Source organism: Salvelinus namaycush, chromosome 4 (assembly GCF_016432855.1).
Source record: "Salvelinus namaycush isolate Seneca chromosome 4, SaNama_1.0, whole genome shotgun sequence".
In the NCBI taxonomy this organism is placed as follows: Eukaryota; Metazoa; Chordata; class Actinopteri; order Salmoniformes; family Salmonidae; genus Salvelinus; species Salvelinus namaycush.
The window spans coordinates 78,753,057-78,897,235 of NC_052310.1; the positions used below are offsets into that span (position 1 = coordinate 78,753,057).

Genomic DNA, 144,179 nt, shown 5'->3' on the forward strand with positions numbered 1-144,179 from the left:
ATACAGCACACCCACATTGGAAGACTGGGAAACAGAGAGTGGGGGAGAGATAATAAATTATCTGATTCTTTGATGTGTTATACATGTTAAGTATGTTGTGTGTGTTAATTGTGTGGCCTACTGAGAAATTGTACCCACCTTCCATCCACATGAACAACCAGACTGTTGTTTCTGGAAACCTGGAAACTCAAAGGGCTCAACTCAATATTTCTGATGGCGTCTGGAAAATAGCAGAGATATGCAATACACCTACATTGAGGTTGTGGTGTCACTTACTGTATGGTAAACCGAATGTGATATTTAAAAACTCTACTATTTCAAACCAGATAATTATGAACAACAATGACATGTATGCTGTCTACCTACCCAAAACTGTAACGTCCATGCTGTATACCCCAGTTAGTGGAGTAGAGGTTTTGTTCACTTGGGTCACTACTCTCAGCTGCAGAGTGTAGTTTCCAGAGGATGAGTAGTTATAGTGCACAGACGGCTCCGATCCCTTCAGCACCTCTCTTACAAAACCAGAATATTGATTGATTGATTGGGAAAAATTATTCACTGAGGACAACTCAGGGATAACAGGTTAAAGCAATTCCACTTGTTTCTAACGTGGTCCCTGATGGAATACATTCAACACTGACAAGACAACAGAAAACAACAGTAATCCTTACAGTAAAAAACAGCATCACACAACATCGAATAAATAAAGAAAAAATAAAACAACCACATGATATTTAAATATATAGCCTAAACTACAAAACATGCATTCGATGATAAACAGGCAAGTCCACATAGGCCTACCCGTTGCCGAAGTCCCAGGTATAGGTGAATCTGGCGGTGCGTAAAGTGTTCATTGGATCGAACAGTTCAAACTTTGTCTCGGTTGGAACTTCTGTGGCCAGCTCCTTGTCCCGCAGATAAGTGACATTTCCTTCCCTCTGAATGAAGCTGAGCTTGCCTGCAATATTTTCTGAGTAAAAATGTAAAAACCATATGTGTTTAGTATACATTTTGTTAAAATAGTGTTGTATGGCCTCCCGGGTGGCGCAGTGGTCTAGGGCACTGCATCGCAGTGCTAACTGCGCCACCAGAGTCTCTGGGTTCGCGCCCAGGCTCTGTCGCAGCCGGCCGCGACCGGGAGGTCCGTGGGGCGACGCACAATTGGGCTAGCGTCGTCCGGGTTAGGGTGGGTTTGGCCGGTAGGGATATCCTTGTCTCATCGCGCTCCAGCGATTCCTGTGGCGGGCCGGGCGCAGTGCGTGCTAACCAAGGGGGCCAGGTGCACGGTGTTTCCTCCGACACATTGGTGCGGCTGGCTTCCGGGTTGGAGGCGCGCTGTGTTAAAGAAGCAGTGCGGCTTGGTTGGGTTGTGCTTCGGAGGACGCATGGCTTTCGACCTTCGTCTCTCCCGAGCCCGTACGGGAGTTGTAGCGATGAGACAAGATAGTAATTACTAGCGATTGGATACCACGAAAATTGGGGAGAAAAGGGGATAAAAAAAAATAAAATAAAAATAAAAATAAAATAAAAAAATAGTGTTGTATTGAAATAATGTTATGCGTAAAAGTAAACCTACTCAGATGGATCAAACCGTCTGTCGCGAGCCCAAAAACATGGGGGCTCAGAATCAGTGGAAGTGACATGACGACCAACGCAATTCTGAAATCATAAACCAGAAGTTCACAAAATGATGTTGAATGTACTGCAATGTAATTCTAATTATTTGCCCAAATATTACACATACAACACATCATATTTACCGATACATTTGCACTTGTGAAGAGGCAGATGGTGTAGGATACTTCAGGACTAAGATGTTTAGACATGTGGACAGTCTTTAAATGGACAACCTATAATAGATGCTTTGTCAGCCGGTGCCAGAAAATTGTTCATGCCTTCTAAATTTCACAGATACATGTAAAAGCTTGAAATGATGTCCATGCGTTTTAACCATGTGCCTGCCTCAGATTACAAAGAGCTGTTGTGTTGTAAATCACTGTCCATGGTGGAGGATACACATGAGTTTATGGCCCACATCAAAAATGTGCGGGACACTTCTTAGTAATGGCCAATTTACATTTTTCCTCCTACAGTGAAGGAAAATAAAAACACAACATGTAACAATCTCAAAGATTTTACTGAGTTACAGTTCATACAGTACCCGTCAAAAGTTTGGACACAAATACTCATTCAAGGGTTTTTCTTTATTTTTACTATTATTCTACAATGTATAAAATATTCAAAATAAAGAAAAACCCTGGAATGAGTAGGTGTGTTCAAACCTTTGACTGGTAGTGTATAAGGAAATCTTATTAGGCCCTAATCTATGGATTTCACATTACTGTGAAGACAGATATCCTGTTAAGGCAAGGGCTGATTTCAAGGTTTTACTGTTAACCTATAAAGTGTTACATGGGCTTGCTCCTACCTATCTTTCCGAGTTGGTCCTGCCGTACATACCTACACGTACGCTACGGTCACAAGACGCATTTCTAAGCAAACAGCTGGAGGCAGGGCTTTCTCCTATAGATCTCCATTTTTATGGAATGGTCTGCCTACCCATGTGAGAGACGCAGACTCGGTCTCAACCTTTAAGTCTTTACTGAAGACTTATCTCTTCAGTAGGTCATATGATTGAGTGTAGTCTGGCCCAGGAGTGTGAAGGTGAACGGAAAGGCTCTGGAGCAACGAACCGCCCTTGCTGTCTCTGCCTGGCCGGTTCCCCTCTCTCCACTGGGATTCTCTGCCTCTAACCCTATTACAGGGGCTGAGTCACTTGCTTACTGGTGCTCTTTCATGCCGTCCCTAGGAGGGGTGCGTCACTTGAGTGGGTTGAGTTACTGACGTGATCTTCCTGTCTGGGTTGGCGCCCCCCCCTTGGTTTGTGCTGTGGTGGAGATCTTTGTGGGCTATACTCGGCCTTGTCTCAGGATTGTAAGTTGGTGGTTGAAGATATCCCTCTAGTGGTGCGGGGGCTGTGCTTTGGCAAAGTGGGTGGGGTTATATCCTTCCTGTTTGGCCCTGTCCGGGGGTATCATCGGATGGGGCCACAGTGTCTCCTGACCCCTCCTGTCTCAGCCTCCAGTATTTATGCTGCAGTAGTTTATGTGTCGGTGTCACGTTCCTGACCTGTTTTCTCTTGTTTTGTATGTGTTTAGTTGGTCAGGGCGTGAGTTGGGATGGGCAGTCTGTGTTGTTTGTTCTATGTGGGAGTGTGTTGGTTAATTAGCCTTATATGGTTCTCAATCAGGGACAGGTGTTATTCATTTCCTCTGATTGAGAATCATATATAGGTAGGCTGTTTTACACTGTTAGTTTGTGGGTGATTGTCTCCTGTGTCTGTGTCTATGTACGTTGCGCCACACGGGACTGTTTTCGGTTTGTTTGTTCGTTTGTTCGGTTTATGTAGTCTGTTCCTGTTTCATGCGTTCTTCGTGTCATGTAAGTTCTTATGTTCAGGTGCGTCTATGTCGTTTGTTGTTTTGTAGTTTGTTAAAGTGTTTTCGTGTTTTTTCGTCTTTAATTTAATAAATCATGTCTCATCAAGAAGCTGCATTTTGGTTCAATCCCTGCTCCTCCTCTTCGGATGAAGAGGAGGAGGAACGCCGTTACAGAATCACCCACCGAACCAGAACCAAGCAGCGTGAGTTCGAGCAGTGGCCTACGAAACAGGAATCCTGGACATGGGAAGAAGTATTGGAGGGAAAAGGACACTGGGCTCATATTGGGGAATATCGCCGCGCTCGTGAGGAGATGGAAGCAGCGAGAGCCCAGGAGCGGTGGTATGAGGAGGCAGCAAGGAGACGTGGCTGGAAGCCGGAGAATCAAGCTCAAGACCGGAGTTATGAAGGTACGTGGCTAGCACGGAAGCCCGTGAAGAAACCCCAAAAATTTATTGGGGGGGGGCTAAGAGGTAGTGGGCCAAGGGCAGGTAGGAGACCTGCGCCCACTTCTCAGGCTAACCGTGGAGAGCGGGAGTACGGGCAGACACCGTGTTACGCAGTAGAGCGCACGGTGTCTCCTGTACGTGTGCATAGCCCGGTGCGGGTTATTCCACCTCCCCGCACTGGTCGGGCGACGGGGAGCATTCAGCCAGGTAAGGTTGGGCAGGCTCAATGCTCAAGGGAGCCAGTACGCCTGCACGGTCCGGTATTTCCGGCGCCACCTCCCCGCCCCAGCCCAGTACCACCAGTGCCTACACCACGCACCAGGCTTCCAGTGCGTTTCCAGAGCCCTGTTCCTCCTCCACGCACTCTCCCTATGGTGCGTGTCTCCAGCCCAGTGCCTCCAGTTCCGGCACCACACACTAAGCCACCTGTGCGTCTCCAGAGCCCTGTACGCACTGTTCCTTCTCCCCGCACTCGCCCTGAGGTGCGTGCCCTTAGCCCGGTACCACCAGTGCCGGTACCACGCACCAGGTCCATAGTGCGCTTCGAGAGGTCAGTGTGCCCTGTCCCTGCTCCCCGCACTAGCCTGAAGGTGCGTGTCCTTAGCCCGGTGCCTCCAGTTCCGGCACCACGCACCAGGCCTACAGTGCGCCTCATCCGGCCAGAGCCATCCGTCTCCCCAGCGCCATCTGAGCCATCCGTCTCCCCAGCGCCATCTGAGCCATCCGTCTCCCCAGCGCCATCTGAGCCATCCGTCTCCCCAGCGCCATCTGAGCCATCCGTCTCCCCAGCGCCATCTGAGCCATCCGTCTCCCCAGCGCCATCTGAGCCATCCGTCTCCCCAGCGCCATCTGAGCCATCCGTCTCCCCAGCGCTATCTGAGCCATCCGTCTGCCCAGTGCCGTCTGAGCCATCCGTCTGTCCCGAGCCATTAGAGCCGCCCGTCTGTCCCGAGCCGTCAGAGCCGTTAGTCAGTCAGGAGCCGCTAGAGCCATTCGTCAGTCAGGATCTGCCAGAGCCGCCAACCAGACAGGATCTGCCAGAGCCGCCAACCAGACAGGATCTGCCAGAGCCGCCAACCAGACAGGATCTGCCAGAGCCGCCAACCAGACAGGATCTGCCAGAGCCGCCAACCAGACAGGATCTGCCAGAGCCGCCAACCAGACAGGATCTGCCAGAGCCGCCAACCAGCCATGAGCGTCCAGAGCCGTCAGCCAGCCATGAGCGTCCAGAGCCGTCAGCCAGCCATGAGCGTCCAGAGCCGTCAGCCAGCCATGAGCGTCCAGAGCCGTCAGCCAGCCATGAGCTACCCCTCAGCCCAGAGCTGCCATTAATCCTGAACTGCCCCTCAGTCCAGAGCTGTCTCTCTGTCCGGAGCTGCCCTTCAGTCCGGAGTTGCCCCTCTATCCTGAGCTACCTCTCTATCCTGACCTACCTCTCTGTCCTGAGCTATCTCTCTGTCCTGAGCTACCTTATCCCGGTGCTGCCCCTTATCTCAACGGTACCCTTTAAATTAAGTGGGTGGAATAGGAGGGTGGTCATTCAGAGGGGAATACGGAAGCTGGGATTGACTATGGTGGGGTGGGGACCTCGCCCAGAGCCTGAGCCACCACCGTGGTCAGATGCCCACCCAGACCCTCCCCTAGACTTTGTGCTGGTGCGCCCGGAGTTCGCACCTTAAGGGGGGGGGGTTATGTCACGTTCCTGACCTGTTTTCTCTTGTTTTGTATGTGTTTAGTTGGTCAGGGCGTGAGTTGGGATGGGCAGTCTGTGTTGTTTGTTCTATGTGGGAGTGTGTTGGTTAATTAGCCTTATATGGTTCTCAATCAGGGACAGGTGTTATTCATTTCCTCTGATTGAGAATCATATATAGGTAGGCTGTTTTACACTGTTAGTTTGTGGGTGATTGTCTCCTGTGTCTGTGTCTATGTACGTTGCGCCACACGGGACTGTTTTCGGTTTGTTTGTTCGTTTGTTCGGTTTATGTAGTCTGTTCCTGTTTCATGCGTTCTTCGTGTCATGTAAGTTCTTATGTTCAGGTGCGTCTACGTCGTTTGTTGTTTTGTAGTTTGTTAAAGTGTTTTCGTGTTTTTTCGTCTTTAATTTAATAAATCATGTCTCATCAAGAAGCTGCATTTTGGTTCAATCCCTGCTCCTCCTCTTCGGATGAAGAGGAGGAGGAACGCCGTTACAGTCGGGGGGCTAGGGTCAGTTGGTTATATCTGGAGTACTTCTCCTGTCTTATCCAGTGTCCTGTGTGAATTTAAGTATGCTCTCTCTAATTCTCTCCTTCTCTCTTTCTTTCTCTCTCTCGGAGGACCTGAGCCCTAGGACCATACGTCAGGACTACCGGGCATGATGACTCCTTGCTGTCCCCAGTCCACCTGGCCTTGCTGCTGTTCCAGTTTCAACTGTTCTGTCTGCGGTTATGGAACCCCTACCTGTCCCAGACCTGCTGTTTTTAACTCTTAATGATCGGCTATGAAAAGCCAACTGACATTTATTCCTGATTATTATTTGACCATGCTTGTCATTTATGAACATTTTGAACATCTTGGCTCTCTCTAATTCTCTCCTTCTCTCTTTCTTTCTCTCTCTCGGAGGACCTGAGCCCTAGGACCATACTTCAGGACTACCGGGCATGATGACTCCTTGCTGTCCCCAGTCCACCTGGCCTTGCTGCTGTTCCAGTTTCAACTGTTCTGCCTGCGGTTATGGAACCCCTACCTGTCCCAGACCTGCTGTTTTCAACTCTTAATGATCGGCTATGAAAAGCCAACTGACATTTATTCCTGATTATTATTTGACCATGCTTGTCATTTATGAACATTTTGAACATCTTGGCCATGTTCTGTTATAATCTTCACCCGGCACAGCCAGAAGAGGACTGGCCACCCCTCATAGCCTGGTTCCTCTCTAGGTTTCTTCCTAGGTTTTGGCCTTTCTAGGGAGTTTTTCCTAGCCACCGTGCTTCTACACCTGCATTGCTTGCTGTTTGGGGTTTTAGGCTGGGTTTCTGTACAGCACTTCGAGATATTAGCTGATGTACGAAGGGCTATATAAAATAAACTTGATTTGATTTGAAACTTGGTCAGCTGGGCAGATACACTACATGGCCATAAGTATGTGGACAACTGCTCGTTCAACATCTCTTTCCAAAATCATGGGCATTAATATTGATTTGGTTCCCCCTTTGCTTCCCCTTTTCTGGGAAGGCTTTCCACTAGATGTTGGAACATTGCTGTGGGGACTTTCTTCCATTCAGCCAAGAGCATTAGTGAGGTTGGGGACTGATGTTGGGCAATTAGGCCTGGCTTGCAGTCAGCATTCCAATTCATCCCAAAGGTGTTCGATGGGGATTGTAGTCAGGGATCTGTGCTTCCACACTGATCTCGACAAACCATTTCTGTATGAACCTCACTTTGTGCACGGGGGCATTGTCATGCTGAAACAGGAAAGGGCCTTCCCCAACTGTTGCCACAAAGTTGGAAGCACAGAATCGTCTAGAATGTCATTGTACACTGCAGAGTTAACATTTCCCTTCACTGGAACTAAGGGGCCTAGCCTGAACCATGAAAAACAGCCCCAGACCATTATTCCTCCCCCAAACTTTACAGTTGGCACTAATATATATATATATTCGGGCAAGTAGCATTCTCCTGTTATCCGCCAAACCCAGATTCGTCCGTCGGACTGCCAGATGGTGAAGCGTGATTCATCACTCCAGAGAACGCGTTTCCACTGCTCCAGAATCCAATGGCGGCAAACTTTACACCACTCCAGCCGACTCTTGGCATTGCACATGGTGATGATAGGCTTGTGTGCAGCTGCTCGGCCATGGAAACCCATTTCATGAAGCTCTCACCGAACAGTTCTTGTGCTGACATTGCTTCCTAAGGCTGTTTGGAACTGAATGTTGCAACTGAGTAGAGACGAGGACATGGAGCTTGCAATTGATATGCTGACTGCAGGAATGTCCAACAGAGCTGATGCCAGATAATTTAATGTCATTTTCTCTACAATAAGCCGCCTGCAACGTCATTTTAGAGAATTTGGCAGTACATTCAACCGGCCTCACAAATGCAGACCACCTTTATGGCGCTGTGAGGGTGAGCGGTTTGCTGATGTCAATGTTGTGAACAGGATGCCCCACGGTGGTGGTGGGGTTGTGGTATGGGCAGGCAAGCTACAGACAACGAACACAATGGCATTTTATCGATGTCAATTTGAATTCACAGAGATTCCATGATGAAATCCTAAGGCCCATTGTCGTGCCATTCATCCACCGCCATCACCTCATGTTTCCGCATGATAATGCACAGCCCCATGTTGCAAGGATCTGTACACAATTCCTGGAAGCTGAAAATGCCCCAGTTCTTCCATGGCCTGCATACTCACCAGACATGTCACCCATTGAGCATGTTTGGGATGCTATGGGTCGATGTATATGACAGCGTGTTCCATTTCCCACCGATATCCAGCACAGCCATTGAAAATGAGTGGGACAACATTCCACAGGCCACAATCAACAGCATGATCAACTCTATGCGAAGGAGATGTGTCGTGCTGCATGAGACAAATGGTGGTCACACCAGATGCTGACTGGTTCTCTGATCCACGTTCCTACCTTTTTTTAATGTATCTGTAACCAACAGGTGCATATCTCTATTCCCAGTCATGTGAAACCCACAGATTTGGGCCTGAAGAATTTATTTCAATTGAATTTGGCTCCCGAGTGGAACAGCGGTCTAAGGCACTGCATCTCAGTGCAAGAGACGTCACTGCAGTCCCTGGTTTGAATCCAGGATGGTAAGATACCATTCAGACACATAATACCTTTGGTACAGTCGTGAGCAGCAAGATAAATATGTAGAAATAACGGCGACAGATGTCGATTACCCAACAAATACATCAATTTTGGGGGACAATAACCAGTGTATAACATTGAATATATAACAACACCTCTTACTGACAATGACGCTTGATTTATTTTTACTTTCATCATTGAGTTTCTTGGCATTCCACATTTTCTAAAGATGTTGGTGAGTCACACTCCCAAACCCAAATTAAAATACAATTTCTGCAACAACAAAAAATGTAAGCTAAAGCCATCTGTCAATCAAGGTCATTGTCATTAGTCATGAATTCATCTCTGTAGCCCTGACTGAAAGGTGGGTTTGGTGACAGCAGAGGGATAACTCGGCCCAAAATCTGTCTTCTCCAGCAGGTGGCGTTTTGTTGTTGTTTTTTTCCTCTCACCAAGCCAGGTTTTTTGTATGGAAGTCAAAGAGAGTGTCGGGTTTGGTTAACCAAAAATGTAATGGCTTATTTTCAACCTGTGGCTTATTTGATCTAATAGAGGTTTTGTAATGCTTAGGTTTTTATGACTGTACTGATATTAGTAGGATGTGACATAAAAAGCCCCTTATATCAGAGTTCTGCCTGTTATCACACGTGTATCTGCTCTCTCATTGGCTAGAACGGTCTTACCCGATCTCTTTTCCTCCCAACTGCCTTACATTTTTGAAGACATTCTTTTAATTCTTAGAGTGGCCAATAGAGTATCTGGTCAATATAATGGATCATCTGTGGTGACAGCCAGTATGATTAGGTAATACCAACAATGTATATATGAAACTGGATTGCTTATGCTATCTATTTGCCATTGAGAGGCTTTGAATCCGTCGGTCTGCATATTGGCACTCCCCAGTAGGAGCAGTCCTCCATAGGAATGAATGGAACTCTACAGTATTTCAAATAAATGTTTCAAGGACAAAATTACATGTATTTAAGTATTTTTTGTTTTAGTGGGGACAGTAACATTAGTCATGAAATATAATTTAAAGGTATGCGATAAGGTGTCTGTAATAGAATAAATGTGGCAAAAATGAATGTAGACATGAATAAATGCTATAGCTTCCAAAATGTTTATACAATGGTGGGGGAGTGCCAAAATGGAGGCACGGTGGATTCAACACAGCGCCACTGATCAGTCACCTAGCGTATATATAGATCACTGGGTAATAATACACATTAGGACAGTTCTCTACAGGGTTACTGGCAGCTGTCATCTATTATCATAGTGGGATTCAACCCTCTAAAACCCTTGGATGGATATTTAGTTTTTGAGGTCAGGCTTTTGGCTGGGTCTGAGGATGAGATCATCAAAGGCAAAATAGTGTAAGTATAAAATCCACACAGACAGAGGAATGTAATCTACATCGGTAATACATCACTGACAATTTGTTGTTCAATGTTACTGGTGACATATATTCATCTCAAACTATACATTGTTAGCAAACTATTAACATTTGACTTGAATCCGTCACAAAGTGTGTAAATTAAGACTAGTTGCGGTAGGATTTGGCGACAGATCTGGTCCCGTGCTGTAGAAGGGGTTGGACCTCTTCTTTCTTTGGCCTGGACACATAGAGATCACTACTGATATCAGGGAAGTCCTGTTGTGGCTGCAGTTCCATGTTCATGCTGGAGTAAGTGGCGTTACTGGACTTAGACATCTGCAAAATAAAAAATAAATATTTACACTGACACACAAGTGATTTTTGGTGTTTGTAGGGCTACATTGTCTGAATATTTCTTAGTAGTTTCATTTTGAACAAGAACAAAAACACTGTGCAGATCCCCATGACTTGACAGCAGTGATGTAGAGTTCAGTAAACCCCGAGTCCGAATCCAAGTCTGAGTTCTTTGGTAGTGCTAAAAGCCGCAGTCCAACCATTTGCTAAGCTAAATTTCATTACAATGTTTCACGTTTGTAAGGCTGATTAGATAATACAGTTATCTATCATTGCTGCTGGTCGAGTCCGAGTCGTGTCACGAGTCATGAGAATCGTGTCAAGTCGAGTCGAGTCTGAACCAAAACTGAGTCCTGTACTCGAGTACTACAACACCGCTTGACAGAGCTTTCTACTGTTACGAACAATTTTTGGAGTTGATCGTTAGTCAATTTGTTAGATATTTTTCATCCTCATGTGGACATATTGTAGAATAAACTCCTTTCTTTGGGATAAGTACTGAAACAGGGCCTAACATTCTTCAACAAGTCCCTCTGTCAGTCTCCTACCTGTGGTTTGTTGTTGTGTCCATTCTTAGTGCGACAGGCTATAACAGTGATGAAGGCGAGTATTGCCAAGATGATCCCAGTACATGTCAGGGTGAATAGCAGGTTAATGGAGGCTATAAGAAGACAAAGAGAGAATTGTTTTTCTACAGTATTACATGATGCAGTTAGACAAGCTTGAATAATGGTCAGAAGTTCTGCAAGCAGAATTGATTTTCTTTTTACAATTAACTCCCAATTAGTAACTGTCATACTCCCCAGTATCTGCATACATGATTATTAGCATGTCTCCTCTTGTCTTAACTTTGAATCATGTTCCTATTTAAACAAACCATCATTCTTTCAGTAGTCTGGTTTCAAACAATCTATTTGTTATGCATTAAAATTAGGTCACAAGCTTCCTGAAACTCCTCTGTAACCATACCATCCAGCACAAATCAATTCACCACAGGAGACAAATGCAGTATGGGGTGTGGGTCCTGCTGTTAAATTGCTCTCCTCCAGAACTCCTTAGCTTCATTCCTCAACCCTGGCCACTGTCCCACTGACGTCTTTTCAATTATCTGAACACACTATCACTCGGTTCAGCTGAAGATTACAGGAAGAACCATGAAATCTAAAGAGGTAAATTCTCATCAAAACCTCTTGTGCCACCAGAACTGCTGAGGGACACTACTAATAGATGGATAATTTGTACTATATCAAACCGTCTATACTGTATTCAAATCAAAATGTATTTGTCACATGCTCCGGATACAACAGGTGTAGACCTTACCGTGAAATGCTTACTTACAAGCCCTTAACCAACAATGCAGTTCAAGAAATAAAGTTAAGAAAATATTTACTAAATAATATAAAAATAGTCCCAAAAAAATAACGAGTAACACAATAAAAAGAACAATAACGAGGCCATATACAAGTACAGGTTACTCAAGTTATTTTGTACATGTAGTTAGGGGTAAAGTGACTATACATAGATAATAAACAGCGAGTAGCAGCAGTGTAAAAACAAAGGGGGGTGGGCGTGTCAATGTAAATAGTCCGGGTGGCCATTTGATTAATTGTTCAGCAGTCTTATGGCTTGGGGGTAGAAGCTGCCTTTTGGTCGTAGACTTGGCGTTCCGGTATCGCTTGCCGTGGTAGCAGAGAGAAAAGTCTACAGTATGACTTGAGTGACTGGAGTCTTTGACAATTTTTTGGGCCTTCCCAAAAAAGTGAGAGGACAAAGTGTGTACTGTACTGTACTATCCTGTAGCTTCTGCCTAGCGTGACTAATGTGGACCAAATCTCCACAGACCACATGATAACACCAGACTTACGATCTCTCCTCACAAAGATGTTGTAGGAGGTCTGCAGTTTGCTGATGTCGTTGCGGGCGCTGATGTCCAGACAGTGGTCTCCTAAAGCTGTGAAGGTGTGGTTCAGTATCATGGTGTTCTCATACAGCATGGTCAGGTGACAGCCTGTAGGGTTTGCTGATACACAGTTCTGTAGGAACCTCCAACAGACCCACATGGGAGGACTAGAAAGAGAGAGAGAGAGAGAGAGAGAGAGAGAGAGAGAGAGAGAGAGAGAGAGAGAGAGAGAGAGAGAGAGAGAGAGAGAGAGAGAGAGAGAGAGAGAGAGAGAGAGAGAGAGAGAGAGAGAGAGAGAGTAGAGAGATGATGAGAATAAATACAGCACACCCACATTGGAAGACTGGGAAACAGAGAGTGGGGGAGAGATAATAAATTATCTGATTCTTTGATGTGTTATACATGTTAAGTATGTTGTGTGTGTTAATTGTGTGGCCTACTGAGAAATTGTACCCACCTTCCATCCACATGAACAACCAGACTGTTGTTTCTGGAAACCTGGAAACTCAAAGGGCTCAACTCAATATTTCTGATGGCGTCTGGAAAATAGCAGAGATATGCAATACACCTACATTGAGGTTGTGGTGTCACTTACTGTATGGTAAACCGAATGTGATATTTAAAAACTCTACTATTTCAAACCAGATAATTATGAACAACAATGACATGTATGCTGTCTACCTACCCAAAACTGTAACGTCCATGCTGTATACCCCAGTTAGTGGAGTAGAGGTTTTGTTCACTTGGGTCACTACTCTCAGCTGCAGAGTGTAGTTTCCAGAGGATGAGTAGTTATAGTGCACAGACGGCTCCGATCCCTTCAGCACCTCTCTTACAAAACCAGAATATTGATTGATTGATTGGGAAAAATTATTCACTGAGGACAACTCAGGGATAACAGGTTAAAGCAATTCCACTTGTTTCTAACGTGGTCCCTGATGGAATACATTCAACACTGACAAGACAACAGAAAACAACAGTAATCCTTACAGTAAAAAACAGCATCACACAACATCGAATAAATAATGAAAAAATAAAACAACCACATGATATTTAAATATATAGCCTAAACTACAAAACATGCATTCGATGATAAACAGGCAAGTCCACATAGGCCTACCCGTTGCCGAAGTCCCAGGTATAGGTGAATCTGGCGGTGCGTAAAGTGTTCATTGGATCGAACAGTTCAAACTTTGTCTCGGTTGGAACTTCTGTGGCCAGCTCCTTGTCCCGCAGATAAGTGACATTTCCTTCCCTCTGAATGAAGCTGAGCTTGCCTGCAATATTTTCTGAATAAAAAAGTAAAAAACATGAGTTTACTATACTTTTTTTTTTTTTACGTATTGTATTAAAATAATGTTATGCGTAAAAGTAAACCTACGAAGATTGCTCAAACCGTCTGTTGCGAGCCCCAAAACGTGGGGGCTCAGAATCAGTGGAAGTGACATGACGACCAACCCAATTATATTTCTGAAATCATAAACCAGAAGTTCAAAAAATGAAGTTACATTTACTGTAATGAAATTCTGATTTTTTGCCCAAATATTACACATACAACACATCATATTTACCGATACATTTGCGCTTGTCCGCTCACAGAAGAGGAAAATGGTGTAGGATACTTCAGGACTAAGAAATTGAGAAATGGGGACAGTCTTCAGATGGCCAACCGATAGTAGATGCCTTGTCAGCCGGTGCCAGCAAATTGTTCATGCCCTTTATGTTTCCCAGATATACGTAATAGCTTGAAATCATGTCCATGCGTTTTAACCATATGTGTCAGAATACAAAAAGCTGTTGTGTCTCACTATTGTACGTCGCTCTGGATAAAAGCGTCTGCTAAATGACTCAAACGTTAACGTGTTGGAAGTCGCTGTTGATAGTGGAGGTATTTAACAAAACATTGTTTTACCTATATTTAACTAGGCAATTCAGTTAAGAACACATTCTTATATACAATTACGGCTTACACCGGCCAAACCCGGACGACTTTGGGCCAATTGTGCGCCACCCTATGAGACTCCCAATCACGGCCGGTGATACACTCTGGATTCGAACAAGGGTGTCTGTAGTAACGCCTCAAGCACTGAGATGCAGTGCTTTAGACCGCTGGCCAAATCGGGAGGTAGGACAATTGATTTTCCTCATTGACTTTATGACCCACATCAAAAATGTGCAGGACACGTCTTAGGAATGGCCAACTCAATTTTTTCCTCCTATTTACCTAGAAAATCACATTTTATTGGTCACATGCGCAGAATAGAACATGTGTAGGCTTTACAGTGAAATGCTTACTCATGAGCCCATTCCCAACAGTGCAGAGTTAAAAAGTAAAACAAATATTTGCTGAATAAAAAGGAAATAGTAACACAATAAAAAATAATAGCAAGGCAATATACAAGGAGTAGCTGTATCGAGTACAAGGGTACGAGTAGTTGAGGTAATTGAGGTAATGCATGTGGGTAGAGGTAAAATTGACTAGGCCATCAGGATAAATGATAAACAGAGTAGCAGCAGCTATGTAAAGTTTGTGTGTGTGTGTGTGTGTGTGTGTGTGTGTGTGTGTGTGTGTGTGTGTGTGTGTGTGTGTGTGTGTGTGTGTGTGTGTTGGAGTGTCAGTGTAGAGTATGTGTGTGAGTGTGGATAGAGTCTAGTGAGTGTGTCTCTGCAAAACCATTTTTAATATTTATTTTGATAGTGATAGATGTGCAGATGAGGATGTGCAAGTAGAAATACTGGTGTGCAAAAGAGCAGAAAAGTAAATAAAAACAATATGGGGATGAGGTAGATTGGATGGGCTACTTACAGATGGGCTATGTACAGCTGCAGCGATCGGTTAGCTGCTCAGATAGCTGATGTTTAAAGTTAGTGAGGGAAATATAAGTCTCCAGCTTCAGCGATGTTTGCAATTCGTTCCAGTCATTGGCAGCAGAGAACTGGAAGGAAAAGCTGCCAAAGGAGGTGTTGGCTTTAGGGATGACCAGTGAGATATACCTGCTGGAGCGTGTGCTACGGTTGGGTGTTGTTATCGTGACCAGTGAGCTGAGATATGGCGGACCTTTACCTAGCAAAGACTTATAGATGACCTGGAGCCAGTGAGTCTGGCGTCGAATATGTAGCGAGGACCAGCCGACAAGAGCACACAGGTTGCAGTGGTGGGTGGTATATGGGGCTTTGGTGACAAAACGGATGGCACTGTGATAGACTGCATACAGTTTGCTGAGTAGAATGTTGGAGGCTATTTTGTTTATGACATCGCCGAAGTCGAGGATCGGTAGGATAGTCAGTTTTACGAGGATATGTTTGGCGGCGTGAGTGAAGGAGGCTTTGTTGCAAAATAGGAAGACGATTCTAGATTTAATTTGGGATTGGAGATGTTTAATATGAGTCTGGAAGGAGAGTTTACAGTCTAGCCAGACACCTAGGTATTTGTAGTTGTCCACATATTCTAAGTCAGAACCGTCCAGAGTAGTGATGCTAGTCGGGCGGGCTGGTGCGAGCAGCGAACGGTTGAAAAACATGCATTTAGTTTGACTAGCTTTTAAGAGCAGTTGGAGGCCAAGGAAGGAGTGTTGTATGGCATTGAAGCTCATTATGAGGTTTGTTAACACAGTGTCCAAAGAAGGGCCAGATGTATACAAAATGGTGTCGTCTGCGTAGAGGTGGATCAGGGAATCACCCGCAGCAAGAGCGACATCGTTGATATATACAGAGAAAAGAGTTGGCGCGGGAATTGAACCCTGTGGTACCCCCATAGAGACGGCCAGAGGTTCGGACAGCAGGCCCTCGGATTTGACACACTGAACTCTGTCTGAGAAGTAGTTGGTGAACCAGGCGAAGAATTCATTTGAGAAACCAAGGCTGTTGAGTCTGCCGATAAGAATACAGTGATTGACAGAGTCGAAAGCCTTGGCCAGGTCGATGAAGATGGCTGCACAGTACTGTCTTTTATCGATGGCGGTTATGATATCGTTTAGTACCTTGAGCATGGCTGAGGTGCACCCGTGACCAGCTCGGAAACCGGATTGCACAGTGGAGAAGGTACGGTGGGATTCGAAATGGTCAGTGATCTGTTTATTAACTTGGCTGTTTATTAGTGTCTAGTTTGAGAAACAGACTTCTCACAAGTCCTCAACTGGCAGCTTCATTAAATAGTGCCCGCAAAATACCAGTCTCAACGTCAACAGTGAAGAGGCGACTCCGGGATGCTGGCTTTCTAGGCAGAGTTCCTCTGTCCAGTGTCTGGGTTCTTTTGCCCATCTTAATCTTTTCTTTATATTGGCCAGTCTGAGATATGGCTTTTTCTTTGCAACTCTGCCTAGAAGGCCAGCATCCCGGAGTCGCCTCTTCACTGTTGACGTTGAGACTGGTATTTTGCGGGTACTATTTAATGAAGCTGCCAGTTGAGGACTTGTGAGGCGTCTGTTTCTCAAACTAGACACTCTAATGTACTTGTCCTCTTGCTCAGTTGTGCACCGGGGCCTCCCACTCCTCTTTCCATCTGGTTAGGGACAGAAGGGAGAAGTACACAGCGTTGTACGAGATCTTCAGTTTCTTGGGAATTTCTCGCATGGAATAGCCATCATTTCTCAGAACAAGAATAGACTGACGAGTTTCAGAAGAAAGTTCTTTGTTTCTGACCATTTTGAGCCTGTAATCGAGCGCACAAATGCTGATGCTCCAGATACTCAACTAGTCTAAAGAAGGCCAGATTTATTGCTTTTTAATCAGAACAACAGTTTTCAGCTGTGCTAACATAATTGCAAAAGGGTTTTCTAATGATCAATTAGCCTTTTAAAATTATAAACTTTGATTAGCTCACACAACATGCCATTGGAACACAGGAGTGATGCTTGCTGATAATGTACATAGATATTCCATAAAAAATCATTTCCAGCTACAATAGTCATGTACAACATTAAAATGTCTACACTGTATTTCTGTTCAATTTGATGTTATTTTAATGGACAAAAAAATGCTTTTCTTTCAAAAACAAGGACATCTCTGAATGACCCCAAACTTTTGAACAGTAGTGTGTGTATATATATATATCCACTGATTCTTGAAAAATATAAATGCCTCATGAGCTTACTTCAACTGTCACACTCCATGAGAACCCAAAATATAAGCTTGATTTCTCCAATGTTTTTCAACGTTGAACATGTAAACAAACACTGTATAGCCTCATAACATGGTTAAAACAATAATTTTAATATCATGGATGGTCAGTCCTTAGCTCCCATAGCTCTGTCAATTAATCTGAGAGTGGTTACATTTCTCCAAGCCCATCCCTCAGCTTTTTACCAAAACAGAGGCGGGACATCCGTTTTGTTATTGTGAATCACAGCCGCGAGCTGCCCAGTGACACAAGCCTACCAGACGGGCTAAATAACTTCTATGCTTGCTTCGAGGCAAGCAACACTGAATCATGCATGAGAGTATCAGCTGTTCCGGACAACTGTGTGATCACGCTCTCCGTAGCCGATGTAATACCTTTAAACAGGCCAGGTGGATTACCATGACGTGTACTCCGAGCATGCGCTGACCAACTGGCAAGTGTCTTCACTGACATTTTCAACCTGTCCCTGACCGAGTCTGTAATACCAACATGTTTCAAGCAGACCACCATAGTCCCTGTGCCCAAGAACACCAAGGTAACCTGCCTAAATGACTACCGACCCGTAGCACTCACGTCTGTAGCCATGAAGTGCTTTTAAAGGCTGGTCATGGCTCATATCAACACCATTATCCAGGAAACTCTAGACCCACTACAATTTGCATACCGCCACAACAGATCCACAGATCACGCAACCTCTATTGCACTCCACAATGCCCTTTCCCACCTGGACAAAAGGAACACCTACGTGAGAATGCTATTCATTGACTACAGCTCAGCATTCAACACCATAGTGCCATCAAAGCTTATCACTAAGCTAATAAGGACCCTGGGATTAAACACCTCCCTCTGCAACTGAATTATGAACTTTCTGACAAGCCGTAACCAGGTGGTAAGGGTAGGTACAACACATCTGCCACACTGATCCTCAACACAGGGGCCTGTCATGCCAAATAATGTCCCCCGCCAATTAGTGTCCCCCTCTATGTCACAATGGGATTCAATGTGTTCTAACTACTGTTGCTACGGCTGTTGCTAGAATTTGCAACATTCTGACCGGATTACGTAATGAACCAAAGCTTCCGTTGCTATGCTGGTTGCTTGGTTACCTCGTAGCGGTCGCAAAGGAAGTAGGGCGCCAGCTGTTCTAGTTCTATTTAATCTCAGAAGCGTTCAATTAGTCCGCACAAAATTATTACCTCAGAATTGCTCTCCAAGGACGGTGATTTTGACGGTGACAACCTGCTGACTACCTGCTGCTTCGGAGGACCGAAAAGCCTTGAAAGAGAACACTATTTCTTTACCATATATTTGTCTTTATATAAGAAAATATTGTTAAATAGGAATAAATAGTTTTAACTGTTTCTAGATTGATTTTATATTGGCATTGCTAGCTACTTATTCACCTCAGCCAGACAGTTTTATTTAGCTAACGTTATTTAAGTTAGCTAGCTAACTCTTATTGTAGCCACTTTCTGTTTATCTAGCTAACTAACTGCTAGCTGCTTTCTGTTTGTATGTAGCTTCCACTTTAATTTCATCGCTCAACTACATTTTCTTTTATCTTTCCAACCAGGCAAAGTACTATGAAGGCACCACTGATCTCGACAAGAGGCGCAACGTTCGCGGGAGGTCAGAGAAATTCACAATTCAGGGTAGGGTTGGGCGATATGGCCAAAATATTATATCACCGTATTTTTTAAAAATATGACGGTATTTGACGGTATTTTTAGTTTTTGAATACTTAAAGTTATTAATTTGCTGACACGCCCTGACCTTAGTTCCTTTGTTATGTCTCTATATTGGTTTGGTCAGAGCGTGAGTTGGGGTGGGCATTCTATGTTTTTGTTCTATGTTTTATATTTCTATGTGTTTGGCCGAGTGTGGTTCTCAATCAGAGGCAGCTGTCTATCGTTGTCTCTGATTGAGAACCATACTTAGGTAGCCTCATCCCACCTGTGTTTTGTGGGTAGTTGGTTTCTGTTGTGTGTCTGCACCAGCCAGAACTGTTTCGGTCGTTCTCTTTGTTATTTTTGTTACTTTAGTGTTCATTAAATAAATATGAACACGTACCACGCTGCACCTTGGTCCTCTCCTTCCAACAGCCGTTACATTTGCTTTATGAGTAGTGAGTGATCCTAGAGTGGCAACACATACATTCTAAGTGACTTCAATGAGTCTTTCTCCAATCTGATTGTTTTATACTGTTCAATTCAACTTCAACCAAAACAAATTTCAGCACTTATATCATTTCTGCATTTCCTGCACTCATTTGCAGTGGTGGAAAAAGTACCCGATTGTCATACTTGAGTAAAAGTAAAGATACGTTAATAGAAAATTACTCAAGTAAAAGTGAAAATCACCCAGTAAAATACTACTTGAGTAAAAGTCTAAAAGTATTTGGTTTTAAATATACTTAAGTATCGAAAGTAAATGTAATTGATCAAATGTACTTAAGTACAAAAGTATAAATAATTTCAAATTCCTTATATCAAGCAAACCAGATGGCACCATTTTATTTTTAATTTACGGCTAACCAGGTGCACACTCCAACACACAAACATAATTTACAAACAAAGCATCTGTGTTTAGTGAGTCCTCCAGATCAGAGGCAGTAGATGACCAGGGATGTTCTCTTGACAAGTGTGTGAATTGGACCATTTTCCTGTCCTGCTAAGCACTCAATGTAACGATTACTTTTAGGTGTCAAGGCAAATGTATGGGATAAAAAGTACAGTATTTTCTTTAAGAATGTAGTGAAGTAAAAGTTGTCAAAAATATTTAAAAAGTAAAGTACAGATACCAAAAAAAACGACTTAAGTAGTACTTGAAAGTATTTTTAATGAAGTACTTTACACCACTGCTCAATTGAGATCATTTCCACACAGCCACGTAGGGCTGCACGATATGGGCAAATAATATAGGATTTATTGCGATTTGACTTGTGAATTAGAGCAAAACTGTTGGAATCATGGAAATAGAATGACTATTCTAATTATATAGTTAGAATATAATAGTGGGCACTTTGAATACAGTGTTGTTTGAGAGTACAACCAATTAAAATGCCAGGGCGGTGTTATTGTGACAGGGTAGGATCTAAAGTGTTGATACGTGTTTCCTAGGGGACCCTATAAGCTTTGGCTACGTTGCATGTTTTCTCTTAGCTACTTCATGTTGCTAACATATTCTTGCTTTGCATATTCCTCTTTGATTTAGAAGATACTGTCGCACAAAGAACATACTGATTTAGGTCTACACCATCACTGGTATTATCAGGCTGTATTAGGTAGCTACGTTTGTTCTTACTCGGTATGTTTATTAGCTGTCTATTAGTGGCTAACAATTAACGTCTCACAAGATTTAGGGCAATTTGCTAAAAAAAGACAAACTAGATGTTTGCTGATGTAAGAAACACAAACTAATAGTGTCATTATAGAACGCTAGTGAATTTATATTAAGAAGCAAAGTGAAAACAGCATTGTTGTCAACATTGTTGCATGTGCTGCAATGACCATGCAGACTGAACGCAAATGTCTAACGGTTGAGGAAATATCAAATGCGCTCCTTGAATAACAGGGGGCGTGGCTAGGTCTGTGTGGAAAGTGGCACGGCGAGAATGCGGAGAGAGATGACTCAAGTAGTGAAGTAAACCATAAAAATTGACAGTACACATGGCGTATCACATTTAACAAACCAAACATTCAAATACCGGTATAGAAGGTAAAGTAAAAACCCAAACCGGGCCCTGCCTCAATTCCGGTATATTATAAAATACGTATACCGCCCAGCCCAAATTCATTTCTATTACTGTTACTGTTAGATAACTGGAAGGATTTATGTACAACCATTTTTCATCTAGCTGACGTTAGTTGGTCATCTACATGTCACTAGCTATACATTTAGTTATATGTCTGTCACATTGAGGTATCTAGCTATAAGTTAACTCTGATCAATCAAATTAATCAGTGTAAATAATTATTATAGCTGGGGCCATCATCCGTTAAGGTAAATATCAAACATCTCAGATAATAACTATTTGAATTTGCACATAAAATAACCTGAAGCTAGTTTTAGTTTTCCTAACACTGACATTTTTCTCTTTATGTCTTCATAAGGGTTACCTCAGTGAAAGCCAACAATCTTCTCCAGTTGGAGCAGTTGGACGGTTGACCACTGAAAGCCCTGACGCCCTACACTTCGGTGAAGCCCGTGAGTCAAAGTATGTTAAGCTTTGGTTGACATTTGAGAAAGCAAGAAATGGTAGTTATGCTGAGCTCATAAAAATGTACCTCTTCAATTTACCTCTCCTAATGACTTTAGGACCGTCAACTGTCCGAACCACCCAGGAGGTATCCCATCCACCAGAGCCAGGATCAGTCTGATTCTCTGTGCTCTGAGTCAGAAGGGGACCAGTTTGAGGTAGGATATATTTAAAAAACTGTTGAAAAGTACATATCTCGCCTTCATAACACTGCACTAATCCATCAAATGTTCTCACAGGTGGCTTGCGTCAGACTGGAGGAACAGGGGCAGGTAAGGCCAGCTGCTCTCTGTGGCCAGATGGAGGACCTTCGGGGGGTCATTCTTCCGTCACACTCCTGGTTAGACAATTTTACAATTGATCATGCTCAAGCTCTTTTGCATGTGCAGCATCCAGAAGTAGGAGGTCTCCTCACGGTGGGCGGCATCGCCATGCTGCCAACAGTACCAACACTGGCCCAGGGGTTTATCCAGATAGTCAGTCTCAAGGCTAACCACTGGGTCACGGTAAGTAACCTCCGCTGCCAGGTATGTACTGTTAAGGTATATGACTCTAGTGGTCATGACACCACCCCAGAGTTTCTCTCACAACTCACCTCTCATCTTTTCCAGGGACCTCTTAACTAACCTCCAGTTAGTGTTTGCATATCTAATTCTAGATTTGTGTGTGTAATATGGCAGAAGTCTCCTGGAGTCCATTACACAGCAGGGTTGAGTCATCACCATATTGCTACACCTATCCAAGCCCCATCAGGTCAAACACTACAGAGATAGAGTAGGGGGTTGAGGGCCTTAATTAAAGGTTGAGGGCCTCCTCATCCTTTAACTCTTTCTCTTCTCTCCCTCCAGACGAAATTCTTCATCTAGTGACTTCTCATTGCCCAACAATCTGCCCACTCATCCCATCCCCTCCTCCATGTCATTATATAATTTAAAGCTACTGTTATTGTCATGATGTCATTATCTGCTAATAAAGTTTGCTAGCCGTATCATACTGGGCATATAATATGTGAGATACACAGATTAACTAAAAACACTAGCACTGCAAACACTCAGAACAAAGAGAGCAGCAGTGCCTGGACTTCGCAGTCTTCCTCTTCAAGTCCCCCTTCCGAGACTGCCTGTTGAGAACAAGTGACAGGCAGAACCTCCCAACCACACAGCACCCACCTCTTTATTCCACACACCAGAATTAAGTATTTCAGTCTGATTGCCATGTGAGTGCACAAAAAATAATCTGTGAAAAGAAATTAATGACACTGTATACCAACAAGTTTATGTATTAAATCTTAAATATTGCCAGGTTGGTTTTCACAGCTGTTTCATAAGGTGTTTATTATTGTAAGTTGTAAGGTATCCTTTGGTAGTATTTATTTGTTCCACATTATTAATTGTTGTATCCTACGACCAACAATAGATTCATATATATTCAACCACAAGGGTATACCAATGAGCCGTGTGAGATAGAACAAAATGAATCATAATAGAGGACTACTGAAATGATGTTATGTCAGTGTAGACAAGGGAAGGGCAGGTTAAAATAAAAACATGACAGCCAGACAAGCCAGCTTATGAATCAAAGGGATTTGCATATAAATGGAGTGGAAATTAACTGACTTTGTGATCTGTAAATTAAGTAACTTTAATGTGTCAAGCAGATTACACGTTTTCTTTGCCATTTCCGAAACATAGCAAAACATTTAAGACATGGATTTCATGTTGTAATGTTAACAAGGTACCAAAAAGTAGTTAGAATTAATGTTTTCATTTGATTAGCTAAACCAAACTTGTTAAAACAGCTAAACTGTTGCAAAACTCAGCCTTGTTTGAATAGCAATGATGAAAATAACTTCATTTAGACTGCAACAATATCCAAAATTCTAATCATTAGGTCACCACACTGTTGATATAGCAATGAACGCTAATAGTTTATCGAATCCCATTGTGACGTATAGGGGGACACTATTTGGCATGACAGGCCCCTCAGGGGTGCGTGCTCAGTCCCCTCCTGTACTCCCTATTCACCCCTGACTGCATGGCCAAGCACGACTCCAACACCATCATTAAGTTTGCTGATGACACAACAGTGGTAGGCCTGATCACTGACAATGATGAGACAGCCTATAGGGAGGAGGTCAGAGACCTGGCAGTGTGGTGCCAGGATAACAACCACTCCCTCAATGTGATCAAGACTAAGGAGATGATTGTGGACTACAGAAAAAGGAGGACCGAGCACTCCCCCATTCTCATTGACGGGGCTGTAGTGGAGCAGGTTGAGAGTTTCAAGTTCCTTGGTGTCCACATCACCAACATACTATCATGATCCAAACACACCAAGACAGTCGTGAAGAAGTCATGACAAAGCCTAGGAGACTGAAAAGATTTGGCATGGGTCCTCAGATCCTCAAAAAGTTCTACAGCTGCACCATCGAGAGCATCCTGACTGGTTGCATCACTGCCTGGTATGGCAACTGCACTGCCCACAACTGAATGGGTCTCCAGACGGTGGTGCGGTCTGCACAACACATCACCGGGAGCAAACTACCTGCCCTCCAGGACACCTACAGCACTCGATGTCACAGGAAGCCCAAAAAGATCATAAAGGACATCAACCACCTGAGCCACTGCCTGTTCACCCCACTACCATCCAGAAGGTGAGGCCAGTACAGGTGCATCAAAGCTGGGACCGAGAGACTGAAAAATAGCTTCTATCTCAAGTTAAACATCCAGCCATCACTAACACAGAGAGGCTGCTGCCTACATACAGACATGAAATCATTGGCCACTCTATCAACGGATCACTAGTTACTTTATTAATGTCACTTTAATAATGATGTTTACATATCTTGCACTACTCATCCCAGATGTATATACTGTATTTTATACCATCTATTGCATCTCGTCTATGCCGGTCGGCCATTGACCCATCACCATATTGCTACACCTATCCAAGCCCCATCAGGTCAAACACTACAGAGATAGAGTAGGGGGTTGAGGGCCTTAATTAAAGGTTGAGGGCCTCCTCATCCTTTAACTCTTTCTCTTCTCTCCCTCCAGACGAAATTCTTCATCTAGTGACTTCTCATTGCCCAACAATCTGCCCACTCATCCCATCCCCTCCTCCATGTCATTATATAATTTAAAGCTACTGTTATTGTCATGATGTCATTATCTGCTAATAAAGTTTGCTAGCCGTATCATACTGGGCATATAATATGTGAGATACACAGATTAACTAAAAACACTAGCACTGCAAACACTCAGAACAAAGAGAGCAGCAGTGCCTGGACTTCGCAGTCTTCCTCTTCAAGTCCCCCTTCCGAGACTGCCTGTTGAGAACAAGTGACAGGCAGAACCTCCCAACCACACAGCACCCACCTCTTTATTCCACACACCAGAATTAAGTATTTCAGTCTGATTGCCATGTGAGTGCACAAAAAATAATCTGTGAAAAGAAATTAATGACACTGTATACCAACAAGTTTATGTATTAAATCTTAAATATTGCCAGGTTGGTTTTCACAGCTGTTTCATAAGGTGTTTATTATTGTAAGTTGTAAGGTATCCTTTGGTAGTATTTATTTGTTCCACATTATTAATTGTTGTATCCTACGACCAACAATAGATTCATATATATTCAACCACAAGGGTATACCAATGAGCCGTGTGAGATAGAACAAAATGAATCATAATAGAGGACTACTGAAATGATGTTATGTCAGTGTAGACAAGGGAAGGGCAGGTTAAAATAAAAACATGACAGCCAGACAAGCCAGCTTATGAATCAAAGGGATTTGCATATAAATGGAGTGGAAATTAACTGACTTTGTGATCTGTAAATTAAGTAACTTTAATGTGTCAAGCAGATTACACGTTTTCTTTGCCATTTCCGAAACATAGCAAAACATTTAAGACATGGATTTCATGTTGTAATGTTAACAAGGTACCAAAAAGTAGTTAGAATTAATGTTTTCATTTGATTAGCTAAACCAAACTTGTTAAAACAGCTAAACTGTTGCAAAACTCAGCCTTGTTTGAATAGCAATGATGAAAATAACTTCATTTAGACTGCAACAATATCCAAAATTCTAATCATTAGGTCACCACACTGTTGATATAGCAATGAACGCTAATAGTTTATCGAATCCCATTGTGACGTATAGGGGGACACTATTTGGCATGACAGGCCCCTCAGGGGTGCGTGCTCAGTCCCCTCCTGTACTCCCTATTCACCCCTGACTGCATGGCCAAGCACGACTCCAACACCATCATTAAGTTTGCTGATGACACAACAGTGGTAGGCCTGATCACTGACAATGATGAGACAGCCTATAGGGAGGAGGTCAGAGACCTGGCAGTGTGGTGCCAGGATAACAACCACTCCCTCAATGTGATCAAGACTAAGGAGATGATTGTGGACTACAGAAAAAGGAGGACCGAGCACTCCCCCATTCTCATTGACGGGGTTGTAGTGGAGCAGGTTGAGAGTTTCAAGTTCCTTGGTGTCCACATCACCAACATACTATCATGATCCAAACACACCAAGACAATCGTGAAGAAGGCATGACAAAGCCTAGGAGACTGAAAAGATTTGGCATGGGTCCTCAGATCCTCAAAAAGTTCTACAGCTGCACCATCGAGAGCATCCTGACTGGTTGCATCACTGCCTGGTATGGCAACTGCACTGCCCACGACTGAATGGGTCTCCAGACGGTGGTGCGGTCTGCACAACACATCACCGGGAGCAAACTACCTGCCCTCCAGGACACCTACAGCACTCGATGTCACAGGAAGCCCAAAAAGATCATCAAGGACATCAACCACCTGAGCCACTGCCTGTTCACCCCACTACCATCCAGAAGGTGAGGCCAGTACAGGTGCATCAAAGCTGGGACCGAGAGACTGAAAAATAGCTTATATCTCAAGTTAAACATCCAGCCATCACTAACACAGAGAGGCTGCTGCCTACATACAGACATGAAATCATTGGCCACTCTATCAACGGATCACTAGTTACTTTATTAATGTCACTTTAATAATGATGTTTACATATCTTGCACTACTCATCCCAGATGTATATACTGTATTTTATACCATCTATTGCATCTCGTCTATGCCGGTCGGCCATTGACCCATCATTATATTTATAAGTACATATTCGTATTCCATCCATTTATTTACATTTGTGTGTTTAGGTAGTTGTTGTGGAATTGTTAGATTACTTGTTAGATATTGCTGCACTGTCAGAACTATAAGCACAAGCATTTCGCTACACTCGCAATAACATCTGCAAAACAACATCAGTCTATTCCATATAAAACAACGTTGTCTTCTCTCCGAAAGGTTGCTGGATCGAAACCCCGAGCTGACAATGTAAAATTCGATCGTTCTGCCCCTGAGCAAGACACTTAACTCACTGTTCCCCGGGAGCCGAAGACGTGGATGTCGATTAAGGTAGCCCTCCGCACCTCTCTGATTCAGAGGGGTTGGGTTAAATGCGGAAGACACATTTCAGTTGAAGGCATTCAGTTGTGCAACTGACTACAACAACCAGCAATTAACCACAACATAATTAGGCCCGGAAGGTGTTTACATGAGACTGATGTTGATGGCCAAATTGGGGTGTGAATTGATTTTAAAGTAAGCCTATTGTGATTTAAATTAATCCGAATGCAATAACAAGAACCACCCCGGGAGAGTGAGCGCACCACCCCAATTGTCAATTCCGAGTTGATGATCTACCTAAAACCACAGCACCGAAAGTGCTTGACTCATAAATATCCTATTAAATTACTAGAGGGACTATGTGATCATAATCCCTCAAAGTTATAGATTAGGACTAAATGGCAGCCGTCTTGGTCAGGGAGAATTATCATTATAATTATCATTCCTAATTATTTGGTTTGACTAAAGCAGTGACGACTCGGATACCACGGTTTCTGCCTCCCGCCCCGCGGACACGCAGGGAAGTTTGACTCTCTCGCTGTCAGCGCAGCGGTGAATGCCGGTTTGTTTGGCCACCAGCGAACAGTTGCGTTTCTGCTCTACGTGTACATGCAAGGTGTGACAAATGCCATCAAGCGTAAACTACTCCTGGAACAATTAAACAGCCCACCCTTGGATTTGAAAGGAATTACATAGACTTCGAGTGATTGGCTTTGGTTTTTGGCTTGTTTTTTGTTGTTGTTCCGTCTTGAAGAGACTGAGGAATAACTGCCAACATGTCTAGGGATCATGACAATGTGAATAAGCTGACCGAAAGTACATACAAGGTAAGCAGGCTTTTTGTTAGGCTATGTTCTCATCATCATAGCTCCCCATTTCTCCACCTTTATAACAACATGGTTTCCGTATGGCCAATGTCCATCGTCGCCTTTGGCAATAGCAGTAGGCACCGTATTGGCTTCAGTTTTCGGGCATAATCAGTTATTATTATTATTATAGATACATAAACCCATTCCAAAATATGGCCATAAACTTGCACAGTGCGTATGGTGAGAGCACGGGTACACTTGTGACTCGCCCGTGAGAGCGAAAAAGCGCAGTGGAGTAGGCCTAACATTTGCCTTTCCAAATAACTGAAAAAAAACAATAATTTGTCATTTGTCAATTTAAAATGTGGCCAATAATCCATATCTTCTTGTTAGTTCATCAATTATAAGGCCATTTGGTGTACTTGCGTCAAGCTTATCACATGCCAGCAACCCCCACCAGTTCAGTACTCTGCATGTGAAGTCAAAAGTGTCAGAAACACTAATTCCACATTGTTTATGACGTTCCACAGTTTCAGCTGAAGATAAACCTGTTTCTCTCTGTTTTAATTTGTCTTCCTCCTGTTTTCTCTCTATCTGGCATGGTGCAACTAGGCCTAATCTAGGCCTAATGCATACCTGGCAGTTCATTGTTCTGTTGAGGGTGTGCCTGGGGAATTGAAACAGGGACTCCAGTTCTGAACAGCATTTTATTGTGGGCCATTTGAATACGAGTAGGATTGGGTTTGGTTCAATCTGCCCTGTTGCTGCAAATACTTTGTGTATAACTTTGCTCCCACAAAGTTGTAAATTGTGAAGGATCGTGTTAATGATTAAAATGTTTTATTTCAGCTTGGAGTTATTTATAGAATTAACACTAACATTTAAACACTTTATTTATGATGACATTGAGACAATCCTTTATTCGGAGTTGTTTATTAGAAACGTCTCATGATTTATTAACTTATTATTGGTCTCTGTGTATCCACTCCACAACAAGAGATAAAAATGGTGTTTTTGAAACAAAAGATGTGAAGAATAGTTACACTCACTGCCAGTATTATATTGTTCTGCCCCCTCTTGCAGAATGTGATGGAGCAGTTGAACCCAGGACTGAGGAACCTTGTCAATTTGGGGAAGTCCTATGAGAAATCTGTAGCCGGTAAGAACATGTCAATGGAGGATGGTTTGAGTCGGGTTCCTCTCAAGGTGTCTTCCTTCAAGAGAGTTGGTCCTTGCCTGTTGCCACTGTGCTGCTTCTTGCTTTTCTGTGATCTAGTCCCTGTTATATTTTTACATTTAGCAGATTCTCTTATCCAGAGCGACTTACACTTAGTGCATTCATCTTCAGGTAGCTAGGTGAGACAGTCACATATCATAGTTAATGCATTCATCTTCAGATAGCTAGGGGAGACAATCACATATCACAGTTAATTCATTCATCTTCAGATAGCTAGGTGAGACAACCACATATCACAGTTATTCGTCTATTCATCTTCAGATAGCTAGGTGAGACAACCACATATCACAGTTATTCGTCTATTCATCTTCAGATAGCTAGGTGAGACAACCCCATATCACAGTTATTCGTCTATTCATCTTCAGATAGCTAGGGGAGACAGTCACATATCACAGTTAGTTCATTCATCTTCAGGTAGCTAGGTGAGACAACCACATATCACAGTTAGTGCATTCATCTTCAGGTAGCTAGGTGAGACAACCACATATCACAGTTAGTTCATTCATCTTCAGGTAGCTAGGTGAGGCAACCACTTATCACAGTTAGTTCATTCATCTTCAGATAGCTAGGTGAGACAACCACATATCACAGTTAGTGCATTCATCTTCAGGTAGCTAGGTGAGACAACCACATATCACAGTTAATGCATTAATCTTCAGATAGCTAGGGGAGACAATCACATATCACAGTCGTAGTAAGTTATCAGAAAAGTCAGTGCTAGTAGGAAAAGACAAGTGTGAGTGTTTGGGGATTTAGTCAAGGCAATCTGTGAAGAGGTTACTGTCACTTTGTGACAAATGTTGTTATAAACAAGGGTTATATGAACAAAATGTGATTTATTGTCCCAATTTCTGGACAAAAGTTAATTAGATGTCTCACATGATACAGTAACAAGCTTACTTTTACACTCTGGTTTCAGACACTTAGCCACGACTGGCGCAAGGGGCTGAATATGGTATCATGTAGAGATTGAGGAGATCCATTCATTTGATTGTGTTTGTTTGTCTCCTCACAGTGATGACTCTTGCTGGGAAGGCGTACTTTGATGCTGTGTCAAAGATAGGAGAGACTGCTTCCGTGTCCCCTGTCTCCAGAGAATTGGGTAAGTACACACACACATACAGTTGAAGTCGGAAGTTTACATATACCTTAGCCAAATACATTTAAACTCAGTTTTTCACAATTCCTGACATTTAATCCTAGTAAAAATTCCCTGTTTTAGGTCAGTTAGGATTACAACTTTTTATTTTAAGAATGTGAAATGTCAGAATAATAGTAGAGAATTATTTATTTCAGCTTTTATTTATTTTATCACATTCCCAGGGGGTCAGAAGTTTACATACACTCAATTAGTATTTGGCAGCATTGCCTTTAAATTGTTTAACTTGGGTCAAATGTTTTGGGTAGCTTTCCACAAGCTTCCCACAATAAGTTGGGATTACATTGACCCATTCCTCCTGACAGAGCTGGTGTAACTGAGTCAGGTTTGTAGGCCTCCTTGCACGCATACGTTTTTTCAGGTCTGCCCACAAATTTTCTATAGGATTGAGGTCAGGGATTTGTGATGGCCACTCCAATACCTTGACTTTGTTGTCCTTAAGCCATTTTGCCACAACTTTGTAAGTATGCTTGGGGTCATTGTCCATTTGGAAGACCCATGTGCGACCAAGCTTTAATTTCCTAACTGATGTCTTGAGATGTTGCTTCAATATATCCACATAATTGTCCTTCTTCATGATGCCATCTATTTAGTGAAGTGCACCAGTCTCTCCTGCAGCAAAGCACCCCCACAACATGATGCTGCCACCCCCGTGCTTCACGGTTGGGGTGGTGTTCTTTGGCTTGCAAGCATCCCCCTTTTTCCTCCAAACATAATGATGGTCTTTATATATTTTTGTTTCATAAGACCAGAGGACATTTCTCCAAAAAGTACGATATTTGTCTCCATGTGCAGTTGTGAACCGTAGTCTGGCTTTTTTATGGTTGTTTTTGAACAGTGGCTTCTTCCATGTGAGCGGCCTTTCAGGGTATGTCGATATAGGACTCCTTTTACTGTGGATATAGATACTTTTGTACCTGTTTCCTCCAGCATCTTCACAAGGTCCTTTGCTGTTGTTCTGGGATTGATTTGCACTTTTCGCACCAAAGTACGATCATCTCTAGGAGACAGAACGCGTCTTCTTCCAGAGCAGTATGATGGCTGCGTGGTCCCATGGTGTTTAAACTTGCGTACTGTTGTTTGTACAGATGAACTTGGTACCTTCAGGCGTTTGGTAATTGCTCCCAAGGATGAACCTGTGGAGGTCTACTATTTTTCTTCTGAGGTCTTGGCTGATTTCTTTTGATTTTCCCATGATGTCAAGCGAAGAGGCACAGAGTTTGAAGGTAGGCCTTGAAATACATCCACAGGTACACCTCCTATAGGCTAATTGACATAATTTGAGTCAATCAGAAGCTTCTGAAGCCATGACATAATTTTCTGTAATTTTCCAAGCTGTTTAAAGGCACAGTCAACTTAGCGTATGTTAACTTCTGACCCACTGGAATTGTGATACATTGAATTGTAAGTGAAATAATCTGTCTGTAAACAATTGTTGGAAAAATTACTTGTGTCATGCACAAAGTAGATGTCCTAACCGACTTGCCAAGACTATAGTTTGTTAACAAGAAATTTGTGGAGTGGTTGAAAAACGAGTTTTAATGACTCCAACCTAAGTGTATGTAAACTTCCCGAATTCAGCTGTACATACATGCATACATGCATACATGCATACATGCATACATGCATACATACATACATACATACATACATACATACATACATACATACATACATACACTGTAATGAATCTGTCATTCGTCCTAGACAGGTTGTTATTCCCTCTCTTGGTGCTGACTCACCACCCATTATGTTGAAGTGCTGCTGGAGACATTGAGGTGACCCATTTTCCCAGATTTTTATGATCCATTAGGTAGCTTCTTATGTTTGTCACCATCCTCCATGATGGACTGCTGGGTGGATAAGGCCAACAAATGACTTCATCTGTGTTCATGTCACACATACATTATCCTTATAGTGGCTGTTATCCACAGAACATTAACAAATATAAGGTATTTTTCATGATAATGATGTTTATTCTGTAGTGCTATAGAACTTTAATTGCCTGGTAGCAGATCAGTTTGTGTTTCCAGCCAACTGAATCTAACGTTACAAAATGGAACACCAAATGCGTCCAGAACATTGGTTTAGAATGGGGAATGTCCATTTGAGGAATTCTAATTAAGTCTGGAGCTGTTCCTACTCTATTTCTATGGTTCCTCCTCTGCTGCTCAGACTGGCCTCAGTCAGCGAGACTGGCCTCAGTCAGCGAGACTGGCCACAGTCAGCGAGACTGGCCACAGTCAGCGAGACGGTGTGAATTCTCTCACGCGTTACAGAGCAGGGCAGCAAACACATTGAACAAACAGACTGACAGAAGAGGACACTATTCCCACCATCACATCTATCTTTCCCTCCATCTGCTACCCTTCTCTCCTCTTCCCCTCTCAGGGGCCAGAGTAAAGATTTTGTTGTTGTCAAGATATAGATGCTGAAATTGCTGGAGTTTGATGAACAACATTTTGAGTGTGACCCCTTGTTCGATTTTATTTATTGTTGTTCAGAACATGTTCATGCTCCATGATGTAAAACAAGACAGTGTGACCTCAGTAGACCAAACCTCATGTCCCTGTGACCTCAGTAGACCAAACCTCATGTCCCTGTGACCTCAGTAGACCAAACCTCATGTCCCTGTGACCTCAGTAGACCAAACCTCATGTCCCTGTGACCTCAGTAGACCAAACCTCATGTCCCTGTGACCTCAGTAGACCAAACCTCATGTCCCTGTGACCTCAGTAGACCAAACCTCATGTCTGTGTGACCTCAGTAGACCAAACCTCATGTCCCTGTGACCTCAGTAGACCAAACCTCATTTCCCTGTGACCTCAGTAGACCAAACCTCATGTCCCTGTGACCTCAGTAGACCAAACCTCATGTCCCTGTGACCTCAGTAGACCAAACCTCATGTCCCTGTGACCTCAGTAGACCAAACCTCATGTCCCTGTGACCTCAGTAGACCAAACCTCATGTCCCTGTGACCTCAGTAGACCAAACCTCATGTCCCTGTGACCTCAGTAGACCAAACCTCATGTCTCAGTGTGCCCTCAGTAGACCAAACCTCATGTCTCAGTGTGCCCTCAGTAGACCAAACCTCATGTCCCTGTGACCTCAGTAGACCAAACCTCATGTCCCTGTGACCTCAGTAGACCAAACCTCATGTCCCTGTGACCTCAGTAGACCAAACCTCATGTCTCTGTGTGACCTCAGTAGACCAAACCTCATGTCTCTGTGTGACCTGGTCCCGTGTGGCTCAGTTGGTAGAGCATGGCGCTTGCAACGCCAGGGTTGTGGGTTCATTTCCCACGGGGGGACCAGGATGAATATGTATGAACTTTCCAATTTGTAAGTCGCTCTGGATAAGAGCGTCTGCTAAATGACTTAAATGTAAATGTAAATGTACCTCAGTAGACCAAACCTCATGTCTCTGTGTGACCTCAGTAGACCAAACCTCATGTCTCTGTGTGCCCTCAGTAGACCAAACCTCATGTCTCTGTGTGCCCTCAGTAGACCAAACCTCATGTCTCAGTGTGCCCTCAGTAGACCAAACCTCATGTCTCAGTGTGCCCTCAGTAGACCAAACCTCATGTTTCAGTGTGTGTTTTTTGTGTTCATCAAAATAAATGATCTACGTTTACCACGCTGCACCTTGGTCTGATTCTTCCATCAACGAGCGTGACAGTTGTTAACAGATAGAACAATCAGCTTATCCCTTAATGCGATTTGGCATTTTTTGATAAGGAAGTCATTGACTGCTAACCGCTAAGATACATTCCTGAGTGTTTTCACTTCAAAGAAAACTGCTGGGCTTTCAGATGTTTTAGATGTGTGAAATCTGTAGTAAATAACTTTAAATCTATTTATGTAGTTCTATTAACTTTTGTGTCACGCCAACCTCCCTCATTTCAATAGGAGAATTTCATACAATTGAAAAGTACAGTCCATGACTCAATTCCAACTCAAATGAATTAGTGGCTCTATTGATTTCATTTTGGCTCAAGGGAATTGAGCAGTAGAATGACCTGGCTCTGCAAACAACAGGGTCAGAAAGAAACTGTGAAGGAGCCCAGATGGCCAGCCTCCTTCCTGGTATTCAGTGTCATGGAAAGACCTGATTGTTGTGAGAAACATACTGTCCATGTCTCATCACAAGGGAGCACATACAGTGCCTTTTCCATATTTTGTTGCATTACAGCCTGATTTTTAAAATGGATTAAATTGTGATTTTATGTCACTGGCCTACACACAATACCCCATGTCAAAGTCGAATTGTTTTTATAAATGTTTACAAATTAATTAAAAATGAAAAGCTGAAATGTCACACAATAAATTGCATGGACTCACTCTGTGTGCAATAATAGTGTTTAACATGATTTTTGAATGACTACTTCATCTTTGTACCCCACACATAAAATGATCTGTAATGTCCCTCAGTAGTGAATTTCAAACACAGATTCAACCACAAAGACCAGGGAGGTTGTCCAATGCCTTGCAAAGAAGGGTAGAGGAAGGACCCGACTAGAATACAAAGAAAATATAACTATTGTAAAATAGATTGTGACTGTAAAATGTATAGAGTATGTTTCAGCTGGAAGTAGAAGCCTAAGTGTTATTGTTCATTATTTTACTCCAATTAGGGGAGGGGTGGTACGGTTAGTGGAAAATATATTTTGTAAAGATAAGTATAGTACCAGTCAAAAGTTTGGACACACCTACTCATTACAGGGGTTTTATTTATTTATACTATTTTATACATTGTAGAATAATAGTGAAGACATCAAAACTCTGAAATGACACATATGGAATCATGTTGTATCCAAAAAAGTGTTAAACAAATTAAAATATATTTTATATTTGAGATTCACCCTTTGCCTTGATGACAGCTTTGCACACTCATCATACACACTCAGTATATATACTGTATATTTACCCAAAAATATATGGGAGATTGGAAATGATGTAGACAATTACAGTGATGGAAGCTACAATCTATCTGCAATATTAAAGCTGATCAACCCCCTAAAACACAAAAAAATAAATACTAAACAAAATACAAAAAAGGGCACCTATTTGTGGATGGGTACAAAGAAAAGCAGACATTGAATATCCCTTTGAGCATGGTGAAGTTTTTATTCAATTTTTTATTTCACCTTTATTAATTAGTTATTAATTACACTTTGGGTGGAGTATCAATACACCCAGTCCTTACAAAGATACAGGCATCCTTCCTAACTCAGTTGCTGAGAGGACGGAAACCGCTCAAGGATTTCACCCTGAGGCTAATGTTGACTTTAAAACAATTACAGAGTTTAATGGCTGTGACAGGAGAAAACTGAGGATGGATCAACAACATTGTAGTTACTCCACAATACTAACATAATTGACACAGTGAAAAGAAGAAAGTCTGTACAGAATACAAATATTTAAAAGCAGGCCTCCTGTTTGCAACAAGGCACTAAAGTAATACTGCAACAAAAAAAATCAAAGCAATTAACTTTTCGTCCTGAATACAAAATGTATGTTTGGGGCAAATCCAACACAACACATTACTGAGTACCACTCTCCATATTTTCAAGCATATTGGTGGCTACATCATGTTATGGGTATGCTTGTAATCGTTAAGGACTGGAGAGTTTTTCGGGATAAAAAAATTAACGGAATGGAGCTAAGCACATTCAAAATCCTAGAGGAAACCTGGTTTAGTCTGTTTTCCTCCAGATACTGGGAGAATAATTCACCTTTCAGCAGGACAATAACCTAAGACAGAAGACCAAATCTACACTGGAGTTGCTTGCCAAGAAGATAGTGAATGTGGCCGAGTATACAGTTTTGAGTTAAATCTACTTGAAAATCTATGGCAAGACCTGAAAATGGTTGTTTAGTAATGATCAACAACCAATGTGACAGAGCTTGAAGAATTTTGAAAATAATAATGGGAAAATGTTGCACAATCCAGATGTGGAAAGCTCTTAGAGACTTACCCAGAAAGACTCACATCTGTAATCGCTGCCAAAGGTGCTTCTTCAAAGTATTTACTCGGGTGTGAATACTTATGTAAATTAGATATTTCTGTATTTCATTTTTAATACATTTGTAAACATTTCTCAAAACATATTTTCATAATGTCATTATGGGGTATTGTGTGTACATGGGTGCGAAACATTTTTTTTTAATACATGTTAAATTTAGGCTGCAACAACACAATGTGGAATAAGTCAAGGGGTATTAATACTTTCTGAAGGCACTGTACTTTACATGCAATACTACTTTAGGGATAGCTATCATAAAGTATCTCTAACTGGTTCATAGTATGTGTAGGAACATTCGTTTTTTCCAGGGAAAACTAGTCTAGGCCCTAAGTATGTATTTATCATTCTGGTGAGGGAAATTATGAATTAGCATGATCACAATAATCTCATATTAGTCCCCCATCAGTGTTGTGCTTGTAGAATGTCAAATCGTGTGTTTACTATTCATAGTGCTAGCTGGCTTCTAATAATCGATTTCCTCTATTGGGAAAAACAACATTTACATTGGTCTCTATGGGATCGCATTACTGTACCACAGCAACATCACAAGAAATAGGCAAGTTATCAAGGCCGGAACCGTACTGAAGAATGGTGTGCTCCCTGCCCTTCCACCTTTTCTTCACAAGCTGTTTGTCAACCTCCAGCAAAGTAGTTACAACAATACTGAACCCGAGCTGTCACTCTGAGAAAAATGGTAATTACGTCCAGAAATGTAGACTATTTCTTATTTGAGTGAGGACAGGAGGAACTCAGTAGGAGGTGCGTTGGCTTTTTCATTCTGATAGTGAGTCTAGTAAGTTGGTGACAGCTTTTTGGTTCGGAACGGAACAGATTTTACTGAAGGTGACGTAGTGTTTTTTGAGGCTATGTTGAATTTCTAACCTGAGAGTTGATGGTGTGTGATAGGAATGCTTAGGTTGCATCCCACTGCACTGCCGTCCATCCATCAGCTGTGTGGGAGACAATTCATCAACCCTCCTAGGACATGGCGTCAGTGTGAGTGTCAGGGATCCCAAACATTTTCCCCAAAGTGGGCAAAAATATGACCATGCTTCTCTCTCTCTCCATCTCACACGAACTCTCTAGGAATGTGTTGTTCTCAGGATGGACACTTTGGTCCTGTTTGAATACTTAGAAAATGCATTCTTCTCTTTCTACCTCCCTTGGAGGGATCACCAGTGGTGGAAATAATACCCAATTTTCATACCTGAGTTAAAGTAAAGTTACATTAATAGAAAATGTCTCAAGTCAAAGTGAAAGTCATCCAGTAAAATACTACTTGAGAAAGTCTAAAACTATTTGGTTTTAAATATACTTAAGTATCAAAAGTAAAAAATTATGTAATATTTCTTATATTAAGCACATCAGATGGCACGGTTTTCTTGTTTTTTAAATTTACAGATAGCCAGGGGCACACTCCAACACTCAGACATAATTTACAAACTAAGCATGTGTGTTTAGTGAGTCCGCCAGATCAGATGCAGTAGGGATGGCCAGGGATTTTCTCTTGATAAGTGCGGGAATTGGACCAGTTCCCTGTCCTGCTAAGCATTCAACAATGTAATGAGTACTTTTGGGTGTCAAGGAAAATGTATGGAGTAAAAAGTGTCTTATTTTCTTTAGGAATGTAGTGAATTTCAAAGTAAAAGTTGTCAAAAATATAAATAGTAAAGTATAGTACTATTATTTTTACTTAAGTACTTTACACCACTGGTGATCACTGATGTGACATGAATTAACATATTTTTTCACCGTTTTTTTTTCTGGTTTTAATTTCGGGCATTTAAATGGTAGGCTATTTTTTTGTCAACTTGTCTATAATAAGATACATGCAGCTTCTCTTCTGTCATAACATCTTGCCTGCCTAAAGTGGTGCTCACTAGATCAATGTAATAAAACGATAGAATGAATGCATCAATCTGTCATCAGTAAAGTTCTCTTTCATTCTTCTTTCTTGTGGAGTGAGGACGTTTAGGGGCCGGGGAGAAAATGCAAGATCCTTCCCGTGCAAAATGTCCAAATTAAATCAGTTTGACCAGTTTTAAGGAAACGAAAAGCTGTGAAATTATTTTTCTGATTAGATTTCAGTTTGTCTTGGATGCATTTATGTGGTTGAAATACTGTCAGCTTCTATGTTTCAGTGTCAATCACTGAAAAGGATTGCGATCCCTAACCGCGCATTCACATTCTCTCAAGAGATGCTGAATTAAATAATAGTTTCTCCACTCCTGTTACTGAGACAAAAGGTAAATTTTCTGTTCAATTTTACTGCACAAAATACTTAATTCTGCAGGAGTTAATATGATATACGGCTACATGTTTGTGGTTATAGGCCTACAGTTAGTGTCTAGATTTCAGTTATTTACATAAACTTTAAAAGTGAGCAAACCAGGGGGTGTGGCCGCACCTGCCGCAGCCTTCTGCCGTCCTTGGAATCAATGTTTTCACCAATCTATCCAAAACGTTTAAATCTATGAGATGGATTTCACACTTCAGAAAGACAAGTGAGAAAGTGAACACTTCCTAGGGAGTATGGTAGGGAGTCAAGAGACAGCCAGGGCCATTGGCTGCTCATTCACCCATGATGCCTCAGGCTTTCTGATCTATCACACTCCTTTCACTCACCAAACAATCCCATGACCTCCCTAACCCCACACACCCTTCCTTGCCCCACATACTTGCTTTCTCCAGACTTTTTTTTACCATGCCATTAACCTAATCTTCAAAGGACATACCCCAAACAATTTAATACAATTCCATATTGCATTCTGTCTCTGTTGTTCATGTAGTTAAGCTTGTACTGCACTGTACAACACATAGACATCTGCTATAGAACATATTATGTGATACATCCTTCTGGCAAACTCCTCCCCCACCCACCTCTTGACACATCGATTAGCAAGTGCCGAATTATGAAATTCTGTATTTCATTGTTTCTTCCTATGTCATTGTCAATTAGTTTTGTCAGCATTTTTATCCAGTTTCTAAAGTCAGAGTCTCTAAACTCATTCCCTCCATGGGTGGGTTGTCTGAAGGATTGTAAAGAGGACATTACTGTCCATGACTAACTTATTCTATTATGTCTACTGTGTGTGTGTGTTATCCATTTTCTGTGGATAACAGCCACTATAAGGATAATGTATGTGTGACATGAACACAGATGAAGCCATTTGTTGGCCTTTTCCACCCAGCAGTCCATCATGGAGGATGGTGACAAGCATAAGAAGCAACTTAATGGATCATAAAAATCTGGGGAAATGGGTCACCTCAATGTCTCCAGCAGCACTTTAACATAATGGGTGGTGAGTCAGCACCAAGAGAGGGAATAACAACCTGTGTCTAGGACTAATGACAGATTCATTAGTGTGTGTGTGTGTCTGTGTCTGTGTAAAATGTAATTAAATTATATTTGTCACATGCTTCTTAAACAACAGGTGTCGACTAACAGTGAAATGTGTACTTACGGGCCCTTCCCAACAATGCAGAGGAAGAAAATAGAGAAATAATAGAAAAGTAAAACACATAATACTGAAATATACAATGAGTAACGATAACTTGGCTATATACACAGGGTACCAGTACCGAGTCAATGTGCAGGGGTACGAAGTAATTGAGGTAGATATGCACATATAACTAGGAATAAAGTGACAGATAATAAACAGCAGCAGCAGCGTGTGTGATGAGCCAAAAAAGTTAGTTAAAAAAAGGTAAATGCAGTTACAGTTGGAGTCGGAAGTTTACATACACCTTAGCCAAATACAATTAAAATCAGTTTCTCACAATTCCTGACATTTAATCATAGTAAAAATTCCCTGTCTTGGGTTAGTTAGGATAACCACTTTATTTTAAGAATGTGAAATGTCAGAATAATAGTTGATAGAATGATTTGTTTCAGATGTTTTTTCTTTAATCACATTCCCAGTGGGTCAGAAGTTTACATACACGCAATTAGTATTTGGTAGCATTGCCTTTAACTTGATTAACTTGGGTCAAACGTTTCAGGTAGCCTTCCACAAGCTTCCCACAATAAATTGGGTGACTTTTGGCCCATTCCTCCTGACAGAGCTGGTGTAACTGAGTCAGATTTGTAGGCCTCCTTGCTCGCACACGCTTTTTCAGTTCTGCCCACACATTTTCTATAGGATTGAGGTCAGGGCTTTGTGATGGCCACTCCAATACGTTGACTTTGTTGTCCTTAGGCCATTTTGCCACAACTTTGTAAGTATGCTTGGGGTCATTGTCCATTTGGAAGGCCCATTTGTGACCAAGCTTTAACTTCCTGACTGATGTCTTGAGATGTTGCTTCAATATATCCACATAATTGTCCTGCCTCATGATGCCATCTATTTTGTGAAGTGCACCAGTTCCTCCTGCAGCAAAGTACCCCCACAACATGATGCTGCCACCCCCGTGCTTTACGGTTGGGATGGTGTTCTTTGGCTTGCAAGCCTCCCCTTTTTTCCTACAAACATAACGATGGTCATTATGGCCAAACAGTTCTATTTTTGTTTCATCAGACCAGGGGACATTTCTCTGAAAGTATGATCTTTGTACCCATGTGCAGTTGCAAACCGTAGTCTGGCTTTTTTATGGTGGTTTTGGAGCAGTGGCTTCTTCCTTGCTCAACGGCCTTTCAGGTTATGTTGATATAGGACTCATTTTACTGTGGATATAGATACTTTTGTACCTGTTTCCTCCAGCATCTTCACAAGGTCCTTTGCTGTTGTTCTGGGATTGATTTGCACTTTTCGCACCAAAGTACGTTTATCTCTAGGGGAATGAATGTGTCTCCTTCCTGAGCGGTATGATGGCCGTGTGGTCCTATGGTGTTTATACTTGCGTACTATTGTTTGTACAGATGGACGTGGTACCTTTAGGCATTTGGAAATTGCTCCCAAGGATGAACCAGACTTGTGGAGGTCTACAATTTTTGGCTGAATTCTTTTGAATTTCCCATGATGTCAAGCAAAGAGGCACTGAGTTTGAAGGTAGGCCTTGAAATCCACAGGTACACCTCCAATTGACTCAAATTATGTCAATTAGCCTATCAGAAGCTTCTAAAGCCATGACATCATTTTCTGGAATTTTCCAAGCTGTTTAAAGGCACAGTCAACGTAAACTTCTGACCCACTGGAATTGTGATACAGTGAAATAATCTGTCTGTAAACATTTGTTGGAAGAATTATTTGTGTCATGCACAAAGTACATGTCCTAACCGACTTGCCAAAACTATAGTTTGTTAAAATGAAATTTGTAGAGTGGTTGAAAAACAAGTTTTAATGACTACAACCTAAGTGTATGTAACCTTCCGACTTCAACTGTAGTTAACCAAATAGCTACCCAGAATATAAAACTATGTAGCAGACCTATGGCTTGGGGGTAGAAGTTGTTCAGGGTCCTGTTGGTTCTAGACTTGCCATGCGGTAGCAGAGAGAACAGTCTATGACTTGAGTGGCTGGAGACTTTGACAATTGTTAGGGACTTTCTCTGACACTGCCTGGTATAAAGGTCCTGTATGGCAGTGAGCTTGGCCGCAGTAATGTACTAGGACATTCATACTACCCTCAGTAGCACCTTGCGGTCGGCTGCCAAGCAGTTGCCACACCAAGCGGTGATGCAGTCAGTGAAGATGCTTTCAGTGGTGCAGCTGTAGAACTGTTTGAGGATCTGAGGGCCCTTGCCAAATCTTTTCAGTCTCCTGAGGGTGCCCTCTTCACGACTGTGTTGGTGTGTTTGGACCATGATAGATCCTTAGTGATGTGGACACCAATGAACTTGAAGCTCTCGACCTGCTCCACTACAGCCCCGTCGATGTGAATGGGGGTGTGCTCGGTCCACGATCAGTTCCTTTTTCTTGCTGACGTTGAGGGAGAGGTTGTTGTCCTGGCACCACACTGCCAGGCTTCTGATCTCCTCCCAATAGGCTGTCTCATTGTAATCGGTGATCAGGCCTACCACCCGTTGTGTTGTGGGTGAACAGGGAGTACAGGAGGGGACTAAACACTCACCCATGAGTGGCCCCCGTGTTGAGGGTCAGCGTAGGCGATGTGTTGTTGCCAACCCTCACCACCTTGGGGCGTCCCATCAGGAAGTCCAGGATCCAGTTGCAGAGGGAGGTGTTCAGTCCCAGGGTCCTTAGCTTAGTGATGAGCTTTGAGGGTTGAATGCTGAGTTGTAATCAATGAACTGCATTCTCATGTAGGTATTTATTTTGTCCAAGTGGGAATGGCAATGTCGAGTGTAATAGAGATTGCATTGTCTGTGGATCTGTTGGGTTTGTATGCGAATTGGAGTAGGTCCAGGGTGTCTGGGATGATGGTGTTGATGTGAGCCATGTCCAGCCTTTCAAGCATTTTATGATAGATGTGAGTGCTACGGGGTGATAGTCATTTAGACATGTTACCTTGGAGTTCTTGGGCACAGGGACTATGATGGTCTTCTTGAAACATGTAGGTATTACAGACTGGGTCAGGGAGAGGTTTAAAATGGCAGTTTAGACACCTGCCAGCTGGTCAGAGCATGCTCTGAGTATGCATCCTGTTAATCTGAATGACAACCTGTTTAAAAGTCACATTGGTTATGGAGAGCCAGTCGTCGGGAACAGCTGGTGCTCTCACCCTTGGTTCAATGCTGCTTGCCTCGAAGTATAGAAGGCATTAGCTCATCTGGTAAGCTCGCTCGCGGCTGGGTTCAGCGTTCAACACCATAGTACCCTCAAAGCTCATCACTAAGCTAAGGATCCTGGGACTAAACACCTCCCTCTGCAACTGGATCCTGGACTTCCTGACGGGCCGCCCCCAGGTGGTGAGGGTAGGTAGCAACACATCTGCCACGCTGATCCTCAACACTGGAGCCCCTCAGGGGTGCTTGCTCAGGTCCCTCCTGTACTCCCTGTTCACCCACGACTGCGTGGCCAGGTACGACTCCAACACCATCATTAAGTTTGCAGACGACACAACAGTGGTAGGCCTGATCACTGAGAACAACGTGACAGCCTATAGGGAGGAGGTCAGAGACCTGGCCAGGTGGTGCAGAATAACAACCTATACCTCAACGTAACCAAGACTAAGGAGATGATTGTAGACTACAGGAAAAGGAGGACCGAGCACGGCCCCATTCTCATCGACGGGGCTGTAGTCGAGCAGGTTGAGAGCTTCAAGTTCCTTGGTGTCCACATCACCAACAAACTAGAATGGTCCAAACACACCTAGACAGTCATAAAGAGGGCACAACAAAGCCTATTCCCCCTCAGAAAACTAAAAAGATTTGGCATGGGTCCTCAGATTCTCAAAAGGTTCTACAGCTGCAACATCGAGATTATCCTGACTGGTTGCATCACTGCCTGGTACGGCAACTGCTTGGCCTCCGACCGCAAGGCACTACAGAGGGTAGTGCGTACGGCCCAGGACATCACTAGGGCTAAGCTGCCTGCCATCCAGGACCTCTATAGCAGATGGTGTCAGAGGAAGGCCCTAAAAATTGTCAAAGACCCCACCCACCCCAGTCAGAGACTGTTGTCTCTGCTACCGCATGGCAAGTGGTACCGCAGCGCCAAGTCTAGGACCAAAAGGCTTCTCAACAGTTTTTACCCCCAAGCCATAAGACTCCTGAACAGGTAATCAAATGGCTACCCGGACTATTTGCATTGTCGTCGTCCCCCCCCCAACCCCTCTTTACACTGCTACTACTCTCTGTTTACCATATATGCATAGTCACTTCAACTATACATTCATGTACATACTACCTCAATTAGCCCGACGAACCGGTGCCCCCGCACATTGGCTACCCGGACTATCTGCATTGTGTCCCACCACCCGCCAACCTCTCTTTTACGCTACTGCTACTCTCTGTTTACCATATATGCATAGCCACTTTACCCATACCTACATGTACGTACTACCTCAATTAGCCCGACTAAACGGTGCCTGTATATAGCCTCGCTACTGTATATACAGTTGAAGTCGGAAGTTTACATGCACTTAGGTTGGAGTCATTAAAACTTGTTTTCCAACCACTCCACAAATTTCTTGTTAACAAACTCTAGTTTTGGCAAGTCGGTTAGGACGTCTACTTTGTGCATGACAAAAGTAATTCTTCCTACAACTGTTTACAGACAGATTATTTCACTTATAATTCACTGTATCACAATTCCAGTGGGTCAAAAGTTTACATACACTAAGTTGACTGTGCCTTAAAACAGCTTGGAAAATTCCAGAAAATGATGTCATGGCTTTAGAAGCTACTGATAGGCTAACTGACATCATTTGAGTCAATTGGAGTTGTACCTGTGGATGTATTTCATGGCCTACCTTCAAACTCAGTGCCTCTTTGCTTGACATCATGGGAAAATCAAAAGAAATCAGCCAAGACCTCAGAAAAAGATTGTAGACCTCCACAAGTCTGGTTCATCCTTGGGAGCAATTTCCAAACGCCTGAAGGTACCACGTTCATCTGTACAAACAATAGTACGCAAGTTTAAACACCATGGGACCACGCAGCCGTCATACCGCTCAGGAAGAAGACGCGTTCTGTCTCCTAGAGATGAACGCACTTTGGTGCGAAAAGTGCAAATCAATCCCAGAACAACAGCAAAGGACCTTGTGAAGATGCTGGAGGAAACAGGCACAAAATAATCTATATCCACAGTAAAACGAGTCCTATATCAACATAACCTGAAAGTCCGCTCAGCAAGGAAGAAGCCACTGCTCCAAAACCACCATAAAAAAGCCAGACTATAGTTTGCAACTGCACATGGGGACAAAGATCATACTTTTTGGAGAATTGTCCTCAGTTCTATTTTTGTTTCATCAGACCAGTTTGGCCAAAATGACCATCGTTATGTTTGGAGGAAAAAGGGCTTGCAAGCCGAAGAACACCATCCCAACCGTGAAGCACGGGGGTGGCAGCATCATGTTGTGGGGGTGCTTTGCTGCAGGAGGGACTAGTGCACTTCCCCAAATAGATGGCATCACAAGGAAGGACAATTATGTGGATATATTGAAGCAAGATCTCAAGACATCAGTCAGGAAGTTAACGCTTGGTCGCACATGGGTCTTCCAAATGGACAATGACCCCAAGCATGCTTCCAAAGTTGTGGCAAAATGGCTTAAAGACAACAAAGTCATAGTATTGGATTGCCATCACAAAGCCCTGACCTCAATCCTATAGAAAATGTGTGGGCAGAACTGAAAAAGCGTGTGCGAGCAAGGAGGCCTACAAACCTGACTCAGTTACACCAGCTCTGTCAGGAGGAATGGGCCAAAATTCACCCAACTTATTGTGGGAAGCTTGTGGAAGGCTACCCAAAACGTTTGACCCAAGTTAATCAATTTAAAGGCAATGCTACCAAATACGAATTGAGTGTATGTAAACTTCTGACCCACTGGGAATGTGATGAAAGAAATAAAAGCTGAAATAAATCATTCTAACAACTATTATTCTGACATTTCACATTCTTAAAATAAAGTGGTGATCCTAACTGACCTAAGACAGGGAATTTTTACTAGGAATTGTGAAAAACTGAGTTTAAATGTATTTGGCTAAGGTGTGTGTAAACTTCTGACTTCAACTGTAGCCTCGCTACTGTTATTGTTCACTGTCTTTTTACTGTTGTTTTTTTATTTCCTTATCTATTGTTCACCTAATACCTATTTTTTACTTAAAAATTGCACTGTTGGTTAGGGCCTGTAAGTAAGCATTTCACTAAGGTCTACACCTGTTGTATTCGGCGCACGTGACAAATAAACTGATTTGATTTGTAATCCATGATAGTTTGCAAGCCCTGCCACATCCGACAAGCCGGTATAGTAGGATTCGATCTTAGTCCTGTAATTATGCTTTTCTTGTTTGATGGTTCGTAGGAGGCCGTAGCAAGATATCTAAAAAGTGTCTGGGTTAGCGGCAGCTCTAGCCTTTAGCTCAGTGCGGATTATGGCTTCGGGTTGGGATATGTGCGTACAGTCACTGTGGGGATGACATCGTTTATGCACTTATTAATGAAGCTGGTGACTGACTCCTCAATGATATAGGATCAATCCCAGAACATCTGTGCTAGCGAAACAGTCCTGCAGCTTAGCATCCGCTTCATCGGACCACTTCTGTATAGAGCGTGTCACTGGTAATTCCTGTGAGTTTTCGCTTGTAAGCAGGAATCAGGAGCCTAGAGTTATGGTCAGATTTTCCAAATGGAGGGTGAGGGAAAGCTTTGTATGTGTCTGTGTGTGGATCTAGAGTTTTATGCCTCTTGTTGCACAGGTGACATGCTAATAGAAGTTAGGTCAAACGGATTTCAGTTTTCCTGCATTAAAATCACTAGCCACTATGATAGTCTTCATCCAGATCGAGGTTAGTGATTGCTGTCTGATGTCCTGAAGATCTTTTCGTTCCTAGGAAACGATGGCGGAAACATTATCTACAAAAAAAGTTAAAATCAGTGAAAAAACACACAAAATAGCAGAATTGGTCAGGAGCCCGTAAAACAGCCACTATACACTCCAGTACTATTAGCCTTCTCAAGGCTGTGTGTGTGCGTGCACGTTAGCTCTATGGGCCTGGAGCTGAGTGACACCAATCTCTGATTCATATCCATGTAATATCAGAGAACAAAGACTTCCAACCATGGCAACATCACAACACTCACTCTCCCTACCTGTCATTGGAATGTGTGGCTTCAAGATTGCGATATCGTTGGCCGTGACTCAGATAGGTGTTGTCCATATTGCGTCAGACTCTTGCTGTGACATGACCCTGTACGATTTATCATTATTGTTTTATGAGAGTGACGACTATCTCGAAGTGCAGCGTTACTATCTCAATGTTCAAATGTCACTGCTTTGGTCACATTGTGTGAATTAGGCCCTTTGTCACACGTGCATTAGGTCCTGTGTGGCTCAGTTGGTAGTGCATGGTGTTTATAACAACAGGGTTGTGGGTTTGATTCCCACAGGGGACCAGTATGAAAATGTATGGACTCACTACTGTAAGTTGCTCTGGATAAGAGCGTCTGCTAAAATATAAATGTAACTGCACATAGCTCAGTCAGCCATAGATACAAAGGTTTGAGTTTATTCCAATGCTGTTTAGCATATTAGTAATACAGGTGCGTATGAATAACCTGAACAGATCACCTGTTGAAATCTATTGTAATTTGTCATCTAATAAAGTTGTGTTTTTCCACACCATGTTTCTCTATTAGGCTCTTATGAGGGAACGGCAGGTATTCTGTTACCAGAGGCCTACACCGTTCATAAACTACATCACCTGGTAACAATGTGAAGGATGATGGACATAGTTTTCTGTGCTATCAAAACCACCATAAACCACAGAGGTATAAGGATGTTTCAATAATAATGATCAAGTCGTTATTAAGTCACTGTAAAACCAGACATCACAATGAGACTATGGCCACCACCTAGCACTATCTGAAGACATCTAGGATAAGGCTGGGATACAAGTCTTATCATCATTACTGGGTGGTTTCCCAAATGACCCACCACAAACAGTCAGTCAAGCTGTGAAGCCTTTGATTATAGTGGATGTAACTATAGCTGAATGTAAGGCTAGTATTATTCATTCTTATATTGTAGATGAAGCAGTGTTTGGAGATGTACACATATACCTATCTATACAGTATTATGAACAATACTATGTATCCTTTACTGGGTACACTCTTAGAAAAAATGGTTCCTAAAGGGTTCTTCAGCTGTCCCCATAGGATAACCTGTTTTGAGTCCAGGTAGAATACTTTTTGTTTGCAGGGAGAACTATTTTGAGTTCCATGTAGAACCCTCTCTGAAAAAGATCCTACATGGAACCCAAAAGGGTTCTAGGGATCTACCTGGAACCAAAAATGGTTCTTCAAAGGGTTCTGCTATGGGGACAGATGAAGTACCCTTTTAGGTTCTACATAGATTGTCACGCCCTGACCTTAGAGAGCCTTTTTATTTCTCTATTTGGTTAGGTCGGGGTGTGATTAGGGTGGGCGTTCTAGTTTTTCTATTTCTTTGCTGTCTATCGTTGTCTCTGATTGGGGATCATACTTAGGCAGCCTTTTTTCCACATTTAGTTTGGGGGATCTTGTTTGTGTGTAGTTGAGTACTGCACTGCATGTAGCTTCACGTTCGGTTGTAGTTTATAGTTTTTTTCATGTTCGTCAAATAAAATGATGTACGTTTACCACGCTGCACCTTGGTCTGATTCTTCCATCAACGAGCGTGACATAGATAGCACTTTTTTTCTAAAAGTGTAATAATATGTATCCTTATCAGGGTAGGTCAATCTGGAGACAGCAGAACCAGATTCAGTTGTAATGTTTTGAGAGAGAGAGATGTATTTTACAGAAAACCCTGTAGCACACAGATCACTGAGACTAAGACCAGAGCAATGTGGAGGATTACAGGGTCAAATGTCCTTAGCTAGTCATCTGCCTGGTTAAAACATCTTTTATTTTATTTTTATTTTTTTTACCCCAATTTCGTGGTATCCAATTGGTAGTAGTTAGTCTTGTCTCATCGCTGCAACTCCCGTACGGACTCGGGAGAGGCGAAGGTCGAGAGCCATGCGTCCTCCGAAACACAACCCAACCAAGCCGCACTGCTTGTTGACACAATGCACATCCAACCCGGAAGCCAGCCGGGTTGGAGGAAACACCATACACCTGGCGACCTGGTCAGCGTGCACTGCGCCCGGCCCGCCACAGGAGTCGATAGTGCGCGATGAGACAAGGATATCCCTGCCGGCCAAACCCTCCCTAACCCGGACGACGCTGGGTCAATTGTGCGCCGCCCCATGGGCCTCCCGGTCGCAGAGGTTAAAACATCTTAAGATGGAGAGGAGTACAAGGATGGAGGGGGGAGAGGGAGGGAAAGAGAGAGAGGGTCGAGAGTAAAGGAGAGGGGGAGAGCGGAATAAGGGAGATGGGATGTCAGAGGAAATCAGCAGGTGATGTTATGAAAACCATCCCTCTCACTACAAACCATCCCTCTCACTGCACACCATCCCTCTCACTGCACACCATCCCTCTCACTGCACACCATCCCTCTCACTGCACACCATCCCTCTCACTGCACACCATCCCTCTCACTGCACACCATCCCTCTCACTGCACACCATCCCTCTCACTGCACACCATCCCTCTCACTGCACACCATCCCTCTCACTGCACACCATCCCTCTCACTGCACACCATCCCTCTCACTGCAAACCATCCCTCTCACTGCACACCATCCCTCTCACTGCACACCATCCCTCTCACTGCACACCATCCCTCTCACTGCACACCATCCCTCTCACTGCACACCATCCCTCTCACTGCACACCATCCCTCGCTCTGCAGCCTGTTTGAACACCATCCCTCTCATTCTGCAGCAGGCTGTTGTTGGTGCTGTATATCAGCCTGCCCAGAGCCCAGCAACCCCCCCTCACCCTGATGTGCAATGGCAGCATTTACCACTACGTACTATTGACTATCAGAGGGCAATGTTGTTGAAGCTGTAGTCGGCCAGAGAGGTACAGCTCTGTATAAGCAGGCCTGCCTGGGGTCACACCAGGTGTGTGTGTGTGTGTGTGTGTGCGCCTAATGTATGTATACTCAGTGTGTTTGGGTTGAGTCTGTTAATATGTTCTCACAGGCCCAGTCGTGGTTTTGGCGTATTGAATTAATACTGAGGTGATAGGAGTGATTGGACGGTGGTTGCAGGTGTTTGCAAAGGGAATAGAAAAAAACACTAACTCATATACAATATTACATTGTGTCAAAAGCAAACCTGCTAGTGGCAGGTGGTTCTAGAATGCACCACAACTAATTCTTAACAATATGCTGGAATATTATTACAGTATACTCTACAGAACCTCTAGATGTCACCCCATTGTGTCTGTCTGCTGTCATTGTCTACTTCTGTTTACAGCATGACTGCTATTGTGCCATGTTCCTCTATGGCGTTCAATGGTTGTTTTTTCTGTCTCTGTGTCAGACCATGTGGATCTGATCAGTAGCGACTACTTAGTTACCACTGTTCAAACATTACTGTCCGAAAAGTCATCCATGCAGTATGTAAAAACTCCTCATGATGTAAAATACACATTACATTTTGATAAGGGCTAGAGTAAGCTTTGTTCTTGACCACAAGTAACAGTTGCTTCTGTAAGCATAGGGAAAGAACAGATGCAACAGCTTTGAGGTGAAAACCCATTGTCCTCCTCGTGACATCTCAGCCTGTCCCATGCCAGCTAGGCTATCAGGGACATCGTTGCCGCCAAGCAATGTGAGGAGAAAGGATCATAGATGTCCACAGCATATTCAAATGCAGTAGTTTCCCTTAGCCTGGTTGTCTTACAGTTTCTGCATTGATTCCACACTGATGTATCCTAGTCAACAGTATGTTGACTAAAGCGAATATAGACTAGCAGGACTGTGACTGGCACCCAGGCTAGATGTCCCTTACCTGTGTATGATGTATGATCTGTTTTCTACAGGTGTGGTTCTGATGGAAATCTCTGAGGTGCACAAGAAGGTTCACCTGGAGCTGGAGGAGAATGTAAGTTGCCCAGCTGACCTACTGTCACTTCTTCTCTTAGTAAAATAGTAATTATTCCTTTTTTGTTACGTAATTACCATTTTACCATCTAATTGCTAATTAAGTGGCAGACTGAAGTCAAGGGTTACCATTCTCTTTGACCTGGATTGTGTGCTCATGTCCACCCACATCCATAGGGCCATCCTATGCCAACTCTCTCTTTCTCACTGTGACTAGTAATTAGCAGGCCTCCCTTATCCTCTAAACACACCCAGAACACAACAAAGCCTAGTGAGAAATACCACCTGGACACAAGACAACTGTTACTACTTTGTTTGTCTTTTAGACCAGGGATGGACAACCTGCAGCCCCTGCCCAGCCCCCCATCAGCAGTTTTTCTATTGTTATGTGTGACGAGCAGTGACTGACAATTAGCCAAAATAGATTGGTAAATTAGTCCTGCGGCCAGCTATGTAAACTTAGTAATCATGGTCTAATTACCAGCCGGGGGGGGGCCTTTGATTTTGCTAGTCTCACTCACATATCATAATAAAACCTGTGGAGAAAAAAATGAATATAACAGCAAATTTTCCTCTCCGACCCATGGCAAAATGTGTAGAATTGCATGAAATTTGTTATAAAATTGCAATATCTTCTCTACGCCCCATGGCAAAATGTGTAGAATTTCACGAAATGAACTCTAAAACGTAAAAATGTTTCACTGTACTGTTTTACACATGTTGCTTCCTGTGCACGTGGCAAATAAACTTTGAAACTTAACTGAATTTAAGATGATTTGTATGATGAATATTGCATTCTCTGGAGTGATGAATCAGGCTTCACCGTCTGGCAGTCTGATGGACAAATCTGGGTTTGGCGGATGCCAGGAGAATGCTACCTGCCCCAATGCATAGTGCCAACTGTAAATGTTGGTGGAGAAGGAATAATGGTCTGGGGTTTTTCATGGTTTGGACTAGACCCCTTAGTTTCAGTGAAAGGAAATGTTAATGCTACAGCATACAATGATATTCTAGACAATTCTGTGCTTCCAACTTTGTGGCAACAGTTTGGGGAAGGCCCTTTCCTGTTTCAGCATGACAATGCCATACAGATATGGTTTGTTGAGAACTTGACTGGCCTGCACAGAGCCCTGGCTCGCCAACTGCGAGCCTAATTGCCCAACATCAGTGTCCGACCTCACTAATGCTCTTGCGGCTGAATGGAAGCAAGTCTCCACAGCAATGTTCCAATATCTAGTGGAAAGTCTTCCCAGAAGAGTGGAGGCTGTTATAGCAGCAAAGGGGGGACCAACTCCATATTAATGCCCATGATTTTGGAATGAGATGTTAGACAAGCAGGTGTCCACATACATTTGGTCATGTAGTGTTTCTGTAAGAGGGAAAGAAGGAGAAAGTAGTCAATGTTTTTTTTTTTTTTAAAGACAGACCTGTTGTTGGAATTCCCCTTACTGAGAAAGCCATTATCACAGCTATATTCCTCTGGCTCAGCCTCACAACTGCTATCCTGATGTCACCATCCTTCCATGATTATTATTGTCATACGTTTATATATCGACTTGAACTACATTCTTTTCTTTTCAGTTCAAGCAGTTCCACAAAGAAATCATTTCTGAGCTGGAGAGGAAAACAGAGATGGATGTCAAATATATGACTGTAAGTACCTTGACCATTGTAGGACCTTGGCAAGGGACAATGTAATAGCAAGGAGTGTGTGAGTGCATCCGTGTTTGTGTAGGTGTCTGTATGTCTACGTGTACAGGTATGTGAGTACACACTAAAACATGGTCTCCAGGGCCTCCCGAGTGGCGCAGCGGTCTAAGGCACTGCATCGCAGTGCTAACTGCGTTACTATAGATCCTGGTTCAATATCGGGCTGTGTCGCAGGGAGACCCATGAGGCGATGCACAATTGGCCCAGCGTCCTCCGGGTTAGGGGAGGGTTTGGCCGACTGGGATGTCCTTGTCCCATCGCGCTCTAGCAACTCCTGTGGCGGGCCGGGCGCATGCACGCTGACACGGTTGCCAGGTGTACAGTGTTTCCTCAGACACATTGGTGCAGCTGGGTTAAGCGTGCATTGTGTCAAGAAGCAGTGCGGCTTGGCAGGGTTGTGTTTCGGGAGGATGTACTTGAGTTGCAGCAATGGGACAAGACTTTGGGGATAAAAAGGGGTAAAAACAACAAAAAAACAGTCTCATATCCCCTCCTCAATATCACCAATATCCTCATATCCCCTCAATATTACCAATATCCTCTATCCCCTCCTCAATATTACCAATATCCTCTATCCCCTCTTCAATATCACCAATATCCTCTATCCCCTCCTCAATATCACCAATATCCTCAATCCCCTCCTCAATATTACCAATATCCTCAATCCCCTCCTCAATATTACCAATATCCTCTATCCCCTCCTCAATATCACCAATATCCTCTATCCCCTCCTCAATATCACCAATATCCTCTATCCCCTCCTCAATATCACCAATATCCTCTATCCCCTCCTCAATATTACCAATATCCTCTATCCCCTCCTCAATATCACCAATATCCTCTATCACCTCCTCAATATCACCAATATCCTCTATCCCCTCCTCAATATCACCAATATCCTCTATCCCCTCCTCAATATCACCAATATCCTCTATCCCCTCCTCAATATCACCAATATCCTCTATCCCCTCCTCAATATTACCAATATCCTCTATCACCTCCTCAATATCACCAATATCCTCTATCACCTCCTCAATATCCCCTCCTCAATATCTTCAATATCCCCAAAGTCCTCTCCATCAAACTTATCTTATCCTCTGTATCTCTCATCCAGGCAACATTCAAGCGGTACCAGTCAGAGCACAAAATGAAGCAGGACTCTCTGGAGCGCTCTCAGACGGACCTGAAGAAGCTGCGGAGGAAAAGCCAGGGAAAACAAGCCACCAAGTATGAGAAGAAGGAGAACGAGGTGAGACTAGAACCTGATTTCAAATAATCAAGGAGAACCTGATCTGAATTAATCAAGGAGAACGAGGTGAGACTAGAACCAGATCTTAATTAATCAAGGAGAACGAGGTGAGACTAGAACCAGATCTTAATTAATCAAGGAGAACGAGGTGAGACTAGAACCAGATCTTAATTAATCAAGGAGAACGAGGTGAGACTAGAACCAGATCTTAATTAACCAAGGAGAACGAGGCGAGACTAGAACCAGATGTAATCTAATTTCACCAAGTGGACAGTGATCAGACTGTCCACTCAATGCACCTTGGGTATACTAGTCAGAAAAGGCCCTTGTCCCACTTTTAGAATTTTCTCCATTTTGAAATGGGGTGTCTTTCTTTATTTTGGAACAACATGATCAGCTGAGAAGTGACTCTGTGTCCAGTTAGTTTTTTCTGATGGTGTGAGCATGTACTTGGGTTCCTTGAGTTTCTCAGAGGGCTATAGAGAGCACTTTAACAGACGGTCACGTGACTTTACCCTCATCCAAAACCACCTTTTTCTCTATGTGTCTCAATATAAAAACCAGACAGACCATTATTGCTCTTGGTTGCCATGGTTGTCATGTTTTGTTTTCACAAACAATGCCGAACCCTTCTATGGACTTCCTTATAAAGTAATGATTTACACACATGGAGCAGTAATCCACAGAACAGGGGTTCCCAATTACATTCAGCCGCGGACCGATTTTTTTTCTTGAGTGGATGGTCGGGGGCCCAGAACATAGTTATAAATACTTTGTACACTGCAAAATGACCACAATAATCCCAAACAGATACTGTATAGTATTTCACAAAAGCAGAATCATTTCAAACCTTGATTACATTGGGATACGATCACATATACCTCTTTATTTACGAGTGGGAATATATATTCCTAAATTCCTGGTGATTTTTTTTTGTCTTTTATGTCCCAAAATTGTTTTAAAAAATTGAGTGGGCAAATAAAATCCAATTTGGTCCGCGGGCCGTCTATTGGAGAATCCTGCCAAAGAGGATATCAAAGAAAGAAGTTTATGAAGTTTGTATTGACAGTAAACCGAGGGAAAGTCATAGGCCCAGCTGGCTCCTTGATCTTGCCACACACCGCAAGGAGGAAAAACTGTACATAAAAAGTGCACAGATGGAAGGGAAATGAACACTACACATGCACAGTACCACCACACCTATAGCTGCGGGGAGAGTCTTTGTGTTAATGTCAAGTGGAGTGCCGTCACTGCCGTGCCCCTTCACGCATAAAGCAACACTGAAGGCTCATCGAGGATCAAATGCCTCTCATCACATTAGAATGGACAGTGTGTTTTAGTGAATGTGGGGAGTGGGAGCACTGTACAATCTTGTGTGAGTATTGTGCTCTCAAGTGTTGACTGGCTATGGGTACAGCCGACTCTGGAGTATGAAGTGTGCACCTAGGAGCTGGTAGTTTGCCTGGAGTTGGTTGGTAGTATACACTCACTGACAGGCTTCACAGGATGTAGTGGGACTGGGAACGGGTGAAGAGTTTATACATTAAAAAATGTTGCCTTAAATGGCAACAGTGGTGTCTGGTAGCATATTTAGCCACTAACAGTAATCCGAGGATACAGAGTAATAGTCTTCCTAACCATAGACTTCTTTATTAAACCAATAGGACAAGGTGAGAGATGGGCCCTAGGAGATGCTGTCTGTTGATGAAACCCACTGTGAAACCCACTCTGGCTCTGCTCAATAACTCCTCTTTCACTCCTGCTTTATTGACTGGTTTCATCGGTCCGACGTTGATGAGTGTCAGTGTGTGAGCTGGGTTTCTTTTTAACATGCAACACATGTTCTATTATTATTCTGACTGAAATCCTAGAAGCACTAGCTAACTGGGAGTTCGGAAGAGGAGAATGTTGTCTCTCTCTATCCCAGAAGCGCTAGCTAACTGGGGGTTTGGAAGAGGAGACCCCTATCTCTCTCTCTCTCTCTCTCTCTCTCTCTCTTCAGTTTCATCTCTTCTTAATTGCTTTTTGGTTGTAATCTTGTTATTAACCATCTTTGTTTCAGTCTGTATATTATCTTTGCCTATGAATGGCACCCTTTAAAAAGAGGGCTGTAATCTAGTCTGATCTTGGTGAAACTAATAGACAGTGATGTATTGTGGCTTGATATGTGGACAGAAACTCCTATGAATATTACACCTGTTGATTAGATAAGGGCCAACCCATACACACTTAGTTGTCATGTATCAGACTGTATTTAGTTTGATCTGCTGTGATCTACTTTGGGTCAGTTGTCAGAAGATATAAATGGATGAAAAAGCTAACAACCTGCGCTCTCCAAAGTAATGCATGAATGCATTTTAATAGATAGATTATAGATGAAGTAGCATGGATCGATAATGGAATTTCCCCACATCTGTCTTTTTCAAACCTCTACAGGAGAGCACACCTTACACCGGTTTTAAGGTCTCTGCACTGACTGCCTGTGAGTTTTAGAATTCATTTTAAGATTCTTCTATTGGTTTTTAAATAAATCCATGATTGTGTGTCAGACATGCTTTTAAGACATGTCAGACATGCTTTTAAGTTATGTACCCAGTAGGTCCCTCAGGTCCTCTGGATCTGGCCTTTTAACTATCCCAAAGCCTAGGACCAAGAGGCATGGAGAGGCAGCCTTTAGTTATGATGCCCCCAGCCTCTAGAATAGCCTGCCAGAGAACCTGAGGGAGGCCCAAACTGTGATCTTAAAACACACCTTTTTAGCTTTGTTTTTCCTTAGGGTGATTTTTAGTCGTTCAGTTTTTGTTATTCTTTTGTTTTTTTATCCGCTTATGTTTGTGTAGTAAATATTGACGTTTTTATTTTCATTGATTTTATTCGTTATTTTCCTTTGAAGCACATTGCGTTGTTGCATTCCATTTCTGAAATGAATAAAGCCTGATTTGATTTGATTTGCTGCAACATCTGAGCTCAATTAATTATCTCTCCGTATGTCTGTCACTCTCTCTTTTTCCCCCACTCTCTCTTTCTCAGTCTTCCAGTCTTTGAGTGATTGTTTGCAGTAGAAATTAAGCTCCATAGTTTAGGTGGCGTGGCCCCATCATTGGGGTAAGAGAGAGAGACAGTGAGAGAGAGATAATTAGAGAGAACTGGGCTAGATATTAAAGGAGGGTCTGTGACAACCACAAAACAAGAACCCTAGAGATGAAAAGTCTGTCACTGTCGTCAAGACAACCGGAAAAAAGGAGAGGGGAGGAGGGTGAAACAGAGAGTGAAAGTTGTTTCAAAGAGGACCTGAGCTGTCTGTGTGTAATGTCAGTTCCGTGGTCTGCTTTGTGAGGGTGTTTCAATACTGAGTCAATCGCTGGGAAGGCGTGTGTTCTGCATCCCAAATGGCACCCTATTCCCTATATAGTGTACTACTTTTGACCATACACTACATTGGGAAAGGGGTGCTATTTGGGATTTAGACACAGGTTCTTTCAGCAGAGTTATTGAGTTTCTACAGGATAGGGATGATGGAGTAACAACAGGGGGTGAGATGGAGACAGACAGAGCAGAGACTCATTATTCGCCTCCCAAGTGGCGCAGCGGTCTAAGGCACTGCATTGCAGTGTTGCGGTGTCACTACAGCCTGGGGTTTGAACCCAGACGGTGTCACAACCGACAGTGAGTCCCATAGGGCGGCGCACAATTGTCCCAGTGTTGTCCGGGTTAGGGGAGGGTTTGGCTGGGGGGGCTTTACTTGGCTCATCGTGCTCTAGCGACTCCTTGTGGTGGGCCAGGCACCTGCAAGCTGACTTTAGTTGTCAGTTGAACGGTGTTTCCTCCGACACATTGGTGCAGCTGGCTTCCGGGTTAAGCGAGCGGGTGTTAAGAAGCGCGGCATGACTCGACCTTCGCCTCTCCCGAGCCCGTTGGGTAGTTGCAGTGATGAGACAAGATCACAATTGGATATCATGAAATTGGGGAGAAAAAGGGGGTAAAATTACAAAAAAAATGTATGGATATATTCAAAAATAGAAAGAAATCACATTATTCAATATAAGCCCGAACATGACCTGAACAGTTAAGCAAGCCGCTTATTTCTGAGCATGCTATTACAACCTTACTGAATGGTTTAACAGTCAGTCTCCTCCCCTGTATCCTCTCATCAGTACCCTTATGGAAAAAACACATGATTTCACATGGAAAATCACATGATTTCACAGGTGACATTTCCATGTTTTGCACATGTGAAATCATGTTAAACCATATGTTTTCGAACACTTTACATGTGATATTTCACGATTTTCACATGTAATTACATAACCTTTCACATGTGGATTCGAATTTTCATATGAGATTTCACAGGTGATGCCCCGCAAACAAAAATGGGTTGTTATAATACACACACAGTGCTTTTTACATACAGTTGAAGTCGGAAGTTTACATACACTTAGGTGGTAGTCATTAAAACTACTCCACAAATTTCTTGTTAACAAACTATAGTTTTGGCAAGTCGGTTAGGACATCTACTTTGTGCATGACACAAGTCATTTTTCCAACAATTGTTTACAGACAGATTATTTCACTTCTATTTCACCGTGGGTCAGAAGTGTACATACATTAAGTTGACTGTGCCTTTAAACAGCTTGGAAAATTTCAGAAAATGATGCCATGGCTTTAGAAGCTTCTGATAGGCTAATTGGCATCATTTGAGTTAATTGGAGGTGTACCTGTGGATGTATTTCAATGCCTATCTTCTAACTCAGTGCCTCTTTCTTTGCTTGACATCATGGGAAAATCATGGGAAAATCAAAAGAAATCAGCCAAGTTCATCCCTGGTTCATCCTTGGGAGCAATTTCCAAATGCCAAAAGGTACCACGTTCATCTGTACAAACAATAGTACGCAAGTATAAACACCATGGGACCACACAGCCGTCATACCGCTCAGGAAAGAGACGCGTTCTGGCTCCTAGAGATAAACGTACTTTGGTGCGAAAAGTGCAAATCAATCCCAGAACAACAGCAAAGGACCTTGTGAAGATGCTGGAGGAAACAGGTACAAATGTATCTATATCCACAGTAAAACAAGTCCTATATCAACATAACCTGAAAGTCCGCTCAGCAAGGAAGAAGCCACTGCTCCAAAACCGCCATAAAAAAGCCAGACTTTGGTTTGCAACTGCACATGGGGACAAAGATCATACTTTTTGGAGAAATGTCCTCTGGTCTGATGAAACAAAAATAGAACTGTTTAGCCATAACGACCATCGTTATGTTTGGAGGAAAAAGGGGGAAGCTTGCAAGCCGAAGAACACCATCCTAACCGTGAAGCACGGGGGTGGCAGCATCATGTTGTGGGGGTGCTTTGCTGTAGGAGGGACTGGTGCACTTCACAAAATAGATGGCATCATGAGGCAGGAAAAGTATGTGGATATATTGAAGCAACATCTCAAGACATCAGTCAGGAAGTTAAAGCTTGGTCGCAAATGGGTCTTCCAAATGGACAATGACCCCAAGCATACTTCCAAAGTTGTAGCAAAATGGCTTAAGAACAACAAAGTCAACAAAGCCCTGACCTCAATACCATAGAACATTTGTGGGCAGAACTGAAAAAGCATGTGCGAGCAAGGAGGCCGACAAACCTGACTCAGTTACACCAGCTCTGTCAGGAGGAATGGGCCAAAATTCACCCAACTTATTGTGGGAAGCTTGTGGAAGGCTACCTGAAATGTTTGACCCAAGTTAAACAATTTAAAGGCAATGCTACCAAATTCTAATGGAGTGTATGTAAACTTCAGACCCACTGGGAATGTGATGAAAGAAATAAAATCTGAAATAGAATGATTTATCAACTATTATTCTGACATTTCACATTCTTAAAATAAAGTGATGATCCTAAACTGACCTAAAACAGGGATTTTTTACTATGATTAAATGTCAGGAATTGTGATGAACTTAATTTAAATGTATTTGGCTAAGGTGTATGGAAACTTCTGACTTCAACTGTACATATTTGACACACTTTGTTGTGTATGTTTATTTATACAGTAATTATTATTCAACGTGTTCTTACCTGGGATTTGAACTCACAACCTCTTGGTTCACAGCATTCCGACCTTCCTGCTACACCACAATGTCTATGTCAGTAACGCATTTCACTTGTATTCCTACACTTTAAACTTCAAAGTAAATCTCAGTGTTGAAAATACTCTCAAGAAAAACTATTATATTTATCATAGTGATTCAGGAGTATCATTAAACCAGAATAATAATAAAATTGCTGAGATGATAAGTAAATTAAATCAATGTTGAGAGAATAGTCAGATTAACTGATAACTAAAATAACAGTCAGATGGCACTCTGTCGCTAAGTGCAGAGATGAATTATAGGGAATAAATATTTAGGAGGATGTTACAGACTTGATGGTGCAGCATAAAGAACAGCAACTCCAGAAGTTGTGACCTCAAATCCCAGGTTGGGTCATAGTTTAGCAGAACAGTGATAACGCATGAATTGTGAATTGCACATTTGTGTGTTCCAAAACCATGTTTTTACATCTGAAATGTCATGTGAAGTGTTCCAAAAACACATGTTTTCACATGATTTTTTCACATGTGAAATGTCATATATGAATGGTTCCAAAAACACGTTTTCACATGTGAATTGTCACGTGTAGTGTTCCAAAAACATGTTTTCACATGTGAAATGTCACATAAGAGCTCAATTCGCTCTTATGTAGCAAAACATGAAATTGTGTTTTTTACATTGGGTAAAAGTGAAGACTCAAAACTAGAAAATTGTATATCATATATTACAGTTGAGGGACAATGGGAAAGTAATTCTGCTATGAAAGTTGATGAACTTGTAACCTCACTTTTGAGAAAATGGATCTTGAATATTTTGGTACACCTGCTGGAGAGATCTTCTTTGTCTACACCCATTCAGCATTGTTCACACCCTCTTAAGCTTTAGCCCCACCCATCTCTTTAAGGATTCACGTGAGGCCATGTACTAATCAACCAAGGATTTCAAGACTATAGGCTAGTTTATACTAAGGGCGTGTTCGTAAATTCAATCTGGAGTGCCAGACTGTGCTCAGAGTGTGCTGTGGGTGTTCGTAAACTCAGAGCGTTCAGAGCACACATTGGACGCTCTGGCCGAAGAGTAGGGTTGATCCGAGCGTTCTGACCTAACAACAGTCAAGCACCCAAGCTAACTGGCTAATGTTGGCTAGCTTGCTAGCTACTTCCAAACACAAATGAGGGAACAGCTCACTCTGACCATTTTACTCACCCTAGCAGAGCTGTTTAGGCTGTTTTTATGTTATCCAGAGCATTGGTGACTGCAACTGTGCTGCTGGCAATAATTTAATTACGTTTTTTTGCCAACGTTTACTGACACCAGTCATATTCAACGGGTGTTGAGCGTTCGTAAATTCGTCTGTTATTCTGCGCTCGAATTTACCAGCTACACTACCGGTCAAATGTTTTAGAACACCTACTCATTCAAGGGTTTTTCTTTATTTTTATTACTTTCTACAGTGTAGAGTAATAGTGAAGACATCAAAACTATGAAATAACACATATGGAATCATGTAGTAACCAAAGAAGTGTTAAAAAATCTAAATATATTTTATAATTGAGATTCTTCAAATAGCCACCCTTTTCCTTGACAGCTTTGCACACTCTTGGCATTCTCTCAACCAGCTTCATGAGGTAGTCACCTAGAATGCATTTCAATTAACAGGTGTGCCTTGTTTATGGAATTTATTTCCTTCTTAATGCGTTTGAGCCTATCAGTTGTGTTGTGACAAGGTAGGGGGGTATACAGAAGATTGGGGTAAAAGACCAAGTCCATATTATGGCAAGAACAGCTCAAATAAGCAAAGAGAAACGACAGTTCATCATTACTTTAAGACATGAAGGTCAGTCAATCTGGAAAATATCAACAACTTCGAATGTTTCCTCAAGTGCTGTCGCAAAAACCAAGCGCTATGATGAAACTGGCTCTCATGAGGACCGCCACAGGAATGAAAGACCCAGAGTTGCCGCTGCTGCAGAGGATAAGTTCTTTAGAGTTACCAGCCTCAGAAATTGCAGCCCAAATAAATGCTTCACATAGATACATCTCAACATCAACTGTTCAGAGGAGACTGTGTGGTCGAATTGCTGCAAAGAAACCACTACTATTAAGATGCTGCTGTGCATTTTCGAGTAGCTTAATGGCAGCTTGTTCACAGGAAGGTCATGTTTACATTTCAATAACTTAGTGTTAACCACAGTAGTTACAAGTGGGTTTTTGTAAATTTCACAGCAACTTACTGTAGCTGATCCATCACACTCACTGACCTGATAGTCTGGTAGGAAAGTGAGTATTTCAATTACATGGTGACTGCTTTAAAGGAAATATCAAATCAAAATGTATTTGTCACATGTGCTGAATACAACAGTGAAATGCTTACTTACAAGCCCTTAACCAACAATGCAGTTAAGAAAATACCTTAAAGTAAGAGATAAAAGTAAAAAATAATTAATTAGTCTGGGTAGTCATTTGATTAGATGTTCATGGCTTGGGGATAGAAGCTGTTTAGAAGCCTCTTGGACCTAGACTTGGCGCTCCGGTACCGCTTGCCGTGTGGTAGCAGAGAGAACAGTCTTTCACAAGGGTAGCTGGAGTCTTTAATTTTTAGGGCCTTCCTGTGACGCCGCCTGGTATAGAGGTACAGGATGGCAGGAAGCTTGGCCCTGGTGATGTACTCGGCCATACACACTACCCTCTGTAGTGCCTTGTGGTCGGAGGCCCAGCAGTTGCCATACCAGGCAGTGATGCAACACGTCAGGATGGCCTCAATGGTGCAGCTTTAACACCTTTTGAGGATCTGAGGACAAATGCCAAATCTTTTCAGTCTCCTGAGGGGTAATAGGTTTTGTCGTGCGTTCTTCACGACTGTCTTGGTGTGCTTGGACCAGGTTTGTTTGTTGGTAATGTGGACGCCAAGGACCATGAAGCTCTCAACCTGCTCCACTACAGCCCTGTCGATGAGAATGGGGGTGTGCTCGGTCCTCGTTTTCCTATAGTCCACAATCAACTCCTTTGGCTTGATCACGTTGAGGGAGAGGTTGTTGTCCTTGCACCACACGGTCAGGTCTCTGACCTCCTCCCTATAGGATGTCTCATCATTGTCGGTGATCAGGCCTACCACTGTTGTGTCATCTGCAAACTTAATGATGGTGTTGGAGTCGTGCCTGGCCGTGCAGTCATGAGTGAACAGGGAGTACAGGAGAGGACTGAGCACGCACCCCAGAGGGGCCCCCGTGTTGAGGATCAGCGTGGCGGATGTGTTGTTACCTACCCTTACCACCTGGTGGTGGCCAGTAAGGAAGTCCAGGATCCAATTGCAGAGGGAGGTGTTTAGTCCCAGGGTCCTTAGCTTAGTGATGAGCTTTGATCGCACTATGGCGTTGAACACTGAGCTGTAGTCAATGAATAGCATTCTCACATAAGTGTTCCGTTTGTTCAGGTGTGAAAGGGCAGTGTGGAGTGCAGTAGAGATTGCATCATCTGTGGATCTGTTTGGGCGGTATGCAAATTGGAGTGGGTCTAGGGTTTCTGGGATAATGGTGTTGATGTGAGCCATGACCAGCCTTTCAAAGAACTTCATGGCTACAGATGTAAGTGCTACGGGTCAGTAGTCATTTAGGCAGATTACCTTAGTGTTCATGGGCACAGGGACTATGGTGGTCTGCTTGAAACATGTTGACATTACGGACTCACACAGGGAGAGGTTGAACATGTCAGTGAAGACAATTGCCCGTTGGTCAGTGCATGCTCAGAGTACACGTCCTGCTAATCCGTCTGGCCCTGCGGCCTTGTGATTGTTGACCTGTTTAAAGTTCTTACCCACATCGGCTGCGGAGAGCATGATCACACAGTCGTCCGGAACAGCCAATGCTCACATGCATGTTTCAGTGTTACTTGCCTCGAAGCGAGCATAGAATAAGTTATTTAGCTCGTCTGGTAGACTCGTGTCACTGGGCAGCTCTCGGCTGTGCTTCCCTTTTTAGTCTGTAATAGTTTGCAAGCCCTGACACATCCGACGAGCGTCGGAGCCGGTGTAGTATGATTAGATCTTAGTCATGTATTGACACTTTGCCTGTTTGATGGTTTGTCGGAGAGCATAGCGGGATTTCTTATAAGGTTCTGGGTTAGTCCCGCTCCTTGAAACGGCAGCTCTACCCTTTAGCTCAGTGCGAATGTTGCCTGTAATCCATGGCTTCTGGTTGGGGTATGTACGTACAGTCACAGTGGGGGACACCGTCATCGATGCACTTATTGATGAAGCCAGTGACTGGTGTGGTGTACTTCTCAATGCCATCGGAAGAATCCCGGAACACATTCCAGTCTGTGCTAGCAAAACAGTCCTGTAGCTTAGCATCTGCTTCATCTGACCAATTTTTTTATTGCCCAAGTCACTGGTGCTTGTTGCTTTAGTTTTTGCTTGTAAGCAGGAATCAGGAAGATAGAATTATGGTCAGATTTGCCAAATGGATGGCGAGGGAGAGCTTTGTATGCGAAGTAAAGCTGGTCTAGGGTTTTACACATTTTACATGCTGGTAGAAATTAGGTCAAATTGATTTAAGTTTCCCTGCATTAATGTCCCCGGCCACTAGGAGTGCCGCCTCTGGATGAGCATTTTTCGTGTTTGCTTATGGCCGTATACAGCTCATTGAGTGCAGTCTTAATGCCAGCATCGGTTTTTGTTGGTAAATAGAGAACTACGAAGATCTACATCATGAGATGCTCTTCCTCAGGCGAGCAAAACCTTGAGACGTCCTTAGATTTCCTGCATGAGATCACGTGTGCACATGTGAAATTAATGTTTTTTTTTCCATAGAGGGTATCTGGAGACAATCTCATACATATTGTCCCCACCCCACCCCACAGTAACCCATAACCCTTAATAACCTGTCCCCTCCCCAACCCCACAGTATCTAACCCTTTTTGACCCCCCGTGCCCCCCTTTACTGACCTGTCTCCCTTCCTCCTCTTCCCCTCAGTATATAGAGACCATCTTGTCACGGCAGAGTGACATGCAGAAGTTCATCGCTGACGGCTGCAGAGAGGCCCTCCTGGAGGAGAAGAGACGATTCTGCTTCCTGGTCGACAAACACTGCACGTTCTCTTACCATGTCACCACCTTCCACGAGAAGGTACTGCAGTACTGCACGGAAGGGTCCTTTTAGTTAACCTTTAGTCCTTTAGTTCTTGAGTCCTTTAGTTAACATTTAGTCCTTTAGTTAAGCTTGTCTTAAAGGTAGACTCAGTGATATGGCATCATCATACACAGCGGGGAGAATTCACATCATCAACAACAGAATTTAAATCCACCAGAATGGACACTATTGGTTGTCCCAGATTTGTGCCCTCCCTTGAGGCATCATGCCCACCTTGGGGTTGATATGGCTGAGATGCTATGTGTTGTTCAGCACTGCAACCCCTGCTCCTCCTAACCTGGCCATATAAGTCAATGGTTACCAGTGTTGGGATTAGTTACTTGGAAAAGTAATACATTACAAATCACTTGTTATATTTAACACAAGTAACATGTTACTTTAAAATATTACTTTGTGTGGAACGTAACGCGTTCTTTCATGAAAAACATCTCCAAATCTCGCTGTTTGTTTGAATGTTGAGGGAGCAAGGCAAGCAGCGTGCGCTTTACCAAAGATAGGCTATTTACTAACTCTGGTTTGATCACTAGTTTCTCCTTAAATCTGTGGCGCTGCTTTCCTGTGCTAGACTTCAAGTGCTGCGCTATATATGGGCTGCTTGATTATCTATATATAGAGTAGGCTTACATCGGTACAGCATTCCTATCTTTTCATTCAAAATCTTTCTTTCAAGCCGCCAGTTCTGGTTATAAACCACAAGTACAGTCGTGGCCAAAAGTTTTGAGAATGACACAAATATTAACTTTCACAAAATCTGCTGCCTCAGTTTGTATGATGGCAATTTGCATATACTCCAGAATGTTATGAAGAGTGATCAGATGAATTGTCCCTCTTTGCCATGCAAATGAACTGAATCCCCAAAAAACATTTCCACTGCATTTCAGCCCTGCCACAAAAGGACCAGCTGACATCATGTCAGTGATTCTCTCGTTAACACAGGTGTGAGTGTTGACGAGGACAAGGCTGGAGATCACTCTGTCATGCTGATTGAGTTTGAATAACAGACTGGAAGCTTCAAACGGAGGGTGGTGCTTGGAATCATTGTTCTTCCTCTGTCAATCGTGGTTAACTGCAAGGGAACACGTGCCGTCATCATTGTTTTGCACAAAAAGGGCTTCACAGGCAAGGATCTTGCTGCCAGTAAGATTGCACCTAAATCAACCATTTATCGGATCATCAAGAACTTCAAAGAGAGCGGTTCAACTGTTGTGAAGAAGGCTTCAGGGTGCCCAAGAAAGTCCAGCAAGCGCTAGGACCGTCTCCTAAAGTTGATTCAGCTGCGGGATCGGGGCACCATCAGTACAGAGCTTGCTCAGGAATGGCAGCAGGCAGGTGTGAGTGCATCTGCATGCACAGTGAGGCGAAGACTTTTGGAGGATGGCCTGGTGTCAAGAAGGGCAGCAAAGAAGCCACTTCTCTCCACGAAAAACATCAGGGACAGACTGATATTCTGCAAAAGGTACAGGGATTGGACTATTGAGGACTGGGGTAAAGTCATTTTCTCTGATGAATCCCCTTTCCGATTGTTTGGGGCATCCGGAGAAAATCTTGTCCGGAGAAGACAAGGTGAGCGCTACCATCAGTCCTGTGTCATGCCAACAGTAAAGCGTCCTGACAACATTCATGTGTTGGGTTGCTTCTCAGCCAAGAAAGTGGGCTCACTCACAATTTTGCCTAAGAACACAGCCATGAATAAAGAATGGTACCAACACATCCTCCGAGAGCAACTTCTCCCAACCATCCAGGAACAGTTTGTTGACGAACAATGCCTATCCCAGCATGATGGAGCACCGTGCCATAAGGCAAAAGTGATAACTAAGTGGCTCGGGGAACAAAACATTAATATTTTGGGTCCATGGCCAGGAAACTCCCCAGACCTTAATCCCATTGAGAACTTGTTGTTAATCCTCAAGAGGCAGGTGGACAAACAAAAACCTATGAATTCTGTCAAACTCCAAGCATTGATTATGCAAGAATGGGCTGCCATCAGTCAGGATGTGGCCCAGAAGTTAATTGTCAGCATGCCAGGGCGGATTGCAGAGGTCTTGAAAAAGAAGGGTCAACACTGCAAATATTGACTCTTTGCATCAACTTCATGAAATGGTCAATAAAAGCCTTTGACACTTATGAGATGCTTGTAATTATACTTAAGTATTCCATAGTAACATCTGACAAAAATATCTAAAGACACTGAAGCAGCAAACTTTGTGGAAATTAAAATTTGTGTCATTCTCAAAACCTTTGGCCATGACTGTACACAGACCCATAGAGATCAAATCAAATTTTATTGGTCACATACACATGGTTAGCAGATGTTATTGCGAGTGTAGCGAAATGCTTATGCTTCTAGATCCGACAGTGCAGCAGTATCTAACAGGTAATATCTAACCATTCCACAACATAACCTGATATCTAACAAATTCCACAACAAACCCGAATACATACAATTTAGTAAAGGAATGGGATAAGAATATATAAGTATAAAATATATGGATGAGCAGTGACAGAGCGGCTAAGATGCAATAGATAGTAAAGAATAGATAGTGAAGGATACAGTACACATTATATACATATGAGATGAGTAATAAGAGATAAGTAAACATTCTTAAAGTGGCATTGTTAAAGTGACTAATGTTCCATTTATTAAAGTGGCCAATGATATCAAGTCTGTAGATAGGCAGCCACCTCTGTGCTAGTGGTGGCTGTTTAACAATCTGATGGCCTTGAGATAGAAGCTGTTTTTCAATCTCTCTGTCCCAGCTTTGATGCACCTGAACTGACCATGCCTTCTGGATGGAAGCGCCTTTTTCGCCACACTGTCTGTGTGTGTGAACCATTTCAATTTGTAGGTGATATGAACACTGAGGAACTTAACTTTCCACCTTCTCCACTGCTGTCCCATCGATGTGGATAGAGGGGTGCTCCCTTTGCGGTTTCAATCATCAAGTCCACAATCATCTCTTTTGTTTTGCTGAAATTGAGTGAGGTTATTTTCCTGACAGCACACTCCGAGGGCCCTCACCTCCTCCCTGTAGGCTGTCTCATTGTTGTTGGTAATCAAGCCTACCACTGTTATCATCTGTAAACTTGAGGATTTAGTTGGAGCCGTGCATGGCCTCACAGTCGTGGGTGAACAGGGAGTTAAGGAGGGACCTGAGAATGCACCCTTGTGGGGCCCCAGTGTTGAGGATCAGTGGAGTGGAGATGTTGTTTCCTACCTTCACCACCTGGGGGTGGCCCGTCAGGAAGTCCAGGACCCAGTTGCACAGGGCAGGGTCGAGACCCAGGGTCTCAAGCCTAATGACGAGTTTTGAGGGTACTAGGGTGTTGAATGCTGAGCTGTAGTCAATGAACAGCATTCTTACATAGGTATTCCTCTTGTCCAGATGGGATAGGGCAGTGTGATGGCGAGTGCATCATCTGTGGACTTATTGGGGCGGTAAGAAAATTGAAGTGGGTCTAGGGTGCCAGGTAGGGTAGAGGTGATATGATCCTTGACTAGTCTCTCAAAGCACTTCATGATGACAGAAGTGAGAGCTACGATAGTAATTTAGTTCAGTTACCTTCGCTTTCTTGGGAACAGGAACAATGGTGGCCCTCTTGAAGTATCTGGGGACAGCAGACTGGGATAGGGATTGATTTAATATGTCCGTAAACACACCAGCCAGCTGGTCTGTGCGTGCTCTGAGAACGTGGCTAGGGATGCCGTATGGGCCAGCAGCCTTGCGAGGGTTAACACGTTTAAATCTTTTACTCATGTCGGCCACAGAGGAGGAGAGCCCACAGTCTTTGGTAGTGGGCCGCGTCGGTGGCACTGTATTGTCCTCAAAGCGCTCAAAGAAGTTGTTTAATTTGTCTGGAAGCAAGACGTCGATGTCGGAGCTGGTTTTCTATTTGTAATCCGTGATTGTCTGTAGACCCTGCCACATACGTCTCGTGTTTGAGCCGTTGAATTGCGACTCCATTTTGTCTCTATACTGACGATTTGCTTGTTTCATTGCCTTATGAAGGGACTACCTACACTGTTTGTATTTGGTCATATTTCCAGTCGCCATGATTGAATGGCAAGGCAAGGTGCTTTCAGCTTTGCACAAATGCTGCCATCAAGCCACGGTTTCTGGTTAGGGAATGTTTTAATATTCACAGAGGGTACATCTCCTATACACTTCCTTATATACTCGCTCACCGAGTCAGCGTATACGTTATTATCCGAGGCTATCCGGAACATATCCCAGTCTATGTGATCGAAGCAATCTTGAAGCGTGGAATCCAATTGGTCAGACCAGCGTTGGATAGACCTAAGCACGGGCACTTCCTGTTTTAGTTTCTGCCCATAGGAGGGGAGCAACAAGATGGAGTCATGGTCAGTTTTGCCAAAAAAGGGCGGGAAAGGGCCTTGTATGCATCGCGGAAGTTAGAGTAGCAATGGTCGAGTGTGTTACTCGCTGGTGGTCAACAATCAATATGCTGATAGAATTTAGGTAGCCTTGTTCTCAAATTAGCTTTGTTAAAATCCCCAGCTACAATAAATACACCTCAGGATATATGGTTTCCAGTTTGTATAAAGTCCAGTGAAGTTCCTTGATGGCCGTCTTGGTATCTGCTTGCGGGGGGATATACACGGCTGTGACGATAACCGAGGAGAATTCTCTTGGGAGATAATACGGTCTGCATTTGATTGTGAGAAATTCTAGGTCAGGTGAACAAAAGGACTTAGGTTCCTGTATGTTGTTACAATTACACCATGAGTCGTTAATCATGAACATACACCCCCCGCCCTTCTTCTTACCGGAGAGATGTTTATTCCTGTCAGCGTGATGCACTGAAAATCCCGTTGGCTGTATGGACTTCGACAGCATGTCCCCAGCTAGCCGTGTTTCCATGAAATAGAGTATGTTACAATCCCGGATATCTCTTTGGAAAGCAACTCTTGCCCAGATTTCGTAGACTTTGTTAAATAGGGACTGGACATTAGTGAGTAATATACTCTGGAGCGGTGGGTGGTGTGCGCGCATCCGAAGCCTCACTAGAAGACCGCTCCGGCACTCTCTCCTCCAGGGGCGTTGTTTTGGGTCGGCCTCTGGAATCATCTCAAAAGCCCTGGGAGGTGCAGACAAAGGATCCGCTTTGGGAAAGTTGTATTCCTGGTCTTTGTGCTGGTAAATTGACATCTCTCTGATATCCAATAGATATTCCCTGTTGTATGTAATAACACTGGACTAACAATGTAATAAATAATACATAAATAACAAAATACTGCACAGTTTCCTAAAGACTTGAAGCGAACCTGCCATCTCTATCGACGCCATCTAGGGCACACTTGCCACTAGGCGGGAAATCCCTCTATGGGCTTTGCTATCACAGAAGCGATCGATGGCAAAATCAGAGGTGCACCCTCTATACCTTTCTATGGACAGCAGGTGTCATGACATTTCTCCAAACAGCCTTTCTCCGCTTGCTCAACTACTAAATGAGGAAACAAGTCGATATCAGATCATGGAAACACGTACCCGGTAGAGATATGATTCTGAAAGTAACTCACACATTGTTTGACAAAGTAACTGTAGTAATACTACCCTGTTTGAACAAGTAAGATGTGACTTTACTCCATCCCCCAACACGGCTGGTTATGAATGCTTTATAAAGCTTTATTATTCCTTTATAACCTATTTGTATCTATCTGCCCTGTAGGCCAAAGAGCTGCTGGCAGTGAAGCTGCCCAGCTGGCAGGATAAATGCAAAGATGCCACCAAGGTCCCCGACACAGTATTGACCATGCTAGAGGGTCTCCGCACCCCCATGTCTGGGACCCCAGAAGCCTCGCCTCTCGTCGAACGCTACAACAGGGTGAGTGGGATGTCAGAGTGTGACGTTATGGCAGTTATTACATTGTTGTTACAATACTATTACAAGAGAAGGACAACATATAATCATTCACCTCTTTGTTTGGTTTCAAGACTTGCCTCTTCTCATAAGTGTGACCAACCGGGACAATTTGGTATTATGTAGCAAAATTTGAAATTGTGTTTTTTAAATTGGATAAAAGTAGAGATTCCGAGCTAGAAAATGGTATATCATACACTACAGTTGAGGAACAATGGGAAAGTAATTCTGCTTTGAAAGTTGATAAACTTGTAACCCCACATTCAAGAAAATGGCCCTTGTTTTGGTACATCTACAGAAGAGCTCTTCTTTGTCTACATCCATTCAGCATCGTTCACACCCTCTTAAGCCTTAGCCCCACCCACCTCTTTAAGGGTTCACATGTGAGGCCATGTGCTAAACAGAGTGAGTACAGTAGTGTACTAAACAACCAACGATTTCAACACTAAAGACTGATTTATACTACATCTATCGACATGTCTGTAGACAGTTGTTGCAGTGACATAATGAACATTCTATTGTCGTCCGACATCAAACTTAACTTGTCGTTATGAAAAAGTAGAAACACAAAAACGAAAGGCTGCATGATATCAGCAGCGTGGTGGTCCAAAATAGCATAACTGGTGTATTTTAACACCAATAAACCCACCCGTTTTTAAACATTTTTCAGTATATGTCAATCTAGCAAACCAGGCAAGTGAAAGCAACTTTCTAAACAATGTTTTGGTTAGTTTCTAGCTTGTCAGCTGGCTAGCCAGTTCAAACAATGACCATACCATATGGCTGACGACGTCTTAACTTTAGCTAATTTGTATTCATTATTACAGGAAAATAAACTCACAACAAGATCATTATTTACAAGTTAATGGCAAGCTAATTACAGAAAATAGCTTACAGTTGTGAGTGTGACGAAATAAAAGCAGGGCATTCTACAGGAGAGTTTTCAAACTTGAACACTGTCTCGTTGGCCTAACGTTATATTTTAATTTGACTTTGGTGCAGGTCATGTTGTTCTTCACATTACCGTCAGGTAAATACACACTATATCAAATAAAATCTAAGTTTATTTGTCACATTGCACAGCATAGATAGGTGTAAACGACACTGAAATGGTTACTTGCATAGTAGAGTCTTTTGTTTAAGCATGTAACTAGCTAAACTAGGAACCATAATCGCAACTCATAACGTTACTACCCTGCATGAATCTGCAGGTAGCTAAAGCTAACCAACTAGGTTCAAAGTTAGCTAGCTAGGTAACATTAGGCTATAACTAGGAATGCAAATGGCTCTGAGATACAAACAATATTATTACTAGCGAGCCAGCTAACAGTATGCTTTAACTTGCAATGAAAACGACTTTCTGACAAAAACGTATAATATCTGAAAATGTAGCTAGCTAGACTCTCTTACCCGTGTACATGGATAAACGCTTCTCCCTCTCTGTCACGGATGCCATGGTTGCCCTTAGTTTGAAGATGTAATCCGTAGACAGGAGTTTTATACAGCCTTCTGTGTGTTCTCTTTTCGACTCCCTCCGGATATTTGCAATCAAATGCCCAAATTTTCTCCGTCTCCTTAGCTATCATACTCTGCTTCCACCAGGTATTCCACTGATTTCAAAACTCGGTCCTCCAGAAAGTGGAGAGAATTAGCAACACTTTTGCAGTTCTTCGTGATATCTTTTATTTAAAACATGTTAGAAAGGACTACCTACACATACTGAGCAGCTTATGTTATAGACAGAAGCGTGCATGTCCAGCCCATCCATTATCTCAGCCAATCAACAAAAAAAAAAGATGTTTAAAATAAATGTTTATGTTCAAATGCCTCTCCTGGGAAGTAGTGACGCGCGACATACGCCTAGTTTCCTGAAACGAGTCACAAATGGTATTTGCTCTTCTAGATGCATTGCATGTACTGTGGCTTTCATGTTTTATGTTTTCTCTGTCCTCAGAACAACAGGGACCCGATGGTTCCCCCACCAGCCCCCCAGCTGAAGGCCCAGACCAGTCCACTGGCTAATATGTTCAACCAGGACGTCCCCCACGCCTCCTTCACATCCACATCTACATCTACATCAGACCACAACTCAGGTACTACTGCAGCCTCACACCTTAGGCTTCAGTCTTTGGATTGAAGTTTGAATATGTGTTACATTGTGTGTGTAGTTGTACTCTGTATAAAAAAAAAACGAAAATATAATGTTTTGGTAGCTGTTAGTTAATACAGAGATTCTGTTTAGCTTTACGAGTCCCATACCTCTTTCCCCATGTAAGTATGCTGCCTTTCGTAATCGGATCTATACAAATTGATAAAAAAGATGACAGTATAGCATTTGGTGGCTGTCCTAATCTACATGTAATCTTGTTTGGAAATATTTTATCTTGTGCGCTGGGACATTATTGAGTACGTCTGCTCGACAGAATATATACGGAAATCTTAAAAGAAGGTTCAGGATGGCATCTTAATTTCCTTCAAGTTGTGCTGCATGTATCCTTTAATCCTGCTAATGTATCTATTCTTACTTCATCTAGTGTTTGTTCTCCATGTCTTCTCTTATTGAATGTCTAAATTACACAGAAGATTCTGCTGCAAAACCAATTCCCCTCTTTAATGATGCAATAGTTCTTCTCCATGTGACCATTTAGACCAGGGTTATAAATCACTAGCTATAAGCCATGTCTCGTTCCTCCGTGATATACTTATCCATGTATTATTTTGAACTCTGCTATTGTAAATATAAAATATTTCAGCGAGTACTTGCTGTCTTTCTACATTTTGATAATAAAACATATTGAACTTGAACTTTGACCTTCCAGACCAGGGCAGTATGGAGAACAGTGGAAGCCTGTCTCTATCCCGGTCAGTGTCGATGGGTTCTGGGCTGAACGTGGGCAGGAAGCCACGGGTCAGGACCATCTTCCCCCACACGGCCGGCAACAACGACACACTCCTGTCCTTTGATGATGGTGACATCATCATACTGCTCATCAAGGAGGAGAAGGACGGATGGCTATACGGAGAGCTGGAGAAGACCCGGCAGTAAGTCACTTCATGAAGCATTATTACACCTTTATAAACGCTTTCTAGCCTGGAGAAGACATGGCAGTAAGTCACTATTTACTGGTTATTAAAGGTTTATTACACATTTATAGAGGCTTATTGACCTGGCAGTGAGTCACTGTGTATTGAGATTTTGTTCAACTTTATTACAATTTTACAAAGATTTATTACACCCTAATTAAGGCTTATTAACCAGGAGAAGACTCGGACGCAGATCTAAGGTCTCTCAGTGAAGTTATGCAATCTGTCACAGTGCTAGAGGTTATACCACTATTACCCTAAGCTTGCTAGCTACCACAACTGTAGGCGGTAGAAAGTAACTGAGCTCTTAGGGACACATGGCTTTGCTCTCCATCTTGTTGGTGGCCTCACTTGGCTGGTTGGTTTTTTGGGACATATAATGATGAATGTTGATGTGGAAACGCAACAAGAAATTCAACGTGTGAGAGGGTGGTGAGGGGTTGTTAAAAGGTAGTTTGGTCAAACCACACCTTTGAAAGACCATTGGCGATTGTGATTTCTACTCATACAAAGACTGTGTGGAGAGAAAAGGATGAATGCCAACCCGTCTTCTTGAAACGCCATCTTTGTTTATGTTCTTTCATCTCTGAATACAGTAAAGGTAGAGCGTGGTACCAGCTGAATGTAGCGCACCCATTATCTTTTGTTAAGGCCACAGAGACCGATGGCTCAAAGCCAACTTAGTAATTATGTGTTTATGCTTTTATGGCTAGTCTACTGTATGGCTGTATCTCCCTTCTTCTAGCTGTTCATTAAAGTCATTAGTGCTCATATGTACGTGAACGATCAGGGAGAGAGAGCCAGATAAGATGAGGGACAGAGTCTGACAGACCAACCAACCTGCACATGTCCTCTATGCTAATTGTTATTGTTCAATGTATGGTTATTTTGACCCTTGGTTGTTGTTGTTACTGTTGTCCCGTTGACAATATTGATTATTAATTATGTTAATATTGTAAATCTCCAAAGTAAGCTTTGCATCTCAAAAAATATGTACATATTTAGATCATGCCAATAAAGGGGGGGAGAGAAGAGAGAGATTTAAGCTTTAAGCAGAGATGTTAGTCTGCCTACTGACATTTTCTTTCTGAAACAAATTAGCAAAGAAAGTCAATTTCCTGTCCCTTTGGCATAGACAGACATTATTACAGCTTTGGGAGTTTAATTTTATAACTAGGCAAGTCAGTTATGATCAAATTCTTACTTACAATGACAGACTAGGAACAGTGGGTTAACTGTCTTGTTCAGGGACAGAACAACAGATTTTTACCTTGTCAGCTCAGGGATTTGATCTAGCAACCTTTCAGTTACTGGCCCAACACTCTAACCACTAGGCTACCTAGTGGATGAAATTGAAGTTGCTTTTAATGTTATCAGTGACAGGTTGTCAAGGACAGGGACTTGGAACATACAAGTAAACAGAGAAATGTTGTTTCTTAGCAACCCGTTTAATATTAGTATAATATTTGAGATTATAAAAAAATTGATATTTACTCACTTGGGAACAATTTCTGTACTTCTCAACTTGAAACAGTGTTTTTGAAGCTGAATCTATCATATGTTTGATGTGTGTTTGACATACCTTCAGGGACATTTGGCTTACTGCAAGTGAGAAGAACTGTTCTTTTTAGTTGTGATGTTCTTCATTGTTGTTTTATTGGGCTAATATTTTGGTGTGTCTGTGTTTGTTTCAGGCGGGGCTGGTTTCCCTCATCTTACTGCCGACCTTACAATGAACCACTGATTTCAAACAGGTAAGACACGTGATGATCTTATGATATTGCTTACACCTACCCTCTCAAATCTATAGGGGGCTTTCAAGAAGTGTCTAGAAACAAGGTTATTTTGGGCCAGGTAAAGTCCTAACATTTGTGTGTATCTGTCTATGTCTACAGTTTGGGGACACCGGTGCGTCGTCTGAGTGTGGCCAGTCTTCCGGAACAGGAAGAGGAGGAGCCTGTTTTGCTGCCGCCGCCAGACTACAGCGACAGGACAGGGAGCAGCCCTTTCAGCCTGGTCAGCGCCTCCACACCCTCACCCAAAAACACGGTCAGAACCCAGTCATCCCTTCCACATTCTTACCTAACAATACAGTCAGCAGGTCACCTTAAAGTGAAAATCACAGTTTGTTGGACTCATTTCAACGTTAAACCACCTACAAGGTCTCTGAAACGTCTGAACAACTTTGATTTTGATGTTGTCTATTAGCCCATATGCTGGGAAACGGTCTCCTTAGGGTGAACGTTAAACCTTCACCCTCTCCTCAGGTTTACAGTTGGCTGACCTAATGTGGAAGACATTTTATTTGTGTATTTTCACGTGGGCTAGTTAGGGAAGGACTCCCACCACCAAGCACACTTTAAGCTAGGTTATGACAGAAACAAGGCCTAAATGTCTTGATGCTGCCACTGATAATTGAGAGAGAGAAATAAAAATATATTTAAAAAATGCTCCCTGCCTGGTTTTGTCTCTGTGCAGGAATGAAGGAGGGAGGAAGAGAGGGAGGGAAGGACAGAGGACCAGGGGGGTATAGGCCTACACAGAAATCTTGCTCAACCACACATCTTCAATTAGAACCTGCACTGTGTCAGCTGGTTTGAGAATTAAGTAATCATGGTGTATAGAGCTATAGGCCCTCTCTCGCCCCATCTCTCGCTCGCTCTCTCTCTCTTTCTCTCCCCATCTTTTTCTCTCACGCTCTCCCCATCTCTCTCTTCTCATCGCTCTCTCTTCCCATCTTGCACTCTTTCTCTCTCTCTCTCTCTCTCTGTCTCTGTCTCTCTCTCTCTCTCTCTCTCTCTCTGTCTCTCTCTGTCTCTCTCTGTCTCTCTCTGTCTCTCTCTGTCTCTCTCTGTCTCTCTCTCTCTGTCTCTCTCTGTCTCTCTCTGTCTCTCTCTCTCTGTCTCTCTCTGTCTCTCTCTCTCTCTCCCCCCCCCCCCCATCTCTCTCTCCTCTCATTGATTGCCCTTGTGTGCTGGAACTGCTGCCTCAGGGCATTGAGAGAAATACACTGCTGTTAGGGATGCTATGGTAATAGAGTAGGCCTTTCTCACCCTTCTTCTCCCCCTTGCCCCCTCATCTGTTCTACCCCTTCCCCACCTTTCACCCTTTCCTTCCTACAAGTCCCATCCTTTCTTGCTTCCATTCTTCTTTGCCCCCCCCCCCCCACCCACCTTTGATCATGTGATTGTGAAGAGGTGACTTTGCTTGTCGCTTAAAGATTAATGGTCCCTGATGTAAACCACTGTCTGGGGCCTCTCCCATAGCTGCCCATTCACCCTCACTCCTGGACACTGTCTGCCCTCTAGTGTAGTGGTTGTGTTAGGGCAGGCTATTCTTGGAATAGGTTGAGGAGGCCAACAGGATAATTTTTTGCAGTGCAAAAACTAAATTCTCTGAAAGTGACCCATGTGTTATGTTTGCCCTGACCGTTGGTGAATCTATTCAATCTATTCTGCTGATTGATAACAGCCTTATCCACTGTTAGATTGGATCTTCAAAACATCAGATAAGGATAGAAAATGAACACAACTTACTTTCTGAGAGTGCTGGTAATTGTTGGTTCAATAGATACACATTTATACATCCTAAATTACCTCAAACATAGCTACGTAATCAGTTAACCGTCTGTTTTAAAACTATCTTCATCACACTCACTTGCTTGGGGTTTCGATAAGATTTCCATCTACTCAGAGAAGAGGTGTGCTGTGTGCTGGCCTTTCTAGACATTCTAGATTCCTGACACCCAGCATGAGATCATGGCACTCTCCGTCTCCATACATCCCAGAGTTCTTCACTGAGGAGTGATACAACACTGACAGCTGCAGGGGGATGATGCAGCATGTAGTAAATATACACAGCATGTATCATGACGTAAGTGTTTCTCTTTCTTTTTGTTAATAGATCTCTCTACCCAATGAGGTTGGAAAGGTTCCCTTTCTGGGGTAAGTTTTATAATAACTCTGTTATAACAATATAACCTCTCACATGATTTTGATGGGAAATAATAATGAATTCACATATGACAATGTTTTTTTTAAATTATATTTTCCAGAGGTGGGAATCCCTTTGCCACTGTCAAACTGAGACCTACAGTGACCAACGACAGATCAGCACCCAACGTCTAATAACCAGAGCTCATCCAGACAGAGGAATGATAAAACACCACCAACACTACAGAATCACAGTCCAACAAGATGTCCAGAAAGCATGGATTCTACTCCGCTTCAGCAAACCAGCTCCGTTGTAACCAGCTCCGTTGTAACCAGCTCCGTTGTAGCCAGCTCCGTTGTAGCCAGCTCCGTTGTAGCCAGCTCCGTTGTAACTAGCTCCGTTGTAGCCGAGCCAGCTCCGTTGTAGCCAGCTCCGTTGTAACTAGCTCCGTTGTAGCCGAGCCAGCTCCGTTGTAGCCAGCTCCGTTGTAACCAGCTTCGTTGTAACCAGCTCCATTGTACCCGAGCCAGCTCCGTTGTTACTAGCTCCGTTGTTACTAGCTCCGTTGTTACTAGCTCCATTGTAACCAGCTCCGTTGTTACTAGCTCCGTTGTAGCCAGCTCCTTTGTAGCCAGCTCCGTTGTAACCAGCTCCGTTGTTACTAGCTCCGTTGTTACTAGCTCCGTTGTAGCCAGCTCCGTTGTTACTAGCTCCGTTGTAACCAGCTCCATTGTACCCGAGCCAGCTCCGTTGTTACTAGCTCCGTTGTTACTAGCTCCGTTGTTACTAGCTCCGTTGTTACTAGCTCCGTTGTTACTAGCTCCGTTGTAACCAGCTCCGTTGTAGCCAGCTCCGTTGTAACCAGCTCCGTTGTTACTAGCTCCGTTGTAGCCAGCTCCGTTGTAGCCAGCTCCGTTGTAGCCAGCTCCGTTGTAGCTAGCTCCGTTGTAGCCAGCTCCGTTGTTACTAGCTCCGTTGTTGCCAGCTCCGTTGTAGCCAGCTCCATTGTAAAACAGAGTAGTGAAGTGACAATGATTATGGGCAGTGCTGAAACATAATAAAATCCAGGCTACCTTCCTGACTCTTTAGCGTTCAGATTGTTTTTTAAATAAATATATATACAGTCGCTAATGAAAGTCTACACACCCGTTGCAGAGTCTTCAAAGTTTGTTGCCTTAAACTGTAATCTACAAAGGGAATAAATGTTTTTTTCTACTGACCTGATGCCTTACAACCTACTTCACATTTTCAGACTGAAAGATAAATTATACAACACCCCAGAGTTAATACTGGGTGGAAGCACCTTTGGCAGCCATTACAGCTGGGAATCATTTGTTGTTCTATTAGGGCAACATTTATCCATTGTTTTGGCAAAATTGCTCAAGCTCATTACATTTGGTTGGGAATCATTGATGGACACCAATATTCAAACCTTGTCTTTGATTTTCAAACAAAGTTAAGTCAGGACTGAGAGTGGACTACTGAGGAACACTCAACACCTCTTGGAAAACATTTTGGCGTCTTCGGCATTAACATTTGTGTAATTGTTCCGCAAAAACAAAAACAACTATCCCAGGGTTAGGTTTTCAGAAGACTGAGGCAGGGTTTCCTCTAACTTCTTACCTGGACTTTGCTCCTTTCATATTTATTTTGATCGTGACAAACTGCCCAGTCCCTGCCGTTGACAAGCATACCTATAACATGAGTTATATGATCATTTACTGATCTTGAGCAATTTTGACAAAAACGATGGATATATATTTCCCTAAGAGTTGTCGAGAGTTGATAGAATCTTATTCCAAATGATTCACAGCTGTAATGGCTGCCAACAGTGTTTCCACCAAGTATTAACTCTGGGGTGTGAAGACATACACAATCAAGACTTTGTTTTATTTATTTATTTTATTCATTTTGAACACTTTCTATAATTTCTTTCACTGAAAATGTGGATTAGGTTGTGTACATCGGTAGGAAAGCAAAATTATTATTAGTTTATTTTTGTAATATTTTTTTACCAAATGTGAAGACTGCGAAGGGTGTGTTGACCTTCACTAGGCACTGTATTCTGTCTGTAGTAGTTGTAGGAATGAGGAACAGGGACACTAGTTGGGGAAAGAAGTGCTACATTTTTTGCCATATTTATTTTTTCATTATTACATAACCATTTTTCAATGGGGAGGCTACTATTTATGCATACGTTTTAAACAAATTAGAGATGTATCATTTTTTAAAATTAATTTAATCTTAAAAAAGTCTACTCAGCCCCTACTAAGTGTATTGAGTGTAAACAGTGAGAGTTTATGGAAGAATGAATATAGCTCATGTAAGTTATGTTTAAAATGAACATACGTGATTTTTGATTAGCCATAGAATATTAAATGAATGTATGCTGAATGGGGAATGGATTGACATATGGACTCTGCTATGCTATTTCTTCATCGTTTTAAAAGTATTTTTTTTCATACTTGTTTAAAGGTTCATGATGTTTATTGTTTAAAGGTTCATGATGTTTATAAAGTTGTAAGGAGACAATTTATCTTTGTTTTTTTTTCATGGTAAGCTGAAGACTGTGTTTTCCAAATACACAATTGTTGTAAATCACAATAACATTGTTATTGGTAGAAATAGCGTATGAACCATGCAGTATGCAGTATATTGAAAGAGTATATAGGTTTTTCTCTTCCTTCAGTGTAGAGGAATTCATGATACACACTGCTGTCCATGATAATTGACGATTCCCAGATAAGTTTATGGTTCCTCTTGTATCTCTGTTCAGATACTGATGTGTATTCTGTCATTCTCTAAAGGTGACAAGGAAAATGCTTTACCATGGTGTTCTGTAGACTAAAGTTATGTTATCTCACAGTTAAACAGGATAAACCTTACATGGTCTTTATTTTTAACTATTTTTTTATTCATGTATTGTCTTTGCAATTTACTGCCATAACCTACTGAATATCTGTATGAAGATTGTATAACTGAAAATGTTGTATGTCCCTTAATACATGAGATGAAATTGAGAATGTGGTTGTCTTTTATTGAATGAGACGTTTTTATTTTATATTGAACGAATGAGTAGGCTACCATTCTTTCCTGACCCATAGTAAATAGCTTTAAGTTATGTTAATTTGATTACCATAAACACTCACATTAATGTCTAAATAAAGATGTATATGTTTACCACTAGAGTCTGTTTGCATTGCTACTTTGTTGGTCATAAGACACATTTAGAAGGAAAAGCATGACACAATGCTGAGGGATTGTCAATAGGACATTACTGTCCATTATGTCCACTCTCTACTCCTAGAGGTTATATCTTGTGTGTGTGTCAATGCGGAGCTATACAGAGCCCTCTGCATTGTCACAACATTTGAGAGGCGCACGACGATGCGGTACAGAGCTCATGTTGGCCTCTGCGTGCCTCCAGAGGATTCGCAATTGCGTCACACCATTCATATGGCGCCTCCGACCACATTTTCGGATCAAGTATACATTGGCTCTTACATTCAGTGCAAACCACACATCACAGTCATTGTAAGTAAAACTTTCCTCAATATACCAGCTATAAGAAAATTCAGTGCTGGTAAGGAAAGACAAGTACATTGTCGATAGCATTGGATAAAAGAATAGAATACAATCAGACCTTGTACTGCCCTTTAATAACTAAACTACGAGCGTTACCTACTGGACAAATGTAGCTATTGGTTCATTTTGGTGCAGCAGCCAATCTGCGTTTACAGTACAACCCAACACTTCCTGTTTTGGATTAGGAAACGATTGCAATGTAAATAGATACAGTAGTGGCTAACGTGAAATCACTGTATATTCAATCTGATATGCCGGATGAATTGCAGTGATTTGCGTGAACTGCCATACCGTTTGAGAGGGAGCACAAGGTAAGTGATGAGCTACTGCAAACTTGCAACCTATTTAATTTCTGGTTTTGCAGTGGTAAACCTCCCTATAAGCAACATAATGTCATTCAGTTATGCGGTTGTAGATTGTCTGACTGCAGCAGCCAGCTAGCTATATTATGCAAAAATAGCAGACTACCTGTGATAAACTTAGCTGGCTAATACTAGTTTAGAGTGCTTTATAAGCCAACCGAAGCCGAGCTATATGTCACTTAGCAAGATTGTACTATCTACAATGTATCCATGTTGATCATTCACTGCGCTATTACAATGTAACAAATGTCATTCATTTTCCACAGTATTCTCGCAACAAGTTACAATGTTGCAGTTTGCTTGGTGGGTGACAGTTGTCGCTAAAGAGACTGTCGAGTCAAGTGGGCTATTAAAGATCATATCTCAGCTCGGTCCAGACAGTACACAGAGGTCTCTCTCTGGCTACATCACTTTATTACTTGCTAGTGACAGGGGCTACGCCTTTGAAGAGCATCACTCGCTCCAGACATTGCATAATATACAGGAAGCAAAAGAGAGGAGGGGTGTTAGTTTTAACATAAAAACTTAGCAAATCCCCTTTAAAATGATTAAGTAATTCATGATAAACGTCATACTATAGTTCTGTTATGCCACATAGACTATGGTGTAATGACCACAGTGTTCAGAATATGGGGCAGTGATGAAGACACGTGACTCAGTCTACCTGAGATGTGGTTTAAATAGTGTAAACAAAGCACTGTTGTATTAATTAAAGATGCACTATGCAGAAATCACTTCGCCATTTCCTAGTTGCTAAAATTCGAATAGTTCGCCTAATTTCAGTTTATGTGACAAAACAAGCTAGTATAGTGTAGAGAATAATTGTATAATCTAAACCGTTGTGAAATATCTTTGTATCATCTAAATATTGTTGTGTTGTCTAAACCACTGTGAAATATATTTTCCATAGCCAAAATTATTGTATTTTCAGCTGTTTTAATCTAGTGTACAAAACCGAAAGTAAAAGATGCAAAAACTAAATTTAAGCGTGGGAAGCATAGAAATAGTGCACATAGAACAGGCTCCCAAGTGGCCCAGCGGTCTAAGGCACTGCATCTCAGTTCAAGAGGCATCAATCACCACAGTCCCTGCTTCAAATCCAGGCTGTATCACATCTGGCTGTGATTGAGAGTCCCATAGGGCGGCGCACAATTGGCCCAGCGTCGTCCGTGTTTGGCTGGTGTAGGCCGTCATTGTAAATAAGAATTTGTTCTTAACTGACTTGCCTAGTTAAATAAATGTAAAATAATGACAGATCTATAACTCACATTTCGGGTTGCCCCTAAAGTTCATATTGCAGCTTTAATCATGGTTATTATTGTAATCTCACAGCATGATCCCTAAATCCCAACAACAACATAGAACAGTGCCCCTAGTCCAGTGGTTCCCAACACAACATAGAACAGTGCCCCTAGTCCAGTGGTTCCCAACACAACATAGAACAGTGCCCCTAGTCCAGTGGTTCCCAACAACAACATAGAACAGTGCCCCTAGTCCAGTGGTTGCCAACAACAACATAGAACAGTGCCCCTAGTCCAGTGGTTCCCAACAACAACATAGAACAGTGCCCCTAGTCCAGTGGTTCCCAACACAACATAGAACAGTGCCCCTAGTCCAGTGGTTCCCAACAACAACATAGAACAGTGCCCCTAGTCCAGTGGTTCCCAACAACAACATAGAACAGTGCCCCTAGTCCAGTGGTTCCCAACAACAAGATAGAATAGCGCCCCTAGTCCAGTGGTTCCCAACAACAACATAGAACAGTGCCCCTAGTCCAGTGGTTGCCAACAACAACATAGAACAGTGCCCCTAGTCCAGTGGTTCCCAACAACAACATAGAACAGTGCCCCTAGTCCAGTGGTTCCCAACAACAAGATAGAATAGCGCCCCTAGTCCAGTGGTTCCCAACAACAACATAGAACAGTGCCCCTAGTCCAGTGGTTCCCAACAACAACATAGAACAGTGCCCCTAGTCCAGTGGTTCCCAACAACAACATAGAACAGTGCCCCTAGTCCAGTGGTTCCCAACAACAACATAGAACAGTGCCCCTAGTCCAGTGGTTCCCAACAACAACATAGAACAGTGCCCCTAGTCCAGTGGTTGCCAACAACAACATAGAACAGTGCCCCTAGTCCAGTGGTTCCCAACAACAACATAGAACAGTGCCCATAGTCCAGTGGTTCCCAACACAACATAGAACAGTGCCCCTAGTCCAGTGGTTCCCAACAACAACATAGAACAGTGCCCCTAGTCCAGTGGTTGCCAACAACAACATAGAACAGTGCCCCTAGTCCAGTGGTTCCCAACAACAACATAGAACAGTGCCCCTAGTCCAGTGCTTCCCAACAACAACAACATAGAACAGTGCCCCTAGTCCAGTGGTTCCCAACAACAACATAGAACAGTGCCCATAGTCCAGTGGTTCCCAACACAACATAGAACAGTGCCCCTAGTCCAGTGGTTCCCAACAACAACATAGAACAGTGCCCCTAGTCCAGTGGTTGCCAACAACAACATAGAACAGTGCCCCTAGTCCAGTGGTTCCCAACAACAACATAGAACAGTGCCCCTAGTCCAGTGGTTCCCAACAACAACATAGAACAGTGCCCCTAGTCCAGTGGTTCCCAACAACAACATAGAACAGTGCCCCTAGTCCAGTGGTTGCCAACAACAACATAGAACAGTGCCCCTAGTCCAGTGGTTCCCAACAACAACATAGAACAGTGCCCCTAGTCCAGTGGTTCCCAACAACAACATAGAACAGTGCCCCTAGTCCAGTGGTTCCCAACAACAACATAGAACAGTGCCCCTAGTCCAGTGGTTGCCAACAACAACATAGAACAGTGCCCCTAGTCCAGTGGTTCCCAACAACAACATAGAACAGTGCCCCTAGTCCAGTGGTTCCCAACAACAACATAGAACAGTGCCCCTAGTCCAGTGGTTCCCAACAACAACATAGAACAGTGCCCCTAGTCCAGTGGTTGCCAACAACAACATAGAACAGTGCCCCTAGTCCAGTGGTTCCCAACAACAACATAGAACAGTGCCCCTAGTCCAGTGGTTCCCAACAACAACATAGAACAGTGCCCCTAGTCCAGTGGTTCCCAACAACAACATAGAACAGTGCCCCTAGTCCAGTGGTTCCCAACCTTTTTATTTTACTGTACCACCAACAGAATTTTGCTCTGCCTGGAGTACCCCTGAAGTACCCCCTCATGTGCATTTTACCAATGGGTCTATGGTCTCATGAGTCTTCTGAACTACCCCCTGTGGATAAGTCCTAGTACCACTGCCCTAGTGCAGTGGGCAATGAATAGGTCAGGATGAAGCTGGCACAGTTTACACACTGATGTAAGGTCAGGTTGGCTTTTTTACCCCCAAATGGATAGACTTGGGTTGGATGAGATTATCTTAAAGCTGTGACTGCCTGCTACAATCAAAGGGACAAAGAGACAATATACACTGAGTGTACATAGACTGACCAGGTGAATGCAGATGAAAGTTATGATCCATTATTGATGTCACCTGTTAAAACCACTTCAATGAGTGTTGATCAGTGTTCCCTTAACTGGCGGTCTGCTGGTCGAATATGGCCCGTGGGTGGTTTTATTTGGCCGCACAAGTTTTCAGAGCAAAAAAATGTAATAACCAAACTTACATTATTATTTTTATTTGTAATTTTATTGTTGCACATAAAATACTATTAAAACACCAGGAAATCAGCTTCTAAGTGATTTAAGTTTAAGAAATCAGTTCCCAAGTATTCCCACACATCATATACAAATATAAGCAAGGTTTGAAATGATTATGTTTTAGTCAAATATTATATCTGTTTGGGCTTCTTGTGGTTGATTTGCAGTGTACAAAATATGTGTCATTTTTGTTTGTGCAGCTCGTTCCAGTTGCTAGCTGCAGCGAACTGAGAATATGAGCAACCCAGGGATGTGTGTGCTTTAGGGACCTTTAACAGAATGTGACTGGCAGAACGGGTGTTGTATGTGGAGGATGAGGGCTGCAGTAGATATCTCAGATAGGGGGGAGTGAGGCCTAAGAGGGTTTTATAAATAAGCATCACCAGTGGGTTTTGCGACAGGTATGCAGAGATGTCCAGTTTACAGAGGAGTATAGAGTGCAGTAATGTGTCCTATAAGGAGCACTGGTGGCAAATCTGATGGCCTGCTGGCTTGACCCTGAGGTAAATGTCCTTATTTTTAGACCAAACAGTTGAATCTTTTAAATGAAAGCAGTGCATCTTACTTTAGTAAGTCTCTCCTTAGGCCTGAACATGCCTGTGTCCCTGCTGTGGGCAGTGGATGTGTATGGGCGCGTGTACAGCTTGTCCACCAGAGGGCAGCAGTGGGAGCAGTGTCGTGATGCTGTGTTAGAGTTTAAGAGGGTGACGGCCGTGCAGCAGTGTTGCTGGGGTATCGCCTGTGACCATCACATCTACCTGAATGTCCACTCTAGTGATGTTCCCATTCGCTACCAGGAGGAGGCATTCGAGAACCAGGTACGTGTGTGGGGCGGTGGAGGGTGGGCTGTGTGTGTGTGGGGCGGGGGGAGGGGAGGGTGGGCTGTGTGTGTGTGTGTGTGTGTGTGTGTGTGTGTGTGTGTGTGTGTGTGTGTGTGTGTGTGTGTGTCTGTGTGTGTCTGTGTGTGCCTGTGTTTGTGCTTCTCTTGCACCTGATGCATTTATGGTTCCCTCTCTCTCTCTCTCTCTCTCTCTCTCTCTCTCTCTCTCTCTCTCTCTCTCTCTCTCTCTCTCTCTCTCTCTCTCTCTCTCTTTCTCTCTCTCTCTCTCTCTCTCTCTCTCTCTCTCTCTCTCTCCAATTCAATTCAATTCAATTCAATTCAGTTTCAATTCAAGGGCTTTATTGGCATGGAAAACATATGTTAACATTGCCAAAACAAGTGAAGTAGATAATAGGTCTCCAGGTTCATATCTCTGTAGGTGATGCCTTTGTTATAGGTTTGGGAATCGCTTCCTTTTAGGTGGTTGTAGAATTTAATGTCTCTTTTCTGGATTTTGACGGCTCTTTTCTGGATTTTGACGGCTCTTTTCAGGATTTTGACGGCTCTTTTCAGGATTTTGGCAGCTCTTTTCTGGATTCTGACGGCTCTTTTCTGGATTTTGACGGCTCTTTTCTGGATTTTGACGGTTCTTTTCTGCTCTGCTTGCATTGTTTGGTGTGTACACGCAGGGTATTTTTGCAGAATTCTGCATGCAGAGTCTCACTTTGGTGTTTGTCCCAATTCTTGGTTGGTGGACCCCAGACCTCACAACCACGAAGGGCAATGGGTTCTATAACTGATTGAAGTATTTTTTAGCTAGATCCTAATTGTTATGTCGAATTTTATGTACCTTTTGATGGCATAGAAGGCCCTTCTTGCCTTATCTCTCAGATTGTTCACAGCTATGTGGAAGTTACCTGTGGCACTGATGTTTAGGCCGAGGTATGTATCGTTTTTTGTGTGCTCTCGGGCAACGGTGTCTAGATTAAATTTGTATTTGTGGTCCTGGTGTCACGTTCCTGACCTGTTTTCTGTTGTTTTGTATGTGTTTAGTTGGTCAGGACGTGAGCTGGGTGGGAATTCTATGTTGTGTGTCTAGTTTGTCTGTTTCTATGTCCAGCCTAATATGGTTCTCAATCAGAGGCAGATGGTAATCGTTGTCCCTGATTGAGAATCATATATAGGAGGCTTGTTTTGTGTTGGGATTTTGTGGGTGTTTGTTTCCTGTCTCTGTGATTGTCTGCACCAGATAGGTCTGTGTCGGTTTTTGCACATTTGTTATTTTGTATTGTTGTTTGTAGTGTTTTCACTTGTTCTTTATTAAACATGTTTAACACTAGCCGCGCTGCACTTTGGTCCTCTCCTTCACCCCTGGAAGAAAACCGTTACAGAAACACCCACCAAACCCGGACCAAGCAGCGTGGCAACGGGCAGCAGCAACAGCAGCAGCAGTACAAGGAGGAATGGACATGGGAGGAGATTCTGGACGGAGAAGGACCCTGGGCAGAGCCAGAGGAGTGTCGCCGTCCCAAAGCGGAGCTGGAGGCATCAAAAGCGGAGAGGCGGCATTATGAGGCGCTTGCAAGGCAGAGTGGCTGGAAACCCGAGAGGCTCACCCAAAAATTTCTTGGGGGGGGGGGCTAAAGGGGAGTGTGGCGAAGCCGGGTTGGATACCTGAGCCAACTCCCCGGGCTTACCGTGGAGTGAGAGGGCGTCGTACTGGTCAGACACCGTGTTATGCGGTAAAGCGCACGGTGTCCCCAGTACGCGTGCTTAGCCCAGTGCGGGCTATTCCACCTTGCCGCACTGGGAGGGCTAGGTTGGGCATCGAGCTGGATGTCATGAAGCCGGCCCAACGTATCTGGCCTCCAGTACGTCTCCTCGGGCCGGCGTACATGGCACCAGCCTTACAGGTGGTGTCCCCGGTTCGCCTGCATAGCCCAGTGCGGGTTATTCCACCTTGCCGCACTGGCAGGGCTACGGGGACCATTCAACCTGGTAAGGTTGGAGAGGCTCGGTGCTCAAGAGCGCGTGTCCTCCTTCACGGTCCGGTATATCCGGCGCCACCTTCCCGCCCCAGCCCAGTACCACCAGTGCCTACACCACGCACCAGGCTTCCAGTGCATCTCCAGAGCCCTGTTCCTCCTCCCCGCACTCGCCCTGAGGTGCGTGCCCTCAGCCCGGTACCTCCAGTTCCGGCACCACGCATCAGGCCTATAGTGCGTCTCAGCCGGCCAGAGTCTGCCGTCTGCCCAGCGGTGCCTGAACTGCCCGTCTGCCCAGCGGCGCCTGAACTGCCCGTCTGCCCAACGCCGTCTGAACTGCCCGTCTGCCCAACGCCGTCTGAACTGTCCGTCTGCCCAGCGCCGTCTGAGCCATCCGTCTGCCCAGCGCCGTCTGAGTCATCCGTCTGCCCAGCGCCGTCTGAGCCATCCGTCTGCCCAGCGCCATCTGAGCCATCCGTCTGCCCAGCGCCGTCTGAGCCATCTGTCTGCCTAGCGCCATCTGAGCCATCTGTCTGCCCAGCGCCATCTGAGCCATCTGTCTGCCCAGAGCCATTAGAGCCGCCCGTCTGTCCCGAGCCATTAGAGCCGTCCGTCAGTCAGGAGCCGCTAGAGCCGTCCGTCAGTCAGGAGCTGCCAGAGCCGCCAGCCAGTCAGGAGCTGCCAGAGCCGCCAGCCAGTCAGGAGCTGCCAGAGCCGCCAGCCAGTCAGGAGCTGCCAGAGCCGCCAGCCAGTCAGGAGCTGCCAGAGCCGCCAGCCAGTCAGGAGCTGCCAGAGACGCCAGCCAGTCAGGAGCTGCCAGAGCTGCCCTACAGTCATGAGCTGCCCTACAGTCATGAGCTGCCCTACAGTCATGAGCTGCCCTACAGTCATGAGCTGCCCTCCAGTCATGAGCTGCCCTCCAGTCATGAGCTGCCCTCCAGTCATGAGCTGCCCTCCAGTCATGAGCTGCCCTATAGTCATGAGCTGCCCTATAGTCATGAGCTGCCCTATAGTCATGAGCTGCCCTATAGTCATGAGCTGCCCTATAGTCATGAGCTGCCCTCCAGTCATGAGCTGCCCTCCAGTCATGAGCTGCCCTCCAGTCATGAGCTGCCCTCCAGTCATGAGCTGCCATTCAGTCCGGAGCTGCCACTCAGTCCGGAGCTGCCACTCAGTCCGGAGCTGCCACTCAGTCCGGAGCTGCCACTCAGTCCGGAGCTGCCCCTCTGTCCTGAGCTACCTCTCTGTCCTGAGCTACCTCTCTGTCCTGAGCTACCTCTCTGTCCTGAGCTACCTCTCTGTCCTGAGCTACCTCCTAAATCATGTGGGGGCCTTGGGGAGGATTCTTAGGCCAAGGTCGTGGGCGAGGGTCGCCACTCAAAGGACGCTAAGGAGGGGGACAAAGACAGTGGTGGAGTGGTGTCCTCGTCCTGCGCCGGAGCCGCCACCGCGGAAAGATGCCCACCCAGACCCTCCCCTTGAGTTTTAGGGGTGCGCCCGGAGTTCGCACCTTGAGGGGGGGGTTCTGTCACGTTCCTGACCTGTTTTCTGTTGTTTTGTATGTGTTTAGTTGGTCAGGACGTGAGCTGGGTGGGAATTCTATGTTGTGTGTCTAGTTTGTCTGTTTCTATGTCCAGCCTAATATGGTTCTCAATCAGAGGCAGATGGTAATCGTTGTCCCTGATTGAGAATCATATATAGGAGGCTTGTTTTGTGTTGGGATTTTGTGGGTGTTTGTTTCCTGTCTCTGTGATTGTCTGCACCAGATAGGTCTGTGTCGGTTTTTGCACATTTGTTATTTTGTATTGTTGTTTGTAGTGTTTTCACTTGTTCTTTATTAAACATGTTTAACACTAGCCGCGCTGCACTTTGGTCCTCTCCTTCACCCCTGGAAGAAAACCGTTACACCTGGCGACTGGACCTTTTTTGGAACACCATTATTTTTGTCTTACTGAGATTTACTGTCAGGGACCAGGTCTGACAGAATCTGTGCAGAAGATCTAGGTGCTGCTGTAGGCCCTCCTTGGTTAGTGAAAGAAGCACCAGATCATCAGCAAACAGTAGACATTTGACTTCAGATTCTAGTAGGGTGAGACCGGGTGCTGCAGACTGTTCTAGTGTCCTTGCCAATTTGTTGATATATATGTTGAAGAGGGTGGGGCTTAAGCTGCATCCCTTTCTCACCTCACGGCCCCGTGGAAAGAAATGTGTTTGCTTTTTGCCAGTTTTAACCCTAAACTTGTTGTTTGTGTACATGGAATTTCTAATGTTGTATGTTTTCCCCCCAACACCACTTTCCATCAATTTGTATAGTAGACCCTCATGCCAAATTGAGTCAAAAGCTTTTTGAAATCAACAAAGCATGAGAAGACTTTGCCTATGTTTTTTGGTTTGTTTGTCAATTAGGGTGTGCAGGGTGAATAAGTGGTCTGTTGTCAACTAATTTGGTAAAAAGTACACTTGACAGGTGTTCAGTACATTGTTTTTACTGTGGAAATGAACTTGTCTGCTGTTAATGATAATGCAGAGGATTTTCCCAATGTTGCTGTTGACACCCCACTGTAGTTATTGGGGTCAAATTTGTCTCCACTTTCATGGATTGGGGTGATCAGTCCTTGGTTCCAAATATTGGGGAAGATGCCAGAGCTAAGGATGATGTTGAAGAGTTTAAGTATAGCCAATAGGAATTTGTGGTCTGTATATTTTATAATTTAATTGAGGATACCATCAACACCACAGTCCTTTTTGGATTGGCGGGTTTTTATTTTGTCCTGTAGTTAATTCAATGCACTGGAGAATCCAGTGGGTTCTGGTAGTCTTTAATAGTCTCTCTCTATATATATATATATATATATATGTATCACATCCGGCTGTGATTGGGAGTCCCATAGGACGGCGCACAAGTGGCCCAGCGTCGTCCGGGTTTGGCTGGAGTAGGCCGTCATTGTAAATAAGAATTTGTTCTTAACTGACTTGCCTAGTTAAATAAAAGTTAAATAAAAAATATATATAATAATAAAAAATAAATACATCTCCCTCTATCTCTCTCTCTCTTTCTCTCTCAGCGATGGAATCCCATGGATAACTTCTCGGATCGCTTGTTGCCGAGCGACCGCTGGCAGTGGAGTAACATCACAGGACTGGAACACCAACCCCTTGACAGCTTCTTTCTTCCCTCGACCAACTGGGAGTGGGAGGGGGACTGGTACATCCACGACAACTTTGGAGGAGAGCCCACAGAGAAAGAAGTGAATGTTCTCTCTCTTTCTGTCTTTCTCTCTTTTCTGTATCTTTCTCTCTCCTCTCTTGCCTCCTCCATTTTATATGTCCCCTCTATCTCTATTCTCTCCCTCTCTCTCTCTTTCCCTCTCTCTCCTTCTCTCTCCCTCTCTCTTTCCCTCTCTCTCTCCTTCTCCCTCTCTCTTTCCCTCCCTCTCCTCTCTCTCCTTCTCTCTCTCCTTCTCTCTCTCCCTCTCTCTGTTTTTCTTCCCTCCCTCTCTGTCAATGTCTTACCCCTCACATACAGTGATCTCCAACAGTAGACTAGCTAGGTTTCCATCCAATTGGTGACAGATTTTCATTCCAATATTCTAAAATCTGCATAAAACAATATGCCCATTTTCCCACCAGAGATGTTTCCATCAAACTGACTTTTTGTGGATAAAATGCTGTGCATGATGATGTAGTGCACATAAAAATAACTTTTTACATTAATTTCTCATGGACCAAAAAAATGTTAAATGGGTTTCCATCACATTTTAAAATGTACTAATGGTTTTGTCACAAAAACTGTTGCATTGTATAGAAAATGTGCCCACTCTGGTCTTGGCACTTGTGCTCTAGCCAACAGCTGGCAGATACAGTGGGTAGATATTATGAGATTATTATTCATAAGAGCGATCATCATGTCACCAGAATAAGAACCTCGATATGTATTGGATAGGTCCATCAAGTTCATCACCTTGCACTTTCACCACCCTGTGAAGTTCATCATAACTTATTTCATCTGTAGCCTAATGAACTGCATGCTTTCCCGAGTCATAGTGGGAGGGCCACACAACATATCATCGATATCATGGTTATTTTCACTGCTATTTCTTGCATAATTAATTTTACAGACGCAAAAAGATCCCACCATGTCGAAAGAACAAATTGTCTGTCGGCATTTATAAAATTGTACCCTCATTTCATGTTTCCATCAGCCCGGTCTGGACTTTTTCCATGCGTCAGGTAATTCATCTGCATGAAATGATTGGATGGAGTGAACTTAGTGACACATTTGTTGTTGTTTTGGCTCTGTACAACACTTTGGATTTGAAATGATACAATGACTACAAGATTAAATTGCAGACTGGCAGATTTAATTTTAGGGGATTTTCATCCATATCGGGTAAACCCTTTAGAAATTACAGCACTGTTTGTACATAGTCCCCCCATTTTAGGGGAACAAAAGTATTGCGACAAATTCACTTATGTGAATTAATGTAGTAAAAAGTGAAGTATTTGGTCCCATATTGATAGCACGCAATGCTTACATCAAGCTTGTGACTTTACACATTTTTGGATGCATTTGCTGTTTGTTTTGGTTGTGTTTCAGATTATTTTGTTCCCAGTAGAAATTAATGGTAAATAATGTATTGTGTCATTATGGAGTCCCTTTTATTGTAGATAAGAATAGAATATATTTCTAAACACTTCTACATTAATGAGGATGCTACCATGATTACAGATAATCCTGAATGAATCGTGAATAAGGATGAGTGAGAAAGTTACAGATGCACAAATATCATACCCCCAAGACATGCTAACCTCTAACCATTACAGTAACAGGGAGGTTAGCAAAAACATAACTTTGTACTACTTTAATACACATATAAGTGAATTTCACCCAGGACTTTTGGTTTCCTAAAATGGGGGGACTATGTACAAAAAGTAATTTCTAAACGGTTCACCCGATAATGATGAAAATACCCTCAAATGAAAAAGCTGACCGTCTGCACTTTAACCTCATAGCCATGGTATCATGTCACATCCAAAGTGCTGGAGTACAGAGCCAAAACAACAACGTGTCAGTGTCCTAATACCGTTGGAACGGTCTGCAGGGTTGGACCTATGCCATGGACTTTCCTGCCACCTACACCAAAGACAAGAAGTGGAACTCGTGTGTCCGTCGCAGGCGATGGATCCGCTACAGGAGGTACAAGGCCACGGACACCTGGGCCAAGGTGTGTATTTGGAGCAATATAATCACCTGCCACAACCAGGATGTAACTGTGTACCTCTGCAGTGTACAGGCTTTGTATTGTACTCATCATGTACTGTAGTTTACAGCATATGTATGCATGTGTGTGTGTGTGTGTGTGTGTGTGTGTGTGTGTGTGTGTGTGTGTGTGTGTGTGTGTGTGTGTGTGTGTGTGTGTGTGTGTGTGTGTGTGTGTGTGTGTGTGTGTGTGTGTGTGTGTGTTGACCTGTCTCTCTCTCTGTTACCAGATCCCATCAGAGGGTCACAGTGGTCCCCTTCCAGACCCCTTTAATGACATCAGCTGTGGAGGCTGGGAGATCAGTGAGGAGCCCAGGGGGAGGTTGTCTCTGTGGGCCGTCTCTCTACAGGGCAAGGTAACACATACACTAACACATACACACACAGACACACACAGCTCAGAGGGGGAGGTCATATCTTCAGAGATCACAAAACACTGCCAGGTTGTACACAACTCTAATGTATTTCTAAATCATTTGATTGACTGGTTGTTTGATCTGGGTCATTAGGTGTGGTTTCGTGAGGGTATCCACCACCACCGCCCAGAGGGGGATGGCTGGGAGGAGGTGTCTCTGCCTGGGGAGGTGGTGCAGATCAGCTGTGGTCCAGGGGACCTTGTCTGGGCCGTGCTCTGGGAGGGACAACTCATTGTCAGGGAGGGCATCACCAGAGACTGCCCACAAGGTGACTGGTTGACAGAGGAAGTGTGTGTATCCGTGGATGTGCATGTTAGAGAGACACAGAGAGACAGAATGCTTGTGTGTGTGTGTAATGGAGAGAGAGAGAGACAAAGCGAGAGATAAAGAGAGAGACAGAGAGAGCGAGAGAGAAGGAGAGAGCGAAAGAAAGAGAGAGATAGAGAGATGAAGAGAGAGAGTGTACTGGTCTCATGGCCCCATTACTCCTCTTCTCTCCCTGCCAGGCTCCTCCTGGGTAGTGGTGGACTCTCCCAACCCAGAGGCCGGGGCCATCCACGTGGCTGTGGGGGACAACGTAGTCTGGGCTGTCACCAAGGACAACAAGGTAAGACAATACCACTGTGTCCATAACTGAACACTCATTTCTATGCTTCATTATTGGACATAATGATACTAATAGATTTCATTTAAATAGCACTTTTCATTACATGAAGAATCTCAAAGACGCTTAAAAAATGAAACAAAAAAATGATTATGAATTTATTGATGATAGTTAATGTGGTGCTGGACAATGATGAACATGAGCTAAAGGAAGAATTCAGGCAAAAAACACAAATGTCATTTTAATTCCGCCACATGTCTACCTCTGGTTATGAATCATTCAGTCATGACTGTTTCCCTGATGATCTTCTGTCGGTACCTGTTAGGTATGGTTCAGACGTGGCGTCAACTCCTATAACCCCCGTGGTTCAGGCTGGATCGGGATGATCGGGGAGATGGTCATGATCAACGTGGGTCTCAACGACCAGGTAAGGAGCCATGACCGAACTATTTCCTCTGCTTATTCAACTAATTATAAAGTTCCCTTAGACTCTCATAGCCAAGCCTTACGGCATGGGCTTAATATCATAAACTGTACATTAATTAATGAATACATTTTGCATAATGATTAAAAGGCAGTTTAGTAATGGAGAACAAACACAGTGTCATGTTAGTTTCTTGTCTGGCTCTCGCCTCATGTGTTCTGTCCCGTCCAGGTGTGGGGTATCAGCTGTGAGGACCGAGCAGTGTATTTCCGTCAAGGTGTGACCTCCAGTGAGTTGAGTGGTAAAGCCTGGAAGGCTGTCAACGTGCCCCGAGACGGAGACATCAGATCCCACTCCTCCGCCAGCAGTAGCAGTCTGCACAGGTGGGCTGGGGACATGAACACACACATAAACACACACACATTGTTTTCACTGCTTGGGCAACCTCGGCTGCATAAAGCGATTAGCCAAGCAGTCTGCCAGCTGGGTGCTCTGTGTAATACTAATAGTTTATCTCTCTCTTTCTCTCTCTCTCTCTGTCTGTCTCTATCTGTGTGTCTCTCTCTTTCTCTCTCTCTCTCTCTGTCTGTCTCTATCTGTGTGTGTCTCTCTCTTTCTCTCTCACACAGTGCTGGTTGTTTCTTCAGTGGAGAGGTGCGAGCACAGTCTGTGATGAGTGAAGACTCAGACACAGAGAACGGTCCACAGAGGGCAGTCCTAGAAGTAGGGGCCTGCCCCTCCTCCCCTCCCCCCGATCCCCCTCCCGTTGACCCCGACATCCCCAAACCACGCATCCCCAAGGTCACCAGCGACAGCTTCATCTCCGAGATGCTCGCTGACCACAAGGTCAAACGGGAGGGGGCCACCACTGCCGTCACCATTGGTCCCTCTATCCCAGAAGAGGAGGCCTCTCTTCGGGAAGCAGGTGCCAAGTCTCCCACCCCGGCCCTGGTTCTGTCCCCCAGCCTGTCAGGAGGGCCTGGGGACCCCCAATGGAGTAACGTAGACCTAGAAGAGGCCCAGACTCACCTGGCTGTGGGGCCTGCTGGGGTGAGAGGGGACGCGGCTGACACCTGTAGCCTGTCTTCTGTGGCCACCTACACCCTGTGTCAGGAGGAGCCGTATGGGGCGGATGAACACCCGCTCTGGGCATGGGTCAGTGGAGGAGGCTGTGGTGTGGACTGTCACTCCCAGCTCAACTGGTTCAACTCTGCCACAGGTGAGACACATACTGTAGATATTGTATCGCCCTGAAATTCTATTTCTCCTGCATATCAAAACAAGCCTAGCAATATACAAAACTCCAGCTCCAATTACACCAGAACACACCCTTCTGGCTGATGGAACAGTGTCCCTGTGCTTGTTGTTGTTGTTGAACCACTGGAGTGGTTCCTCACATGTGGTTCCTCACATGTTGTTGATAAAGATTTTGATCTTTGTCTATTTGTCTCTCCCAGCCCGGACATCATCAGTCCAGTCCATGAGTCTGTCCATCAGTCCAGCCCAGACATCATCAGTCCAGTCCATGAGTCTGTCCATCAGTCCAGCCCAGACAGCTGCCTGGCGGAAACAGATCTTTGAGCAGCTCAGCGAACGCTCCAAGAGAGAGATGGACCAATTTAAACACTACGAACAGGCCATAGAACAGGTACCGACAACTTGAACGTCCTTACAACTTTAAACACTACGAACAGGCCGTAGAACAGGTACCGACAACTTGAACGTCCTTACAACTTGAATGCTTGCAAATGCTTTTTCTGGTTGCCATGATGAAATTAGTTTGTTTATGACTTGTTCTTGTTGTATAGAGGTTCATTAGTCTCCCTCCCTCGTCACCTCCTTCTCTCCCTCCCTCCCCCCTCCGTCCCCTCCTTCTCCCCCCCCCCCCCCCCCCCATCCGTCCCCTCCTTCTCTCCCTCCCTCCCTCCTCCGTCCCAGTCTGTGTGGGTGAAGAAAGGGACCATGCAATGGTGGAGGGACTGGAAGCCCCATAAGTGGGTGGACGTGAGGTTTGCCCTGGAGCAGTTCTCAGGACCAGAGGGAAACCAGGACGGCGTCCTCTTCCTCTACTACAACTTCAACGAGGAGAAGAAGGTGAGGGGAGGGCCACAGTGCGTGTGTGTGTGTGTATTTTGGGTGATTTGTAATTAGTTATTTATTCATAATTTTTCTCCCCTCCTCCTCTCCTCCCTCTATCCAGTACCTGCATGCGTTCATCAACGAGGTGACTATCTTGGTGCCGGTGCTGAATGACTCCAAACACACGTTTGCCATCTACACAGCAGAGAGGACCAAACAGAGGTGGCCTATCAGACTGGCTGCTGCCACCGAGCTGGAGATGCACGACTGGGTAGGTTATATGATCACTGTCTTACACCTGAACCAGACACAGATTACAAGTTCTCAATTTTCACTGAATATCATATGTTCATTCATAAGGAAATGTCATGCTAAATAAAGGATGGTGAAAGGGTTATTCCACATTTAATAAAGCATCAGATGTAAGGATATTTTATATGACCCTATGTAGCATGACTTTGCCTCTCTGTAGGGCTTATGAAGACTCTGCATGCTATCCTTTATAAGTTGTAGTCTGGGAATGTTTTGACTGACTCTCTGTACCCCCAGCTGGCCCTACTGAGTGTGTCGTGCTGTGACTCCCGGGGGATCCAGGGTCCCCCCTCTAAACAGGCCCTCTGGTCAGTCACCTGTAAAGGAGACATCTTCGTCTGTGAGCCTTCACCTAGCCTGGAGGCCTGTCCCTACCCCACACCCTGTGACCAGATGTAAGACACGTCCTCTGGGCTGTTATCGATGCTTTATGAAGGCTTGATAAAAACTATATGATGGATTTATTATTTAGAGATAAATAGATATTAGATTATGCACTTACCAACTGAATAGTCTTGACTGTCTGAATATCTTTGACTGTCTGAACAGTCTTGACTGTCTGAACAGTCTTGACTGTCTGAACAGTCAAGACTGTCTGAATAGTCTTGAGTGTCTGAATAGCTTTGACTGTCTGAACAGTCTTGACTGTCTGAATAGCCTTGACTGTCTGAACAGTCTTGACTGTCTGAATAGTCTTGACTCCGGTAAGACGAGGGGGTGCGGTCTGTGCATATTTGTAAACAACAGCTGGTTGCACGAAATCTAAGGAAGTGTCTAGATTTTGCTCGCCTGAAGTAGAGTATATTGTGATAAATTGCAGGCCACACTACTTGCCTAGAGAGTTTTAAGATATACTTTCGTGGCTGTTTATTTACCACCACAGACAGATGCTGGCACTAAGACCGCACTCAGTCAGCTGTATAAGGAAATAAGCAAACAGGAAACCACTCACCCAGGCGGCGGCGCTCCTAGTGGCCGAAGACTTTAATGCAGGGAAACTTAAATCAGTTCTACCAAATTTCTATCAACATGTTAAATGTGCAACCAGAGGGGAATAAAATCTAGATCACCTGTACTCCACACACGGAGACGCGTACAAAGCTCACTCTTGCCCTCCATTTGGTAAATCCAACCACAACTCTATCCTCCTGATTCCTGCTTACAAGCAAAAATTAAAGCAGGAAGCACCAGTGACTCGGTCTATAAAAAGGTGGTCAGATGAAGCAGATGCTAAACTACAGGACTGTTTTGCTAGCACAGACTGGAACATGTTCCAAGATTCTTCCGATGGCATTGAGGAGTACACCACATCAGCCACTGGCTTTATCAATAAGCGCATCGAGGACGTCGTCCCCACAGTGACTGTACGTACATACCCCAACCAGAAGCCATGGATTACAGGCAACATTCTCACTGAGCTAAAGGGTAGAGCTGCCGCTTTCAAGGTGCGGGACTCTAACCCGGAAGCTTGCAAGAAATAAGCTTCTAAGCTGCTATGCCCTGCGACGAACCATCAAACAGGAAAAGCGTCAATACAGGGCTAAGATTGAATCATACTACACCGGCTCCGACGCTCGACTTATGTGGCAGGGCTTGCAAACTATTACAGACTACAAAAGGAAGCACTCGCCTACCAGACGAGCTAAATCACTTCTATGCTCGTTTCGAGGCAAGCAACACTGAGGCATGCATGAGAGCATCAGCTGTTCCGGACGACGATGTGATCACACTCTCCACAGCCGACGTGAGTAAGACGTTTAAACAGGTCAACATACACAAGGCTGCGGGGCCAGACGGATTACCAGGACGTGTGCTCTGGACATGTGCTGACCAACTGGCAGGTGTCTTTGACTGACATTTTCAACATGTTCCTGATTGAGTCTGTAATACCAACATGTTTCAAGCAGACCACCACAGTCCCTGTGCCCAAGAACACAAAGGCAACCTGCCTAAATGACTACAGACCCGGAGCACTCACGTCCGTAGCCATGAAGTGCTTTGAAAGGCTGGTAATGGCTCACATCAACACCATTATCCCAGAAACCCTAGACCCACTCCAATTTGCATATCGCCCAAACAGATCCACAGATGATGCAATCTCTGCTGCACTCCACACTGCCCTTTCTCACCTGGACAAAAGGAACACTTATGTGAGAATGCTATTCATTGACTACAGCTCAGCGTTCAACACCATTGTACCCTCAAGGCTCATCACTAAGCTCAGGATCCTGGGACTAAACACCCCCCTCTGCAACTGGATCCTGGACTTCCTGATGGACCGCCCTCAGGTGGTGAGAGTAGGTAGCAACACATCTGCCACGCTGATCCTCAACTCTGGAGCTCCCCAGGGGTGCTTGCTCAGTCCCCTCCTGTACTCCCTGTTCACCCACGACTGCATGGCCAGGCACGACTCCAACACCATCATTAAGTTTGCAGACAACACAACAGCCTGAACACCGACAACGACGAAACAGCCTATAGGGAGGAGGTCAGAGACCTGGCCGGGTGGTGCAGAATAACAACCTATCCCTCAACGTAACCAAGACTAAGAAGTGGACTACAGTCAAAGTTGGACTGAACACGCCCCCATTCTCATTGACGGGGCTGTAGTGGAGCAGGTTGAGAGCTTCAAGTTCCTTGGTGTCTACATCAACAACAAACTAGAATGGTCCAAACACACCAAGACAGTTGTGAAGAGGGCACGACAAAGCCTATTCCCCCTCAGGAAACTAAGAGAAACTAAAGATGTGGCATGGGTCCTGAGATCCTCAAAAGTTTCTACAGCTGCAACATCGAGAGCATCCTGACTGGTTGCATCACTGTCTGGTACGGCAATTGCTCGGCCTCTGACCGCAAAGCACTACAGAGGGTAGTGCGTTCGGCCCAGTACATCACTGGGGCTAAGCTGCCTGCCATCCAGGACCTCTACACCAGGCGGTGTCAGAAGAAGGCCCTAAAAATTGTCAAAGACCCCAGCCACCCCAGTCATAGACTGTTCTCTCTACTACCGCAGGCAAGCAGTACCGGAGTGCCAAGTTTAAGACAAAAAGGCTTCTCAACAGTTTTTAATCCCAAACCATAAGACTCCTGAACAAGTAATCAAATGGCTACCAGGGCTATTTGCATTGTGTGCCCCCCCCCCCCCCCTCTTTTACGCTGCTGCTACTCTCTGTTTATCATATATGCATAGTCACTTTAACTATACATTCATGTACATACTACCTCAATTGGGCCGACCAACCAGTGCTCCCGCACATTGGCTAACCGGGCTATCTGCATTGTGTCCCGCCACCCGCAACCCACCACCCTCCAACCCCTCTTTTACGCTACTGCTACTCTCTGTTCATCACATATGCATAGTCACTTTAACCATATCTACATGTACATACTACCTCAATCAACCTGACTAACCGGTGTCTGTATGTAGCCTCGCTACTTTTATAGCCTCGCTACTGTATATAGCATGTCTTTTTACTGTTGTTTTATTTCTTTACTTACCTATTGTTCACCTAATACCTTTTTTGCACTATTGGTTAGAGCCTGTAAGTAAGCAGTTCACTGTAAGATATTCGGCGCACGTGACAAATAAACTTTGATTTGATTTGACTGTCTGAATAGCCTTGACTGTCTGAATAGCCTTTCATTTAAAATGTTATACTTTTCCTTACTTTGTCTTCAACCCCACGTTGTGTGTCTGCAGGTTCTGGCATCAGGTGGGGGGCCACCTGCGTCTGGTGGAGTGTAACAGTCTGGGGGTGGTGTGGGGGGTTGGCTACGACCACACTGTCTGGGTCTACACCGGCGGCTATGGAGGGGGATTCTTGCAGGGTAAACACACTAAATATACACTAAACATAAACCTACTGGACTGGACTGGACTTAATGCATACGCTAAACATAAACCAAGTACTGTATAGCCACTAATACAGTGGGGCAAAAAGGTATTTAGTCAGCCACCAATTGTGCAAGTTCTCACACTTAAAAAGATGAGAGAGGCCTGTAATTTTCATCATAGGTACACTTCAACTATGACAGACAAAATGAGAAAACAAAATCCAGAAAATCACATTGTAGGATTTTTAATGAATTTATTTGCAAATTATGGTGGAAAATAAGTATTTGGTCACCTACAAACAAGCAAGATTTCTGGCTCTCACAGACTTGTAACTTCTTCTTTAAGAGGCTCCTCTGTCCTCCACTCGTTACCTGTATTAATGGCACCTGTTTGAACTTGTTATCAGTATAAAAGACACCTGTCCACAACCTCAAACAGTCACACTCCAAACTCCACTATGGCCAAGACCAAAGAGCTGTCAAAGGACACCAGAAACAAAATTGTAGACCTGCACCAGGCTGGGAAGACTGAATCTGCAATAGGTAAGCCACTTGGTTTGAAGAAATCAACTGTGGGAGCAATTATTAGGAAATGGAAGACATACAAGACCACTGATAATCTCCCTCGATCTGGGGCTCCACGCAAGATCTCACCCCGTGGGGTCAAATTGATCACAAGTAACAAAGCCTACCATCAGTAACACACTACGCCGCCAGGGACTCAAATCCTGCAGTGCCAGACGTGTCCCCCTGCTTAAGCCAGTACATGTCCAGGTCCGTCTGAAGTTTGCTAGAGAGCATTTGGATGATCCAGAAGAAGATTGGGAGAATGTCATATGGTCAGATGAAACCAAAATAGAACTTTTTGGTAAAAACTCAACTCGTCGTGTTTGGAGGACAAAGAATGCTGAGTTGCATCCAAAGAACACCATACCTACTGTGAAGCATGGGGGTGGAAACATCATGCTTTGGGGCTGTTTTTCTGCAAAGGGACCAGGACGACTGATCCGTGTAAAGGAAAGAATGAATGGGGCTATGTATTGTGAGATTTTGAGTGAAAACCTCCTTCCATCAGCAAGGCCATTGAAGATGAAACGTGGCTGGGTCTTTCAGCATTACAATGATCCCAAACACACCGCCCGGGCAACGAAGGAGTGGCTTCGTAAGAAGCATTTCAAGGTCCTGGAGTGGCCTAGCCAGTCTCCAGATCTCAACCCCATAGAAAATCTTTGGACGGAGTTGAAAGTCCGTGTTGCCCAGCAACAGCCCCAAAACATCACTGCTCTAGAGGAGATCTGCATGGAGGAATGGGCCAAAATACCAGCAACAGTGTGTGAAAACCTTGTGAAGACTTACAGAAAACGTTTGACCTCTGTCATTGCCAACAAAGGGTATATAACAAAGTATTGAGATAAACTTTTGATTTGACCAAATACTTATTTTCCACCATAATTTGCAAATAAATTCATTAAAAATCCTACAATGTGATTTTCTGGATTTTGTTTTCTCATTTTGTCTGTCATAGTTGAAGTGTACCTATGATGAAAATTACAGGCCTCTCTCATCTTTTTAAGTGTGAGAACTTGCACAATTGGTGGCTGACTAAATACTTTTTTGCCCCACTGTATATATTTTGATTTGTTTAAGACTTTTTTGGTCACTACATGATTCCATATTTATTATTTCATAGTTTTGATGTCTTCACTGTTATTCTAAAATGTAGAAAATAGTAAAAATAAAGAAAAACCTTTGACTGAGTAGGTGTGTCCAAACTTTTGACTGGTACTGTATGTGTTTCGACCTGTCCCCAAATTATTATAGTTGGTTCGGAGTTGGTTTTGGTATTTTAACCTGTGTGTCATGATCGCGTCTAGTGTGGATAGACAAAATCAACAGGCCACGCCTGGGGCCAGTTTGGTCAGGGTGTAAGGGTATGTTACAACAGGCCACGCCCGGGGCCAGTTTGGTCAGGGTGTAAGGGTATGTTACAACAGGCCACGCCCGGGGCCAGTTTGGTCAGGGTGTAAGGTTATGTTACAACAGGCCACGCCCGGGGCCAGTTTGGTCAGGGTGTAAGGTTATGTTACAACAGGCCACGCCGGGGCCAGTTTGGTCAGGGTGTAAGGTTATGTTACAACAGGCCACGCCCGGGGCCAGTTTGGTCAGGGTGTAAGGTTATGTTACAACAGGCCACGCCCGGGGCCAGTTTGGTCAGGGTGTAAGGTTATGTTACAACAGGCCACGCCCGGGGCCAGTTTGGTCAGGGTGTAAAGTTATGTTACAGCAGGCCACGCCGGGGCCAGTTTGGTCAGGGTGTAAGGGTATGTTACAACAGGCCACGCCCGGGGCCAGTTTGGTCAGGGTGTAAGGTTATGTTACAACAGGCCACACCCGGGGCCAGTTTGGTCAGGTGTAAGGGTATGTTACAACAGGCCACGCCCGGGGCCAGTTTGGTCAGGGTGTAAGGTTATGTTACAACAGGCCACGCCCGGGGCCAGTTTGGTCAGGGTGTAAGGGTATGTTACAACAGGCCACGCCCGGGGCCAGTTTGGTCAGGGTGTAAGGGTATGTTACAACAGGCCACACCCGGGGCCAGTTTGGTCAGGGTGTAAGGGTATGTTACAACAGGCCACGCCCGGGGCCAGTTTGGTCAGGGTGTAAGGTTATGTTACAACAGGCCACACCCGGGGCCAGTTTGGTCAGGTGTAAGGGTATGTTACAACAGGCCACGCCCGGGGCCAGTTTGGTCAGGGTGTAAGGTTATGTTACAACAGGCCACACCCGGGGCCAGTTTGGTCAGGGTGTAAGGGTATGTTACAACAGGCCACACCCGGGGCCAGTTTGGTCAGGGTGTAAGGGTATGTTACAACAGGCCACACCCGGGGCCAGTTTGGTCAGGGTGTAAGGTTATGTTACAACAGGCCACACCCGGGGCCAGTTTGGTCAGGGTGTAAGGGTATGTTTCATGGCTGTTTTGTCTCAGCTCATGACTATAACCCCTCTCTTGTCTTTGTTAGGTCTGGCCAGCAGCACAGATAACATCTACACCCAGACAGATGTGAAGTGTGTCTACATTTATGAGAACCAGAGGTGGAACCCAGTCACAGGATATACCAACAGAGGCCTCCCAACAGACCGTTACATGTGGAGTGATGCAACAGGACTGCAGGAGTGTACCAAGGCCAACACCAAGCCGCCATCCCCTCATTGGACATGGGTGGGTACCAGTAACCGGACAAAACATTTCAATTTCACCCCAGGACAATATCACTTTTGAACCTGAACTAAATATGCACAGAGTGCCATTAGATGACTAAAATAGTCCTACAAAGTTTGTTCTGCTAACTGCTCTGTCTCTATCAGGTGGCAGACTGGGCCATTGACTATGGTATCTCTGGAGGGACAGACAGAGAGGGTTGGCAATATGCAGCTGATTTCCCAACGTGAGTGTATCTAACCTTCCCCAATACATATTCATTGGTCTATCTATCACATATCAAGCTGAATCTTTCCCTGCATGAAAGTTGCCATGATATGTGTTTGTTTCTGTCACTATCATGTATTTTATCTCCCTCCCTCTGTATGTACTCTTCCAGGTCGTATCATGGCCACAAGACCTTGAAGGACTTTGTCCGTCGTAGGCGATGGGCCAGGTACTTTATGTCACTACACAACAATCGCCCTGTTCCCTCATCACTATTTGTTTAGTAAGCACACTATGGTCTGTCCTCAGTCTGCCCACTGTGTTTAAACAACCCTGGGTTTGAGCTCTGGGGGAAAAAATTGCCTGTAAGCTCAGATCTAGGATCAGCTTTACTCTACCTAAATCCTAACCATAACCATTGGGGGAAGGAAACACAACAACTGATGTTAGATCAGTGTCTAGGGCAGAGTTCTTCAATCCTGGTCTTGGGGACCCACAGGGAGTGCATGTTTTTGCTCCAGGCCAGTATTTACACACCTAATTCAACTGTTGGTACACTGGTCTAGGTGCGACTTAACTCCTATTTGAACAACCCGTGTATTTCCTCTGACAGGAATTGTAAACTGACGACCATAGGGCCGTGGCAGGAAGTCCCACCCATCCCGTTGAGTGACGTGACCATCATCCCGTGTGGAGCTCAGAGCATTGTTGAGCCGATCCCTCTGTGGGCCATCAGTAACAAGGGAGACGTGCTCTGTAGACTGGGAGTCACCCTACTGACGCCTGCTGTGAGTCACACACACACACACAATATGTAAACATACAACACACATGTCCACCATGAATACACAGACATTGTGGTTGATAACAGAAGTGGTTGCGTGTGTTTCTAGGGGACGTCGTGGCTCCACGTGGGCACAGACCAGCCCTTTAAGTCTATCTCCATCGGTGGGGCCAACCAGGTGTGGGCCATTGCCAGGGATGGCTCTGCCTTCTACAGGGGCTCCGTGTCCGCACAGAGCCCTTCAGGTCAGTCAGAGAATCACGCAGAACCCACCGTCTCTGACAGAACCCAGGGATTCTCCTTTCAGTCCTGTGTGTCTTACTGCTAATCAACAGTTCAGTCAAATCACTCAAATGTATTTCTGAAGCCGTTTTTAAATCAGCAGTTGTCACAAAGTGCTTTACAGTATTAGCTCAATGTTTGTTTTCGGGAGGAGCTTACCTCTCTCTGAGTTCTGGTTCCTATCACAGAGATGGACCTAATGATGAGAGAAGACTCAAATCACTGGCTGTTTAATGTACTATTGCCCCCTGTAGGAGACTGCTGGTACCACATCCCCTCTCCAGCCAGACAGAAGCTCCAACAGGTGTCTGTAGGGAGGACATCAGTCTACACAGTGGATCAACATGGTACTACAGACGAGAATGTCATGACTTACTATGACATGGACCTTTATTATTGTCAGACGTCTATTAGTTGAACCATCTCTTCTTTATTTTTGTCATGATTTTAATTTGGTGCTCTCCATCCAGGTAACCTGTGGTTCAGACAGGGCCTGACTCCTAGCTACCCCCAGGGATCGTCATGGGAACACATCTCCAACAATGTACGCAAGGTCTCCGTAGGACCTCTGGACCAGGTGAGCAGAACCTACAATCTAAAACCTGGGTGGTTGTTGTTGGCATTAATGAATCATAATGACTTTTACTTTTTTCAAAATTCTAACTTCTTGACATTGCACTGTGTTGAGTAACTCAACCCTTCTCATTGTTGTTGTGTAGGTGTGGATCATAGCTGACAAGGTGCAAGGCAGCCACAGTCTGAGCTGTGGGACAGTCTGCCACCGTCTGGGGGTTCAGCCCATGGACCCAAAGGGACAGTCGTGGGACTACGGCATCGGGGTGAAACCCTTAACCTTACCTCTAACCCTGACTCACCAACCTGCTTCTGAGACACCAGTGACTTTCAATGGAAAGGTTTTCATGGTGGGGGGGCTGTCTGACTCTCTCTCTCTCTCTTTTTCTCTCTTTTTTCTCTCTCTCTCTCTGTCTCTCCCTCTATCCTTCTCTTCCTCTCTCTCATCAGGGTGGCTGGGACCACATCACTGTGAGAGGGAACTCCTTCGAGGCTCCCCGTGTCCGTATGCCCTCCCTGACACCCTCCCTTACCGCCTCCGTAACAGGCCCCCTCTGCCCCGCAGACCGCTCTCCTTCAGGAACACAGAGGAGAACGGGAACGCTGTCAGGTGTTAAACACACACACACATAGAGTATTTGCCAGTGGACACTGTATCTCTGTTCTATCTTCAGCCCAACTCTCGCTACAAAAAAAACACCCCAATGCAACTACTCCACCATCCACACTGTACTGTAGCTCCCAGCTCCAGCCTCAACCTCTAAGTGTCTGAAGTAAAACTCTTATTCTGTCCAATCACCTGGTTGTGTTCAATTACCTTTGAACCCTAGCTCTGTGCCCTCAGCTTGACTCAGCCAATCACCTTCTCTCTTCACAACTAGCAGGTCATGTTCAACATTTCCCACAGAGCACTAGTCATTTTTAAACAGTGTGACTCAGTCTTCGAACATTGCATCATCGTTATTTAAATCTGTGGTCTTAAGATAACTTTTTGTTTTATTTATTGTTATTGTTTGGTTGAATGTTTTTCTTCTGTGTGTACAGTGCTGTATGTGAATAGATGTTTTGTTTATGTTATATTGGTGATAGCTTTAACTTTTTAAAATATAACGTAAGAAGTGTTTTCTGGGGTATTCAATGTTATTGGGCCGATGTATGATTCTGTGAAGGTGGGCGATGTATGATTCTGTGAGAGTGGGCGATCAGTAGTTTTTACTGATTCTGTCCCAATAAGTTACTATACTTCCTACTTTGTACCTGCTGGTAACGTAGAGATTCCACTGGAGTCACATCAAAAACAATAAGGGTTTATTTACCGAGAATAATTTAGGTTATTAATCCTTTGATAGCACATGGCGCTTTTACAGTTATATGCCTTTCTCCTGAATGGTTTGTATCTGTGATGGCCACAGTTAAGATGTCACGATCGTCTTGAGGATAATGAGTGGACCAAGGCGCAGCGTGTGGAAAATACATCTCTTTTATTTGAGACGAGTGAAACACGAAACGAACACTTATAACAAAACAACAAACGACCGTGAAGCTACAAACGTAAGTGCAATACAAAAGCTACAAACGTTCTACATAGACAATTACCCACAAAACCCAATGCCTATGGCTGCCTTAAATATGGCTCTCAATCAGAGACAATGAACCACAGCTGCCTCTAATTGAGAACTAATCTAGGCAGCCATAGACATACAAACACCTAGACAAGACACTGACCCATTTAACATACAAACCCCTAGACAATCCAAAAACACATACATTCCCCATGTCACACCCTGACCTAACTAAAATAAAGAAAACAAAGAATACTAAGGCCAGGGCGTGACAGTACCCCCCCCCCCCCCCCCCCCAAAGGTGCGGACTCCGGCCGCAAAACCTAACACAGAAGGGGAGGGTCCGGGGTGGGCCTTCCTATGGCGGCGGCTCGGGTGCGGGACGTGACCCCCACTCCACCATTGTCAATACCAGCTTTGGTGTCTCTGGTAGATCCTGGCTGACTGGCGGCTCTGGCAGATCCTGGCTGACTGGCGGCTCTGGCAGATCCTGGCTGGCTGGCGACTCCGGCTGCTCCTGGCTGGCTGGCGACTCCGGCTGCTCCTGGCTGGCTGGCGACTCCGGCTGCTCCTGGCTGGCTGGCGACTCCGGCTGCTCCTGGCTGGCTGGCGACTCCGGCTGCTCCTGGCTGGCTGGCGACTCCGGCTGCTCCTGGCTGGCTGGCGACTCTGGCTGCTCGGGACAGACGGATGGCTCAGACGGCGCTGGGCAGACGGATGGCTCAGACGGCGCTGGGCAGACGGATGGCTCAGACGGCGCTGGGCAGACGGATGGCTCAGACGGCGCTGGGCAGACGGATGGCTCAGACGGCGCTGGGCAGACGAGCAGTGCAGGCGGCGTTGGGCAGACGGCCGACTCTGACCTGCTGAGGCGCACAGTAGGCCTGGTGCATGGTGCCGGAACTGGTGGTACCGGACTGGAGACACGCACCTCAAGGCTAGTGCGGGGAGAAGGAACAGGGCATACTGAACCCTGGAGACGCACATTAGGCCTAGTGCGTGGTGCCGGCACTGGTGGTACCGGGCTGGGGACACGCACCTGAAGGCTAGTGCGGGGAGAAGGAACAGGGCATACTGGACCCTGGAGACGCACATTAGGCCTAGTGCGTGGTGCCGGCACTGGTGGTACCGGGCTGGGGACACGCATCTCAGGGCTAGTGCGGGGAGCAGGAACAGGGCACACTGAATTCTCGAGGCACACTATAGGCCTGGTGCGTGGTACCGGAACTGGTGGTACCGGGCTGAGGGCACACACCTCAGGGCGAGTGCGGGGAGAAGGAACAGTGCGTACAGGGCTCCGGAGACGCACAGGAGGCTTGGTGCGTGGTACCGGAACTGGAGGTACCGGGCTGGGGACACGCACCTGAAGGCTAGTGCGGGGAGAAGGAACAGAGCATACTGGACCCTGGAGACGCACATTAGGCCTAGTGCGTGGTGCCGGCACTGGTGGTACCGGGCTGGGGACACGCATCTCAGGGCTAGTGCGTGAAGGAGGAACAGGACTCTGGAGACGCACAGGAAGCCTGGTGCGTGGTGTAGGCACTGGTGGTACTGGGCTGGGGCGGGGAGGTGGCGCCGGAAATACCGGAACGTGCAGGCGTACTGGCTCCCTTGAGCACTGAGCCTGCCCAACCTTACCTGGTTGTATGCTCCCCGTAGCCCGACCAGTGCGGGGAGGTGGAATAACCCGCACTGGGCTGTGTAGGCGAACCGGGGACACCATGCGTAAGGCTGGTGCCATGTATGCCGGCCCGAGGAGACGCTCTGGAGACCAGACGCGTTGAGCCGGCTTCATGGCACCTGGCTCAATGCCCAATCTAGCCCTGCCAGTGCGGGGAGGTGGAATAACCCGCACCGGGCTATGCACTCGTACAGGAGACACCGTGCGCTCTACCGCATAACACGGTGTCTGCCCGTACTTTCGCACTCCACGGTAAGCTCGGGGAGTTGGCGCAGGTCTCCTACCAGACTTCGCCACACTCCCTTGTAGCCACCCCCCCCCCCCCAAGAAATTTTTGGGGCTGACTCACAGGCTTCCTACCGCGTCGTCGTGCTGCCTCCATTCGCCGGTATCCCTCCTCGCACTGTTCCAGAGAATCCCAGGCGGGCTCCGGCATTCGCCCTGGGTCGATCGCCCACCTGTCGATCTCCTCCCACGTAGTATAGTCCAGATCCTGCTCCCATTGCCATAAATCCGGTGTATGTTCCTGCTGCCGCTTGACACGCTGCTTGGTCCCGGTTTGGTGGGTAATTCTGTCACGATCGTCTTGAGGATAATGAGTGGACCAAGGCGCAGCGTGTGGAAAATACATCTCTTTTATTTGAGACGAGTGAAACACGAAACGAACACTTATAACAAAACAAAACAAAACAACAAACGACCGTGAAGCTACAAACGTTAAGTGCAATACAAAAGCTACAAACGTTCTACATAGACAATTACCCACAAAACCCAATGCCTATGGCTGCCTTAAATATGGCTCTCAATCAGAGACAATGAACCACAGCTGCCTCTAATTGAGAACCAATCTAGGCAGCCATAGACATACAAACACCTAGACAAGACACTGACCCATTTAACATACAAACCCCTAGACAATCCAAAAACACATACATTCCCCATGTCACACCCTGACCTAACTAAAATAAAGAAAACAAAGAATACTAAGGCCAGGGCGTGACAGTACCCCCCCCCCCCCCCCCCCCCCCCCCCCCCAAAGGTGCGGGCTCCGGCCGCAAAACCTAACACAGAAGGGGAGGGTCCGGGGTGGGCCTTCCTATGGCGGCGGCTCGGGTGCGGGACGTGACCCCCACTCCACCATTGTCAATACCAGCTTTGGTGTCTCTGGTAGATCCTGGCTGACTGGCGGCTCTGGCAGATCCTGGCTGACTGGCGGCTCTGGCAGATCCTGGCTGGCTGGCGACTCCGGCTGCTCCTGGCTGGCTGGCGACTCCGGCTGCTCCTGGCTGGCTGGCGACTCCGGCTGCTCCTGGCTGGCTGGCGACTCCGGCTGCTCCTGGCTGGCTGGCGACTCCGGCTGCTCCTGGCTGGCTGGCGACTCCAGCTGCTCCTGGCTGGCTGGCGACTCTGGCTGCTCGGGACAGACGGATGGCTCAGACGGCGCTGGGCAGACGGATGGCTCAGACGGCGCTGGGCAGACGGATGGCTCAGACGGCGCTGGGCAGACGGATGGCTCAGACGGCGCTGGGCAGACGGATGGCTCAGACGGCGCTGGGCAGACGAGCAGTGCAGGCGGCGTTGGGCAGACGGCCGACTCTGACCTGCTGAGGCGCACAGTAGGCCTGGTGCATGGTGCCGGAACTGGTGGTACCGGACTGGAGACACGCACCTCAAGGCTAGTGCGGGGAGAAGGAACAGGGCATACTGAACCCTGGAGACGCACATTAGGCCTAGTGCGTGGTGCCGGCACTGGTGGTACCGGGCTGGGGACACGCACCTGAAGGCTAGTGCGGGGAGAAGGAACAGGGCATACTGGACCCTGGAGACGCACATTAGGCCTAGTGCGTGGTGCCGGCACTGGTGGTACCGGGCTGGGGACACGCATCTCAGGGCTAGTGCGGGGAGCAGGAACAGGGCACACTGAATTCTCGAGGCGCACTATAGGCCTGGTGCGTGGTACCGGAACTGGTGGTACCGGGCTGAGGGCACACACCTCAGGGCGAGTGCGGGGAGAAGGAACAGTGCGTACAGGGCTCCGGAGACGCACAGGAGGCTTGGTGCGTGGTACCGGAACTGGAGGTACCGGGCTGGGGACACGCACCTGAAGGCTAGTGCGGGGAGAAGGAACAGAGCATACTGGACCCTGGAGACGCACATTAGGCCTAGTGCGTGGTGCCGGCACTGGTGGTACCGGGCTGGGGACACGCATCTCAGGGCTAGTGCGTGAAGGAGGAACAGGACTCTGGAGACGCACAGGAAGCCTGGTGCGTGGTGTAGGCACTGGTGGTACTGGGCTGGGGCGGGGAGGTGGCGCCGGAAATACCGGAACGTGCAGGCGTACTGGCTCCCTTGAGCACTGAGCCTGCCCAACCTTACCTGGTTGTATGCTCCCCGTAGCCCGACCAGTGCGGGGAGGTGGAATAACCCGCACTGGGCTGTGTAGGCGAACCGGGGACACCATGCGTAAGGCTGGTGCCATGTATGCCGGCCCGAGGAGACGCTCTGGAGACCAGACGCGTTGAGCCGGCTTCATGGCACCTGGCTCAATGCCCAATCTAGCCCTGCCAGTGCGGGGAGGTGGAATAACCCGCACCGGGCTATGCACTCGTACAGGAGACACCGTGCGCTCTACCGCATAACACGGTGTCTGCCCGTACTTTCGCACTCCACGGTAAGCTCGGGGAGTTGGCGCAGGTCTCCTACCAGACTTCGCCACACTCCCTTGTAGCCACCCCCCCCCCCCCAAGAAATTTTTGGGGCTGACTCACAGGCTTCCTACCGCGTCGTCGTGCTGCCTCCATTCGCCGGTATCCCTCCTCGCACTGTTCCAGAGAATCCCAGGCGGGCTCCGGCATTCGCCCTGGGTCGATCGCCCACCTGTCGATCTCCTCCCACGTAGTATAGTCCAGATCCTGCTCCCATTGCCATAAATCCGGTGTATGTTCCTGCTGCCGCTTGACACGCTGCTTGGTCCCGGTTTGGTGGGTAATTCTGTCACGATCGTCTTGAGGATAATGAGTGGACCAAGGCGCAGCGTGTGGAAAATACATCTCTTTTATTTGAGACGAGTGAAACACGAAACGAACACTTATAACAAAACAAAACAAAACAACAAACGACCGTGAAGCTACAAACGTTAAGTGCAATACAAAAGCTACAAACGTTCTACATAGACAATTACCCACAAAACCCAATGCCTATGGCTGCCTTAAATATGGCTCTCAATCAGAGACAATGAACCACAGCTGCCTCTAATTGAGAACCAATCTAGGCAGCCATAGACATACAAACACCTAGACAAGACACTGACCCATTTAACATACAAACCCCTAGACAATCCAAAAACACATACATTCCCCATGTCACACCCTGACCTAACTAAAATAAAGAAAACAAAGAATACTAAGGCCAGGGCGTGACAGTACCCCCCCCCCCCCCCCCCCCCCCCCCCCCAAAGGTGCGGGCTCCGGCCGCAAAACCTAACACAGAAGGGGAGGGTCCGGGGTGGGCCTTCCTATGGCGGCGGCTCGGGTGCGGGACGTGACCCCCACTCCACCATTGTCAATACCAGCTTTGGTGTCTCTGGTAGATCCTGGCTGACTGGCGGCTCTGGCAGATCCTGGCTGACTGGCGGCTCTGGCAGATCCTGGCTGGCTGGCGACTCCGGCTGCTCCTGGCTGGCTGGCGACTCCGGCTGCTCCTGGCTGGCTGGCGACTCCGGCTGCTCCTGGCTGGCTGGCGACTCCGGCTGCTCCTGGCTGGCTGGCGACTCCGGCTGCTCCTGGCTGGCTGGCGACTCCGGCTGCTCCTGGCTGGCTGGCGACTCTGGCTGCTCGGGACAGACGGATGGCTCAGACGGCGCTGGGCAGACGGATGGCTCAGACGGCGCTGGGCAGACGGATGGCTCAGACGGCGCTGGGCAGACGGATGGCTCAGACGGCGCTGGGCAGACGGATGGCTCAGACGGCGCTGGGCAGACGAGCAGTGCAGGCGGCGTTGGGCAGACGGCCGACTCTGACCTGCTGAGGCGCACAGTAGGCCTGGTGCATGGTGCCGGAACTGGTGGTACCGGACTGGAGACACGCACCTCAAGGCTAGTGCGGGGAGAAGGAACAGGGCATACTGAACCCTGGAGACGCACATTAGGCCTAGTGCGTGGTGCCGGCACTGGTGGTACCGGGCTGGGGACACGCACCTGAAGGCTAGTGCGGGGAGAAGGAACAGGGCATACTGGACCCTGGAGACGCACATTAGGCCTAGTGCGTGGTGCCGGCACTGGTGGTACCGGGCTGGGGACACGCATCTCAGGGCTAGTGCGGGGAGCAGGAACAGGGCACACTGAATTCTCGAGGCACACTATAGGCCTGGTGCGTGGTACCGGAACTGGTGGTACCGGGCTGAGGGCACACACCTCAGGGCGAGTGCGGGGAGAAGGAACAGTGCGTACAGGGCTCCGGAGACGCACAGGAGGCTTGGTGCGTGGTACCGGAACTGGAGGTACCGGGCTGGGGACACGCACCTGAAGGCTAGTGCGGGGAGAAGGAACAGAGCATACTGGACCCTGGAGACGCACATTAGGCCTAGTGCGTGGTGCCGGCACTGGTGGTACCGGGCTGGGGACACGCATCTCAGGGCTAGTGCGTGAAGGAGGAACAGGACTCTGGAGACGCACAGGAAGCCTGGTGCGTGGTGTAGGCACTGGTGGTACTGGGCTGGGGCGGGGAGGTGGCGCCGGAAATACCGGAACGTGCAGGCGTACTGGCTCCCTTGAGCACTGAGCCTGCCCAACCTTACCTGGTTGTATGCTCCCCGTAGCCCGACCAGTGCGGGGAGGTGGAATAACCCGCACTGGGCTGTGTAGGCGAACCGGGGACACCATGCGTAAGGCTGGTGCCATGTATGCCGGCCCGAGGAGACGCTCTGGAGACCAGACGCGTTGAGCCGGCTTCATGGCACCTGGCTCAATGCCCAATCTAGCCCTGCCAGTGCGGGGAGGTGGAATAACCCGCACCGGGCTATGCACTCGTACAGGAGACACCGTGCGCTCTACCGCATAACACGGTGTCTGCCCGTACTTTCGCACTCCACGGTAAGCTCGGGGAGTTGGCGCAGGTCTCCTACCAGACTTCGCCACACTCCCTTGTAGCCACCCCCCCCCCCCCCAAGAAATTTTTGGGGCTGACTCACAGGCTTCCTACCGCGTCGTCGTGCTGCCTCCATTCGCCGGTATCCCTCCTCGCACTGTTCCAGAGAATCCCAGGCGGGCTCCGGCATTCGCCCTGGGTCGATCGCCCACCTGTCGATCTCCTCCCACGTAGTATAGTCCAGATCCTGCTCCCATTGCCATAAATCCGGTGTATGTTCCTGCTGCCGCTTGACACGCTGCTTGGTCCCGGTTTGGTGGGTAATTCTGTCACGATCGTCTTGAGGATAATGAGTGGACCAAGGCGCAGCGTGTGGAAAATACATCTCTTTTATTTGAGACGAGTGAAACACGAAACGAACACTTATAACAAAACAAAACAAAACAACAAACGACCGTGAAGCTACAAACGTTAAGTGCAATACAAAAGCTACAAACGTTCTACATAGACAATTACCCACAAAACCCAATGCCTATGGCTGCCTTAAATATGGCTCTCAATCAGAGACAATGAACCACAGCTGCCTCTAATTGAGAACCAATCTAGGCAGCCATAGACATACAAACACCTAGACAAGACACTGACCCATTTAACATACAAACCCCTAGACAATCCAAAAACACATACATTCCCCATGTCACACCCTGACCTAACTAAAATAAAGAAAACAAAGAATACTAAGGCCAGGGCGTGACAGTACCCCCCCCCCCCCCCCCCCCCCCCCCCCCCCCAAAGGTGCGGGCTCCGGCCGCAAAACCTAACACAGAAGGGGAGGGTCCGGGGTGGGCCTTCCTATGGCGGCGGCTCGGGTGCGGGACGTGACCCCCACTCCACCATTGTCAATACCAGCTTTGGTGTCTCTGGTAGATCCTGGCTGACTGGCGGCTCTGGCAGATCCTGGCTGACTGGCGGCTCTGGCAGATCCTGGCTGGCTGGCGACTCCGGCTGCTCCTGGCTGGCTGGCGACTCCGGCTGCTCCTGGCTGGCTGGCGACTCCGGCTGCTCCTGGCTGGCTGGCGACTCCGGCTGCTCCTGGCTGGCTGGCGACTCCGGCTGCTCCTGGCTGGCTGGCGACTCCAGCTGCTCCTGGCTGGCTGGCGACTCTGGCTGCTCGGGACAGACGGATGGCTCAGACGGCGCTGGGCAGACGGATGGCTCAGACGGCGCTGGGCAGACGGATGGCTCAGACGGCGCTGGGCAGACGGATGGCTCAGACGGCGCTGGGCAGACGGATGGCTCAGACGGCGCTGGGCAGACGAGCAGTGCAGGCGGCGTTGGGCAGACGGCCGACTCTGACCTGCTGAGGCGCACAGTAGGCCTGGTGCATGGTGCCGGAACTGGTGGTACCGGACTGGAGACACGCACCTCAAGGCTAGTGCGGGGAGAAGGAACAGGGCATACTGAACCCTGGAGACGCACATTAGGCCTAGTGCGTGGTGCCGGCACTGGTGGTACCGGGCTGGGGACACGCACCTGAAGGCTAGTGCGGGGAGAAGGAACAGGGCATACTGGACCCTGGAGACGCACATTAGGCCTAGTGCGTGGTGCCGGCACTGGTGGTACCGGGCTGGGGACACGCATCTCAGGGCTAGTGCGGGGAGCAGGAACAGGGCACACTGAATTCTCGAGGCGCACTATAGGCCTGGTGCGTGGTACCGGAACTGGTGGTACCGGGCTGAGGGCACACACCTCAGGGCGAGTGCGGGGAGAAGGAACAGTGCGTACAGGGCTCCGGAGACGCACAGGAGGCTTGGTGCGTGGTACCGGAACTGGAGGTACCGGGCTGGGGACACGCACCTGAAGGCTAGTGCGGGGAGAAGGAACAGAGCATACTGGACCCTGGAGACGCACATTAGGCCTAGTGCGTGGTGCCGGCACTGGTGGTACCGGGCTGGGGACACGCATCTCAGGGCTAGTGCGTGAAGGAGGAACAGGACTCTGGAGACGCACAGGAAGCCTGGTGCGTGGTGTAGGCACTGGTGGTACTGGGCTGGGGCGGGGAGGTGGCGCCGGAAATACCGGAACGTGCAGGCGTACTGGCTCCCTTGAGCACTGAGCCTGCCCAACCTTACCTGGTTGTATGCTCCCCGTAGCCCGACCAGTGCGGGGAGGTGGAATAACCCGCACTGGGCTGTGTAGGCGAACCGGGGACACCATGCGTAAGGCTGGTGCCATGTATGCCGGCCCGAGGAGACGCTCTGGAGACCAGACGCGTTGAGCCGGCTTCATGGCACCTGGCTCAATGCCCAATCTAGCCCTGCCAGTGCGGGGAGGTGGAATAACCCGCACCGGGCTATGCACTCGTACAGGAGACACCGTGCGCTCTACCGCATAACACGGTGTCTGCCCGTACTTTCGCACTCCACGGTAAGCTCGGGGAGTTGGCGCAGGTCTCCTACCAGACTTCGCCACACTCCCTTGTAGCCACCCCCCCCCCCCAAGAAATTTTTGGGGCTGACTCACAGGCTTCCTACCGCGTCGTCGTGCTGCCTCCATTCGCCGGTATCCCTCCTCGCACTGTTCCAGAGAATCCCAGGCGGGCTCCGGCATTCGCCCTGGGTCGATCGCCCACCTGTCGATCTCCTCCCACGTAGTATAGTCCAGATCCTGCTCCCATTGCCATAAATCCGGTGTATGTTCCTGCTGCCGCTTGACACGCTGCTTGGTCCCGGTTTGGTGGGTAATTCTGTCACGATCGTCTTGAGGATAATGAGTGGACCAAGGCGCAGCGTGTGGAAAATACATCTCTTTTATTTGAGACGAGTGAAACACGAAACGAACACTTATAACAAAACAAAACAAAACAACAAACGACCGTGAAGCTACAAACGTAAGTGCAATACAAAAGCTACAAACGTTCTACATAGACAATTACCCACAAAACCCAATGCCTATGGCTGCCTTAAATATGGCTCTCAATCAGAGACAATGAACCACAGCTGCCTCTAATTGAGAACCAATCTAGGCAGCCATAGACATACAAACACCTAGACAAGACACTGACCCATTTAACATACAAACCCCTAGACAATCCAAAAACACATACATTCCCCATGTCACACCCTGACCTAACTAAAATAATAAAGAAAACAAAGAATACTAAGGCCAGGGCGTGACATAAGAGTTTATATGTCCATGTTCCTAGGGGACAGTTTTTTTCTATAGCATTTTTGTGCTACTCTTGAAAAGAAAGTACATATTCTTATTTTCATAAAAAATGCAAATTGCTTGAAAAATTATGTCTTTGAAAGGCTTAAAAGTTCATTTGTTTGTTTCTCAGGAAAATAAGAGTTTTAACACTATTATCTGCATATTTTTCACCTCCTATGATTTTAGCAGTAAACTATTATCTTTAAACCACAAAGGCTGAAACTATCACGTTTGGGCATTCATTCATCTTACTGCTGTAACTGAAAGATGAAGATCCAATAGTGACTGATATACTGCAACTACAAATCATTAATTGTCCAGAAAACTGTGTATCTGTGAATACTGTCACTTTATCTTCCTATGGCAGTTCCTAATACAACAAGTGCATTGTTTGATAATGACACTGAGTACATACTGCTGTTACTACAGTACAGGATTTATCCTAAAGGAGGGACACATTACACGTATAGGTTGGGATGTGAAGGGGGTACACCATAGCATGAAAATCACAAGTCTAGCAGAGGACTTTTCACTTGAGGATTCCATTGCTTTCATTGATTATGGTGTAAACTAGAATACTATAAGCCGGTACTGTTCCAACTCCAACAAGGGTGTTATTGAGCTATATATTTCTTCCTTCTAATAGTGTGCATGGTCAATGTCCTCTCAATAAATGTGATTATTGATAAGGAAGATTCTCGTTTTACATTTTTCAATTCACACTTTTTTGGAGTCTCAGGAGAACTCAGGTTTACAAAGATATTACAGAAGTATCATTCAAACACACATTGTAAGAGCAACATAATTATTACGTTCACCTTTTACACACACACCACTGTTCTAATAACATTTAAAAATATGCCATTTAGCTGATGCATTTATTCCAGGTAACTTACAGTCATGCTTGCATACTTTTTGTGTACAAGTGGTAATTGGGAATTGAACCGATTATCCTGGCATTGGAAACGCCATGCTCTACCAACTGAGCTACCGACATGCATGTCCCAGAACCATAAAAACACAAGATACCATAGGGTCATGGAGATAAAACAACTTGGTCAACACATACTGTACATTTTGCCATGTACACATATGGCTCTGTGTAGATCCTGTGGTCTAGCGGTAACACTGCTGGCTTCTTCTTCCCACCAGAGGCATGAGTTCAATTCCCTGCTCCAACCCTTCAAACTGTTTGTCCCACCTACCTGTCTTCCACTCTGCAATTAAATAACTGTGTCAACCACCCCCAAATGTAATATATACATACAAATATGTTTCTAATAATTTACACTTCATTTAAATTACAGTGTGTATTCTTTCCCTTCCTTAAACAGTACAGTATTTGACTAAAGTCTGTGGGACAAGTATAGGGAAATATATCCTTGTCTTGTACTTGACTGTTGCGCTCAGAGGCAGTCTGTGGGACCAGTATAGGTACGCATATCCTTGTCCTGTATGTGACTGTTGTGTCCAGAGGTAGTGCTCAGCTGGGAAAACAAACATTGTTCCTAAAAGGTTTATCTACAGCAGGGGTGGCCTGTCCTATCTACAGCTAGGGTGGCCTGTCCTATATACACAGTTTGGGCCCCTGTGGGCTACAGTGTATGCTGGAGAATACTATACTTTAACAATCAGTTATTTTACATTTCTGACCAATCAGGTAACTACTGTTAATCGCCAGCTATAAAAATGACAGAATAAAATTAAGAAAACAGATGAAATGGCGCTGGAATGTACTTTGACTTGGGTCTCACCACAAATCAGAATCAGAATCCCACGTGAGATAAACTTTAAGTTCCACTGTTCTAGAAGTTATATCATGGTCCTTTGGGGATTCTGTCTGTCACAGCTCTGGCTAGGCCTTTGTCTAATCTGACATAGTCCACAGGCTGCTGGTGCTCTTTGCCTGTCTGTCTGTCTTCACTTGTACTCCACCATTATGTTTCTGAGAATGAATGTCAAGGGTACAGTGCTCCAAATCACCTCCCACCACTGTCTCATGGAGTTACTGAGGCAAGTTCTTGTGTGCTCCATTTAGTGCATGGTCAGGTATGTCACTATAGCTCACTAGCTTGTCGGAGTATAAGGCTGCCTCTCAGAAGACACCCTTTCCCCATTCTGTGCACTACTTTTGGCCATGGTCATAAGTAGAGTAGCGGTGTACAATATGGTAGATAGGGTTTCAGTTGAGATTCGCTCCTCAAGTCAAGCCTGGATGCTTCAACTCTTTGGCTGTGGAGTTAGCACCTGCAAGCTGTTAACTTTCCTGGCTGAAGCTGTGGATCTGGGTGAGGAACTGAGGCTAGATGTTAGCTCTCCTGGCTGAAGCTGTGGATCTGGGTGAGGAACTGAGGCTAGATGTTAGCTCTCCTGGCTGAAGCTGTGGATCTGGGTGAGGAACTGAGCCTAGATGTTAGCTCTCCTGGCTGAAGCTGTGGATCTGGGTTAGGAACTGAGGCTAGATGTTAGCTCTCCTGGCTGAAGCTGTGGATCTGGGTGAGGAACTGAGGCTAGATGTTAGCTCTCCTGGCTGAAGCTGTGGATCTGGGTGAGGAACTGAGCCTAGATGTTAGCTCTCCTGGCAGAAGCTGTGGATCTGGGTGAGGAACTGAGGCTAGCTGTTAGCTCTCCTGGCTGAAGCTGTGGATCTGGGTGAGGAACTGAGGCTAGATGTTAGCTCTCCTGGCAGAAGCTGTGGATCTGGGTGAGGAACTGAGGCTAGCTGTTAGCTCTCCTGGCTGAAGCTGTTGATCTGGGTGAGGAACTGAGGCTAGCTGTTAGCTCTCCTGGCTGAAGCTGTGGATTTGGGTGAGGAACTGAGACAGGCTCTCATCCCCATCCTCCTCCAGGTGCTGCTGGTAAAACTGGAGCAGTCTGGCAGCGCTAGCCTCTGTCGGTGTCTCACCAGGGGGCAGGCGGGCGCTGGAAATCCCCAGGATGATGGAGGTCAGGGACTTGATGTAGTTCTCAGCCAACGTCAGCGTCTCGATCTTGGAGAGCTTCTTGTCCATTTTGACATGCGGAATCGCCTCTCTAAGAGCCTGGAAGGCGTTGTTAAGTTTGTGCATGCGCTGGCGCTCCCGCTCGTTGCTCTCCAGCCGCCGGACGTTGCGTTCTTTGTTGCTGTTGTGAGACCGTCGGTGTCTGTGGGGGCCGTGGGTGGTGCCACCGCCTCCGCCTCGCTCGCGGTCCCCGCCCCTCAGAATGCCTCTCCAGGAGCCTCCAATACGGACCGAGGCCTCAGAGCCCTCCTGTTCGCTGGTGCCTGGTTCTCTGTTCTCTGGTTCAAGGTCCAGGTCTTGCCCGGTCCAGGGTTTTCTGGATGACTTAGCGGCCTTCCCTTTAGACTTCATCCTTCAGCCTGATTTAGTTACCCCTCTTCCTCACAACAGCCTTGAAAGACAACAGAAACAACAACTGGTTATAGAAAGGACTTGTCAAGGAAGAGATAAGCAAACAAGTGGCAGTGCTTTTGCCCTGAGGGCTACAGTGTTACAAATTAGTTTAAATACTCAAGTTGGAATATGCAGCTTTTTGACCACCATTTTCCCCTTCCACTCTCAAATCAAATCATCCAATCAAATTTTATGTCACATGTTTACTAAATTAACTAAAGTTTAAAAAAATATTTAAAAAAACAAACACAATAAAATAACAATAATGAGCTATATATATTCAGCTTTGTATATATTTCAATATATTTCAATCTCTTTTTTCCATTTTTGAATTAAATATACCTTTCTGCAACTCGCCTCATCCAATGTGGTACGGATCTGCTATTTTTTTAGACCTTATAACTGGAACCTCCATCAGAGGCAAGCCATCAGAAGCTAGCCAGCTAATGAGCTACTAGCTATTTAGTCATTGTTAGCCACTGCTAGCAGTCTTTACCTTTAGCTCAGACACCAGCCACTTTAGCCCGGATAATATCTGCCAGTCTGCACAGCGCGCTAACAGCCCTGAGCATATCGGACTGCTTTTCTCCACTACATCACCGGATTCCTGCTGCAAGCTCTGGACCATTACACCGGATCATCGCAGCTAGCTAGCTGTTACCGAGTGGCTATTGTGGCTAACGCCCCTGTCCAGAAGCAAGCACCAGTTAGCCTTGAGCTAGCCTCGAGCTAGGCCCATCTCCCAGCTAGCCAACGAAGTACACCAACTACAATACCTCTCTTGCCAATTGGCCTGGACCCTTTGTCGACACAGAGCCCCGCCGATCCATCACGACTGGTCTGCTGACGTAATTCAACCGATGTGCTCTCAACCGGCTTCTGCGTTGTGGATGTCGGTGAAGACCCATCTGCTGGCCCCGGCCCGCTAGCTTTCTGAACGCTGTGTCTCCCGCTCGCCTAGCGTAGCAACGACTACCGAACGGCTCCCTGTTTCATCTATTGCTGCTCATTGGCCCTTATGATCACTCGGCTACACAGCTGTGTAGACTGTTCATTAACACTGTACTTCATTTTGTTTATCTGTCGGCCCCAGCCTCGAACTCAGGCCCCGTGTGTAGCTAACTGACCCTTTCTGCCCATTCATCGCCATTTATCCGTTGTTGTTGTTGTCTTAGCTGTTTACCCGTTGTTGTCTTACCCTTTGTTGTCTTAGCTCCCCCGATCAACACCTGTGATTGCTTTATGCCTCTCTCTAATGTCAATATGCCTTCCATACTGTTGTTTAGGGTAGCTCTCATTGTTTTATTTTACTGCGGAGCCCCTAGTCCCGCTCAACATACCTTAGATAGCTCCTTTGTCCCACATCCACACATGCGGAGACCTCACCTAGCTTAACTGGTGCCTCCAGAGATGCAACCTCTCTCATCGTCACTCAATGCCTAGGTTTACCTCCACTGTACTCGTATCCTACCATACCCTTGTCTGTACATTATGCCCTGAATCTATCCTACTACGCCCAGAAATCTGCTCCTTTTATTCTCTGTTCCCAACGCACTAGACGACCATTTCCTATAGCCTTTAGCCGTACCCTCATCCTACTCCTCCTCTGTTCCTCTGGTGATGTAGAGGTTAACCCAGGCCCAGTGTGTCCCCAGGCACTCTCATTGTTGACTTCTGTAACCGCAAAAGCCTTGGGTTCATGCATGTTAACCTCTACTTCCTCAGAAACCCGGGTCCGGGAGCACCCCCCACCACCCCCACCAGTAAAAAAGCTGACTAGCATAGCTAGCATAGCGTCACAAGTAAATAGTAGCATCTAAATATCATTAAATCACAAGTCCAAGACACCAGATGAAAGATACACATCTTGGTAATCAAGCCATCATTTCTGATTTTTAAAATGTTTTACAGGGAAGACACAATATGTAAATCTATTAGCTAACCACGTTAGCAAAAGACACTTTTTTTTTTACTCCACCAGTTTTTGACTCCATCAGTAGCTACCACAAATTCGACCAAATAAAGATATAAATAGCCACTAACCAAGAAACAACCTCATCAGACGACAGTCTGATAACATATTTATCGTATAGCATAGGTTTTGTTAGAAAAATGTGCATATTTCAGGTATAAATCATAGTTTACCATTGCAGCCACCATCACAACTCGACTAGAATAACTACAGAGAGCAACGTGTATTACCTAATTACACATCATAAAACATTTCTTAAAAATACACAGCGTACAGCAATTGAAAGACACAGATCTTGTGAATCCAGACAATATTTCAGATTTTCTAAGTGTTTTACAGCGAAAACACAATATAGCGTTATATTAGCTTAGCACAGTAGCAAACCAAACAACAGCATTGATTCCAGCCAAACATAGCGATAACGTATTCACCACCAAAAATATTAATTTTCACTAACCTTCTCAGAATTCTTCAGATGACAGTCCTGTAACATCATATTACACAATGCATATAGAGTTTGTTCGAAAATGTGCATATTTAGCGGCACATATCGTGCTTATACAATGAGAAAAGTTGCCAAGCTGCCCAGAAAAATGTCGGTCGCCATCTTGGAGAGTCACCTAGTCTAATCAATAAATAATCATAAACTTGACTAAAAAATACAGGGTGGACAGCAATTGAAAGACAAATTAGTTCTTAATGCAATCGCTGAATTACATTTTTAAAATTAACGTTGCTGCGCAATACAGGGTCCGATAACGCAAGGCTACATTGCAAGTAATGGCGTTTTATGCATTTGACTATTTTCAACAGAACAACGATTTATCAGCATAAATAGTTCTTACTATTAGCTGAGCTTCCATCAGAATCTTGGGCAAGGTGTCCTTTCTCCGGTCTAATCGTCTTTTGGTCGAAAGATGTCCTCTTGTCCTGTCGAAATGGCCACTAACGTTCGGCATGTACCGGAAAAGTGTCCAACTCTTGAAAGTGCGTCACAAAGAAATGCCAGAAAATCGCAATAAACTGATATAAATTGCTATAAATCGGTTTAAATTAACTACCTTATGATGTCTTTAACACCTATAACGAATAAAAACATGACCCGGGATATAGAACTGGCTAAACCAAAGCTTGGAAGGAGGCCAGTCCGACGTCCATTCTGCGTCGAGCGCAAGGCTGAAAAGAAAGGTACTTCCGCTCCAGGGTCTAATATAAGGTCCCAGATTGCGCAATCGACTCCATTCAAATTGTCACCACTTACTGACATCTAGAGGAAGGCGTATGCAGTGTTTGTAGCCCCACAGCGTTCACAGGGACTTATAAACTGACCTGGGAACAGAGGCCGAGATTTCTGAAATCTCACTCCCTGGCAGGAAAAGTGCTGCAGAATGAGTTCTGTTTCACTCAGAGACATAATTCAAACGGTTTTAGAAACTAGAGAGTGTTTTCTATCCAATAGTAATAATAATATGCATATTGTACGAGCAAGAATTGAGTACGAGGCAGTTTAATTTGGAAACACCAAGAAAAAAATAATGCTAACAGCTCCCCCTATTGACAAGAAGTTAACATCAGAAGCCCCCTCCCTAAATTTGCTTTATTCACTGATTTAGCACACTCCGCCAACCCTGATGTCCTAGCCGTGTCTGAATCCTGGCTTAGGAAGACCACCAAAAATTCTGAAATTTCCATCCCCAACTACAACATTTCCCGTCAAGATAGAACTGCTAAAGGGGGTGGAGTTGCAATCTACTGCAGAGATAGCCTGCAGAGTTCTGTCATACTATCCAGATCTATGCCCAAGCAGTTCGAGCTTCTCCTTTTAAAAATCCATCTCTCCAGAAATAAGTCTCTCACTGTTGCCGCTTGCTCCCAGCTGTGCCCTGGACACCATATGTGAATTGATTGCCCCCAATCTACCTCCAGAGTTTGTTCTGTTAGGTGACCTAAACTGGGATATGCTTAATACCCCGGCCATCCTACAATCTAAGCTAGATGCCCTCAATCTCACACAAATTATCAAGGAAACTACCAGGTACAACCCCAAATCCGTTAACACGGGCACCCTCATAGATATCATCCTAACCAACCTGCCCTCTAAATACACCTCTGCTGTTTTCAACCAGGATCTCAGCAATCACTGCCTCGTTGCCTGCGTCCGTTATTGGTCAGCGGTCAAACAACCCCCCCTCATCACTGTCAAACAATTCCACTTCTGCGAGTAGGCCTTTCTAATCGACCTGGCCTGGGTATCCTGGAAAGATATTGACCTCATCCCGTCAGTAGAAGATGCATGGTTGTTCTTTAAAAGTGCTTTCCTCACCATCTTAAATAATCATGCCCCTTTCAAAAAATGTAGAACCTAGAACAGATATAGCCCTTGGTTCACTCCAGACTTGACTGCCCTTGACCAGCACAAAAACATCCTGTGGTGTACTGCACTAGCATCAAATAGTCCCCGCGATATGCAACTTTTCAGCGAAGTCAGGAACCAATATACACAGTCAGTTAGGAAAGCAAAGGCTAGCTTTTTCAAACAGAAATTTGCATCTTGCAGCACTAATTCCAAAATGTTTTGGGACACTGTAAAGTCCATGGAGAATAAGAGCACCTCCTCCCTGCTGCCCACTGCACTGAGGCTAGGAAACACTGTCACCACCAATAAATCCACAATAATCGAGAATTTCAATAAGCATTTCTCTACGGCTGGCCATGCTTTCCACCTGGCTACTCCAACCTCGGCCAACAGCTCTGCACCCCCCGCAGCAACTGGACCAAGCCCCCCCCCCCACTTCTCCTTCACCCAAATCCAGACAGCTGATGTTCTGAAAGAGCTGCAAAATCTGGATCCCTACAAATCAGCTGGGCGAGACAATCTGGACCCTCTCTTTCTAAAATTATCTGCCGAAATTGTTGCAACCCCTATTACTAGTCTGTTCAAACTCTCTTTCGTATCGTCTGAGATTCCAAAAGATTGGAAAGCGGCCACGGTCATCCCCCTCTTCAAAGGGGGAGACACTCCAGACCCAAACTGTTACAGACCTACGTATATCCATCCTGCCCTGCCTTTCTAAAGTCTTCGAAAGCCAAGTTAACAAACCGAGCACCGACCATTTCAAATCCCACCATACCTTCTCCGCTATGCAATCCGGTTTCCGAGCTGGTCACGGGTGCACCTCAGCCATGCTCAAGGTCCTAAACGATATCATAACCGCCATCGATAAAAGACAGTACTGTGCAGCCGTCTTCATCGACCTGGCCAAGGCTTTCGACTCTGTCAATCACCGTATTCTTATCGGCAGACCCAACGCCTTGGTTTCTCAAATGACTGCCTCGCCTGGTTCACTAACTACTTCTCAGATAGAGCTCAGTGTGTCAAATCGGAGGGCCTGTTGTCCGGACCTCTGGCAGTCTCTATGGGTGTGCCACAGGGTTCAATTCTCGGGCCGACTCTTTTCTCTGTATATATCAATGATGTCACTCTTGCTGCGGGTGATTATTTGATCCACCTCTACGCAGACGACACCATTCTGTATACATCTGGCCCTTCTTTGGACACTGTGTTAACAAACCTCCAAACGAGCTTCAATGCCATACAACACTCCTTCCGTGGCCTCCAACTGCTCTTAAACACTAGTAAAACTAAATACATGCTCTTCAACCAATCGCTGCCCGCACTCGCTCGCCCAACTAGCATCACTACTCTGGACGGTTCTGACTTAGAATATGTGGACAACTACAAATACCTTGGTGTCTGGTTAGACTGTAAAGTCTCCTTCCGGACTCACATTAAGCATCTCCAATAAAAAATGAAATCTAGAATCAGCCAACTATTTCGCAACAAAGCCACCACTCATGCTGCCAAACATACCCTCGTAAAACTGACTATCCTACCGATCTTTGACTTTGGCAATGTCATTTACAGAATAGCCTCCAACACTCTACTCAGCAAATTGGATGCAGTCTATCACAGTGCCATCCGTTTTGTCACCAAAGCCCCATATACTACCCACCACTGCGACCTGTATGCTCTCGTTGGCTGGTCCTCGCTACATATTTGTCGCCAAACCCACTGGCTCCAGGTCATCTATAAGTCTTTGCAAGGTAAAACTCCGCCTTATCTCAGCTCACTGGTCACCATAGCAACACCCACCCGTAGCACGCGCTCCAGCAGGTATATTTCACTGGTCATCCCCAAAGCCAACACCTACTTTCCATCCAGTTCTCTGCTGCCAATGACTGGAACGAATTGCAAAAATCACTGAAGTTGGAGACTTAGATCTCCCTCGCTAACTTTAAGCGTCAGCTGTCAGAGCAGCCCATCTGTAAATAGCCCATCTAACTACCTACCTCATCCCCATATTTGTTTTTGTTTTTCTGCTCTTTTGCACACCAGTATTTCTACTTGCACATCCTCATCTGCACATATATCACTCCAGTGTTAATTGCTCAAATGTAATTACTTCGCCACTATGGCCTATTTATTGCCTTACCTCCTTACTTCATTTGCACACACTGTATACAGATTTTTCTATTGTGTTATTGACTGTACATTTGTTTATACCATGTGTAACTCTGTCTTGTTGTTTTTGTCGCACTGTTTTGCTTTATCTTGGCCAGGTGGCAGTTGGCCTACCTGACCTACCTGGTTAAATAAAGGGGAAATAAAAACATTTAAAATAAAACTATACAGGGGGTACTTCAGTTTGAGTCCTTATTACTCAGAAAAACAACTACGAATTGACAAACCCAATGAAGTTCTAAAATCAAATCAAACTTTATTCATCACATGGGCCTTTATTCATCACATCACAAGTGTAGACCTCACCATGAAATGCTGATTACACTGTAATTACATTGTAATTAGCTAATGGAACTAAACCTGCTGTTTATGATGATTAATGATGACTTATATATGTTCTTTACAATAAGACAGAAATATGGCCTTTTTAGAATTGTTTTTATTCAGTTTTAAATGAAGATGTATTTTCTTTTGATGTGAAGAAAAATGTAAGAAACACAGTGTCTATCTAATCAGCCAGTGTGTGAAAATGCTATAATGTAATCTCCACCTCTCTTATCCTACTGTAGGCTACCCAGGCCTCCAGATAATACCCAACACAAGGTTACTCTCTTTTAATACAGACAGGGGACAGAAAAGTACAGCACAATTTTGGGGGGAGAGATTTTACTCTTGTGTACTCCATCTCATAACTTAAAGGGGAAATCTGCACTTCAAACAACAAAGTGTCACCCCGCCACTGATTTGGTAAACAGCTGAGGGCTGGCGCTGAAGAAATGTTACCACTTTCAAATTCATAAACAGAGCTATGAATGCAAGGACTGACCATCCATGATATCACAGTTATAGTTTTAAACATGCCTTGAGACTATACATTGTTTGTTTACAATTAAATCGTTTGCAAACAATTGAGTAAAACAAGCATATATTTTGGATTCTGATGGGGTACGACAGTTGCATGTAGCAATCGCAGATGTAGCAATCACAGATTGCTCCTTTAAATTGCAGATTGCTGTGTGAGATTAACAGTAAACCTGTCTGAGATATAGGCTATCTATGATGTGAAATGTGTGTCTGTGTGGAGGCTGTTGGCCTACATTCATGTAACATGGTAACAATTGAATTCACTGCAAGGGGCTATTCTGCTATACAGCAAGTTATTCTAACAGTTTTTTCACAGCATAAAACCAACTACACACTGTTGTATATACAGAAATTATACATTCAGGATTATTTCATTGTGATGATGAGTTGGGTAACAAAGTAAAACTTTTAGGCTTTTGCTTATTATGAAAAGAATATTAAGGTTAGATTGATAATATTTTATTACAAACAACATACATATAGCAGATTTTATTTAACAAGTTTTAAAAAATTAAAAATAAATATAGAGGTCAAAATTATTTGCACCCCTGTTTTCAATAGCTTTCAATATCTCACCTTGCGAGGATAATGGCACTGAGCCTTTTTCTAAAACGTTATATGAGATTAGTGATCACATAAGGAGGGATCTTAGATCTCTCGCCTCAGGTAGAGTACCTCATGATAAGCTGTAGACCACACTATCTACCAAGAGACTTTTCATCTGTATTTTACGTAGCTGTCTATTTACCACCACAAACCGATGTCGGCACTAAGACCGCACTCAACAAGCTGTATAAGGCCATAGGAAAACAAGAAAATGCTCATCCAGAGGCGGTGCTCCTAGTGGCCGGGGACATTAATGCAGGGAAACTTAAATCCGTTTAACCTCATTTCTACCAGCATGTCACATGTGCAACCAGAGGGAAAAAACTCTAGACCACCTTTTCTCCACACACAGAGACGCGTACAAAGCTCTACCGTGCCCTCCATTTGGCAAATCTATCCATAATTATATCCTCCTGATTCCTGCTTACAAGCAAAAACTAAAGCAGGAAGTACCCGTGACTCGCTCAATACGGAAGTGGTCAGATGACGCAGATGCTACGCTACAAGACTGTTTTGCGAGCACAGACTGGAATATGTTCCGGGATTCATCTAATGGCATTGAGGAGTATACCACCTCAGTCACCGGCTTCATCAATAAGTGTATATATGACGTCGTCCCCACAATGACCGTACGTACATATTCCAACCAGAAGTCATGGATTACATGGAGTGGAACACTAATCCAGACGCTTATAAGAAATGTTCGAATGACGCTGAGGAGCAATGCTGTTACATCCTATGATTGTTTGCCTGAGGCTGTTGCCGCGCAGGTGCTTGTACGTGTGTACACATGCATATACACACACTAGCATTCAAATGCACACATGTGCACACACACGGACACAGACACACACATACAAATAGTGCCAAACATGCACTCAAACGTATTCAGTTGGCCTCACTGTTAAGATTTTTGTTGTCCTGGATGTCTTTTGTTTTTGCATTGTTGTTTTCTTTTGTTGTTTTCCTTTGTTTTTCTCTTTTTCCTCTTTTGTTCATTTTGTTGATTGATGATGCATTGGGGGACGGTGGCTTGGGGGGGGGGGGGGGGGGGGGGTTGGGGAATGGAGGGAGGGGTTGTTGTTTTTTTCGGGGTGGGGGGTAGTTCTCGAGATGGTTGAGGGGCAGCTCTCAGGGAACTGTGGGGGGATATTGGATGGTTGGTGGCCTGGCGGTTAGAAGCATGGCCGGTGGCAGACAGGTCGCTGGTTCTGGCCCCCGTTTTGACTTGGTGGGAGATCTGTTGACGTTCCCTTTTGGGTCACTCTGGATGTGAGTCTGTTAGATGACTGAATGTAATGTAAATGATGAGCGGCTTCACTGTATGTTTTAGTATTTTTTATCCCGCTATAGCCTCAGACGAACCATCAAACAGGCAAAGTGTCAATACAGGACAATGATTGAATCCTACTACACCGGCTCTGACGCTCGTCGGATGTGGCAGGACATGCAAACTATTATGGATTACAAAGGGAAACGCGGGCCGCGAGCTGCCCAGTGACGCGTGGCCGAAGAGCTCTTATTTTAATGTAATTTGACCATAGCACAGGTTCCAATCCAAGTGCCAATGGCATTTAGCAATGTGGATCTTCCAGCATGACAATAACCCCAAGCCCACATCAAAATCCACAAAGAAATGGTTAATTGACCACAAAATCAGCATTTTGCAATGGCCATCTCAGTCTCCGGATTTGAACCCCATTGAAAACCTGTGGTTTGAATTGAAAAGGAGAGTCCACAAGTGCACGGATATCAAGGACCTGGAAAGATTCTGTATGGAGGAGTGGACTAAGGTCCCTCCCAATGTGTCCTCCAATCTCATAAAACATGTTAGAAAAAAGCTCAGTGCCGTTATCCTCGCTAGGTGAGGTATTGAAATCTATTGAAAACAAGCATACCAATCATCTTTTTAAATATATATATTACTTGTTACACAAAATCTCTTTCTCTGAACAATTGTTTTAGTATAAAATAATACAATTTTCCCCCTTTCTTGAGCATACAATATAACTCAGTATTTGTATTATTTATTTTATACAATCTTTTTTTGCTAATCTTTACCAAGGGTGCCAATAATTACGGACCGGACTGTATATCATGTTTTTCAGTAAGAAAAGTTATTTTGATTTGAATAGTTGAAAAAACTGTGAACGTCTTAAATTGATGCAACTTCATTGGATTTCCATGAAGAAAAAATGGAATGGACAACAAATTTAAACTTAACTTACCTTTCAAGTGAAAGTAAGATTCCCCTGTATGTAGAAGAATAGTTTTCACCGTGGAACATCGATAATATCTTCAGAATGCACGTTTTGCTTAAGTGGTAGGAGCGTCTGCGGTTCCGCTCCGAGGATGAAGATAACTGTAAACATGTGAGGTACCTGTTGCTGCTGTAATGTACACGTAGCGCTCGCTTAGCCAATGGGAGTGCGCTCCAACTCCGGACATGGTCATCTGTGCCCTGCGCTACCAAAAGCCTCGTTTACACCTGGTCTAACATGCGTCCTTTGTCCTGATCTTATCCGAATTCTGATTGTGCCCACAGTGAAGCCATTGCATAAATGCAGTGGTGGAAGAAGTACCCAATTGTCATACTTGAGTAAATGTTAAGATAACCTTAATTGAAAATGACTCAAGTAAAAGTGAAAGTCCCAGTAAAACACGACTTGAGTAAAAGTCTAAAAGTATTTGGTTTTAAATATACTTAAGTATCAAAAGTAAATATAATTGCTAAAATATACTTAAGTATCAAAAGTAAAAGTATAAATAATTTCACATACAGTATATTGCCGTCATTGTAAATAAGAATTTGTTCTTAACTGACTTGCCTAGTTAAATAAAGGTTCAAAATAAATAAATACAAAAATAAATAAAATATTAAGCAAACCAGATGACACAATCGTTTTTATTTTATTTTGATTTACTGATTATTTATTTACTCTTACTCTTTACTCCAGCTCCAGCACTCAGACATCATTTACAAATGAAGTATTTGTGTTTAGTGAATCCGCCAGATCAGAGGCAGTAGGGATAACCATTTTCCTGTCCTGCTAAGTATTCAAAATGTAACGAGTACTTTTGGGAGTCAGAGAAAATGTATGGAGTAAAAAGTACATTATTTTCATTCGGAATGTAATGAAGTAAAAGTAAAAGCTGTCAAAAATATAAATAGTAAAGTACAGATACCCCCAAAAAACGACTGATGTAGTACTTTAAAGTTTAAAAAAATGTACAGGTCCCTCCCTGTATGCAAATTATGCAAATTATTTGAAAAACCGCTCTGGAGGTGGTCAGGAAGATAATATCACAATTAGATCACAATGAGAATGTGGACATGCTCAAGACTGTTAGAAGCAGGTATAAACAGGGCTAAAACTGCACTTTGTCAAAATCAAGTAGAGGCTTTCCACATGTCAGTCCACTTGTTGCACCTGCCCATTCAGTGTCAGAGGGATAAAACATGATTTTTTATGTTGGTTAATCTATTTTAACTGTTTATTTTTCTATTTGCATTCACATCTCAGTGTGTGTGTGCGTTAAGTTATGTTATGTTGTGGTCATCAGACCCCTCTGTTACTGTTAATGTGTTCTAGACAAATCCTTGTTGTTACGTTGTGGTCATCAGACCCCTCTGTTACTGTTAATGTGTTCTAGACAAATCCTTGTTGTTACGTTGTGGTCATCAGACCCCTCTGTTACTGTTAATGTGTTCTAGACTAATCCTTGTTGTTACGTTGTGGTCATCAGACCCCTCTGTTACTGTTAATGTGTTCTAGACTAATCCTTGTTGTTACATTGTGGTCATCAGACCCCTCTGTTACTGTTAATGTGTTCTAGACTAATCCTTGTTGTTACGTTGTGGTCATCAGACCCCTCTGTTACTGTTAATGTGTTCTAGACTAATCCTTGTTGTTACGTTGTGGTCATCAGACCCCTCTGTTACTGTTAATGTGTTCTAGACTAATCCTTGTTGTTATGTTGTGGTCATCAGACCCCTCTGTTACTGTTAATGTGTTCTAGACTAATCCTTGTTGTTATGTTGTGGTCATCAGACCCCTCTGTTACTGTTAATGTGTTATAGACTCATCCTTATTGGGAGACAGGCAGACATAGCCCTGAAAGGTCAACAACTCACTCTTGGTGGTACAGTAACCTGAAAAGGGATGGTTTACACCCCTTTAGTTGGACCACTGGTCTATAAATTGTAAAGGGAGAATATGTAGTTCACTAGTGGTGAAACAGCAAGGTCCCACTGTTGAGCTCTTCTGTTTATTTGGGTGTTTGTCTTCCTTCAGCAAACACACTTAGTCTTCTTATCCCCAGCGGCGGATCCTGGGGAAACACAAGAAAGTCAGTCAGAATTCTGTATGAAATAAAGTTGAAGTCGGAAGTCTACATACACTTAGGTTGGAGTCATTAAAACTCGTTTTTCAACCACTCCACAATGTTCTTGTTAACAAACTATAGTTTTGCCAAGTCGGTTAGGACATCTACTTTGTGCATGACACAAGTAATTTTTCCAACAATTGTTTACAGACAGATTATTTCACTTATAATTCATTGGATCACAATTCCAGTGGGTCAGAAGTTTACATACACTAAGTTGACTGTGCCTTTAAACAGCTTGGAAAATTCCAGGAAATGATGTCATGGCTTTAGAAACTTCTGATAGGCTAATTGACATAATTTGAGTCAATTGGAGGTGTACCTGTGGATGTATTTCAAGGCCTACCTTCAAGCTCAGTGCCTCTTTGCTTGACATCATGGGAAAATCTAAAGAAATCAGCCAAGACCTCAGAAAAAAAATTGTAGATCTCCACAAGTCTGGTTCATCCTTGGGAGTAATTTTCAAACGCCTGAAGGTACCAGGTTCATCTGTACAAACAATAGTATGCAAGTATAACACCATTGTAACGGTATTCATCGGAAGAAGTTGAGGACCAAGGTGCAGCTAGATACGTGTTCATATTATTTATTCGAAACTGAACACTGAATACAAAATAACAAAAGGAATAACCGGAATAGTTCTGACAGGTGCAACAAACACTAAACAGAAAATAACCACCCACAACTACCAGTGGGAAAACAGGCTACCTAAGTATGGTTCTCAATCAGAGACAACGATAGACCGCTGCCTCTGATTGGGAACCATACCAGGCCAAAACATAGAAATACAAAACCTAGACATACAAACAAAGAATGCCCACCCACATCACACCATGACCAAACAAAAAATAGAAACATACAAAGCAATCTACAGTCAGGGCGTGACAACCATGGGACCACGCAGCCGTCATACAGCTCAGGAAGATGACGCATTCTGTCTCCTAGAGATGAATGTTCTTTGGTGCGTAAAGTGCAAATCAATCGCAGAACAACAGCAAAGGACCTTGTGAAGATGCTGGAGGAAACAGGTACAAAAGTATCTATATCCACAGTGAAACAAGTCCTATATCGACATAACCTGAAAGGCCGCTCAGCAAGGAAGAAGCCACTGCTGCAAAACCGCCATAAAAAAAGCCAGACTACGGTTTGCAAATGCACATGGGGACAAGATCGTACTTTTTGGAGAAATGTCCTCTAGTCTGATGAAACAAAAATAGAACTGTTCGGCCATATTGACCATCGTTATGTTTGGAGGAAAAAGGGGGAGGCTTGCAAGCCAAAGAACACCATCCCAACCGTGAAGCACAGGCAGCATCATGTTGTGGGGTTGCTTTGCTGCAGGAGGGACTGGTGCACTTCACAAAATAGATGGCATCATGAGGCAGGAAAATTATGTGGATATATTGAAGCGACATCTCAAGACATCAGTCAGGAAGTTAAAACTTGGTCGCAAATGGGTCTTCCAAATGGACAATGACCCCAAGCATACTTCCAAAGTTTGGGCAAAATGGCTTAAGGACAATAAAGTCAAGGTATTGGAGTGGCCATCACAAAGCCCTGACCTTAATCCTATAGACAATATGTGGGCAGAACTGAAAAAGCATGTGCGAGCAAGGAGGCCTACAAACCTGACTCAGTTACACCAGCTCTGTCAGGGGGAATGGGCCAAAATTCACCCAACTTATTGTGGGAAGCTTGTGGAAGGCTACCCAAAATGTTTGACCCAAGTAAAACAACTTAAAGGCAATGCTACCAAGTACTAATTGAGTGTATGTAAAGTTCTGGCCCACTGAGAATGTGATGAAAGAAATTAAAGGTGAAATAAATCATTCTCTCTACTATTATTCTGACATTTCACATTCTTAACATGAAGTGGTGATACTAAATGACCTAAAACAGGGAATTTTTACTAGGATTAAATGTCAGGAATTGTGAAAAACTGAGTTTAAATGTATTTGGCTAAGGTGTATGTAAACTTCCGACTTCAACTGTAGTGTTATGGTTCCACAAATATATCTGCCGGTATCTAAAGAGAATGTCAAACACAGGTGAGCAGCTCCCAGCAGCAAAATGTACAGTGGTGATGTCCTTGAGTGAGTGAGTGAGTGAGTGAGTGAGTGAGTGAGTGAGTGAGTGAGTGAGTGAGTGAGTGAGTGAGTGAGTGAGTGAGTGAGTGAGTGAGTGAGTGAGTGAGTGAGTGAGTGAGTGAGTGAGTGAGTGAGTGAGTGAGTGAGTGAGTGAGTGAGTGAGTGAGTGAGTGAGTGAGTGAGTGAGTGAGTGAGTGAGTGAGTGAGTGAGTGAGTGAGTGAGTGAGTGAGTGAGTGAGTGAGTGAGTGAGTGAGTGAGTGAGTGAGTGAGTGAGTGAGTGAGTGAGTGAGTGAGTGAGTGAGTGAGTGAGTGAGTGAGTGAGTGAGTGAGTGAGTGAGTGAGTGAGTGAGTGAGTGAGTGAGTGCGTGCGTGCGTGCGTGCGTGCGTGCGTGCGTGCGTGCGTGCGTGCGTGCGTGCGTGCGTGCGTGCGTGCGTGCGTGCGTGCGTGCGTGCGTGCGTGCGTGCGTGCGTGCGTGCGTGCGTGCGTGCGTGCGTGCGAGCGAGAGAGAGAGAGAGAGAGAGAGAGAGAGAGAGAGAGAGAGAGAGAGAGAGAGAGAGAGAGAGAGAGAGAGAGAGAGAGAGAGAGAGAGAGTGTGTGTGTGTGTGTGTGTGTGTGTGTGTGCTGCTAGGTTTCTTGAAATCAACCCAACCACACTTCAGGTTCTGTGCAAACATTTCTCGATTTTAGTTTCTCCTCAGGCCAACTGTATGTATTTAGTCTACCCATGGGCTCTGATAACTGATAACTACACTGTGCTGGGTATGCTTTAATAATGTGCAAACTAAGCTCTTACAAGCTGGCATAAATACCATAACACACACACACACACACACACACACACACACAGGCACAAGGACACACACACACAAGCATGAACATGCGCATTAGAGTTGAGTGCCGTCCTGTTCTGTCCTCCAACCCTTCTGGTCATAGAGCTGTCCCCAGCCCACAGATGGACTCAAGGACACACCTTGACATAGATAGACAAATAAAGGGGCCTCTCCCTCTCTTTCCCTCTCTCTCACTTCCTCTCTCTTTCCCTCTCTCTCACTTCCTTTCCTTCCCTCCCGATTTCATTGAAATGACATGGAAACAACATTTATTCAACCAGTGTGTGCCCGGTGGGCTCTGTTTAGAGTCCACACACACTGTGCAATTTCTTATTATAAAATAATAAAATGGATCAATATTATCTATAACTGATCAATATTATGTATAACTGATCAATATTATCTATAACTGATCAATTTGACCTATAACTGATCAATATTATGTATAACTGATCAATATGATCTATAATTGATCAATATTATCTATAACTGATCAATTTGACCTATAACTGATCAATATGATCTATAATTGATCAATATTATCTATAACTGATCAATTTGACCTATAACTGATCAATATTATCTATAATTGATCAATATTATCTATAACTGGTCAATTTGACCTATAACTGATCAATATTATGTATAACTGATCAATATTATCTATAATTGATCAATATTATCTATAACTGATCAATTTGACCTATAACTGATCAATATTAACCATATAATTGATCAATATTATCTATAACTGATCAATTTGACCTATAACTGATCAATAATATACTGTATTATTGACTGTATGTTTGTTTATTCCATGTGTAACTCTGTGTTGTTGTATGTGTCGAACTGCTGTGCTTTATCTTGGCTAGGTCGCAGTTGTAAATGAGAACTTGTTCTCAACTAGCCTACCTGGTTAAATAAAGGTGAAATAAAATAAATAAATAAATATTGTCTATAACTGATCAATATTATCTGTAACTGATCAATACTACCTATAACTGACCAATGTTATATATAACTGATCAAAATTACCTATAACTGATCAATATTATATATAACTGGTCAATAATATCTATTTACTAGACCACTTAGTACATTGTGTAATGATGACGTCATTTGGCCTAAGGCTGAATGTGGCACGAGAGCATGACGTGCGGCAGTGTAGCTACTACACAGTCCAGTGATCAATGTCACCAGATAGAAGGCTTATGGAGTCAGACACTGTCACAGAGCTTTGTGATGTCAGTGTAACCAACTGACAGGTGGTTTCAAACTATCGGAAATAAAAAAGATTTATTTTTCTTCAAGCTAGCAATCCGTTAAATACTGACTCATCACAAAAAGGATGGAGAGAGGAGGGGAGAGTTGGGGAGAGGAGTGGAAAAGAATGGAGAGTAGGAGAAAGGAGGAGAGAGAGTGAGGGAGAGAGAGAGGATAAGTCATTTTTTCCAGGAGGTCAAGGCTCTATTGGTGACAGAAAAACAAGTTTGTATATCCAACCACTTGCCTCACTGCTCCAGGTCAGCGTCAGAGACGTGGGTGAGGACCAGACTGGAAGGTCTCAACTGTGAGCAGGCATGGGTGGATGGACCACTCCACCTCTGGTGTGGTGGTGTAGAGGTCTGGTGGGGGGATGCTGAAGTATAGTATACTGGACTGTGATATGACTTAATATAATGGTGCCGAAGGGGATGGCTGCCGTTTTACGTGCTCCTAACCAGCTGTGCTATTTTGTGTGGGGGTTTTTAGCATTTTTTGTAACTTATTTTGTACATAATGTTGCTGCTACTCTCTCTTATAACTGAAAAGAGCTTCTGGACATCAGAACAGCGATTCCTCACCTCGAACTGGACAAATACTTTTTCTTTCATGAGTCCGACGAGGAGGATATACTGCTTCCCGGAGACCAGGCCCAAATCCCTGTCATTCGCGTGAAGAAAAGACGTAGATGCAGGGGGCGAAAGTCTGTGTGCCTTGTGAGGATTCGTAGGCAAGTGAGTAAATAGCCACTACCATCGGTTCTATTGGCCAACGTGCAATCACTGGAAAACAAACTGGATGATCTACAATCGAGACTATCCTACCAACAGGACATTAAAAACTGTTCTATCTTATGTTTCACCGAGTCGTGGCTGAATGACGACACGGATATTATAGAGCTGGTGCATTGGCAGGACAGAGCAGCTACGTCTGGTAAGACGAGGGGCGGGGGTGTGTGTCTATTTGTCAATAACAGCTGGTGCACAATGTCTAATAATAAAGAAGTCTCGAGGTATTGCTCGCCTGAGGTAGAGTATCTCATGATAAGCTGTAGACCACACTATCTACCAAGAGAGTTCTCATCTATATTATTCGTAGCCATCTATTTACTACCACAAACTGATGCTGTCACTAAGAGCGCACTCAACAAGCTGTATAAGTCCATAAGCAAACAGGAAAATGCTCATCCGTAGGCGGTGCTCCTATTGGCCGGGGACTTTAATGCAGGCACTTAAATCCGTTTTACCTCATTTCTACCAGCATGTCACATGTGTAAACAGAGGGAAAAAAACTCTAGACCACCTCAGTTACCGGCTTCATCAATAAGTGGATCAACGACGTCCCAACAGTGACCGTACGTACATATCCCAACCCAAAGCCATGGATTACAGGCAACATCCGCACCGAGCTAAAGACTAGAGCTGGCACTTTCAAGGAGCTGGACACTAATCCGGACACTTATGAGAAATCCCGCTATGCCCTCAGATGAACCATCAAACAGGCAAAGCGTCAATACAAGACAAAGATTGAATCCTGCTACACCGGTCTGAGCTCGTTGGATGTAGCAGGGCTTGCAAACAATTACGGACTACAAAGGGAAACACCGCCGCGAGCCGACCCAGTGACGCGAGCCTACCAGATGAGCTAAATGCCTTTTATGCTCGCTTCGAGGCAAGCAACACTGAAGCATGCATGAGAGCATCAGCTGCTCCGGACGACTGTGTGATCACGCTTTCTGTAGCCGATGTGAGCAAGACCTTTAAACAGGTCAACATTCACAAGGCCGCAAGACCAGACGAATTACCAGGGCATGTACTCAAAGCATGCGCGGACCAACTGGTAGGTGTCTCCACTGACATTTTCAACCTCTTCCTGACCGAGTCTGTAATACCGACATGTTTCAAGCAGGCTGGTCATGGCTCACATCAACACCATCATGCCGGAAGCCCTAGAACCACTCCAATTCGCATACCACCCCAACAGATCCACAGATGACGCAATCTCAATCACACTCACACTGCCCTTTCCCACCTGGACAAAAGGAACACCTATGTGAGAATGCTGTTCATTAACTACAGCTCAGAGCTCAACACCATAGTGCCCACAAAGCTCATCACTAAGCTAAGGACCCTGGGACTAAACACCTCCCTCTACAACTGGATCCTGGACTTCCTGATGGGCCACCCCCAGGTGGTAAGGGTAGGTAACAACACATCTACCACGCTGATCCTCAACACATCTACCACACTGGGCCCCTCAGGGGTGCGTGCTTAGTCCCATCCTGTACTCCCTGTTCACCCACGACTGCGTGACCAAGCACGACTCCAACACCATCATTAAGTTTGCTAATGACACAACAGTGATCCCCGACAACAATGACAGCCTATAGGGAGGAGGTCAGAGACCTGACAGTGTGGTGCCAGGACAACAACCTTTCCCTCAATGTGAGCAAGACAAAGGAGATGACCGTGGACTACAGGAAAAGGAGGGCCAAACAGGCCCCCATTAACATCGACGGGACTGAAGTGGAGCGGGTCGAGAGTTTCAAGTTTCTTGGTGTCCACATCACCAACAGACTAACATGATCCAAACACACCAAGACAGTCGTGAAGAGGGCACGACAACACCTTTTCCCCCTCAGGAAACTGAAAAGATTTGGCATGGTTCCCCAGATCTTCAAAAAGTTCTACAGCTGCACCATCGAGAGCATCCTGACTGATTGCATCACCACCTGGTATGGCAACTACTCAGCATCCGACCATAAGGCGCTACAAAGGGTACTGCGTACAGCCCAATACATCACTGGGGCCAAGCTTCCTGCCATCCAGGACCTATTTCCTGGGAGGTGTCAGAGGAAGGCCCAAAAAATTGTCAAAGACTCCAGTCACCCAAATCATAGACTGTTCTCTCTACTACCGCACGGCAAGCGGTACCGGAGCGCCAAGTCTAGGTCCAAACAGCTTCTACCCCCAAGCCATAAGACTGCTGAATACCTACCTACATGTACAAATTACCTTGACTAACCTGTACCCCCGCACATTGACTCGGTACCGGTACCCCTTGTAAATAGCATCGTTATTGTTATGTAATCTTATTGTGTTACTTTTTATTTAATTTTTTACTTAAGCATATTTAGAAAATATTTTCTTAACTCTATTTCTTGAACTGCATTGTTGGTTAATGGCTTGTAAGTAAGCATTTCACAGTAAGGTCTACACCTGTTGTATTCGGCTCATGCGACAAATAAAATGTTAATTGATTTAATAAGATGGAGGTCGACCATCTTAGTTTTGAGAGTGCTGTCCAAGATGGAGAAGTCATCCTCCCATTCTAAACCAACACCTGTAGAGAAGAGTGAAGTCCTCTAAGGAGACGACCCCTGAGGTTGACATTTGAGTTAGAAGGTTGACATTGCTTGGGGATTGATCGTTGGTCTCAGGTCTGTGTCTGTAAATTTGCATATGGAGTTTGACCCTTGGTCTCTTTGTTGTAGGTTTCTGGTCAGTGACTTTGTAGCTCCCTGGTGGGACTCTCCTATTGAGAATGTTCAAAATGACATTATTTAGATACTGTAGGTATTAAAACATGATTCCGATGTAAAATACCAATTATCTGATAGATGTTACCTGATCCAACACATTGACAGTGACATCATCAAAGAAAGACACCTTCCTCCCATGTCCTGGTTCATCCCCTTCTGATGATGCAGGGCTGGGGGGTGGCAAGGTTGCAATGGGGGGCGAAAAGACTGGCCTAGGGGACCCTCTCACCTGAGGAGAGCCAGCACTGGAAGTCTTCATGCCTGCATGGAGAAAAAGGTGATTCTTTCACATAAAATGTAGTTCATTTGATGTTATTCTTCGACATAAAACTAAACATCTATTGAGACATCCATTGTCTCCTTTTACAATGAGCCGTAGCAACAGTATATCTCCTTCAAAAAGAGGAAGTGTTAAAACGGATTACTAAGTGTGCTTTCCATCCAATGACATGGCACCCAGGCAATCATTGGAGAATTTATATTTATAATTTTCTCCTGGCCACTTACTGCAAGGCCTGAATAAATATTGGTGGCCGTCCTCGCAGGCGAACACGCAATAGGAACCTTTTTCCGTTCTGTGGTCACCGGGCAACCGTTAAATGAGTGACTCAGGAAAGGAAACGGAGATGCTGACTCACTGAGCGGTATGACGAACAAATGCAAGAGGCACACCACACACAGCCCAGAAGATGCACACATACACACTCACACAACACACACAGCTTTAATCTGTGTCTCCTGTATCACCTAGATCAGCAACTCACTGTGTAACAGGTGTGAGTAGGGGGCCACAGCAGCACTGCCCAAAATACCCCTACCAACGCCCTACATACAGACATAGCTAAAACACACACACTCGCACACAGACACACAAATACACACGCACAAACGAGCAAACAACGCAAGCATGCGCACACACACGCACACAAACACACACACTACTATAAAAGAAAGAGGACTGTTAGCTAAAGAACATGACAATGGAACTGCAAAGCAATGGTCAACAACTATTGACACTGTTAGTAAAAGTTACATATCAGAGGCATACCATTGTTCTCTCTCATTAGTTTGCTCCACAATGACCACACCCCTTTTCGGTAGCCAATAAGATGAGGGTCCATCCAGAGACAGGAAACAGCAAACTCATTCTCTGGAGTGAAGTAAGTCTGTCAAGTGAAGATGAACAAATGTAATTTGTCATGTTGCTACATCATGATGCCCTACAACTACAGAACACTACGATGTTATGTTGCAACTTCCTGACATCCAGGTCTATCAATGTGAATTTCAAAAAAAAAAGTGACTTAGAGAGAAGGTCAGAATACTACTGTACCTTGTGATTTGAGCCAGGGCCACATTCAGAGGGTCAGTAATCCAGGAAATAAGACAAAAATAGGAATTGAGGAAAAGAGAAAGAGAGAAGAGAGAGAGAGAGAAAGAGAGAGAAGGAGAGAGAGAAATAGGTATACAGTAGTCAGTCCCATGGACTTGACCAGTAGCAGAGAACAGACAGATCAATTAATTGCCTGGCTAATGTAGCAGAGCCTCCTTGGTGAGAGAGACAGTGAGAGGACAATATACATACACACACACACACAGAGAGAGACACACACACAAAGCTCTACAGAGAAGCTGCAATGACAATTTTGACTCAAAATCAGAACCTGAACGTTTACAAGAGTGTTTGGAGGAAAGATGGTTTTAGAGGCCGGTGCAACCTCAGGACCCCTTACTATCTTCAGGACTTTCACCATGGCATATTATTACAAGCCTATGTGGGCATGAGTGTCCTCTAGTGGTTCTGTTGATAATAGCAGACAGTCGATGTCAAAGACGTCACACACTTCAACGGGAGAACAGCTAGGGCCGTCTAGAAAATAGCTACTCTGCCGCTATGTGATTGATTCGCAGGAATCTTAAATATCTAGTTTCAAGTTTATTTGATGTTATGTAATAAATGTTTCTGTACAGATTCAATTCAATTACTACTATCTACTGAATGATGAAATACTGGATTCATTTAGTGAACATATTTTATTGAACCTTTATTTAACGAGGCAAGTCAGTTAAGAACAAATTCTTATTTACAATGAAGGCCTACCCTGGCCAATCCCAGACGACGCTGGGCCAATTGTGCGCCTCCCTATGGGACTCCCAATCACGGCCGGTTGTGATACAGCCTGGAAACGAATCAGGGTCTGTAGTGACGCCTCTAGCACTGAGATGCAGTGTCTTGGACTGCTGCGCCACTCGGGAGCCCACACACAGTATATTTCCCATACTCTTTCTGACAGAGGACAAGCTGTAAGGTCCGGTCGCTACTGTCCTCTCCCTGGCAACAAAATCACTGATGCTGGAGTTCTACTTGACACACTCATGCAGCATCAGGATATTGTTCCCAGGGAGACACACACACACACTCGTCTTTCAGGTCCTCTCTGTCCCGGGTCTGAAGAAGAAGGGAAGGAAGGAGTGAAGAGAAGCGTGGAGGAAAGGAGGTAGAGAGAGATGGACAGATGGTGGTTAACTCAAATGGAGGAAGCTGCTTGTGTTTCAACCTAGCCCCTGTGTGTTTCATTAAGGGGTACCCTCCTTCTCTCCTTTCATCCCTCCCTCCCTTCCTCCATTCCTCCCTCCCTCTTCCCGTATAGTCCAGGCATCATGTCACTTAGCCTGCAAACCCTGCTCCTTCTGTTAGGTCAGCCTGATGCTTGAACAGATACTTCACACTTTTTCCACTGAACCTAGCAGTA

At 44.8% G+C, this 144,179-nt stretch overlaps 3 protein-coding genes and 1 long non-coding RNA gene across 6 annotated transcripts in view; 2 read left to right on the forward strand and 2 right to left on the reverse strand.

The window, feature by feature from the left end:
* The first annotated feature begins 27,920 nt into the window (after window positions 1-27,920).
* LOC120045741 (brain-specific angiogenesis inhibitor 1-associated protein 2-like protein 1) lies at window positions 27,921-78,178 on the forward strand. Its single transcript, XM_038990679.1, has 14 exons — window positions 27,921-27,971; window positions 29,037-29,112; window positions 30,206-30,292; window positions 50,848-50,909; window positions 52,490-52,561; window positions 53,733-53,867; window positions 64,911-65,063; window positions 70,776-70,931; window positions 72,922-73,060; window positions 73,787-74,009; window positions 75,746-75,805; window positions 75,947-76,100; window positions 77,955-77,995; window positions 78,106-78,178. The coding sequence occupies exons 1-14, from the start codon at window positions 27,921-27,923 to the stop codon at window positions 78,176-78,178; spliced, it is 1,482 nt and encodes a 493-aa protein (XP_038846607.1).
* Window positions 78,179-86,217: 8,039 nt separating this feature from the next.
* On the forward strand, window positions 86,218-107,677 carry LOC120046013 (tectonin beta-propeller repeat-containing protein 1-like). Its single transcript, XM_038990925.1, has 23 exons — window positions 86,218-86,442; window positions 91,495-91,677; window positions 93,532-93,654; window positions 93,920-94,045; window positions 94,199-94,373; window positions 94,612-94,712; window positions 95,035-95,136; window positions 95,365-95,516; window positions 95,763-96,352; window positions 96,591-96,781; window positions 97,072-97,227; window positions 97,334-97,483; window positions 97,762-97,919; window positions 101,225-101,352; window positions 104,376-104,575; window positions 104,722-104,801; window positions 104,955-105,011; window positions 105,396-105,570; window positions 105,676-105,811; window positions 106,103-106,195; window positions 106,319-106,425; window positions 106,568-106,687; window positions 106,872-107,677. The coding sequence occupies exons 1-23, from the start codon at window positions 86,218-86,220 to the stop codon at window positions 107,052-107,054; spliced, it is 3,711 nt and encodes a 1,236-aa protein (XP_038846853.1). The 3' UTR covers window positions 107,055-107,677.
* Window positions 107,678-117,838: 10,161 nt separating this feature from the next.
* On the reverse strand, window positions 117,839-121,741 carry LOC120046839 (class A basic helix-loop-helix protein 15-like). Its single transcript, XM_038992386.1, has one exon. It carries the CDS (start codon window positions 121,309-121,311, stop codon window positions 120,736-120,738), a length of 576 nt encoding a protein of 191 aa, XP_038848314.1. The 5' UTR covers window positions 121,312-121,741; the 3' UTR covers window positions 117,839-120,735.
* A 10,707-nt stretch (window positions 121,742-132,448) lies between these two features.
* The window catches only part of LOC120046841, a 22,826-nt gene continuing 11,095 nt past the window's right edge, over window positions 132,449-144,179 (reverse strand). For 2 of the 3 annotated variants that reach the window (XR_005476858.1, XR_005476856.1), the window contains exons 3-5: window positions 142,475-142,592; window positions 141,512-141,687; window positions 132,449-133,649 (exon numbers count right to left, since the gene is read on the reverse strand). This is a non-coding gene — a long non-coding RNA (uncharacterized LOC120046841). Of the gene's footprint in view, window positions 133,650-141,511; window positions 141,688-142,474; window positions 142,593-142,759; window positions 142,914-144,179 lie in introns of all 3 variants that reach the window. The other variant, XR_005476857.1, reaches the window with a different exon arrangement.

What these genes read in the sequence shown, in the direction of transcription:
- LOC120046839 (XM_038992386.1), bottom strand. Translation starts at nt 121,311, where the DNA reads ATGAAGTCTAAAGGGAAGGCCGCTAAGTCATCCAGAAAACCCTGGACC.
- LOC120045741 (XM_038990679.1), top strand. Translation starts at nt 27,921, where the DNA reads ATGTCTAGGGATCATGACAATGTGAATAAGCTGACCGAAAGTACATAC. An exon ending in ATGAGAAGAAGGAGAACGAG is followed by an intron (nt 53,868 to 64,910) that starts GTGAGACTAGAA and finishes TCTTCCCCTCAG; the next exon opens with TATATAGAGACCATCTTGTC. An exon ending in GAGCTGGAGAAGACCCGGCA is followed by an intron (nt 74,010 to 75,745) that starts GTAAGTCACTTC and finishes TGTTTGTTTCAG; the next exon opens with GCGGGGCTGGTTTCCCTCAT.
- LOC120046013 (XM_038990925.1), top strand. Translation starts at nt 86,218, where the DNA reads ATGCCTGTGTCCCTGCTGTGGGCAGTGGATGTGTATGGGCGCGTGTAC. An exon ending in AGGAGGCATTCGAGAACCAG is followed by an intron (nt 86,443 to 91,494) that starts GTACGTGTGTGG and finishes TTTCTCTCTCAG; the next exon opens with CGATGGAATCCCATGGATAA. An exon ending in CATCCCCTCATTGGACATGG is followed by an intron (nt 104,576 to 104,721) that starts GTGGGTACCAGT and finishes TGTCTCTATCAG; the next exon opens with GTGGCAGACTGGGCCATTGA.